At 39.9% G+C, this 110,759-nt stretch overlaps 1 protein-coding gene across 1 annotated transcript; it reads left to right on the plus strand.

Annotated features, from left to right (window-relative positions):
- Positions 1-6,448: 6,448 nt before the first annotated feature.
- On the plus strand, positions 6,449-78,447 carry grk6 (G protein-coupled receptor kinase 6). The gene is made up of 16 exons (XM_038708419.1): positions 6,449-6,670; positions 17,770-17,865; positions 38,430-38,542; positions 46,270-46,347; positions 47,262-47,362; positions 55,563-55,655; positions 60,818-60,881; positions 61,806-61,946; positions 67,429-67,619; positions 67,704-67,741; positions 69,842-69,931; positions 70,063-70,271; positions 71,291-71,428; positions 71,946-72,083; positions 72,195-72,329; positions 74,260-78,447. The coding sequence occupies exons 1-16, from the start codon at positions 6,619-6,621 to the stop codon at positions 74,308-74,310; spliced, it is 1,728 nt and encodes a 575-aa protein (XP_038564347.1). The 5' UTR covers positions 6,449-6,618; the 3' UTR covers positions 74,311-78,447.
- Positions 78,448-110,759: the final 32,312 nt, after the last annotated feature.

The raw sequence follows: 110,759 nt of genomic DNA on the forward strand, positions 1-110,759 counted from the left end.
CAATCGGATCTGGGAAAAAAATCAGAACTGAGCCTGAAGGCCTGCAGTCTGAACGTATAGAGGCCGGAAAGTGGACCATCATAAGTACAACATGAAGACAACATACCAGACAGGACACTGAGACAATAATACAACACAGTAAAGCGCAAAATCACTTCAGGCGAAGACAAGGTGTGCAAACTGCTCATTGCAAAAGTGCTTAGTGCCAGTTGTTTGTGCCAATTCAGCCTACCGGGAGTGCAAAAAAAGGAGTCTTTAAATCTTTTAGTTGTTAGAGTAGGAAATCTTATCTTCACCCAAGGGCAGAAGCTCAAACTCCCCCTGCAGGGGCTGATCAGTACAGTCCAATATGTCATGGGCCTTCCTCATGACCTGCAGATCGTTAAAGGTCAGAAAGCTGTGCTTTGTTCAACCCTTAACTTTACTGGCAGCTCTGACCAAACCAATATTCCAAGCTAGATCCATGTTCCCAAAGACGCCACAATGCAAAAAAGACAGCACCGATATGGAATAAAGTTCTGAAGAACAGAGTCATCATTTTGGGGCACACATTACAAGAGTTCATTTTTCACATGAAATAGGAGAGACCGGGTATGGTTGGAACGGCACCAATTCCACCAAATAGAGAGGAGTTAGGTGATCCTTTGAGTATTTACCTGCTTCCTCCCTGATCAGGCCGGGTGGTTATCAAGACTGAAAACAGGCACACTCAGAATATATAGAGAAAAAAACAGATAAGAAAGTAAATTTTTTGACCAAGACTAACTACTGCAGATCGAATTGTTCGATTTATATTAGATTGAAATATAGTTTCTCAGGCAACATGTGATGCATTTTTTCCTTTGTAATTTCAAACCACTATGGTAATACCGCTAGCTAAACATTGGCTGACAGGGGGTGGGGTGGGTTGTAACACTTCTTTAAAAAGTGTTACAACCATCCACGATACATAAAACTAGGTACTTTCTTGATTTTTTATATTTTCCAGATGGCCCTATGCAGTCTGGGTCCACCAAACCTGCACTCCAGGGTTACCAGCATTCATTTGTCAGCACTGTGACCAGTACTCCCCATTCACATGCTGTGCACATGTTGGCGTGTGTATCGTCACTCAGCCTTTTCCATACTCTGTCTCCGCGGTTGAAGAGGGTACAAAAGTGTACGGGCAGCTTGTGAGAAGTGCCTGTGTGCAAGAAAAAGTCCTGGCACGCCAAAGAGGAAAATATAGAAGTGCTGGTGCAGTGAATACCGGCCCAATTCAAGCACTGACTGTGACTCTGAATAAGAATATACACACACACCTCTTTCCAGTTAGACCTAAAGATGTACAGAGATGTTCTTTAATTAATTACATTGTAGTAGTATTTATTAAGTATACTTTTTTAGTAAGTCATCAGACAAAGTCTGTTACAGCAAGAGAGAAACATTGTTCTTTTATATAAGCTTATCATATAGTGTGCCGTCTATTTTTGATTCTTTTGTGTGATTGTTACCACCTACCCCGCTATTGGGGTAGGTTATAACAAGGGAACACATTGCATTTGACATCAACTCACGAGGTCTGTGATATTCTTGTAGAGGATTGAATTTGTGCCATTTGTAGTGAACAAATGTGGGTACTTTGTATAAAAATGTGAGAATTCTAGCTAAAAAATTCAGTGAGTTACAGTTACTGAAGCAAAAAGTGTTACAACCACACCCGGTCTCCTCTATCGACGCCACTGAAAAAAGTGTTTTTAAACTGCTATTTCCAAGTTCAAGAATTAACATTAAAGCTCATCTGTAGTTCAGTATATTTATAAAAAAAAAAGAACACTGTTTTGACTTTTGAGAGATCAGTGGATGAATGGCCACTCTGTAACCAGTGAATCCATGATAAATAAATAATAAGCTGTACTAGTATAACTACATTGTTAGTAAAAATATGTAGTTAGGACAAACCACAGATGAGATGCACTCATTATTATTACTTTTTTATTTATTCATTGCACTTATGTTACATGCTCTATAATACTGCACAGTTTTTATTTTCATTAATTCTGTTTCTTTAATGCCTTGATTGGCAACGTTAGCAACTGTAACATTTCCCCCGGAGTTTTCATGACAACTTTGACTCTCCTTGCTGTTCAGATGTCCCTTGAGGAGGTGCTGAGTTTAGGAGTGTAACCACCTGCAGCTGCTGCTTTTACCCTCTAGATGTCAGTCTGGTCCTCTCCTCCACTACTCATAAACTAGTATTAATGTTATTAACTTGGCAATTGAAACGGAAGAGAACAATAAAACAAATAAATGCTTTTGCACAATAACATGTCAGTGAGAACATGTTAGTAGTGTTTATTCTTAGATGTTCCCAAATCTCAAAATCTTTTAATTGTGGTACTGTTACTGCTGTTGCTGTTAATTATGGTAACCCACACTTTGTCATTCCCTATAGAAAAACTAAAAATGTATAATAAGAGCTACAGTTTGTCCTAATTTTGTTTAATAATGAAGAAAAACACAAGGCCACAATAATCTCAACACTAAGAACCCTCAATTTAGACAAAATGGATAGTTTATTAGAGGTCTGGGTGCGTCACCTGCGGCTATTTGTTAGTTACATGGTCTCCTCTATGCTTTTATGTATTTTGTATTTATTGTTTTTTACTTATCGTTTATGTATTTTCTATTTATGTATCTTATCTACTTTTAAATGTACATAATTGCTGGTTTTATTGTAAAGTGTCTTTGATTGTCCTGACAAGTGCTATGGAAATAAAATCTGTTATTATTATTATTATTATTGTTAAAAGGAAAATATTCACACATTAACTAAACAGCACATAAACAAGATGTTTTTATAGTATTAAATCTGAATCAAATGTCTTTAAAGTTAGAAACTCACCTAATATTTCTGTTATTTGTGATTAACATCTGTCTCAAACACGTTAAAACATCTTCTCTGTGACACATCAGACTGACCCAGAATCAGACAGAAACATCTATCTATACTTTCTTTTTTCAGCAGCATGACTTATACATGGTGATTATTTAAATGACTGACTCCAGAATAAACACAAAATATTCAAATTTAACTGTTGAGAAGACAAAAAATAAAAGGGATTTATTATTTCACCGTCAGAATTGTATTCCTGGCATTGAAACAGAACTTAAACATGTTGGGAAATAAAATGTACATAAACAACAACAACAACAACACAAAAACACAGTCGAACAAATAAAACAAACAAACAAAAAAGAAATCCCTACCTCACTGTCTTGTTGCTGAAAAGATTAAAATTTCCTCATGTGTGATTATTATTATCATGATTATGATCAACATCATGGATCTGAATTTCATGTCTATAATTTGTATGTAACAACAACAATATTGCCAAAAGCTACAAATAAATTACAAAAGAACAGTTCATTTCATACAGTTCATTAAAGTCAATTAAACAGTAAAAGTGTGTGTAAAAAATAAATAAATATTAAAAATAACAATAAATAGATAAAACACTAAGCATGCATGTGTGTTGTGAATTAAATTAATATGGTTCATCAAATAAATAAAATTAAATAAATAAAACGGTAAATGTTTGTAAACGTTTGTGTTAAAAAATAAAAAACACTAAAATGTGTGTGTGTGTGTGTGTGTGTGTGTGTGTGTGTGTGTGTGTGTATAAACAGACAAAACTAAAAATAAATAAAAAACAACAACTAAAAAATCAGTATCAAATGTGAAAAAAACCCCTAAAGGAACAATTACTAAATTAACAAACAATGAAAATAATAATAATTCAAATATTTCTCTATGTATCTGATATTCCATTCATATTCTCTGACGCTGTAGCTCATGCAGATCTGATAACTTGGTTGACTAAAGAGAACTTGTTTATAAACAGAGTGGTGAGAGGTGAGGTTCACAATTCCGTCTCCAGCTTTAAACACGTAGTTTGTCTCCGGTATCATCCAAACAAGCTCTTTATCTTTTTGAGCGTTTTTAAACTGCTCAGCTATGTTCAGCATCAACTTTATACATCCATATTTACCATCTCTCTTATTGGGCCAGTGAATCAGTCTTAATTAAGATTAGTAGCTCAAACAGTAAATCAATACATTAATCTATTTTTAAAAAATGTGTAATTCAATATCCCACAGCCTTTTCCAAGACTCATGAGGTCAGGATGTCACATTAAGTGCTCTTTAACTCTTCACATGGTCTCGTCCCTACTCAAGAACTCTGATCAGTTGTTTTATCCTTTCCTGGCCTTTTCAGGTCCTTATCAATGAGCAGCTGAAGACTCTGAGGGAGGAAGAGGATTGTCTCCAGGTGGACGTTTGGTTCAGAGAGTGAGCTTTTGAAAGGCAGATCCAGGAAAAGTAATCACAGAGTGACAGATCCTGATCAATAACTTCATCAGCCCTCTGCCTGATATGAGCTGCTGCCATCATTCTGCACAACAAAAGTCTTAATGCGCCTTTAGTGCACCAGATGCTTTCATTGATCCGTGCAGGGAAATCCACTTTCTGCAAAGAGAAAGCGATGAGCCACAAAGGGCAGCATCTCTGGAGTCAGTAATCTATTGATTGCTGGATTTGTAACAGTGCATCAATCTTGTTTGAAACATCTCGGGACCCCAAAGCCTTTTTGGCCCTTAAGAGGATTTGGATTTCATTCACAGCGTACCTACTGATTTAAATATTGCGCCCTATGTCACTGTGAATCACAAATGAGGATATTTTTATTGGCTGGCTAATTTGATCAATCAGGTATTTAGAGGTCAATCAAACAAACGCTGCAAGATGTTTAAACATCATAACTGTAACATCTTGGTAATGAAAGCAACAGTGACAGGTAGCTTAATTAAGATGATTTTAAATGTCAAAGCAGATTTAAGTTAATTTCAGTCTACCATTAGTTTTTTTTTTAGCATTTGGCTTGTAAACAGTGTTGGGAGGGTTACTTCAAAAATGTAGTAGTAATGTAACCTGATTACTTTTAGTTACTTTTGGATTATTTCGATACCAAATATGCAAATAAAGACGAGAACGTATCAAAGATCCGATGTCTGCTCAGTGTAGTTTTAGAGAAACAAACAATTATAAAGTCTCCCATTCCCATGAAATCAAAATCAATGTTTGAGCGTCTTCATATGATATGCCTTGCACTATTCCTCACCAATATACCTGCATCTGGCCCAAAGGCGTCACTTTGCATTGAAATGTAAGGGCTCAGATTAGGAGTGTGATGATACACTTAACGAGAAGATTTCTATTTCGAAGAAAATATGAAATGCTGAAATATATATAAAGGCAACAACAAGGCAATTCAAAGTGCTTTACATAAAACCCACATCTGCTCCAATTTATGGTGGAAATTTATATAAAAGGAAACAAATAAATTCAGCTAGCAGGGTACAATTCATAAATGTAAAAAAATATAACTTACTTATTTGGGACAATGCACATTTGTTTCTTCTGTACTTAAATTGCATCGCATGTTTTGTTATTGTGCAAATAAAGCTATTTCAAAGCATTTTCATTTGTTATTTGACACTTCTTGGTGCAAGATATTTTCCTGAACATTTTTAACAAATGCTTTCAAAAAGTGATAATGTGAAAGTGAAAATCAGCTATTTCAAAATGTGGTGTGGACATGTCCCTCGTGTCCCCAGTGTAAATGACACCTATGATCTGACCCATCAACGACAAAAACTTTGTTTTGTAAGTAGGGGAAAACGATTTTTAAAATGTTGACCACTCATCCTGCACTGGGGGGAGCCTGTAGCCTATTAATTTAGTGTCCATTGAAAAGCTTTCTCCATTTTTTGACTGCTGAAGCATAGTGTTTGTGGGAGCCGACACTGACTACTGTCCAAAAACACAACTTTATTCACGGATTTTGGTGAAAATGGATCATATTTGATGAAGGAAAAATGTTCTAATTTTCTCTCTGGCAGCATGATTTAGGGAGTTTCCTGATGGACAGATAGCTTTACTTGTTGTCGAACTAACTAACTAGCTGCCTATCACATTTAAGTCATTATTGTTTACTCAATCTCATTTTGTGTCATTATCTCGGAAAAAATAAGTTTCATTATCTTGAGATGTCAAATTTATCCCGTTATTTCAGGAAAACAATACTTGTTATTTCAATAGCCTATAATGAAATAGGCCTAAATAACTTGATATCTTTAGAAAACAAATTAAATTAAAATTTTAAATTTCATTATCATAAAATGTGTGGCCTCTTAGGGCTTCTGTATATTTTAGCTGCTGGCTTCAAAACGAGGCTAGGAAGCCTGAGCAGAGTGAGAGGTCAGTCTGTGATACCGCTCTTAGTCTTTTATTGAATGGTAATTTTGAACCAGAGTGAGATGTCGGCGTTTCCTCCTATCTCTGACAGCTGCTTCAGGGCGGAGAGACGGAGGGAGGTAGGAGGAGGGTAAAGAGGAGAGGAGGGGTGCGGACTGGAGCCGGACGGGACTGTGTGAAAGCAGAAACGGAGGGTTGAATCTTTCCTCCTCGGCTGGGCGGTGGGAGGAGGTGGTGGACGGTGTTTAAAGGGGATAATCTGAGCTTGAAGGTGGAGGACCAGGAGCTCCGGCTGCTGCTGTAACCCCAGACAGCATCAACATGGAGCTGGAGAACATCGTAGCCAACACGGTGCTGCTGAAAGCACGGGAAGGTAAGGATGGAGATGGCGGGTTTGACAGCTCCTCTCTCCCGGTACCTTACCGACACAGCACCGGGATGCCCCCGGACATGGGCGATAGAAACTGTTACTGCACTTCCTCTTGGCCGGTGATCAAGTCCTTTGATGCTGCGGGTCAATACGCACAGGATGTTACCCTCCAAAATACGCGCCGTTCTCTCGAGCGGACAGACCGACGTACGGAACTCAATTTTAAATTCCAGCAATTTAAAGTTTTCTGGCCTATCCGTGAACGTAAAAACGAGCTTTATCATGTATGAACACGGTGGTTAAACTCTTTGGGAAACAGTGGCCAGTTCGGCGTTGGAATTATTTTACTGCGATTAAAAAAAAATCAATGCCTTGCTTGATGACGGTGCCCTGCTCACTATAAACCTTCAGTAACACTGTTGTAACCTAAAAGTCAGGTCAACCACCTCCACAGTGAAGAAACAGAAGACAATGGGGATGCCAAAGCTCGTCAGATACCGTTAAATAGTTTTTAAATGAGTGGGTCCCAGAGACTTTGAGAGTAGCCTATTGTTTGCATTGTGAACGGACACAGTGCCAATAAAATAAATTGCAAGATTATTATAACAAGTTTGGCATCTCTGTGATTAGGTAGCCTACATGGACCGCCAAGTATGCGAGATTCGTTAATTAGGTTTTTCAACTGTCAAATGTCACATCGGGTTTCCCTTGCTGGTGTTGCAGCATCGTCCTCCTGTCGTTTGCGAAACAGGATGTTGAGGCAAAGCAGCTGTGCAGTAGCATACAAGGGTTTGTACTTTGCAGCACAGAATTGCAATGGACGGTTTTAGTCTTTTTTTTGTTCAGAGTTTCAGTCGGTCTGTATTTGCTGTGCAGTCTAGACGCTGATACCTGTGGGCTTCCAACACATACAGGTTTATAGGTCAGCTAAATGCAAATGTTACATCTTTCAAACACTTTTCCTTAAGCTACTGTGCATGAACAACACTCCAGTAATATTTTTAGTACTGAATTGTAAACAGACATCTTATTGTGAGTGCTGGAAACCTCATCAGCGCACTGTAATTGTGATTCCAAACAGGAGACAAAGGTTGTGGTGAGTCACTGACAACATAATACTAATGCCATCTGCAGAGGAACATGAGAAGATGAGTGTCATGATCCCTCGCTGTGAGCTTATCTGCTCAATTCAGCTTATCTGTTGTTGCTTGTAGAAGACCAGGACTCAAGCCTCTGGCACCCATCTGCCCGTCTGAAGTGCCCTTGAGCAAAGCACGATATCTCCTAGCACTAGGCAGGCCCTGACCTCTGACCTCTATGGAGCCCAGGCAAGAGTTTTTTTAATCATTTGTGGACAAAAAGTTTTATATTCGTTAACACATGGCTTATTGGACCCTAGGTGTTAAAACACACATTTGCTAATATGCAAAGACGTTTGATGGAAGTTGTACAACATGCCAGGGCAAAGCAAAGATGATTACGCAGCCAGATAATGCCAGTGTATAAACATACAAGTTAACTGCTCACCCCCCCCATCAAATCAATTGCTTTTTCAGGCCCTAGAAAAAGAGCTTTCCTTTGGGGACACAATTTAAAGTTGGATAAAAGTAATAAATTCCATCACATCGCAATATGTTTAAAATCGCAATAATATCGTATCGTGATAATATCGAATCGTGGGGCCTCTGGGGATTCCCACCCGTATTGTCTTTATATAGACTGGGAGGTTATTCCAGGTTTTTGTGGCGTGAACACAATGCTGCTTCAACGTGTTTTTGTTCTGAGTCTTGGAGAGAGCCCGCTACTATCTGGTGATTGGAAAGAAATGGGCATTTAGGAGGAGGCGTAGATCTAATGAAAGACATCATTACGTTGCATTATGGAAATTGAACCTAGTGTTTTTGGAGCTTGAACCATAGTAGAGACTGAACTAGTTTTTTGTGTAACTTAACTGTAATTTACCGTCTTGAGGGTTCATCATAGAATAAAGTCTAAAAAGTCAGTCAGTGACGTGCCAATGGTATCACTAATGATAGCAGCAGCATGTTTTTCTCAAACCTCGAACAGGTGCTCACAGATAGATGACTATCTATCACAGTTTTGGCTTTTCAGAAAGACTCATTTAAACAAGCTGTTCTCACTCCCAAGTCATCACATATGGACGCGTGGTCAAGACCCCTTGGTGTCAGTTTGTAACGCACTGGGAAGACCCTAAGCGTCATAGGCCAGAGTAAGGAGGCGGTTGGGGTGGATGCATAGGTGTCATTTACACTGGGGACGCTGGGGACATGTCCCCACCACTTTTTGAAGTGGCAGATTTTGTCTCCACCACTTTTTTAAAGCATAACTTGTTAAAAAACATTATGAACTATAGCTTGCAGTTAAATAACAAATGAAAAGGCCTTTGCAATTCAATTAAAATATAGAAGAAACAAATGTGCATTGTCCAAAAAAAGGATGCTGAAAAAAAAAACAAGCTGCTGATTATGAAATGACCCACAAACGTGCAGCACCAGTCAGCAACTTTAACAACTTCTTGACACAGTTTCTTTTTGGCCAAGTTTCGCATTCTCTTCCTGTGAACATGACAAAAGAGGAGGGAAGACTAAATCATGCCTACACATGTGTTGCCTCCGTAGGGACGATATTACATGAGAAACATGTCTGAAAGCAGCACAGAATGACTGAGAGCTACACTGACTTATATTCTGTTATATTTATATATTTTGAAATGTCACCTGCCACCTGAATTTTGTGTTTCCTTTTACATAAATAAAAGCACTTCCACCAAAAATGTGTGCAGAAACTTTCATCAGAATGCAGGAAATTAAGTGTTTAAAGATCAAAATTTCCTGTGGGAGGTCCCCCCCAGAATTAATTATTTAATTTTGAAAGTCTAACCGAATGCTGCATATTCATTTTTGCTAACTTATGTCCAAAAACAACACGAAAGGGGTACACAGGGCATTAAAAAGCTGCGCCAAGGCGTCTTCACCAAGCGTCCATATGTGTGTATGCCTGGTCCAATTCATATTCTTGTTTACTTATGTTTCGATTAGAGATTTCCAGATTTAAAGAAAAAGATATTGCGAGTTTTAGAAAAGATATTGAGTTTTTGTATGTGTGCTTGTGTTTGGACACACCATTTAAAATTTTGTTACTACATCCTGTTGCTTCAATTTGAAGTTGAACTCATTTAACTGCAATTTACCAATACGTCACGTTTCGAAAGCACGGATTTCCGTGCCCATTCATTTCAGTCTTTGGGTTGGAAATCAAATTGCAGAGACTTAAAATTTGCCGGAAAGCCATCTGCAGAGGGAGGAGATGTATCTCTAATCCATCACTATTAACTGTACTTTGCATTACAACCAACTGTACTTCAATATAAGACAAAGATCGTTGTCTCCTCTTTCAACATGACAGTTTAATATTCAAGAGAATGACGTCTGCAAGAAGAAAAACGGGCCTAGAATTGGAACAGAGGCGTTTTTACGTGGTGTTAAAGTTATAGGGTGGAGTTTTCCTTTTAAAGAAAGGAGCAGGAGACAACTTCCCACGCTGATGGCTGCAAATTGCAGGGAGAGAGGAAACAGTTTGAACTTCAATGACCAAAATTCATGTAGTGCGACGCCCAGTACTGCACACTAATGTGAAGGAAAGCAAAGGGATACGAGAGGCAACAGGTGTCATTTTGGAGAACCTATGTTTTGTCTGGGCAGAGATTAGGGCTGCACGATATTTTCTTTTATGCAAGATATATTCCGATATGAAAAAATACAGGAATTTTTACCAGATGACTTTGATTGCTCTATTTGAAGAGAAGAGTCCTAGAATTATTGGGGTGATTTTGTAGGGAAATGCAAGAAAATAAACGTTTAAAAAAAGAAAATAAAAATAGTCTGAAGACTTGTTTAGAATGCAAACCATCCTTTGTTGAGCTTTAATGCAGTAAACATGTTTTTAAAAAATGATAAAAATAAAAGTGCAGTTATACACCAGCGCCCTGAGAAGTTGCTTTTCTTTTTGCAACCAAATCCACTGTTAAGATGCTTTTCTCCTGTTCCCCCCCTTATTTTCAAGTTGTTGGCGACAGCTAACGGGGGCGGGGCCTGCTTTGGTTGCTTAGTAAACTGATGAAGAACAATATTGTGATTGCTGGTTCGCTGTGCACGCAGAACCTGCTTGGACCGATATACATTTGCTGTAAAATTTTTAATCTTGGTGTCAAAACACAAAACTTTGTTGAAAATAACCAGATTAAAGTTAATTGTCATGTTTAATCTTTATAAATAGTAAATTAAATAAATTAGAGATCCATCCCAGAGATGGACTTGTTAACTATGAGTGATAAATTATCATACACTTGTGTCTTTACCGGCTGCCATTTATATTGTATTTATTTTATATTGTTAGGATTTTATTGATACATTTATTGGTTCTGTTCTTTAATCTATAATCTTATTGGTTTGTCATTACTAAATAATTATCTGGAACAACAAATGTATTCTAATGAAACAAAGGTATTTACTTTTTAAGAGCTCGTGTTTTTGAAGCATTTGAAATGTATTTTACTTTACTTCTTAATTATAATTAAAGTTAAGTTGCTTTTATTAGTATTTGTGGCTGGCATGTTCTCAGTTTGTTTTGCTTGTTTCAACTTTGGGCATGTGCCTCTCCACTTTTATGGTTTCAGTTTAAATTCTTCACTGAAGTCTCTCAAGACAAGAACAAGCAATTCAGTTATTAGATTATGAGAAATGGCAGAGGGAACAAAACACAGCTTATTTGATTAAACTACTTTCCTGTAGCTACTTCACAGTAAAAGTCACTTTCTTCCCTGTAATGCTTTTACCCTGAAAAGCAGCCAGAGGAAGTGTAGAGTTTCTCAGGTACTCTGTCGTTTCAATCTGGTTCTTCAGAAGCACCTGTCCTCATATGTGTGGCTTTTTTTAAACTCAACTTTTTAGGAGGGTAAAAAACACTCAGGCAGCTCTTTTTTTTGATGTACGTCAGCGGGGAAACACCTGTAGGTGAGAGTGGATTAGGGGTCCAGTGCAGCAGAAATAGAGTCCTTGTAGACGTCACGATCAGGTGCTCGAAGCACTTCATGACAAAAGGGCTGAGTGCAGCGGGAGGGGGGTATTTTTAGCTCTGAATCAACCGAGACGATACCAAACAAAGTACCAGGTACATTGCTCAAACCATGCAGTGGAGATGGTGCATGACTGGAGGTATATGAGGACTGAAGTCAGTTGGCGTTTTCTGGCCTGCCTGTATGACGCCGCTTCACTCTGCCATGTTCGTTTTGGATGAGGGTGTCCTCTAATCTAATCTGCTGTTCACAGCTGATTAATAAGAAAAATCCAAACTCTACTTCACGCTTTAAAAAATGTTAAGATGCAACATGAAATATACATGATTTATAGTAAACATGCTGATATCTGTTCACAGTTTCCACAAATGGTGATTATTTTGTTGTGGTGTGCCGCACAGCTCTGAAACTATTGGTCATTAATTGATTAGTTGATGCACAGACATTTAAATGACAAATGGATTAGATTCTTACATTATTTATCACGCAAAAGGTTCATTGGTTCTAGCTTCTAACATGTGAGGATTTGCTGCTTTTCTCTTCTTTATATCATTGTAAACTTAATACTTTTGAACAAAACAAGACATATGAATATGTCACCTTGGTTTTTAAGAATTTGGGACGGTATTTTTTCTCTTCATGATATTCTGTTATCAATAAAAATATCAAAAATATTTGTTTAATGCCAACTGTAAAGAACATTTCAGGGGTTTTCTTAGCTCAAAATGAGGCGGAGGTGGTACCATCCTGATCACGTGCACACAAGTGCATGTGTACAGTGCCTTCGACTGGCTCAAGCAAACAGAGTTCTAATAATTAATAATAAAAAGGTGCCCAGTTCAACAGATCAAATACAAGATTAAATCCAGTGTGTTTATTTACAGGTAAGAAACAGCAAGGTGTTTTAAATCAAATATAACATAAAGCTCTTGTTTTCATACACAGTTCAGGATCTTCTTCTTGCAGTGTAGTTATTTCCTGGAATTTTCAGTAGTGGTCCCAGTAATATGTCCCATGACCTGGTTAAGCTCTGTTTGAGACTGAGAACATCAAATACTAACGATGATTTTCGTTGTCGATTAATCTGTTGATTTTTTTTCTGGATCAATCAATTAGTTGTTTGGTCTATAAAATGTCAGAAAATGTTGAAAAATATTGATCTGTGTTTCCCCAAAGCTCAAGATGACGTCCTCAAATATCTTGTTTTGTCCACAACCCAGTGAGGTTCAGTTTACTGTCATAGATGAGGAAAGAAACCAGGAAATGTTCACATTTTGAATTTTTTAAGTTGGCGATAAATTTAATAGTCTACAACTTATCGATTGATCGTTGCAGCTCTAATACTGACAAACTGAATATCTTGAAAAAATATTATTTCCACACCTGCAAATCTACAACTGTTTTTGAAACATTTAAAAGTGAATTTAAAAAAAAAAAGGATTGTATTTTTAAGTAATCCCCTCTCACACTTTGACAAGACACTTTTAATCCCTATAATTATTTATTATTTTGTTGGATTTAAAGTATTTGCTTTTCTCAGTATATGTGTTTAGGGATGAAACGCTTACCGGTTTAATGATAAACCACGGGAACATTTCACTGTCACTGTAAATACTGTCCCGCATCAACTACACTTAGCAACGGTCTCTCAGGCGCAGGCTCAGCATGCAATGTGGGTATGTTTTGGGGTCAATGACAGCATGGTTGAAGGCAGATTTTTCAGCCTGTCTGAAGTCTGGTCGGATTTAAGTTTTTAAAGAAATGCTGAGGGAACCTTGAACGCTGCAATAGGAGGCGACTGAGAACCTTATGAGTCATCTTCGTACCACAACCCGTTACCTTAAAGCGAATGCACTGCGAGCTAACGATTAGCTCAGTGCAACATGTGTGGACTTCAGAAAGAGGGAAGGTGTAATGGGTTGTCTATCTGACCTGCTAACAGCTTGTAAACTGAAGCGCTCGGTGTCACCTACTCTTGTAAAAACACCACACGTTGTTCTGCTGCTGTTTGCGTTGTAAGTGAAAAAGGTAGCTGCTGTTCAAGAGACACACTGATAGCATAAAGGAGCAGCAGTAGATGTGTTTTTCTTTCATTCAGATGGGGTGACATTGTTTTATTAAGGTGGTATCTCATGTCAGGCTGAACCTCAGTGTCACAGACTGTTATTTTGAGCTTAACGAAGGCCATTTAATAACCAACATTGTGTGTGTGTGTGTGGTGGTGGGGGATTTCTTCCTCCTTGCCTAAATGCTAATTGGACAGCTTTCAGTCTAATTATGAAGGTTTATCATTTTGTGGAAAATTTGTGTTTCAGTGCTTTCCTGTCTCACTGGCAGTTTGTCTTGATTTGCATGTCCACTAATGCACAGAACGGACATCAGGGATCTCATTTTCTCTGTTATCAATCAGCTTATTGGTAATTTTGTGGCAGATTTTATCATCTGTTTCCCGGAGACAAACAAAACATCTTGTTTGCATTGTATCTATGACAATAATCCACTTTTATTCGGGCATATCTAAGGAGCAGTATTTGAATAACAAATCCCGAAGCGTGGTATTGACTTTCTCCTCATCAGGACACACGCTGCCGTAACACCAACACTCGTTTGTCAATAAATACATCTACAGCTTCTACACCGTCTTGCACTATTGTTAGATCCTGGAGCTTTAATAAATACACTTTGTGGACTTTTGTTTGCTCTGGGTTTTGCCTCTCAGGCTACATACAGCCTTGCTCCAGGTCCACATCTCAGATTTGTTCATTCAGTTAGGGTTGTGCTGTTCTCACTGATGGCTGTGTCAGAGCTTAGTAGTCCTTCTTCATAGATAGCTAGCTACATGAATGAAAAATAGTGACAGAAAAATGGAGCGTGGACAAGAATGAGCTGTGCCAGAAAAAACAGTTTCATCGACACATTTCTGTGGCCAATCTGAAACTGTCAGCAGAGCTTGCTGTCACATCCACTGTGTGTTTTTTAGGTCAAAAGACACACTTAGTCTGTATTTTAAGTTACAGTTAAGTAGAGCTGAAGGGGTTCTTTGATTTATCCGTCAAATATTACTACAATTAATCAGCAACAAAGTGATTAATCGTTTATTTATCCAGCTAATCTGAGGACTTTATATCATTGTAAACTTAATTTCTTTTGGGTTTTAGACTGCTGAATGACAAAACAAGACATTTAAAGGCAATTCTCTGACTTTGGGAATACTGTGATTAACATTTTTCAATCACCAATCATGAGAATATTCTCCAAAGTAGACAATTTCAGGCTGAGCCGGTAAACGACAACATCAACCTATCATCAAATATCATGTGTCAGTCAACAAAACTATCAGATTTTAAGTCAGTGTAAGTATAATACAGACTTTCTAGTCATTTCATCAGTTTTCATTCAGATTTTTATAATTTACATTTTATTGTGCCCCACTACTTCAGAAACCAAACTATAAACCATTGACAGACAGTAACATCCACCTTGATGAACGCAGCTACCATTTTCGTTTTGTCAGATAAACCGTTCATAAAACACATATTCAGTTCCCAATGACAGAAAACAGAGAGAAGCAGGACATCCTCATATGAAACCGGACAATGTTTTGCATTTTTGATAAATAAGCGATCACTTGATTATCAAACATGTTATGTGAATTTTAGTTTAGTTTTTCTCACTGTTCAGCCACTTCAGGAAGAAAATCAACTTGCAGTGACTTGAAACTCGCTTGAGGTTTTATTGTTGATACGCTGAGCATCGTGTTGGCGCTTGTTCTTGTTACTGCAGTGTGGTGAATGAACATGCTCTTGAAGCTGCATCACTGTGGAGTGTATCACCCCGGCTGTACGAGTCGCTTTGGAGAGCAGCCCCTGCGCTAATGCACAGAGGACAAGTACTTCCTCTGGTTTTTTCTTTGTGCTTTGTTCTGATTGCTCCACTGACGTTCGCTCTTTGTGTTCACTCTGTCTCAAGACACTGTGTATGGCTGCACCCAAACACACAGACATGTACTGCTATACTTGTGAGGACATTTTGTTGACTTAAATTCACTGGAGGCACCATAACTTTCATCTTGTCGTAATTCTAAACCTAATATCAAGTCCCTAAAGCAAATGATTAACCTTGTGGGGACCGCAGATTGGAGGTGAGGCCTCACAATGTAACTTTTGTGAACAGGTTGTTTACACTTCTACTCTGTTACACTTCAAAGACACATTGTACTTGTTAATCCACTGCATTTACATATGATAGCTATAGTTACTACTTACTTTTTAAAGGAAGAATTTACTTAAAAAAACAGTACAAGCCAGTGTTTCCCAACCCTTTTGGCTTGTGACCTACCAAAAAGTCTAGCTGGGGTCCCTTGTCATGTTTCAGATGTCTGTTTTTTATTGTGTGTGAAATACTGGATACTTTAAACTTATTTTGCTTTGTTTTGAGGGGAACTAATAAATCACAAAGACTAGAGAAAGATTAATGCAGATTTGTATAGCGGAACTAACCTTTCGTCTTCTTTCCTGTCCCATTAATCATCTCATGTCCCCTCACATTTATCTTGTGACTGTATAGTTAGGCAACCACTGGACTAAACAAGCTAACTGTGTAGAGCAGTTAAAACCAGCTCCACCTCGAGCCTTTACAACAGTAATATACTATTTACACGTTCATGTTGTCAGAAGTAGCAATCTAATAATGTCATATATAATAATATCAGTATAAAATATAGAATATAACAAATATAACTGCTGAACAAGTACTCTGCTCTGATACTTTAACTATTTTACTAATAGTACTTTTATACTATAGAGAGCGTAGTCCCTCCTCTTCCGATGGGACCTTATTTTGGGAAAAAATATGTACCGTAGTCAACAGCGAGAGACTCCACATTTTTTGAATTGTGCCCTGAATTACACACATGATGTTTGTCAGTATAAAAGATAATTTTTGAAATTCAAGAAAGCTGCAGTGTTTTGTAAAACAGATAAGACTGTTAGCCCTAAAACCTTATTACAAAGAACACAAACCCAAAAGTCGAATATGTGACATCATAACTGTGTCTCTCAATGACTGAAGCTAACGTCACTGGAGCTAACATTAAAGAGCTTCCTTTTGTGGAGTATGCCAGGACCTGTGGAACAAAGCTAAGCTATCTAGCTTGTAGCAAGCAAGCAATGAATGTTAATATGTTGGTGATGTACTGTATATTGTGCGAGACGAGAGATGTTGTTCATTGAGTGGTTTCACACAAAACTAAAAGTTACTTTACTGTTTTATGACAACCTGCAACTTTCATGACTTAAATTATCTTTTAAATTTACAAACATCGTGTGTGTAATTCAGGACGGGATCTAAACATTAGTTGTATTTCGTCGTTTGCATTTTTTGGGATACAGTACTTTCACTACTTTTACTGGTCATTTACAGAGCAACACGTTAACGCTAATGTTGTAGTCAAGACCGCCCAAACCGAGACCAAGTCAACTCCAAGACCAGAGTTTATTGAGACCGAGACAAGACCAAGACTTTTAGGGGCTGAGACCAAGTTGAGACCAAGACCAGTGAAATCAACATAAGCATCTTTATTCAACACTCCTTTTCCATGTTTACCATCACAGGGAGGGGGGACAGTCGTTAACGGGAACAACACATTTTTAATTAGAGTTATTGATTGTATTTGAAGCAATACATTTTACATCTAATCAAAGTTAGGATGTTAACAAATAAGTCAGACAATGAACAAGCAAGTTATTGATATTCCCAAAGTTATGGTCTTGACTGGTCTTGAAATAAAATTCTGAGTCCGAGACTGAGACAAGACCGAGTACAAATGCGGTCGAGTTCGAGATGACACCAAGACCATCAAAAAGTGGTCTTAAGACCGGTCTCGAGTACTACAACAGTGCTGACTTCCAGACCTCTTTTCCACGTCTTTTTCAGACTGCAATATTTGTCACCAAGGCAAACATCCTTATTGTACTGAGTTTTAAACTGAACGTATTTTGTGTTACAGGAGGCGGCGGAAACCGTAAAGGAAAAAGCAAGAAATGGAAGCAGCTGCTGCAGTTCCCACACGTAAGTCTGTGTGAAGAGCTGCGACAAACCACAGGTAAGATTATTGTAGCTGTACAGGGGGACTACTTTTATCTCGCTTGACGTGGTAGTCTGTGTGGTCTTTTAAGTATTAAGTGAGTATCCATTGCAACTTGGTTGTTGCTCTGACCCCATAGGCTAAACAAATCTCTTGTAGCCATCTCCAGACCTCTATATCTTCAAGATCTCCCAGTTAAGGTCTGGAGGAAGGAAAAAAAGTGGGCTAATGAGAGCCTTGTGAGAGCCCTTTTTTTAATGACATGTTGGCTGTTTTGTGGTTGGTAGAGATACGTTCTCCACTGCTTTAGTTTAGTGGTTTCACGTATAAAAGGTCAAATCTGTGGTCAACTGGGTCAGATCATCGTTATGGTAAACGATGGTGTCGTCAGCAAACACATATTAGGGACCAAATGGAACTGCAACTAGTATTTTTGTAGGAAATTCATAATCCCCTTTTCTGTTCTCAGAAGCAGGACAGTGTTCGGTGACGATATAGGCTTTTATTTGTGGGGCAAAAAAAAAAAAAGGGAAGTCACGATTAATCTGATTTAAATTAAGAGTCTACAGCCATGCTAGCAGCTCTGTGTTAAACGCTTACATCACCACTAACATGTTCCCAAAGACAATGCCAACATGCTGATAGTAAGCAGGTACCTCGTTTACCATCTTAGATTAGCATGTTAGCATACTAACAATTGGTAATTAGCAGTAAACAGGCTGTACAGCTGAGGCTAATAAGAATTTAACTGTTTTTTTTTTACTTCTATACTAAAGTACTGAACACATTTAAATGTTGACCTGATGATGGGGCTGGATGTCAGAGGATCATCAAAGTGATTACAGTTCATCCTGAGGGGAACATTAATGTGTGCACTATTTGTAATAGTTTGTATATTTCAGTCTGGTGTACTAACTTATCGACTTTGCAATCCATACAGTCATAGCCTACCGCTAGCGTGGGTTAAAAATGGCCTATCACCTCACAATGGTATATTTAGTATCTCTGTTGCCTTTCACACATTATGGATCAATCAGCCCAAGTAGACTTCCTTGCATTTTGCTTTTATTGAATCAATAGCAAAAGTTCACATGAACACATCCGGGCTCTGTGTTCCTCAGCAATAGATTTAATATAGGTGACCAATTAGCTTTGTGTATTTTTTTCATCATTTTGCACATGAATGTGTGCCCGACCTCACCATTACACTTGTTACGTCCCCGCTGTCTAGGGGTAGGAGAGACGTAAACATAAACCAGATGGATTTGGTATGGGTGGAAGGATTATTTATTAAGCAGTCTGATACACACAAAATGGTCAAACAGAAAATGGGCAAGTGGGTGCTGCGTAAAACAAAGAACCAAATATAACAAAAAGAGATCCCTCCTACGTGGGGGATTACTAAACTGCTTGAAAAAGGATAAACAAAAAACCTCTCTAGCCGTTGTTCAAAAGCGGAAAAAACACAGGGAGCGCAGCACCCCTAAACCTAGTGTCACTAAACAAGTATTTAACTAACAGGTGTGGGTAATCAGTGAACGAGCTTCCCCTAGCCCAAGTCTGTAGACCACCTACTGGGATCAGCCCAGGTGAGTTACCAACTCTCAGTAACACACAGATCTAACAAACACAGAAGCTGTTTCCACTGAGGATACGCGCGCACACACAGAGTTCAAGGTTAGGACCAGCGTCAGGGCAAACCACATGGCAAAAGGTAGCTGCCCCGAATCAGCAGCAGACCAGCCTATTTGAGGGTGAAGACACGAAGGCGGTCCTGCAGGCAGCTTGGCGATTGGAGAAGGGGTGGTGTGCCGCTCCAATCAGAATCGTCGGAGGTGGGAAGCGGGATCAGCCAGGCTTGCCGAAGTCCAGCCAATCCCCCGCCTCACAGTGTAACACATGCAGGGAGAAACACAGGCAGCAGTGACACACAGACGGTTGCCCTCGGCAGCCGTAACACTCCCCCCCATAAAATACAGACTATAAGGTTTGAAATAAAGTCAGATCACTACATAATGCACATCTCTATACATCATTCTCACAGCCTAGATAATGCGTCAGCGATCACATTTTCAGTCCCTTTCTTGTGGCGTATCTCAAGGTTGTAATCCTGTTGTCCCACTTTCTGGAGAGACCTGTGTGGAATTCACTATTGAAAACTCAGCTGTACAATGTTATAGGAATGACATGTGAATTATATTTTAAGGTGGATTTTCCTGTTAAGTGGCAGCAGCTGACTCCTCTTCGTCTTCTTCTTCTTCTTCTTCTTCTCTGTAGAGGGAAAGTCCCAACAAGGCCTCCAGACTGGGATATGAATGCTATGTATAGCCCTGTGTTATAGCTCATCAAAAGCTCTCATTCAGTCCTTCCCATTATTTAACTGCAGATAACCCTGTTTGCTGGCGCCTCTGCAAACACAGCAGCATCTTTAATTTAAAGAGCAACTCAGCAGGAAAAGGTCGTGATATGAGCTGGAGATGGGGGTACGGTGGCCCCCAGTGTTCAAAACACTTACAGCAAACTGTGTACTTAAACACTTAAGTCAGATTAGTTGGCTATTTTTGGATACACGGATACTGAAACAGGATTCATGTATCACCTTTCGCTGAGTTTATATGATCAATGTGGATTTTTCATTTCCTCTGTGTAGCTGTGTTGATCTAATATTACTGTACAAAAATAGACATCAAACACTCTGTAGAGGAGATAATAAAGCCATTTTTATCAGTGACTGAGAACAAAAACAAGTACTTTGATGAAAAGTTACTTGTTAATAGATTTTATCAACAACTTTAAAACCATAAATTTATGTTTCTGTTTGTGTGTTGACTTGAGCTGTAGAGGCGTCGTTAGTGTTATTTCCTCAGAGCCTGGTTCTGGCCAAAGTGCAAATCTTGTTCTCCAGATGTGTTTGGTACACAGTCCACCAAAAGTCATACCATCCTGATTTTCACTAGCAAGGACCACACAATCAACCAAGGTATGATTAAATGATTTATTGATGATCGAAACAGAAGATGTACGAGGCTTGCGGTTGTCGATTGAGTTTGCTCAGGTACTCAAACAAAGACAAGAAAATAGGATGGTGCCTGATGCAGACGTTGTTGGCTGGTGTTTGGACCTGAGCACTGGTGATGCAGTGAGTTTTCTCTCACACCTGACAGTGACTGCTTGAGCCGCGTGCCTCTACTTTTTATAACTCCTACAAAGTCAGTCAAGTTGTGATGTGTTATGTGATTGATCAGTCAATCATTGTCACTGGCTGACCTGAATCAGTAAAAATAACCTTCCACAAAAAGGCGGCCCGAGAGAAAAACGCTAAGGAATTCAATAAATTAAAGTTATGACAATGTGCAGGGTTACTTTTAGTTAATGTAGATGAAAGCCGGCTGCATTAGCTGTACACAAAAACTGTCATATAAACTGTGACATGAATGCTTTCAATTAATGCATTTAAAGGTGGGGTATGTGAAAAACTAGAAAGATTTAAGATTAAGGATTCCTTTTATAGTCATTTCTTCATGTATCTACATACATAAAAAACAAAATACTGTTCCCCAAAAGTGCCTGGTGTTAACAAAAATAATTTGAATCATAAAATCAATTATAAGAACAGTAACAAATTAAAAAACACATACCAAGTGCACCATGTTACATATAGCAGCTCGTCATTCTGGTTATTTATTTATTTATTTTAAACCTGTCCTGCCCAGCAGCCCGGTATAGAGTATGATGACCTGGATACCATATTGTGCCAGATTTTACTTTAACACAAGAGTATTAATATACTCCTTTGTCTTTTTTATTATTTATTTAATTATGTATTGATTTGTCACCGGGCAGACACGGGGATTGGGGGGGGGGGCACAAATAGACAGCACAGAGAAAGGACAAGACCTGTAAGAGAAGGGGGATGGAAGGTGGGGACAACAGGGAAAAGCTGTGGGAAACACCAATTGCAGAAAGCAACGAAACCTGCAATAGAACAGAGAGGGGGGCTTGGGGAGGAGAAAAACAACAACAAACAAACAAAAACAAACAATAAAAATAATAATAATAGTAAAAGACAACCAGCCGAACAGCAGCAAGAAACAGCTGACATAGTAAGACAACTAAGAGAAAAATGAAAACAAGAAACAGTCCAGCACACTAAATAAGCAACACAGCACAGACACGAGAGCTGGAATAATAACAATTAATTTAAATAAGTAAATGAAAGAAAAGCATCAGGAATAATTCTACCAGGGACAACCTAAATTTGTTTGTGTCTGTGTGTGAGACTGTGTGTGTCTGTGTGCGTGTGGGTGAATGTGTCTGTATGTGTGTGTGTGTACATGTGTGTGCGCATAAGCCTGTTAAAGAATGTAGTTGTTAGTGAGAGTGGGACACCCCGACTGTGCCACACCAACCTCAGCAACAGGCAGGCAAGAACCCCAGTAGCCAATAGGGGTGGGAGAAAGAAAAAAAATAAATCAATCAAAAAAACAAAGACTCCCAGATGCACCGCGATGCAAACGCGGAAACTCGTCATTCTGGTGTATTTAAAGTGCAAGTGAAGTGTTTGGTTTTCAGGTGAAAGGTTAGACCACGTCCACAAACTTCACGTTGCTGACCTTCTCCACAGCAGAGCTATTGAGGAAGCTGGATGTCAGGGGAGAATAATTTAACGTTACCTGACACACAAATCATGAGTAGAATGGCTGTAATATTGTTGTGTGGGCACTGTGTTTTTCCCGTTTACAGAGCCGGGGAAAACAGAACAAATAGCTAGCAGACGGTGTGGAGCTACTCGCTGAATTTGATATAAATATATGTATTTGAATAACATACCCCACCTTTATTTATTCATCAGACAGAGGGACAGAGTGACAAAAGAGACTGAGCTTTGTTTGTGTTTGTTGCCAAGTAAAGTTAACCTCTACCTGCTGAGTAGCTAATGCCAGATTGCCACATGTCTGCAAAAATCAAATATGAATCAAACATGAAATATATGTGACAGTGACAGCGTCGCCGCAGGTGCAGGTCGTGGATAATTCTTGCACAGCTGTCTTGCATATGAAGTCCTAAAATAAATGTTTTGTCAATCGTGTGGTAGTCACCCTGAGATTTAAATTGTGGCCTACTTAACTCCTTTTTCAGAATGAGCTATTACACTCAACTTTGAGCTTGAGGATCTCAGAACCAAGCAAGTTTTAAAAAGTATCCATCAATTTTCTAAGCTGGCTGGTGGTGCAGGTGCAGGATTTGAGTCGTTATGCTGTCTTTTTGAGGTTTGCACTGCTTCCTGTCTGACGCATGGAGAGAATGGATAGAGCATTGTTAACTTCTGTTTTTATTTTTCCTTTGAACTTTTTCATTGAATGTGCTGTTTTATCCAAATATATTCTTAAGCCCCTCAGCTGCTTAGTTAGGCATTTGCATGTGTCACACTTACGACATATATGACAAGCAGTTAAAATCGGTCCTAACTTGACTTCCTTTCATGCCAAGCAGATCATTGATCCGGTTCAGAAAAGTGAAGCGCACAACAACTCTGAATGTGTGTGGGCTGTAAAAAAAACAAACAAGTAATCTTGCTCAAGTGGTACCACAGAGGAAATGGTGGCTAGTGCAGAAAGAGGAAGCAGACTGCTGTTTTTTCTGCTGTTGTTTCAACCAGCAGTATGATTACTTTCATTTTAACAGGGGAAAGATTTGAGACAGAGCCAAGAGTTTATGTTACCAGATCAGAAAGAAGAGCTCAGACATTCAGTCAGGAGAGTGAAAGTGGAGGGACAAGACAAAGGAAAAACGTCTTCTGTAGCTGGGGAAAATAAAATCTCATCTGTGGTGTCACTAGAGTATTGGTCGGTGTATATTACATCTACTCTACGCTGTTTAACAAAGTCTGCCAGAAATTGTGTTCAGTATATGTTATCAATGATTGCTTTTAGTTTGAAGTCACATCTTTTAGGGTGTGCAGGCCACCAGGATGGCTGTGAACAAACTATGAGTTATGGCTGAACATTTAATTTAAATATTAGCAACATAGCAATATGGCCTATTGCAATAAAAGTGCAATATTTGTTGAAGGTCAAAATACCATTTTAAATTAATTATTGTAGTGTTGCAGAGGTGTCCTGGCGTCTTTTCTAGAGACTTAAGAAAGAAACATCTTTGTTTGGTATTTTGCAAAAAAATAATGCCATAATTCATTTCAATGTTTTTTAAATTAAATTGAGAAAAAAAATCATTCCCCCTAGTATCCCAAATCAAAAAAGTTAAATTAATTGCAATTACACATGTCTGTGAAGGTTCTCAGTCATCGAGGTCATAGTTATCCAAAGAAGGTTAAAGTCAAGGGCAGCTGTACTGGATCTTCAACCAGTCCAGTTACCCTTGACTTTAACTTTCTTTGCATGCAATTAGATATTTTTTCAAAATCATTCACCCTTACTAGTTCAAATAAATTGCTTACCTTGATTATGTGCACTGGAGGTTTGATATTTTACCCAAACGAAAACTCACTTGGGAATCGTCCCACCCTTATGTCGTGTGCACAACTTGCTCTGTTATTCTGGTGGACTGTTTCCGCCGTGGAGCTCTTTGCTTGATTTGAACCAATTGGGATGGAACCAATTGATTAGTCAAATGGTCCAATGATGGCGTATGTCAAGTATTTATGTGATTATGAGGCCCCTGGTGATAATGATGCATGTTGGGGGTAAACATTCTCTAGTTCCAGCTTATCAATTGTTAAGATTTGCTGATTTTCCCTTCTCTTATGTGACTTTTTAACTTCTCCCTTAGAGAGTCAGACTAAGAAACTGGAACTTACAATAATGATTAATGTGCAATATTCTGATTTATTCTGTCCCACTACTGCAGTTTTTAAGGAATTTAATCTCCTATAATTTTACATTTTCTGGTCTATTTTTTCAATATCTTGTTACGTGAGCAACTGTATCTATCTATTTCCCCTCGGGGATCAATAAAGTATTATTGATTCTAAATAAACTGAATAGTTTGAGTTTTGGACTGAAAAAGAGATCCTGATGTTTTTTCATTGAAAGCATGTTTGAGCATTGTGATAACGCTAAACGTGTTTTTAAAAAAGCAACATTCTCCAGTAATTGTCAATTAGTTTTCTATTGTTGAATTGCAAACAAATGTTAAAAAATTATTTCACTGAGAAAGCTGCAGTGTGGGAACAACACCCGGGTCATCGCACCAGTGAATAAGACGAGTCAGAGCATTGGCAACTATGTGAGATCATTGGTAATTGGTACAAGATATTGGCAGCCGTGATGACATGCCGTGTCTGTGATCATTCAAGAAAAGGTCATGACTCTATTACTACAGGGGTTTGAACCCTTACGTAAAGACACCGGTTATTATGAAATAGAAATAGCTTTTATCTCTGGTTGTATTCAGCCGTTGAGAACGGATTTTTCAGGGATGTGTTTGATGAGCTTGAATGTATATTTCACAGCTAATCAAACAAGTCTAGTTCTTATTCTAGAGACAACAGTAGTACCAAGAACTTTAGCCTGGCATTTAGACTTTGATGTTTGTTTTGGGAACAAAGAGATGATTCTGTTCGCTCCACTAAAGGCGTTCCACTTTCTATTTCCACTGCTATTTCCCCTTGTCCACATTCTCCCTTGCAATGCCCGGAGCGCTGAGAACCATTCTGGTGATGACCTTGTAAACTACACACAACAACTCTTTTGTTGCTCATTGTTTCTTATTGTGAGATGTTTCTTTTGTAACAGATGTGTCAACCTTGGTGTGTGTGTGTGTGTGTGTCTTTGCTAAGCAATTAACCGTCATTATGTCATTATGTTGAGATTGAATTTTGAAAGAGTAAGCTGTGATTTTTAATTATATCCTACATTATTAAAAGTGTCTGTAGCTGCAGGAGGTAATAGCTATGAGTGCATCTCTAGCGCAAGTTGTGGCTGTTGTCTGGCCGAGTGTAAACACTTCCGAGAGCATGGATCTGTCTTTCTGCTGTCTAATGAAACAAACAGAGCGGTGATCTTGCTGATCCAGACCGTCATCATAAAAACTTTTTATATAACTTATTACGACTCATATATACATTTTTTGTCAGGCCACAAACAAAGACAAAGTCTGTGTAAGGAGATGGTGGATGGATGAGTCGAATAAATTCAGGACTTTCACTAAGTAGACTAAGGTTCGAGTCCCATGTGAAAGAAAGTCAAAGATCACATGCTTTAAGTTAAATAACATTTTCCAGTTGATTTATGTCAGGTGACTTATTTAATGTACTTATTTTAACCTAAACCACAATCTTTTCCTAACCCTAACAGAGTGGTTCTGTTGCCTAAACCAAACCAAACCATTTTTTACAATGTTTTCCATGTGATAAATGTCAGGTGACTTATTAAAAGTCCAGTAAACATGGGGCGAGTTCAATCTCAAAACGTTTTACACCGGTTTGCAACGTTTTCTGACTGAACGACATGTTTCCTTGAAATGTTGTGCAACGGGCTTCGAGGTGTGTTTTCTCCCGTGCGTGTCACAGGTGTTAACCCAATTAGCTGCAACAAGTTTCTAAACACAACGGCGTTAAAAAGGCAGGACAATGCAGTGCGCTTGCAATACACAACAGGGAGGCACCACCGTTTCCGTTGAAAAAAAACGTTTTGCTAGCGCTAAACTCGCCCCTGCTTTCTGGACTGGTACTTTCCAACCCTCGTAAATGTTAGTTTGGGAAACAGCCATATATGTCGTATTTTCCTACGAACAAGTAGTCAATTTGAGACACTTGACACTCGACCTGAGGACGCTGGCAGCTAGCTCAGGAGATCTCGAGTGTACAGCTTGTGGAGATGGAATGGCAGTCAGGATCTCCCATTTAAAGCATAAGGCTGGTGTTGTACTAACATTGCTGTTATTGTTAACAAATCCCACAAAAAGACCAAAACAACAATATGTTAGTCCAACTCTTAATACTTTTTGACTTCCCTACCCTGTCTGTGGCTCTCAGCCCCAAGCCTATTGTTTCCATCTGAAGATCTCTAAAAATGGCGGAAAAACATTTAGCTTACTTTTTTAAATAAAAGGCACCAAAATCTAGTGGAAAGGCTGAAACCAGAAGAGTGGAGGCTGTTTTATTATTAATACCCATGGTTTTGGAGTCATGTGGTCAACTATGGGTAGTATTTGTGCACATTTTTTGTGTTTGGCACATTAAGACAGTGTAGACCACAAAAACAGTAACTTTTCTAGAAATAATCACAATTTAAATACCAAAATCTGTCGCTACTGGATATCTTTCCAAAATCCTTCATCACTGTGTGTGTGCATGTTCTGTTGTAAACTGAACAAGTGGTTGGACCTCCCCCCGAAGGTTAACTATAGCAACATGTGATGTCGGCGTGATGTGAAATATTACCACGATTATGTCTAGTTCCCATCCATTGGTGTTTGTGTATGGAGGTAGTGTCACTGCAGGCGGCCTGCTAGTAGTATACATCCATACATGGTGCCCAGAGAGGCCAGAGTAAACACACAGGCCACATTGTTGGGAAGACATCCATTAAAGAAGAAGCACTGAAGCCCAGCTGATGACGACCTGTGATAAAACATATAATGTCTTGAGGAGCAGTGGGGCTACAAACAGGCAGCCTCGCCTTCTGAAAAGTACTGGAACTTTAGAGGTGGGGTTTGCAGTTTCTCATTGGTCGAGGAGAGGCTACTCGCTATAAGCACAACTTGAATCTCCACGGTTACTGTGCTGTTGCAGTGTCGCATAAATAATGAAGCCTGTCTGTCGCTTTGTATGGCGTACGGTTCATACGTCAGAGTAAGACCACACAGTGGACTAATTTATAGAAATGCAACGATTTGTCGATTATTCGATTAGTCAGTCAAAAGAATTTTAAATTGACAACTATTTTGATAATCGATTAATAATTTTTAAATAAATTTTATCTTCTTAAAGAGAGGAATAGCTGCTATTCTTTGTCATTTATGATAGTCAATGAAGGGTTTTTGGGTTTTGGACTGTCTGTTGAACCACAGAAGCAATGTGAAGACGTCACTTTGGACCCTAGAAAATTGCGATGAGAATTTTTCTCAATTTCTTGACATTTTAAAAATGTTACAATTAGTCGATTAATCATGAAAATAGTTGTCAGATTAGTTGATAATCGTTAAAATAATTGTTAGCTGCAGCCCTACTAATTTGCCTAATCTTTGCAGGTCTTTTGACCGCGGTGGAAACGCACACAACAATGGGCTGAAGGAAACTTTTAGTTCCTTTAAAAGCTGTTCCTGGGACTAAAAGTTCCAGGTACTTTTCGGCGGAAACGCGGCTCAACATGCTCCCCAGATGATATATCCAAAACACTAGATCCCCTGACTTTTCAGGCAGCACCATCTATCATCAAGTTAACATTTAAATGTGTCAGATAGTTTCTCTAATGATCAAATAACTGTGACACTACTGACGATCCCATCAACCCCCTCTGCACTTTTTGTGCTAACAAATGTTGGCATGTCACCATACCTGCCAAACATCAGCATGTTGACATGTTGACTCAAAGCTGTGCCTAAGTACAGTGTCAGAGCATGCGGTAGATTCTTAGTCTTATTTTACTTTTTAGATTAAAGTTTAACAAAACACCTGATCCATCAATAAAATATAATGGCTTGTTGATTAAACAACCCATCTGTATTTAAAGTAGTTTAAATCAGCATTACCTCGAACAGCTGCAACATTAAAATGCTCTTTACTTTAATGTAGCAATAAATATCCAGTGATATTGTATAGTGACAACCTAATCGATGCTGGATCAGAAATCAAAGCACTAAAGTGTTTGTGTTGGCAAAAAATGAATCATGTATATGCAATTTCTAGGCTCCAATTTTGCAGCTTTGCTATAAAATTAAATGATTCCTAGGGGGGAGGATAAGGAAAAGATCAATTTGCAGTACATTTACAGTAAATGCCAAACATGTGGAGGGTGTTATTAGTGGTCCCCCAGGCTGGATGTGGCACCTGACCCTGGGACCCTTGGGCTAAAGTTTGCAGACAGTACTGGACTTCTCTGACTTGTCCAACACACGCTTCCAGGCTGCTACCACCACATGTGTATGGCGTCTTTCCTGTTGTAAGCAAAGACTGGTTATCACTAGAATCATTGTTGGGACTGGGGGATGAGGAGGAACTTCTTTTAACATTTAAACAAAGAAAATGAGAGTCAAATGAGGATAAGTGCAAAAAGAGGAGCGAGTTTTGTTATTGTCGGTCTCCACCTCTGCGGGTCTCGTTTCCAACGTGTTTTCAAATATCAAGGGACAAAAGAGATCATAATCACTGTGTGTTGTTAAATCATTGCGCGCTGAATTGTGTTTTCAATGCCAGTTTTCTAATATCCCTAATTTTTCACAGCTCTTAAATAGGGGACCTATTATGCCTTTTCACATTTTCACACTTTTTTTTCATTTTCAGTAATGTTACAATGTCAGATGTTCATGTTAAACATGGCCAAAGCCTCAAATAATGAGACAGAAATGAGGGCCTGCAAGAAGTGTCAGTATAAGAGGAAATGCAGTATAATAGGTCTCCTTTAAGATGTGGTAAAAACAATAAGACTTTTACAACCTGATTAAGTTCCTGTAACTGAACTGGGATTATTTAGTCAAACAGCGCAAACTGTTTCTGTTGATGGTGAAATTTTCTGTATGTAAAATTAAATTTGGTTGGAGCAGTGGATGCTTACATGATGAATAGCAGATGTGTTTTATTTTCAGGAAATCTTCACAATAGAGCTGCTTCTTTCCTGAAAGGTGTCATGCAAATAAGCTTTGATTTAAATGAGATCAGCCAAACGTGCTGTCTCACAGACGCTGTGACACACAGGAGGCAGGAAGTTCAGCTTGCAGCTGCGCTAAACCACATGTGTTTTGAAAAGCTGACGTCCCGGGGAGGGGCGGAGTAGAAATACTGATAAATGAGGGAAGTGAGGAAAAGCAAAGTAAAACCTGAAGATTAGAAAGTGTAAGATTAAGACATTTAAATAAGATGTTAGAAGAGAAGAAGTAATGATTCAGCTTTGTGAATTTCACTGTTGACAGCTTTTATGAAACCAGAAAAAGGAGGTGAGTGGGAGGGAGTCTTGAGAAAGACATTCAGGAAGCTGTCAACTTCCTTGTTTGTCAGAAACAGGTTGTTCTCTTCTCTGCATTTCTCCCCCCTCCTTACATTTACCCCGCATAATATTACAAACCATGCAGGCAACATGCAATATTCCTGTCTTGCAGAGCAACGTCTAATAACTGTGATGTAATAGTTCTTCTCCTTTGTTCAGATGCATTTCTGCCAAAATTGTAAATGCAGTTATTGCATTCAAATAACTTTTCACTGATTCACACTTCTCTTTTCTTTTTACTTAACTACAACATTAAAAGTCGAACATTCAACCCAAGTGCAGGGTTCCCTGCGAGTCTTCTGCTCACAATATTCTCAATCTTGTTCCCAATAAAGATAAATATTTTTCTGTTATGTTCACTGTGTGTGCTTATGCAGAGGTACAACATTTGTGATTCACTGATCAGCGTGAAGTCACATGTAAAAGTGACACACCAGATAAGTCAGCTGTCCAATTAAAATGGGATAAAATAGAGAAGGAAATGCAGATGTGATGGAAGGGTGTGGAAATGAAAGATGGAGAAATCTTTGGCCAAACGACAGTTTTCTTCCTCAGTGAAAGTTAAATTTTCTTCAGTGTGGAGTTGGAAAATATACAAACTCAGTACTCACTGAGGTCTGTGAGTACTGTGTGAACAGCGATGCAGTTTTGGTGTTTGTGCTACCTGTTCTCAAAACTGCTTATATTTGTAATATCTCATCAAGTTAACTAACTCTAACCCTAAATTGATACAAAAAAGTTATTTGTCTGTTGTTTTGCTGTTGTCTTTTATTGTTGCTGTTGTTAACTTTCTCCCCTCGTGACTTTGCTGCTGTCCTTCTTTCTGAGGGACACGTGTAGGAAACTCAGTGCACATGTGCTTGTTCTCTCTACAAATGGCAAATGAAAGCATCTTGCGTCTTGATAGATGCAGGCTCCTCTCCTCCTCCTCCTCCTCCTCCTGGACTCTTTGAGCCCTCATCTACAGGCCATTAGAGACACTCGATCTCACAGTAAACCAGGGCCATTATGGATTTAAAGTTCAGCCGCTGAGGAAGCAGAAACCTTTTTTGTCAGCAGCTCTGCAGAAGAGTGTTTACATGTATCTTCATAAAAAATATCTTGCGTTCAGCCATATTGAAGCCGAATGATTTATCTGCTTGTTGATCACAGTCAGCAATAATCCCCTGTGATGGATAAACAATGTCTTTAAATGTAGACAGATATGTCATAACCAATATCTGATACTAGTCTCACTTTCTATTATGCAACTTTCAGTTGTGGACTCAAAGTGCTGCATGGAAATCCATACCTTATTACTTCTCATGCTTAAAGGAGCGTTCTTTATACCTATATATATCACCTTATAAAGATGTTAACAGGCTAACATGTTAGCAAACAGTTGCCCATTTACACACCCAGCAAACACAGAGAAGCATTATCATCCTATTGGGAGTTGTGTTTGTGTCCACTAAAGCTCAAATTATTAGTTGGAGGAGCAATTTTTTATCTTTGCTGCCAAGAAACCTGAGAATGTGCGTGAGCATTTTATAATGAAGATGGATGGAGATTGGAGAATTAAATGTGTTATTTCAAGAAGCAGAGGTGATTTAGAGTTTTGCTCTCTGACTTTACTTTTGATGCAACTGATAAATGCAGAGCCCAGTAATCCTGATTTGGTTTTGGTGATATGCAATTGCATGTTACCACTGTTCCAACTGCCTTTCAACTATGTCAACATGTCGTCTGTACTCCAGGATCTTCTGGAAATATTTATTAACACACCCCTTAAAAAAGTGGTTAACAAGAGTCCACATCCACATTACTACAATTTTGTTTAAAAACAGAGATCTCCGTCCACACCAGATTTTTAGCTGCATATCAGAAGTGATTGTCCTTTTTAAAGTCCTCCATTTAACACGCTAATTAGCTTAAACGCTAGTTTAAAACCAAAATGGGGTCAGAAGCGTTTTCAAACTTCTCAGTTTTAATTGTTTTGATTCTCTGTTTTCGTGTGGATGGCAGGCGTAAACATAGGAAAAGTGGTTTGTGTATGGAGCCTGATAGTCTAAAGCCTTGCTAGCGGCTCTCAGGGCTTTAGGCACAGATGCTTTGAGCTAAATGCTAATGTCAGCATCCGAACAATGACAATGCTATCATGCTAATGTTTAACATCTTAGTTTAGTGTGTTAGCATGCTAAATATTTGCTATTTCATTAGTCAGGGGATCAACAAAGTCAGTAGGAATCATCTACTGGGAACCACAAATGTCTGTACAAAACGTCATGTTAATCCATCCAATAGTTGTTGAGATATTTCAGTCTGGACCAAAAGTGGTGGACCGACTGACCTACATTGGTATTCCCTAGATAATGGCTAAAACAAAGGAAAAAAAAACCTTACACACAGTACAGCATTACCGCACACAGCACGCAGTGAGAATCCACCACATATGTTGGCTTGTTTATTTCTGTCTATGTTCCCTGATTGTTCTATAAAGAGACAGAGACAGTCAGAAGTGCTGGTTTTAAACCTGTGGCATAGTAATTTCACCATAGGGACCCTGAGGTCTGCGGAACCAGGAGGAGGCCTGACAGGGAGAGGCCTCTTTGTGTAGGTTCTTTGCATGATGATGTACAGCTTGTTCTGTACAGATCCGGAGCTCCTTTCATGTACATCACATCTCCAGGGATCCATTGAGAAAGTCCAGCGACCCACAACCACATAATGAAAAGTTCCAAGAACTTGGGGTTATATTTTTTCATGCATGAGGAGCCAGCGTGGGCTCGGCTAAGTAGCTTCATGAACTGTAATGAAGCTATTTTTTGAGGGTTTTGAGAGGAGAACTGTGGGTTTGAATTTAATATAAACATACACTATAGACTGTCAATTAGCAATGTGTCCCACTCTGTTCAGCTTTTCCTTTGCCTTTGACTTCCATCCTCTCTGTTTTTTTCTTCCGCAGTTTCCCCTCGTCTGTCTTTTTGCCTTTGGCTCTAATTTACTTCACATTGTCCTGCTCTATTCACTTTGCAGCAGGACGTAGGAAGTATGTTAGAGCAGAGTAGAGAGAAAAGAGATCATTAGAGTAGAACAGAAGAGAACAAAGAGGACGTAGCGTGGCAGAGCGAAACAGAAGAGAGATAAGTAGAGCAGAAAAAACTCAAAGTAGGATAAAACAGAGCAAAACCTGAGCGAGCGACGCATCACTTACAGTCAGTCTTTGGTAGGAAATGACTCAGCAAAGTGATAAGAAAACATGTATCTTGAAACAATTAAAAGTGGCACTCCGCCCAAGTCGTGCTCATTAACTGGAACAGGCAGGGAGGGTCGGATGAATAGATGCTATTGGTTGCATTATGGGCAGTGCTTGAAGTGGAAAAAAAATAGATGCCAGTACTCCTCCCCCCCCCTCCCCGCACTATCCTCAACCTCAAGGTGAAACTAAATATTATAGACTTGAACACTTAACTTCCTGCATTCTGGAGACATTTTCTGGACCAATTTATGGTGGAAATGTCTTTATTTATATGAAGGGAAACAAAATTAAGGTGGCAGGTGACAATTCAAATTATAAAAATATAATATAATTCACTAATCAGCTTTTGGACAATGCACATTTGTTTCTTCCATATTTCAAATTCATTGCATGTTTTCTTATTGTCCATTGTTTCATTTGTTATTTAACTTTTCTTGTTGCTGTTGTTCAGAACATTTTTAACACAAACCTGTCGCTCACTTTTGGAGTACCCCTTTAATCAGTTTTATAATCAGTAATTTTAGTCATTTGTCAGGTCAAAAAAGAAAACATTTTACATTTACTCCTTTGGCAGGCGCTTTTATCCAAAGCGACTTACATTTGAGGAACAACATAGAAGCATCAACAGAGCATCAATTACAGATCTACAACTGACAAAACATACTAGTAAGAGCAGCAATACATACTAGTAAGAGCTCACAGTACATATCACATCAATGCGGTAGATACCTAGGGAAGGAAGTAAGAGTTAACAAAAAGTGCAATCAAAACAAAAAGTGCAGTCAATACAAGATCATTGTAGGGGATAGAAGAAGAAGAGCACAGGAAGTGCATGTTAGGGGTTAGGAGTTAGAGGTGTTATAAGAGGAAGTGTTCTCTGAAGAGATGAGTTTTCAGGAGCTTCTTGAAGTTAGAGAGGGACGCCCCTGCTCTGATGGCGTGTGGTATGATGAGAACAGCCAGGACTGGGATCGCTTTGTGTGAATGGATGGATTTTACAACCTGATTAAGTTCCTGTAACTGAACTGGGATGGCGGCGTTCGTTGGAGGAGCGTAGCGGCCAAGAAGGAACGTAAACTTGTATTATGGAGTTTAGGTAGATGGGTGCAGACCCAGTACTCACTCTGTATGCAGCATCAGTGACTTGAATTTGATTCTGGAGGCCACGGGGAGCCAGTGGAGGTCACTGAGTAATGAAGTGACATGAGTCCTTTTGGGCTGATCAAAAACCAGACACGCTGCTGCGTTCTGAATCATTTGTAAGGGTTTCACCGCACAAGCTGGAAGACCTGCTAGGAGGGCATTGCAATAGTCGAGGCGAGAGATAACCATGGCCTGTACCAGACGCTGGGTGGCGTACTGAGTGAGGTAGGGCCTGATTTTCCTGATGTTGTACAGAGCAAAGCGGCATGAACGAGAGACAGCAGCAACATGGTCTGAAAAGAACAGCTGGTCATCAATCAACACACCCAAGTTTCTCACCACCTTGGTAGGAGTGATGGTTGCGGAGTCAATTTGTAGTTTGATGTTATGGTGGATAGATTGCTTGGCTGGAATGACCAAGAGTTTAGTCTTAGAGAGACTGGCTTTTGTCTTAGAGAGACTGGAAATTTTCTGGCTAAAACTTGACAACTTAATAAATCTAGTACTCGGTGCTATAGTACTGTGATATCTGGTAACCGCAAATGAACATGGGCTATAGGTTTTGCATATTTGCCAAATAAACTCTTGACATAACCAGCTGGCAAACAATGTTCTGTTCTTCAGCAGCCACTATTCCTATAGTGTATAGTTGTTTTACAAGCAAGTTTACTGCTCAGATGTGGTAACAGTGTGGCTGCACTGCTTACTTTCTCTGTAATCACTCTTTTTAAATGAAAATACAGACAAAGTTCTTATGGACAGGTGGATGGGATCATAATCTGAGGACCAAAATGTCCTTAATAAAGTGACAACAAGTGACAAACAAACAAACAACAGTGTGCAGGATTTTTTGGTATTACAACCAATTGCTTAGCACAGCGTTTTCCCATTTACCTGTATTAATTTTTATTTTGTCTGATGATGTTTGGATCATAAAATTAGGATTTTAACTGCAGCTCGTTATGCGCAATGTTTTGATGAGAGGGTCTCCTGTGTGTTGTGCACGATGTACTTGTACAAGCACACAGGGTCACACGATACATATTCAGACTGCAGAAGGTGTAATGCATACAAGGAATAAAACATAGATGAATAACAAGAATTAGAAGATGACTATAAAGAAGAAGACGGTTTGGTGGCTGTAATGTGCCAAGAAAGTGAAGAAGAGGAAGAAGACTGCCGTCCAGCGAAACAGTGTAAACAAAGTTTTATTCAAAACATTGCATTGTAAATGCAAATGGAAAGTTAAAAATATTTTTCTGCTTAAGGAAATTGACTCGACACATTTGTTTCACTTCACAGACCAAACCAGTCTTTCATTAGCATGTAGGTCAGCTCAGGTAGGAATAGTAGTTGAGACAGAGACACAGAAAGCAGTAACACGGGGATTTATTTTATAATCCCATTGTTGTGTTGATGGGTTTTTCTTTTCTTTGCTTTTGAGCTTGCCTTGAATTGCTGCCTGCGCCCTTGGAGAATCTGTCTGTGATATTTGGATACAGATTAAAAGATTTTGACTTGGACTTGAGTCAGAATGGTCTAATTGAAAAGGTTTGCAGATCAGTGTGCTTCTTTCTTTGCATCACACTGGCCTGTCTGCTCCTCCCTGAATCACATTTGTTTGTGCAGGAAGCCTCCTGAGTCGCTTTGCATCCACGAGTCACAGATGCAAATCAACATTTCCTTGATGTTGCTTTTTGTCCCCCCCCACTCCCCAAGATAAATATCTAAAACCTCCTGAGCAAGTATGGTTCAGGGAAAAGCTTTTCGATGACTTAAACAAGAGCTGTGGCATCTGTGGTGTACGTAACTGCAAAATCCCCGGTTCGAATCCAAACTGAGGCTCTTGTTTCACAACAGAACACAGAAAACAGCGTCTGGCCAATAACGAGGTGTGCAACACAATCTTACTTTATCAAAAAATTCCCATCCTGTATGTTCTGACTTTCTCTCTTTGTATATCTCATATGCCTGTTAGCTGCACGGGACATGCACAATGTTTATTTTATTTTGTCACATTGCTCTGGTTATTCTTTTTCGATGATCTTCTGTATCTTCTATGCTAATGTGTTTGGTTGTTATTTTGTAGTTTTTCTTCTGGTCAATAACAAAATCAGATTTTTGTCCCCTTTTGATTAAACCTTTATTGCAGTGGTTCTTTTTCTGTCATGCCCCCCTTCCCCTTCAGAAGCGAAGGAAAGTACATGCCCCTCCACCACATGTGAATTGAATTCTTATCATTAATAATATTGGGGAGGGAGAAATTATTAAGGTCAGCACAATATTACCGGCAAAGATCTACATAAATCATATTCATTCAACTTAACCCCATATTTCATTCACGACCCTCTGCAGTGGCTCTGTGCTTTTTGTGTTTGATTACCTGTGCATATATATATATATATATAAACTAATCTCACTCATTAAATATATTTCCCATGCTATGTGATACAGTGCCACTAACTATTTTCCTGGTAGGTCAATAGGCTTAATATTATATACAGTGGCAGGATAAAGTATGGGAACCCCTTGAAATTACCTGGATTTCTGCATAAATTGGTCAGAAAATGTGATCTGATCTTCAACTAAGTCACAACAATAGACAAACACAGTCTGCTTAAACTAACACCACACAAACAACTATATGTTTTCATGTTTTTATTGAACAAACCATGTGAACATTCACAGTGCTGGGTTTCCTGCAGTTGCAGGTCAGACCTGAACAACAGTCAGGAGGAATTTTGGACCATTCCTCTTTTCAAAACAGTTTAACTTCTGCAATATTCTTGGGATGTCTGGTGTAAATCGCTCTCTTTAGGTCATGCCACAGCATCTCAATCGGGTTGATGTCAGGACTCTGACTGGGCCACTCCAGAAGGTGTATTTTCTTCTGCCAAAGCCAATCTGTTGTTGATTTACTTCTGCACTTAGGCTTGTTGTTGTTGAACTTCAGCTGGCGGACAGATGGCCTTACATTCTCCTGCAAAATTTCTTGATAAACTTCGGAATAAATTTTTTCGTCGATGATAGCAACCCTTCCGGGGCTTAAGGCAGTGATGCAGCCCCAAACCATGATTACCCCTCAACCATACTTTACAGTTGGGATGAGGTTTTGATGTTGGTATGCTGTGCATTTTTTCCTCAACACATAGGGTTGTGTGTTCCTTACAAACTACTCAACTTTTGTTTCATCTGTCCACAGAAAATTTTACCTTTAGTGCTGTGGAACATCCAGGCGCTCTTTTGCAAACTTCAGACATGCAGCAATGTTTTTTTGGACAGTAGTTCCTCTGTGGTGTCCTGCCATGGACTCTATTCTTGTTTTTCCTATTGTTGAGTCGTCAACAGAGATGTTAGCATGTTCCAGAGATTTCTGTAAGCCTTCAGCTGACACTCTGGGATTCTTCCTAACACCTTATTGAGCATTCAGCGCTGTGCTCGTGCAGTCATCTTTGTAGGACCACCACTCCTAGGGAGAGTAGCAACAGTGCTGAACTTAACTAATTTATAGACAGTTTGTCTTACCGGATCAGCCATTGCTTCATGAGAATAGCAAAATTAAAATTGGTTTGTGTTTTTAAAGGAGCAGAGCAGCTCTAACCAACACCTCCAATCTCGTCTCATAGATTGGACTCCAGGATGGCTGACTTCTGACTCCAATTAGCTTTTGGAGTCATTAGCCCAGGGGTTCACGTACTTTTTCCACCCTGCACTGTGAATGTTTACACTGTTTGTTTAATACAAACATAAAAACATATAATTGTTTGCGTGGTACTAGTTTAAGCAGACTGTGTTTATCAATTGTTGTCACTTAGATGAAGATCAGATCACAGTTTAAATATCAGTCTAAATATTTTCTCCTGAGGTTAGCGGAGGCGCTAACACTGCAGGAAACACTGGTAGTTGGATGGGAAGATGTACTCATTCATGTTTTATGTTGTTGAACTTTTCCTGAAACATGAGAAACAATATAATTGAAAAATAACTTTAGCATTACAGGTCATTAAACTTCATCGTCTCCCTCTCTGTCTTTATAGAGAAGGACTACAGCAGCCTCTGTGAGCGGCAGCCTATCGGACGCTTACTGTTCCGACAGTTCTGCGAGACTCGACCTGAACTGAGACGCTGCGTCAAGTTCCTGGACGCTGTGGTAAGAAGAGAGAGAGAATGTGTGTGTGTGAGCGTGATGGGTTGGAGAGTTTGAGCTTTTTGTCCCAAATGCCCCTTTTCCATGACTACTAGTGTGGAAAGACAAAAAGGAATGAAGTGTGTGTGTGTGTGTGTGGGAATGAGAGAGGGGGGTGGGGCTCTTAAGGACTTGTGCTTCTTTCTTCCTCGAAATGCTCCTCAGTTCCTGTTATAGACGGGAGGGAGGCCCAAACTTCTTTGAAAAATAAAACGTCAACACAGTACGAGGTTACAACTTGTTCACCAACAAGAATGTAATTTAAGGGATTTAAAATAAAGAATTATAACGGCAAAAAGCGGGACTTCACAATAAAGAACATTTTCTCAATTAGCCATGCAGATACTTTTCGTTTTATCGACTGAACCATATACAGTTGAGTATCTATACTTGAGATTGTACATACATATCTATATGCAACTTACCAAGAACAATCCTTACAGTTAACCTGTTTTATTGTTTTATTATTGGCATTTTATCAGAGATGCTCACAAGTCTTTGAGCTAGAGTCCAAGTCAAGTCTCAAGTCTCTTGTGGTTATTACGAATGCTGTATCACGTGCTGCGTTCAATCCAGGTTGCTAATAAAACTGCATAGCTATAAGGAATACTGTAACTGTAACCTGTTTTTCACTTACAGAGCACAACCATGTAATGTGCAATGCAATTATTGACACCTTAAACTACTGTAAGTCAACACACTCCCCAGACTCTTAAACCCAGTGTAACGTTAACTAAGTAAAACTGTGACGTTGCATAATCAACAATAAACCTGTAACCTGTTTTTAATTTACAGAGCACAACCTGTGCAATGCAGTTAATGAGAACTTAAACTACTGTAAGTCAACACATCCTCATGACTCTCAAACCAGTGTAACATTATAACGAAATAAAACTGTATGGTTACATGATCAACAATAAACCTCTTTCTAGCCAACGGTAATAATTAACATGATGGCAACCAGCGGGACGTAATGATTACGGCCTGAAGCAAGAAGCAAGCTAACGTTAGATGGCCAATGCTGAGCTAAACATGTTTACTCACCACAGGTTATTAACCTATTTGTCTTCAGTGCGTCTTTGTTTTGGGTCTTGTTTTATGAAGTTTTAAAGCCAAAGTTTATGATGAATGGCTCAGCAGCTGCCGGTGTTTGTTGTCCTCTCTCACGTGCGGCCGCGCGCAGCTGATACTATGTGTTACGTAGGCAGGTTATAGGTAACGGAGGGAGGGGAATAACGGCAAGCTCATCAGACGTTTCCTAAAAATAAACATTGTTCACGAGTCCCGCACCTCGAGTCTGAAGTCTTTTGAGGGCGACTTAAGTCCCCATCACTGCATTGTATATATTTTGGACATGCACCTTATTGATAAGATTATTATAGTATCTTATTTTGAGATGTCTGTGTCTTAAGTCTTCATACCTAAATTACAAAATTGGTCCTTTATCAGTGTTTTCCAACATGACCCATATTGGTCACCTGTATAGTCAAGGTCTGGTGAAGTGTAGGCCTATGGCTGAGAAAGGTTCGGCGTTGGCCTGTAGACCAGGATGTGCGATCTGAGGGGGGCATGGCGGCTTGAGCCTCTAGTTAAACCCTTAAACCTGTTCCCAGACCTTTGCGGCGTCGTGACATTTATGTAGTACTATAGTAGAAATTTGTAATATTTATAATTTTTCATGTCAATTGACCCTTTGCTAAGCCCCGAATACGCAGCTTGCCAATCACAGGGCAGTATAGGACTTACTCTAACTGAGGTCCGACACTTTTATGGCTGCGCGACATTGACTCGTAATTTCGACATCGACACTTGTAATAATTGCAGTCGCTACCCAGAGAGGTTGAAAGGCGAAGTACGATTTATTCCCTTGCCGAAACCTTAAAGAAATCCAGAAAAATGTAGGCTGTGGATTGTTCCTAATGTAATGTTACTACTGAATGTAACGTAATAAAGCCCTACTGTTGTGCTTTTTAATGATTGTAATATTAAATGGAGAGCTACCCAGCTTTACAGGAACAGTGTTAGTGGCGTGGCATAGCGAAGGGTAAATTGTGTATTTGAATTGCTTACATTCTACTTTCATGGATTCCTCTAACATTTAGCTTGTGTAAACAAGAACAAATTGAGTAAGTAAGACCTTAATTTTAACATCAGTCTTTATGCTAACAATGATGCTATGCTATGACCTGTTCCCTGTTATAGTGTGCTTGTATAATATTTTATTGTTTGTACTGTCAACTTCAGTGTTCATACATGCGTGGTACAAATCGGGAAGGAATAAGTACTGCCCAATCCTTCCCTAATGAAAGGGGAGCAGCCAATCATAAGAGACTCTACTGGGAGGGGGTGCGGCTTGAGGTGCCACAGGCCGCAGCCGGACCAGTTTACAATGGCTCCCAAATGTTTTGAACCACAGCATCCCTTTATAATGATTTTTTAAGGCACTCCTCAATGCCTCTCTGAAGACAAAGTTAATCTCTATCGTACAGAATTCTTAAAGACTTATAATTTAAACCTGCACAAATAAAACCAAAACAATCTGCATGAGAAACCACCACAGGTATGTGTTTTGTGATTTGGGTGAACTGACCCATTACACAGCTGCATTTTTGAAGTTATTTTACAGGCAGCTGGTGGAAGTAAATTGGTGAGCTGGTTCTCATGTAGTGGCCTTTGATGCAGGGAAGTTTAATTATCCTGAAATGCCTCCAACACTTGACTTTTGGAGTGAGGAGGAAGTGGAGTTTAATATCTGTGTAATGAAATACATGAACTTTTGACTTCTGGGAGCAAAGGAGAGAAAACTGCGTCAGTGTGTTGCCCTCTCCTACCTCCCATGTTGAATCCTTGACACACACACACACACACACACACACACACACACACACACACAAAACAACACACTTTTTGGTGACCTCAATTTTCACAGTGAACGGCTCGCTGCTCTCTTTTGCTCACTTGAGGAATGTTTTAGTTCCCCTGTTTTATTCACACCGGTGTGTGTGTGTGTGTGTGTGTGTGTGTGTGTCTGTTTGGTTGCACAGTTCATAAATTATAAACCGTAGTTTCCTCCTTCACTTTCAGTGTACACTATACTGATCATGCACACACACAAAGACAAATGTTGCTTTGAAGTCTCTTCTGCCTGTTTCTGGTGACACTCGTAGACTGTATATAAGAAGTGGACGTAGTCATCGTGTCTTCACCCGTTGGTTTGTGGACTGCCGAGTTTGACTGATAGGGCGCCGCCATGTTGATTTGTTGCAACCAGCGGCACCGGACGTGACCATATTTGGACGAGATGGTGGAGCAAATGGACGTGTGGGGAGCTAGCTAGCTTGCTTATTTTGTCTAGCGAACAACAGTCTTAAAACAAAATGTACTCACCAGAGAAAATGAACAGCCAACTCCTAATAAGCTTTTTCAACGGCGCTGGTTAAATTTACACAGTGCCGTGGGTACGAGTCACTCTCGCCTGATTGACGCCAGGTTGTAATCTCATTATTAATAACTTATTTATGAATATATGGACATCAAACCACCTCATCTCATCATCAGCTGTCCTTGACATCCACTCACAGCTTTCACAGCCTTTAGCCTAGTTGTTTTTTGTAATGTTCAAATGCATTTATTAAAGGAGTGTATGTTGAAGTGTCAACCTCGAGAGGAAAAGTCAGAGGATCATCAAAGTTTTAAGCAAACACAAACTCTTAGCAACCTCTGGGCACCAAGCATAACTGAGTACCAATCTATACAGCAGATGTAGAGCTATTTAACTGGATAAGTGTAAACCTTTACCTGCTGATGGCTTTACATGAAGTTTCAGGGCATTATAATAATCAGTAGGCTTTATCCACCGGGGACCATGAATGTCTCTTCACAATGTCATGGTAATCCATCTATTGGTGAGATTCTTTATTGGCCCAAGTATAAGATGGCCATGGGTATAAGACAACCACCCACCATTTTCCAACAGATATTGGTGTATTTTAAGGATATTTGAGGGTTGTGTCCCTGATCAAGACACTTAACCCCTAGTTGCTCCAGAGGCGTGCGACCTCTGACATATACAGTATAGCAATTATAAGTCGCTTTTGATAAAAGTGTCAGCTAAATGTAATATAATAATGTCCATGGTGGCAGGAAAATCTGTCATATGAGCAAAGCTAAGTTTAACCAAACCCTTGTACGTGAAACTTGGCTTCCTAGGAAACCCTTTGGACTCTATAAAGGCTCAAAGAAAACACTCGAAGAAGACCCTCACAGAAAACTCGCTAGTTTAGCAACATTAAAGCTACTAACAAGCCATCAGTGTTGGGCAGTGAGACCGTGGGAGGGCAAGACCGAGTCAAGACCAGTTCCCCACATTACATGACACACAATAAAATGTGGAACGAGATCATAGGTACTTCTTGTAATCTGAAAGATCCACATTCACATTAAAACACCCACATATAAACACTAAGAGCTGAAAACAACGTAAGCAACTTTATTCAACACTCATTTTCCATGCTGACCATCGCGGGGAGGGGGGACAGTCGTTAACGGTAACAACACATTTTTAATTAGGGTTATTGGTTGCATTTGAAGCAATATGGTTTACATCCAGTCAAAGTTAGGATGTTAACAAATCAGATGATGCAAAAGCAATTTATTGATATTCCCAAAGTTATGGTCTTGAAATAAAATCCCTGAGTCCTCAATGTCCGAGACGGAGACAAGACTGAGTACAAATGCGGTCGAGTCCGAGACGAGACAAAGACCATCAAAAAGTGCTCTTAAGAACGGCCACGAGACCAAGACCGGTCTCGAGTACTACGACACTAGAAGCACTTCTGTATGACAGCGACATCATGTACCAATCCTTGGGCTGATGCCTGCGACTTTGCGCAGGGGAATAAAGACAGATTGAGTTTACTTTTTATTGTGTCCCGTGAAACACCTCTTGTGAGAAGGATCAGGGTCCAGCCTGGCCACCTCTTCCTGTAGTGAGGAGGAAACTATGACATGTAGTGGCATAAACTTGTTTCCATAGAGTGATCTCTACACATCAAAAAGTAATTTAAAGGACATGTTTTTTTTTTTACCATGTTGTAATAATATCTTGGATGTAGTGAACTACTTTTGCCATGTTGCTGTAGCTTAGCTTGCTACTGTACATTTCCCTGGGGGGTTGCTTCAGTGTAGTGAAGCTTCATTTAATGTAGAGTAACTGGTAGCTTAGCTCACAACATTTTTCAAGTAGCTTGCCCAACACGGCAACCCATAATACAGAACTCTTGTGGGAGCCGACTACTCTCTCCATTCAAAGAGAAAATGCTGCTGTGAAAACATAAATGTATCTAGGGCTGGGCAATAAAACAATAATGATAATTATCGCAATATCCTCAATAACAATATAATAAATGTTCAGTATATCGTCAATAAATATTTGCTTTAATTCATTTGAATCACAAACAAATTAGCACCTAATTTTTCTATTAAAATATTTATTTTGTTGAAAAAAAGAGGCCTGAAAAAAGATTAACTAATCATATTTGTTGAAAAAGATAATAATTTTGAATGTTCTAGCTCAGATTTGTGAAGTGATCCACTGTTTGACATCAAGTGTTTGTCACATTCTGACCATAAAGAAATGTTTATCCACATAATTAACTATCTGGTTTCTTCAATGTTCACTCAGGAGCAAAAATCTGCCTTTAAACTTGAAAGAAATAACGATTTGACATTTATCGTGATAATTATCAATATCGATATGATATGTGATATGATATGAAATGTTTTTACCGTGATAACCTTTTTGGCCATATCGCCCAGCCCTAAATGTATCCTATGTGATATCGCCTCCCCTTTTCAAATGTAACATACAAAAAACTCTTTGGGACAATCGCTGCTAAAAGTCTAAGCAATTCAAATACATAATTCAGGTTGGACTGTATCATAATCATGAGTTGTACGTGAGGTTATTCTTTTGTGTATACCTTCCGTCTCTGACGTGTGAAGTGTATGTTTGTCAGTCAATCAATGGGTCTGTGAGTGGAATTGGAGAGGTTAATGAAGACCTATTCTATCAATCCGTCTGTCTGTGGGGACGCAGCCAGGCTCCACTCTGACTGACCAGCTCAGCCAAACTGGTTTCCAGCTTTCAGTCGTCCAGTGGATACAACTCGCATACGAAGCAATTATGTTCTCTTTTACCCCACAACCGCTTCCCGTCTCTTCTCCGAGACCTGTGCGAGAGAACGAGATGGAGAGGGAAAATGAGATTTGAACCGTCTCCGCTGTCACTTAGCATTAGTTTACAGCCTCTCGCTGTGAGAAGGGAGGAAGCACTTTGGAGTTTTCCAGTCAGCCTCAGTTTACTGCAAGTCATTCAGAGGGATGTTTGATGTGACGGGGAGATGATACAATCAGTTCATGTACTGCAGGGTGTGGAACAGGCCTCGCAAAACTCGTCAATTAAATCTTAAATTGGGTTTTCTGAAGTCAAGGCCTTGAGAGGTCTTCAGTGGACATCCGGAGAGCTGGTTGTACAGCTGAGCATCCAATATTATTGTTTATTGACTTGCAGTGCAAAATGACAAATAATCCAAGCTGATGAAAAACAAACAAGACATTGAGATTTTCGTTTTGCACATGAAGAATTTTTTACTGATGTAATGCATGCACGGTTCATGAAATATTGTTTTATTATTTTGCATACACATTGATATTGGCTACAGATTTAATTAATAGTGTGATGCTGTTTTTAACCACATTGCTCAGCTCTAAGCCAGTGGTGTCAGTAGAAACAGAATAGTTTGCATGCTTTGCTCCAACTTGCGTGTTAGTCGTTACTCGTTGCGTTATATCGTTCGATTCTTCGTCATATAGTCGGCAGGTAAAATAACAAGCCCCTCAAATACTGTACATACTACAGTACTTTGATGTACTTTTGACACAGGTTTTTAACTTTCACACTACACTGCTCAACAGATCCAGAGTCCATTCTCCTATATTTTATCGTTGAATATTTTGAATATCTTTTCTAGTAACAAAGAAATGTTCTCTTGAGCCCAAATATTCAGGAGGCAGTTCGCTTTGTTGTGAGTCCAGGTTTGTCTAGTCAACATTTTGGTAGCAAGTGCATTACAAGTTCACCAGTCACCAAAACAGCATGAGAAAACATTTTTTAACCACTGAAATGACACAGACGATAGTACGCTTCTTGTTATTGGTTGGAATGGTGTTCACACCAGAAATGAACCGCTCCAGAGTTCACTTCACAGCGGTCTGAGACCACCCCTTTTGTGTTTGGTTGTTTGGTTTGCACCAGAGTTCGAGAATGCCCAAATTAACAGCACAAAGGGAGTTCCGGTTCAGTCGGACTAAACAAGGCTGTTGGGAAGCCGGCTTCATTTCATTCCTGCACTTTTATTTCAATAAGACCTATCTCACAATGCCACAGCAAAAAACATACAAAATAATTCACACAATCAGTGAAAGTGACTAACAACCCGAGTGAACTATGTTTTATTATTCATTATTTTTCCATCTCCATCTCATATCAAGCTCTTGCACCCCAACTTTTCCATCTGTTTATAAATACCAGTTTCTTTGGATGTTTTTCATACAGTCGACTGCGTTTATACATTTGGACCTCAGTAAACTGCATCTCCCGCTCAGTTTGTCTTGATGTGTTTTTTCTGCAGGCGGAGTACGAGGTGACTCCAGATGAGAAGAGGAAGGAGTGTGGTCAGGAACTCCTCGATAAATACTTCAACCCAAAGGTAGCTGCAGATTTCATTGACCTCTGTCACTTTCTGTTTCCATGTGGTTTCAGGAGCAGTTTTTAAGGATTTTAATGATGCTATTGCATGTACTTTATTCAACTGTGTAATCGTTGACTATTTACCGAATCACATCAATAATCTTTAATCTTAATTTTTAAATTTATGTTCAACTGGATCCATAGAAACATCACAAAATCTGCACACTGTAACTTGTACAGAAAATGATTTTGTCCATGTTATAAATGTATGCTAAATAAAAACCAACTTGACTTCAGCTAGATATTTTATCCCTTTTAAAGTTTTGTGCAAAGTTATTGATGTATGAAATTGTCCCTGATGCAACATTCTGATATTTGAGATTTGGCAAGTGGACATGAGTCAGTTTAATGCAAAAAAACAGCAGATTCATACTACTTCTTTCCATGATGTGAATCTATAAATGTGCTTACTTACTTACTTACTTACTTACTTTATCCAGTCTTACAACCACTCAAAGCGCTTTACACTACATGTCACATTCACCCCAAGCACACACACGCCGATCTTTCATGAATGCACCATCAAGGAGAGAAAATAATATTTGATGTTAGAAATCTAATCTATCTGAAACCACCGACCATTTAAACATAAACTTTTTACAGCAAAAGCACAGGGAGAATACACAGCAATTATTAATTATACTATATATGCAGTCCTTGGCTACCTAAAGTTTTCTGTCTCTCTGTGTGCTTCAGTTTTTCACCTGCATCTGTCTGTATCTGTGTACATGCATGTCTGAACGTGCAGACATATGCGGAGTGTTGAGGACAATCATCTCACAGCACCCTCTTAAACCCAGTTTATCCGGCTTTCCTCTGTGAGTCACCTTGTTTACTGGGACCTAATGCTTTGGGTGTTTTTTTGCGGTGCAGTCGGATGACCACGTGCCTGAGGTGGAGGAGGCCATGATGGCTCAGTGCACCGAGAGGCTGCAGCAGGAGGCCTGCAAAGAGCTCTTCAAGGACTGTACCAAGTAAGATAATAAGGGTTTCTCTTTTTTTATGTAGCCCCTTTCAGACAAGCAATCAGGCATGACGCTCAGTCAGACGTCATGTTCTTGGTCTTATTTCTGGAAATTTCAGTGGAGTTTACATTCTGTGATTACACATGTTGGATTTCGTAAACCTGCAGTGTGACACTCCCATTTTTGCAGTGAGAGTAATTACACAAACACTGATGACTCACGCTCATGACGTATGCCTACACGTGAGCTCGCCCCCAGGTTCACGTTTAAAAATATAGAGAAATTTCCCACAGTTCCACGAAAGGAGTCCATTATTATTATTTTTAGGTAGTCCCTTCTCACAAGGAAAAGTGTTTCTTTTTTTTATCTGGGGCATCATAAACTTTTCTTGGACATTTATTCATTTAGCTGACGCAGTGGGGATTGAACCCGGGTCTCTCACACCAAAGACATGTGTTCATCCATTGCGCCATCGCCACTCCACACAATGTAACCGAACTATTCTCAAATAAATAAACAATATACAATTCCCAATGGCGGATCATGGAGCTCACTACGTGGCTCTGAGTCGCTCCCTCTACAGCTCTGTCAAACCAGTCGCTACTGCAGAAAACGCATCACTATCGGAATACAGAGAGAATTACATGGCGGTGAGAGGCTTAATCAGCATCAGCAACTCATTTGGGGAGGACTTGAATGTAACAGATGTTCATGTACCCCCCAACCGGTCGAGGCAGATGGCCGCCCACCCTGAGCCATGGTCCTGCTCGAGGTTTCTGCATCTTAAAAGGAAGTTTTTCCTCGCCTCTGTCACCTAGTGCTGCTCTTGGTGGGAACTGTTGGGTTTTTGTAAATATCAAATACAGAGTACGGTCTAGACCTGCTCTTTTATGAAAAGCGCTCTGAGATAACTGTTGTTGTAGTTTTGGCGCTATATAAATAAAATTGAATTGAATGTATTTCTAAATCAAACTTTTTCACATCAAGGACCCCTAAAATGACACAAATTAGACCACGGACCCCCATTTGATAGAATTTTTGCTTTGAGATGTTCTATAAACAGAAAGTGGCTGAAACCTGTGACCCATGTAGTCATGCATTCTGTCATTGTGTTACTTATGGATGGAATTTTTTATTTGTCTTGTTTAGTTTTTTGTTTATGTTTTTTTTCTGATGTACTATGTATGTGTGTCTGAAAATTATAACGAAAATAAATTGTTCCACTTTCTGATGGGCACCCCATGGAACCCCTAAGGGTCCCCGGACCCCACTTTGAGAACCACTGGTGTAAATGTCCTGCACTCCATCTTTAAAGCTGAATTCTAATATTTTTAGACTAAAATAACGTAATTAATTTAATTGATATAAAAGGGATCCCCACGAGGGTCCATGTGGTACTGATGAGCAGGATGACTTGGTTCATTTGTAATAAATCAGTGACCAGATGAATTGAACAACAGGTGTGAAAGTGACCCTCAGACTGTAAACACAGGCAGAAAATCAGCTGCAATTGAACAGAAATCATAAATACTAAATTAAATTATGTGTATTAGTTTACACTGTGGCATATTTGGGAAATTGAATGAGATTTAGGCAAACCACAGCAAATACTACTGAATTTAATCTCAACAGATTGAATTGTGAAAACATACCAGGTTTGATCCCTTCATACAAAGTGCATCAGTGATCGGTGTTAGCTCGTATCCCAAAATATCCCATCCCTCATCTCTTTCTCCCTTTCTCACTGTGAGGTTTCTGTTCTCTGGTCACTTAAATAGAAATCCTGTGGCGCCGCTACAATCACACATTGAAAGCTTGGCACTTGTTTATGAACACTGACCTGAATGTCAGCTCTGTCCCTGCTTCTGGTTTTGGCAGAGTTTCAAGTCTTTCATGTAACAAGTCCAAGTGAAGTCACGAGTCACTGTTACTTCGCTTGCTGAGTCATTGGTTTTAAAACCGACTAAGTTGATTAATTTGTATTCTGATTGGTGCAGAGGAGGACTGCATCGGGGAGTGAGGACGCAATGTGTTTAAAAAGAAGTTCTAAATAAGATGTTCTTGTCTGTACTTGTGTTCTCGTGGACTGTCATCAGTCCCAGTTCAAAGTCTTCTTTTTGCCAACGGTCCAAATGCCTGGGAATGTTCTTGCTCCATAGATTTTAATGAGAGTGCTTTGTGAGCTGACTTGTGTAGACTTGGGGGTAGAGGAGTATCCCAGCATGCATTTTCTATCAACAGGACGTGACATGCCCTGCCGCTAATATCGTTTCAGGCAGTGTTCTTGAGAATCTCTCTCTAAACTGTATCATCTGACTGTCCAGCCACCACAAACCAGATGAAAGAAGATCTCAGTTGAGTTCTGTTCATGAACTCATCTTCACTCAATAAGCTTAATGAGCACAAAGAGTGGTTTGCTCTTGGATTTACCTCTCAGGTTACATACAGGCTGTCCTGCCTTATGGGCTGTGTAGCCTGCAGGAACTGCTGTAACCTGCAGACACTACACAGGGCTGATAAAGCTAATTACCAATATAGTTTTCAGGTTAAAAACCAAATTTGATATATATTATTGATCACAAGTCAAAAGTGAAGCAGAGTTTTGTTTTTTATAAAGATATCAGATATGTATAAAACAAAATACAATAGAGTTACAATACAGTGGTTTCTACAGCATTTATATTTATTCATTATTACAGAATAACCCATCTTATCATGATAGTTGATTTAACAAAATAAGGTCTTGATGAAAACTCGCTCTGCTAAGTTTTTGGACATGTGAGGACCCATACCAGGCCGCTATTGGTCGATTAGTGTCCATTGTAACCTGTTCTCACTCCCAAGTCACTACATATGGACACATGGTCAAGAACCCTTAGGGTCATTGTTCACCGAACTGGGGGAAGCCCATTTACAAACCCTAGAAGCAGATGTATAATAAATAACAGTAAAGTCAGAGTAAGGACGTGGACAGGTGGACGGTTGGGCCAGAAACCTGTAAGTTGTGCTAAGTTATGTAAGTAAAGTCACGTCAGTAACATAGTTATTCTTAACTGATCTTTTCCTAAATGTAAGTAAGTAAGTAGTTTTGGTGTCTAAACCAAACGGGAAGCTTCCGGTCACAGAACTGATGCAAACGCGGAAGTCCCTTAAACCTGCATTCTATTGAACAGCCAGCAGGGGGCGACTCTTCTGGTTTCAAACAGAAGTCCGGTTCCATTAGAAATAAGGTAAAATGTTGCTTCTTCTCAGCTGATTTATTACCTCAGTAAACACTTTCCTGATGAGTTTATGGTCTAAATCACTTCTTCAACACAGCATGATGTTCATTTAGTAAATTATAGTCCCATTTAGAGGAAAATAGACCATAAATGAGAGTATGCTTCAGGGCGGGATTATCTGTGATTGACAAGTCGTTACCATGGAAACCTGTCAATCAGGCTAGAGTGACTCGTACCCACGGCAATGTGTAAATTTAACCAGCGCCGTTGAAAAAGCTTATTAGGAGGTGGCTGTTCACTTTCTCTGGTGAATGTTTAATTTTAAGCCTGTTGTTCGCTAGACAAAATTGTCAGCCCTGTTAAAATGACAGTTAACATGAATTATAGATGCACCTAGCTAAGCAAGCTAGCTAGCTTCACACACGGCCATTAGCTCCACCATCTCGTCCGGTGCCGCTGGTTGCAACAAATCAACATGGCGGCGCCCTGCCGGCTAAACTCGAGGCTTCTATACGGCAGTCCACAAACCAACGGGTGACGTCACGATGACTACGTCCATTTCTTATATACAGTCTATGGTCTTAACATAACCAAATTGCGACGTTTCACATCATTAAACAGTAGTTTTATTTTTACTATTGGGAGTTAGAGCTACAGTAGGCGGGGGTGTTTGGCGAATAGGAATATGATTACTGAAAAACATCATAATTACTTTAAAACGTCACAAAAAGAACTGGTCATGTAATTGTCTTCTGGTCAACCACCTAAGAACGCAGATCATTGTTAAAAATATTGCGATATTGACATACAGGTGCTGGTCATATAATTAGAATATCATCAAAAAGTTGATATATTTCAGTAATTCCATTCAAAAAGTTAAACTTCGATATTATATTACACACAGACTGATATTTCAAATGTTTATTTCATTTAATGTGATGATTAAAACTGACAAATAATGAAAATCCCAAATTCAGTATCTCCAAAAATTAGAATCTTACTCAAGACCAATACAAAAAAAGGATTTTTAGAAATGTTGGCCAACTGAAAAGTATGAACCTGAAGTATGAGCATGTGCAGCACTCAATACTTAGTTGGGGCTCCTTTTGCCTGAATTACTGCAGCAATGCGGCGTGGCATGGAGTTGATCAGTCTGGGGCACTGCTCAGGTGTTATGAGAGCCCAGGTTGCTCTGATAGTGGCCTTCAGCTCTTCTGCATTGTTGGGTCTGGCGTATGGCATCTTCCTCTTCACAATAACCCATAGATTTTCTATAGGGTTAAGATCAGGCGAGTTTGCTGGCCAATTAAGAACAGGGATACCATGGTCCTTAAACCAGGTACTGGTAGCTTTGGCACTGTGTGCAGGTGCCAAGTCCTGTTGGAAAATGAAATCTGCATCTCCATAAAGTTGGTCAGCAGCAGGAAGCATGAAGTGCTCTAAAACTTCCTGTTAGACGGCTGCGTTGACCTTGGACCTCAGAAAACACAGTGGACCAACACCAGCAGATGACATACCCCAAACCATCACTGACTGTGGAAACTTTACACTAGACTTCAAGCAACGTGGATTCTGTGCCTGGAATGCGACAGCTGAAACCCATGTCTTGCATACGTCTGTGCGTGGTGGTTCTTGAAGCACTGACTCCACCTGCAGTCCACTCTTTGTGAATCTCCCCCACATTTTTGAATGGGTTTTGTTTCACAATCCTCTCCAGGGTGCGGTTATTCCTATTACTTGTACACTTTTTTCTACCACATCTTTTCCTTCCCTTCGCCTCTCTATTAATGTGCTTGGACACAGAGCTCTGTGAACAGCCAGCCTCTTTAGCAATGACCTTTTGTGTCTTGCCCTCCTCGTGCAAGGTGTCAATGGTTGTCTTTTGGACAGCTGTCAAGTCAGCAGTCTTCCCCATGATTGTGTAGCCTATAGAACTAGACTGAGAGACCATTTAAAGGCCTTTGCAGGTGTTTTGAGTTAATTAGCTGATTAGAGTGTGGCACCAGGTGCTTTCAATATTGAACCTTTTCACAATATTCTAATTTTCTGAGATACTGATTTGGGGGTTTTCATTAGTTGGCAGTTATAATCATCAAAATAAAAGGAATGAACACTTGAAATATATCAGTCTGTGTGGAATGAATGTATACATTATACAAGTTTCACTTTTTGAATGGAATTACTGAAATAAATCAACTTTTTGATTATATTCTAATTATATGACCAGCACCTGTATGGTTGTCAGACACCTCTGCCCCACGGGGTTCAGTGGACAGAATTACTTGATTTTCAAAATAATTTCTGTTTTAATGAACATCATAGATTAGGACCAAATAATACTAATAATAGAATCAAGTGACTGGACATATAATTTACTAACTCAGTTAGTCACTTAGTGTGACTCTTTGATTTCCTTATTGTACACACATTTATGCACAATACACATAATTACAGAACAGAGCAGCTTTAGCCCTGGAGCCTTATGCCTTGCTTTTGTAACACTGGATTTGTTCTCCAGTACTTCCTAAATGAGGAAGTTGAGTTCATAACGGTTGAGAGCCCTCTCTTAATGTGGTTGGAAAATATTGCTGTGATGCAGAGCTAAATGTGCACTGGATTCAAATCAAGAAGAGTCGGGGTGCAGTCAGAATTAAGAAGAAAATAAAGACTTTACCTAAAAGACAAACAGGAGATTAATACATATAGGATGGAGAGAAAAATATTCTAATAAAAGAGTTTGCTGTTAATTCCCTCTCTCACACGTTGAGTAACATCCTCTAACGGCTCGTGCTCGTTCGTGCTTGTTGCGTAGGCGGAGGCAGCACAGAGGTTGTTTTTCAGGCCACATCAAGTACTGATGACTTGACTAATTTACTACTCTGCTGTATACAGTACACATTGTTGCAAAAGCCGTCCAGTAACATATTTCTATCTTTATTATTTTAGTTCAGTAAATTGCATATTCCGTCTCTGCTATGACTGCTTTGTCAGTGTTTCAGTCAGACAGTGACCTTGATCAGATAGTTTAATATATCTAAAAAACACTCAATCTCATAAAGGCAGCATATTGCCTTAGTTAAGCTGCTTGTTTATACGATGATTAAATCTGAAATTCATTCAAGTGATTGCTGTCATTTGATATTGGGCTGGCTACATTTCTTTTCCTTCCCCCAGCATCATAGTTAGAAACACCTGGCTGATCATAGTGAACTGTGTACCAGCCAAACCATAACTTAGTCATTATATTGGGGTGGTGATAGCGCGGAGGCTAAGATACATGCCTTTGGTGTGAGAGACTCGGGTTCAGTTCCCACCAATGTGTCCCTGAGCAAGACACTTAATCCTAGTTGCTACAGAGGTGTGTGACCTCTGACATTTATAGCAATGTAAGTTTCTTTGGATAAAAGCGTCAGCTAAATTAATAAATGTAATAGTATCATACAAGAAACTATTTTTGACCCTGACTATACTACAGTCTGTAATGACCAGTAGCTTATGGTGGTTAATATTAAGTAATGTTAGCAAGCTTCAAAATCACTTTGCTGACACGGTTTGAAACTTCGTTCTATCATGGCACCAATAAGCATTTCAGTGGTTTTATCTAAAAATTTAAATAAGAAAGAAAATACTGGATTTTCTACAAAAAAAAGGCAAAGACTGACCTTTGCAACACTATTGATAGTCTAACAAAGTGACTATACTACGGCTACTCCATTTTATCATTATTAATCGAGAAAATAGTTTATAAAATGTCTGAGACGTCTTTAAAATTGTTTTTTTCTAAAACCCAAAGATATTTAGGTCAATATCACACAAGACAAAATTAAGCTGGACATCCTCATAATTTAGAATGTGGTTCTTGGTAAAGTTAGGCATTTTTGCTTGAAAAAAAAAGAGACAAATTATTAATGATAATTAAAATAGATACTGATTAATTGACGGTTTCAGCTCCTTAAAGCAACTAGGGCGGTAACATAATGTAATGCTTGTTTTTATTATTAGTCTACTGTTTATATTTTTAACAGATTAAAGACTCTGAATGTGTGTTTGTATTTCGATAATCTCGAGAAATGCTAATTTTGCCTTTGCCGCATATTTTTGCTGAATGTCAATGCTACTTCAGTTTAATAAAATAATAATGACTCTAAACATTTGTAAAATATATACTTTGAATCATTTATCAGCATTGGTGAACCCCACAAAGGATATTATAGCGTTTAAAAGCATTATTTGGAGGTGCAATTCTCGGCAGGCACACAAAACTTGGCATAACACCGGATATTCCCATAACTTACGGAGACATGGCTGGTTGCAACTTGAAACACATTTCCGAGGACCTCTCTCCATTTTTATAAGATCAGTGACCATCAGGTTCATGCGACTGGTTTTGTTTCTGGTTTGGAACCCAGACGTCTTGTTTATTACAGCCATGTGCAACTACAACTATTGACGTAACTATGCTTGCTGTAGCCTGGTTTATTCGCTCCAAACCAGCTGATGGAAATGTACATATTTCTTGTTTTGTTCCTTTTTTTTGACATTTCGAAAGTACTCTTAAAATTCGCATGATAATTAGATGGAAAACATGGCAATTGTTGTATTGTTTCAGTGTTATTAATGTTGTTGGTTTGAACAAGCACTGCCTTGCTATAAATAAAAAGTGCCGGTAGGCGTCACATTGGCCCCTGTGAACGGGCACTGCATTGTTTCCCACAGTCCAACATGACATCTTTAACATGTTGTTGCATGTATCAGAACAGCAGTTCCAAAACCAAAAGATATTCAGTCTACTGTGATATAAAACAGAGAAAAGCAGCAGATCCAAACATCGGAGAGGCTGGGAAGTGACTGACCAATGAATCGAAGTGATTCAGCTCCGAAAACAACCAACTCAGCAGAAAAATTATAAATAGACATTAAGTTTCAGTCCACTTAAGGTTTTTTGGGGCTAAAAATGACCTTCAGATCCTCTTTGTTGTGTTTTCCAGATTGATCCACGATTACCTGAGCGTGGCGCCCTTCGCAGACTACCTCGACAGCATGTACTACAACAGGTTCCTCCAGTGGAAATGGCTGGAGAGGTAAACTTTGATATGACTGAGGGAAATTAACCTCCCTATCTCATCTCTGTTTTTCAAATGTCTTGCGGTTTATTTTTTCTTTTGATTATGCGCGTCAGCATAATCTCTTTACACACACACACACACACACGCCACTTTAAAACTCACTGAGGCTCATTTAAAGGCCACACTATCCACTGTCAGACCAGTAAGAACATGCTCAGCGTGTCGCCTCATTGCTTTCCTGTCTTCATTGGGTGAGAACAACGCAATTCATGAACTTCAGAGTGATATCACTGTTACATATTTCAAGACAGGAGTTTGAAATTGCTCAACTGCAAAGTTTCACAGTTCAGTTGAATTTCAGCAGAGGAGCCTTTCAGAACAGGCTGTTGTGGCCTGAAGGTTAGATGTAAGTCTCCCTGCTGTGTGAGAAGGTGTCGTCTAATCAGGTCTTATAATCACAGTAAAGAGCAGTCCTTTAAGTAGAAAACCTACTGACCAAAATGTTTCCTCTAAAAGTTATGTACAGTTTATTCAACCTTGAAAGCCTCGTTGAGATTAACAAAAAGAATGTTCTGACAAAGAAGGCAGCAATAACAACAATGACAATGACATTTGCACCTTAAAAAACAACGGCAGAAAAACAGTTTCTGTAGCAATGATTTTAATTTCACAAAGGATCCAAATTTTGCAATGGTAACTGCAATAGCAGAAGATTCCAGGCGGAGCGAGCAGCACGTATAAAAGCTCTTTGGCCTGGTTTAGTGCTGACTTTAGTGCTAACTTTCAATGAAAATAAGTCCTGGGATTTACAGTGGTTGTTTCAGCCTGGTAGCTACTATTAAAGATCACATAAGACCATCTGCTCACAGCGACCGTGATGCTCTGTGAATGAATTTACATAAACACAGAGATTTGCACATCATATAGTCTCAGACAACACAAAATAATGTTAGAAGTCTCTTTTATAAAGTGAATGAAACAATGGAAACAGATAATAAATACTTCTTATAATAATTAGATGCTAAAAATTCCCCCAGGTTGTTTTCCTGAGAAAAGGGAACAGGTTTGGAGGAGAATGAGATAAAAGCGGGATCTCAATTCCTGGTTTTCAATCATAGTCACACTGTTTTCTGACTAAGTGTTCATTAGTTTGAGAAGTAAAGCTATCATGACAATAAAAAGGTTGTTTTTATCAGGTTTGTTTACAGTCAGATAGTTCCCAGACTCCACTTTAAAATCCTCAGTGATACTGTAAACAACAGTGGACTGAGGGTTTAGGTTTGATGGTGTTCTTAAAGGATCAGCTCAAAATCAGCCCACAAGGGAGGCCCATCGATCCACAGAGATCTGTGGCGTCAAATACTAAAGAGCAGCCCAAATCCACAAGCTGATGAGAGAGAAATACAAGATGGAGCGATGGAAGAAGAGAGGAAAATAAACAACGTCAAATCAAGAAAATGAAACAGACAAAACAAAAGGAGGAGAGACTGTGGAGACAGATGGTACATCTATTCCCACCAGGAACCAGCGTTGGCTTCTTTCCTCGTTATTTACAGCAGAATGAGGCTGGTTTCTTCCATCCCCACAAGCTGCTTATCTGATAAAAACTCTTTCTCAGTCTGTGTTCTTGTCAGTACTTGTTTTCTTACTTAAGTACTGTCCCAATACACAAGTTTGCATTTTGGCAAGAACGGTTAAAATTCCCAGAAGTGTCCTTGAAACGTCCCTTTTACCGAGGATGCATCGCTTGGTAACTTGTGTGAACTTGACGGCAGAGATATCCCAGCATCCGTTTCGGCATTCAAGCGAGAGGAAGGAAAGAAGCTGAGAGAGAGGCCAACTACAGAACGTACTTTACTCTTTTCGTACGTTATTTCATCACTATATCCACTTTTGAGTGAGTCCGCGTAGGGGGAAGCTAACGATCCGCCCAACCAGTCAGCTCACAGAGCCCTCAGCAGACAGGCAGACCACTGCAGCCTACACAGCGAGTAGTATGTAGCTGCAGTCCCGGAGGCTGCAGTTTCAGGACCGCAAACCTAGGACCGGAACTGCATTTCTAGGACCCTTGTTTACTTTGATACTGCCAGCTAGCTGGCTGTGTTACTCTTGATAGCCCCCCGAAGCCAGTTAACCTCACCACAACCACCACCTAGTGTGTGCCTATACTTAAGTTATTGATTATATGCAAGTCGACCAGTTGCAGACCACCGCCACTCCACTAGATGGCGCAGTCGCAAAGGAACTACGGTCCTAGAACTGCGTTCCCAGGATTGTGAGGGTCCTGAAACTGCAGCCTCCGGTACTGCTACTACATAGGCCCAATCCCAATGTCCCCCCTAAGCCTTAAGCCCTGAACCCTCACAGACTTTACTGGCGTCACTTGGAAAGTGATTGAGTTTGAGAGGCTGCAAGGGCTCAAAATGCTGTGAACAGGAACGGGACAGCACTTTGCCACTTTATCACTTTACCTTGACGATGCTGAAACACGTTGCACACTTTTAATTTTGTGCGGGCAATTCCCTCAGCCAGAGTCTGCAGAAATGCGGACTTACGAAAGGGCTCAAAATGTCTGCGAGAGAGCCCTCGCGCACTTGATGATTTGACAGTAGGACAGCCCTAAACCCTCACAGACTTCCCGGGAACGCTTCTCTAAGTCTGAGAGTCTGTGAGGGGGGACATTGGGCCATAATATTGAACACAGCAGCGAGTCCAGCAACAACGGCAGAGTAAAGACCCACAGCTGTAAGGTAGTTTTAACGTTCGTACCGCTGTTATTCTGTCATTACAGCATGAAAGGGGACTATCTTTAATATTATATTAGACATTATATTGTTAGTGTGCGGTAGAGTTGTGGTCACAGTATTTGCAGGCGGCCTCTGTGCTTGGGGTATTGCGCAATACCAGCAAGAACGCGTCGTCTCAGACCGTCAGCAGCGTTTTGTGTGCTCGTGACATTGCAAGATCATTCTTCCAAGAACGACTAGCAAGAATGTTCTCCCCAAGAACACAAGTCTGTTCTTTGCATTCTTGGTTTGAGAAACACCCTCTGTGTGCCTGGCATGTCAGCTTTCCAGGAACTGTGTAAGATTGATGACCTTGAATTTTTCACGTCATCCAGTGGGGTTTAGAGACGTTTTCGTTAACCACAGGGTCACTGGAGAATTTCCAATCCTTCAACTGCAGTAAAAACATGAAACCCATCGACATAATTAGAGTGGAAGCTGCTTAGTCAAGTTACTTTACGCTATTACCAGTTAACTCACTGAACAGCTCGTTATCAAACATAAATGTGTCTTTAGCATATAGAAATCTGTCGAGTACTGAAAGCTGGTATTGAACACCTGATCAGATCCATAGTCTTTTTAATAATACTTTAATCACATATTTACTGATTTTAACTTATTTAACTTTTAACTTATTTGTACAGCTGCCTTTAATATATATAAATGTATATACAACACAAGGTTGTATAAGGATAAATAAACTACCTTTAACCCTAAATATATCAGTTTGTCCTTTTTGTAGAAAACTACGTTTATATTCCTCAAAGGAATATATATTTACATAAGCAGCAGTTCAAAAAAGTGTGTAACTAATGACATTAATATGAATGTTAAGCTTTAAATGTTATGCCACGATAACTTATAAGCACCTAAATACAAACTTGTTTTACGAATTTTTCTTTTGTTGCGCATTCAACAATTTTCTGTTCTGTAACGGCGGTCAAAAAGCTGCTTGTGTCTTGACTTATAGTCATCACAGTACATTGGTTTATTGTCTATTGATTAGACCACTGAGGATGTCATTAGGTCAGAATGGGACTGAAAGTGCAAGAAAACACAAACCGATACCAATTAGTGAAAAGGGCAGCGTTAAAAAACAAGCAGGAGAATCACCATCACAGGGCGTGTTCAGCTGTAAATGACTCATCCTGTTTTAACGAGTCTGTTCCCGAGGGTCCACTTAATTAACCTGCTTGAATGACCAAACTGTCCAAAGGGAGATGAGCCGGGAGTGCTGCTACCTGTTTTTCAGTTTGTAGGATGTGGTTATTTTATTTGTGCACTCGAACGGGGTCAGTCCTTTGTTGCTAGGGTCGTATGTTTCCCAGTTTTAGGGTTAGGTTTAGGGGGTTAAGGAGCAGTTTAGGACCCTGGGAACATAGATACACTTCATATTGCCTTCTTTCCCTAAAGCCCGATGGGATTTTTAAGACCGAGGCAGATTTTGATATTTGAAGATTTTAAAATCCAATATATTGGCCGATTTTTATTTTTCCTTGTTCTTTTCAGAAACACACAACAGAAACAAAAGATTATCACTAACATTTGTAGTTATGTATAGTTATGATACCTCCCCAAGAAAACATTACATTTTAAAGCAGTTTAAAATAAATATAAACTTTTTATCATTATAAATTGCTCTTTGAACAAATATACAGCTGATAAGAGGTGCGTTTGACTTCAATGTGATGCATGCTGGACTTAAAATAAGGCATGCTGGTTAGAAATGTTGTCCGACTTTCGCCGGTGCTGCAAAATGTCACCATGTCACGTGACATAAAACGTTGCGGGAGGAAGGCTTATGTCGTGAGGTGGTGACGTTTTGCAGCTCACGTTAGACTGTCAAGTCAGCGAAAGTCAGTTGCAGTCATCTCGAGCGCACCTTATGTCAGCTGATTGCTGTGTTTTGTGGTGTTAGTGCCATCTGGTGGACAAACTACACAAGGACAACACTCATAACATGATCGAAGGATCCGTCTCTCCGTTTCTGTAATTGTCATTTGTTGGCCGTTATTAACACGGATACCGATTTATCTGCAATTAGCTATCTGCACGCCAATTTATCAGACGGGATCTACCACGCACACACATTCTGACCTGATTATCCAGGTTTTTAAAGTTTAAACAGTTAAATAGTTTACATTCAACGTGTGTGACCTTTTCTACATCTGCAAGGGCATTTTTCAAGAAGCCGCCATTTACAAGTTTCCACATTTCTACCTGACAAACTACTTTGTACAAAATATCACAGCAAAGCTTGTTCCAAAAATGTGTTTTCAAACTATCCTGTATATTATTTTCTGTATCAATACCCAGGACTGAATTAATAACTCAGTCTGTGCATGTGTTGCAGTGTGTGTTCAGAAATGAGTTTCTCTTTTTGTCCAACAGGCATCCAGTGACAAAAAACACATTCAGACAGTACAGAGTTTTAGGGAAAGGAGGCTTTGGAGAGGTGAGTACATTCACACATTGCATCCAATTAACACAAAACAGAACAACTCACAGATACGACAATAAGAGGGAATTATCTTATTAACAAGTACAAATAAATGAAATAACAAGAATAATACCCCTCCCCTCCAAAAGACTTCCGACTTTATGGAAGTACTCCTTTAAATCTCAGCCAGCAGTGTGTACAATGAATAGAGGGTATTATAAGAGCAGTTGAAAGCAGGGTAACTTGGCTGTAAGCGTTAACATTTTCTGGGTTCGTATTGGAAGGCGTGTTGTTTTGAGTGACTTCCAGGTTTGAGTCACTGTTTTCGTTTATACTCATACAACATACATTATCACTATCGCTCCCTTCACAATTGTACATACAGCTACAATTTATACCCGTCTTCTTTATGAAAATTTAATTGTGAAAGTTACACCAGCAGATCATAGTGATTTTACTACAGCCTGCACGTTCTTTTCTAAAATCATAATCATATCAGCACTTTTATTATAAATCTAAGGAGCTATTTGTATTTGAAAATTACTAAACGTATGGGGTTCACCCTAAAACATCTCTATCATGATCCAGCTAACTAACTAACTTAAGGGCTTGTTGCTTTGACCACAGTTCCAGATTAATTTTACAAGCTTATAAGAACCAGAACAAATCCAGACTCGTGTCAAACGGTCAGCATTCTGATCTGAGTAACTCATTTATCGCAGCACGAAGAGCAGGGCCCAGAGCCGCGTCCTCCATCACCTTATAATTAGATCATTTACAATCACAGTCTTGTTCGGGTTCCTGGCGCTCTCATAATTGAGAAGTCACAAGATGGGCGCCGATGAATTTAGTCTCTGTTTTATTAAGAGAGTGTATTGTGTATTTTATTTGTGCATATACTTATAGAACATAACATTGTGTCCCCTCTTTACCCTGCAGGTGTGCGCGTGTCAGGTACGGGCCACAGGGAAAATGTACGCCTGTAAGAAACTGGAGAAGAAGAGGATAAAGAAGAGGAAAGGAGAGTCCATGGCGCTCAATGAGAAACAGATCCTGGAGAAAGTCAACAGCAGATTTGTAGTAAGCATTTCAACTTATCTACTGTCTGTCTACTAAGATTTTTCCATTCACCAGCAGATTTTGAATCCGCATATTGAAACACATAAAGGGAAATAGATTGGTAGATGGGAACTTGATGACACATGCATCAAAGACAAGAGAAGCACAAAGAGGTAAATAGAATCATAACTAATTCATTTTAACAAGAAACTGAACTTAAACTAAAAACTAGAATATACAAGTGCAGCTTAAAAAATCTGAATATTATGGAAATTTTAATCAAAACATGAAACTTAACCTAGATTCGGAACACAGAAAGTGAAATATTTCAAGCCTTTTTTTGCTTTAATCTTGATGATTATGACTTAGAATTTCACAATAAAGAAGGTTTCCTGAGCATTTAATCTCTTCAGTGTGGTTCTTTTATATGCACCTGGGGCCGTATTACAGAAACTTCCTAACCTGCAGATCCTATCCTAACTGCTTGGTAATAAGGGTTAGGAACTGATGTAGGAAAAAGACCATTACAGATTAACAGCTCCTAAGTCAATGTTCCTTTCCTAACTAAAGATAGAAAAAAGTGTATAACAGAAGCATCCTAACTTCTTCTTAAACAAACTCTCCTAACTTTAGGAGAACTGTTGAGCTGTCCTAACTTTTACTTTTCCACCAGGTAGTGTTTGTAGTGTTTTAATCCACATGGCTATATATTGCTTTTACAAAATCAAAAGGCGTAACTTATTAATTGATTCTACCGATGTGTTTGGTGACAAAACACTCATTAGTAGAAAGGCTGTCGGTGATGTAACGCTAGATAATGTTTCATTATATAACATAATATAAAGGCTTGATCTAACAAAACTATGTCCGCTATTTTAGCCCACTCTCTCTCTTTAATCTCCCCAGATAAGTGTTACGTGATTTTCACAGCGATTAAAAGCCGTTTAGCTCGGCGAGATGAGAAAAGTGGCATCGGTTACTAGGTAACAGACATAAAAGTTGATAAACGATGTTGGATTGAGTATTTAGGATTTAGGTACGATAAGATAGGACTCCTAATGTTAGTTAGGATTTGCTTCTGTAATACCAAATTGAGAAAAATCCTCTTAGACTCTTCCTGTCTTAACTTAAGACTTAAGACAGGAACTTTCTGTAATACTCTACACTTTGACTGACATTATGTTCACTGTTAGTGCAAGTCTAGTGGTGTCAGGAACCTCCAGGTGAAAAAGCAGAGTTTTGGGCCCAAACACACAGTTTATTAAGCAAAGAAAGAAATTCCAGGCTTACATGACGTTATTGCAGACAAGAGTCCAAACACTGTACTGATCTCAAACCAAGCAGGCAGAATAATCCAATATCCAACAGCTGAGAACAGAGACGCTCGACAGGCACGATGACGGCGCAGCAACAGACAGCGGGGACCAAACAGGAAACAGGACAAAAAACCCCGCAGAAACACGGACCAAACAGACGGACACACATGATGCTTTTTAGTAATAAGTTATTTGATATATATTTGATGTTCAGCTATTAATAATGGTCATTTAGAATTTTTGAGTTATTATAAATACACTTAAAATCGTGTTTAGTGCCCTCGTTAGAGACCTCATTCGCTGGTCTTTACTGCCTTATCTTTGCTTGGAAAAAAGCTGCAGTTGTGAGCTGTTCGATTATTCTGTAAAATTCTGAGCAGTGCTTTTTTATTTCTTGTCTCGAAGGATTTATTCAGATATGAAAGTTTGAAAACCCAAAACGACAAACTGGCTGGTGTGAAAGTTGTCAAACTGTCAACAAATCCCATTAAAATATCAAAACCCGACAATGTTATTTATAAGTTTTTATATATAATAAATTTAGTATAATAATTTAATCAAACGTGACTCAAACAGAGAATTCAATGGTGCATTTTCAGCCGCAGGTTAACCCACATTTGGTGCTTTAGTTGGTACTTCTGGCAGAAGGACAGTTTATGTACTTTTCACTAGACTTATCCTGTGACATTAACATCTTCAAATGTGTAATTTTGTGTTTTCTTATAAACAGCTTCACATATTTCCTCCTCAGCTTGTTCTTTGTGCGTGTCAATCGGACGTGACGTCTTCAACATTGACAAGGGCAGTAATTAAAAGACAACATGGAGGTTTGTCCTGTCTCTGGTTTGGTTTGATTCTCTGCCAGATGACTTTCGTTAAGCTTATTTGACTTGGACTCCAGTCAGCCAGCTCGCTCGGTGCTCCCAGGCCTGAGGAGTCCCTCAGGGTTCAACGTGGCTTTGATGTCAAAATACAGAATTGGACAACTTTATTTAACATAACAGCAGGTTGTGTTTTTAGTTGTGTGTACGTGCAGGCAGGCAGCTTCCTGATTATCTCACATTAAAGGAAAAATTCACCATAAAGCAACTGCTATTACTGATTAGAGACAGGAGGTACTCAGTACGTTTTGAGGTTCTGGTACTTTTTGGAAGATGTTCTTATTGTATTTTTATCATTACTGATTTTATCTTTATACATTGATCCAATCAATATTTTATGATGACCATGAATCAATGGCTACTTTAATAGGGCAGCTCTCTTTATAGAGCGTTCTAGCCTCTTAGCTCATTGTTCTGGTTTCCCAGCAGGCAACTTTACCGTTCACTCTCACCGCTCTCCTCAATGTTCTTTATATTTCCTTCAGCAGCAAGCAGATGATTTTAGCAGCACCAAACAGCCACATGTAGAGACTAGCTAGTTAATAAAGTGGAACATAGCAGCTAGCATCAAGCAGTCATAGTTTAAATAACACAAACACCCACATACCTACAAATTATAATTTATATTTGTAGTTTATGTCAGGATCAGTGGCGGAGTGCTGAAGCAACAGAAACAGATCAGAATTTCAGCATTTATTTCCTGCAGGACATACCACCCTTTGTTTGAACCCACCCATTTTTCAAGTGAGCAAAACTATTGGAACATGTGACTGAACATGTTTCTTGTTGCCCAGCTGTTGCCTTTTAGGTTGATTGTCCAAACTTTAAATAGCTCTGCATGACTAGTCTAAGTTTTCATCCTTGGTTCAAACCTATAAAGACTGCATTTCCTATTAAAGAGGATAAACCAATATGAAGACCAGAGAGCTGTCTATGGGAGAAAAGCAAGACATTGTCAAGCTGAGAAAAGAAGGAAAATCAACCAGAGCCATTGAACAAACATTTGGCACAGCAAGCACAACAATTTGGAACGTCCTGAAAAAGACAGGAACTACTGATGTACTGAGCAAAAGACGAACAGGTTGGCCAAGGAAAACTGTAGTTGATGACAGAAATATGGTGAGAGCTGTGAAGAAAACCCCCAAAACATGAGTAAGTGACATCACCAACGACCTCCACAATGCAGGGTGAAGGTATCACAATCCACTGTTGGAAGAAGACTCAGAGCAGAAATATAGAGGCCACACCACAAGATGCAAACCACTCATCAGCAGGAAGAATCACAAGGCCAGAGTGAAATTTGCAAAGAAGTCCAGAGATGAGCCGAAAAAGTTCTGCAACACAATCTTATGGACTGATGAGCTCAAGATTCATCTCTAGCAAAGTGATGGAGAAAGAAAGGAACTGCTTATGATCTGACGCACACAAGCTCATCTGTGAAGCATCGTGGAGTTAATGTCACGGCTTGGGCGTGCATGGCTGCTTCTGGAACAGGCTCAGTAATATTTATTGATGATGTAACTGATGATGGGAGCAGCAGAATGAATTCAGAAGTGGACAGAAACATTTTGTCTGCCAATTTACAGAGAAATTCATTGAAACTAAAGGGGAGGAAGTTAATCATGCAGCAGGACAATGAGCCAAAGCACACTGCCAACAAAACAAGGACTTCATCAGGGGGAAAAGTGGAAGGTTGTAGACTGGTGAAGTCAATCAGCTGACCTTAACCCAATAGAGCTGCATTTCACCTCCTTAAGGAGACTGAAGGGAGAAACACCCCGAAACAAACAACCGAAAGAAGCTGCGGTAAAAGCCTGGAATAGCATCACAAATGAAGACTGCAACGGTTTGGTGATGTCGATGGGTCGCAGGCTTGAGGCAGTTATTGCAAGCAAGGGTTATGGCACCAAATATTAAATGCAATTATTTAATTTTGTTCCAACACTTTTGCTCACCTAAGAATGATGTGGTCTAATACAAACTGTGATATGTCTTAAGTTGTTAAACACATCTAGATGTGAATAGCAGGAAATAAAAGCTGAAATTCTGACCCCTCGTCTCATCTTTTGATCTTAAACCCAAATGTCTTCATGGAACAACAAAAACAAAAGAATTTGCCTTACTGTTCCAATACTTTTGGAGGGGACTGTAAGTCTCAGGATTACATGAAGGTGAGGCTGGGAAGGATCTAAACATAAATCCAAGCAGAAGGAGTAATCCAAAAGTCCAACGAGGCAGAGACAACAAAGAGTACTAACTGGAAACCCTCAACACAACGACGAGGAGACGACAAGGACTGAACAGAAATAAGCACATTAAATACAGGGGCAAACGAGCAGGGAGGGAGTGCACGGGTGAAACACATCGGGTCAATCAGACAACAGGAAACAAAGCTAGACAAGAAACATGAAACTGATCACTTCAAAATGAAACAGGAAGTAAAGCATGCAAACATAAAGAAGGACGGATCTAGGAAAAAAAAACAGAACACGAAAGGACCATGGGCAAAACAGAACCATGGACATGAAACTAGAATACAGAGAGTTTAACAGACACTCTGTGCATTAATATGTACATTTGATCCATCTATGAGTCTTGCACCCTGTATATATTCATGTATACATGCATATACCATACATAACCACCAACTTTATGTATATAATGTAATCTAGTACTTTTGAATATGTATTCCTTTTCACTGTTTGTATTTACAATCTACTTAACTTGTATGTAGACACTGTATGTAGTTTGTCATCGTTACGATCAGCCCGCATAGACTTACAAGACACCAAATTCAGTGCCAGGACCAGAGTACAGCATGTACAGTACCTGTAACAATACAGAAAGGAGAATAAGAAGAGGAAATGTAAATATTTATGTACGTATTCATATATTTTATCACCTATTTGCATGTACAGATGAATACACAATAGTTCTCTGTTTAGGACCTTTATGTTCTTTGCTATTATTCTGTGTGTGACATCAAGAGGAACTTAAAACTGGAGTCAATAAAACAGTTCTATAAAAACGTCCGTCGCTATTTCCCAGAATCCAGTGTGACATCTTCAAATGTTTTGTTTTGTCCGACCAACAGTCCAAAACCCCAAATATATTCAGTTCACAATGATACGAGACACATCTGAGAAGCTGGAACCAGTTTTAATTCATCAAAACAATTACCCGTTGGTGATTATTTTTTTGTCGATCGATTAAATTAAAGGTTTAATCTCTGTAAATATGATTCATCACTTCATGTGATCAGACTTGAGGTTTCCTCATTAACACACGACGCTCCTCTGTCTCCAGGTGAGTTTAGCGTACGCCTACGAGACAAAGGACGCTCTGTGCCTTGTGTTGACCCTCATGAACGGGGGAGACCTGAAGTTTCACATCTATCACATGGGCGAGGCGGGTTTCGACGAGAAGAGAGCCGTCTTCTACTCTGCAGAGATCTGCTGCGGGCTGGAGGACCTGCACCGAGAACGCATCGTCTACAGGTCAGCCTCTTTGACCCTCGCGGACGTTTGTCTCATTGTCTTTCCTCTCTGTTCTCACTCTCCCTCTCTTCCTCTATCACACAGGGACCTAAAGCCAGAAAACATCCTGCTGGATGACCACGGTGAGTAAGCAGCGTTGAAAGGAAAAGACAGATTCATTATGAGTTTTTTCTTTCACACGGTCTTCAGCAGATGAAGTTTGCTCATGTCACAGTTCTGGTCTCGTGGGTGTGTGTTTCATGTTTGCTGTTTTACTTCCTGTGTTTGTTTCTCACTGATTGTCTTAGTTGTTTCACCAGTCTGTGTATTTAAGTGGTTTTCTGTCTCTCACTCTTTGCGTGTTCAGTGTTTCTGGCTTCTTATGTCGGATCCTTCCCTGGCTGGACGTGGATTTATATTTTCTGCTTTTGGGTTCAAAACCCCAGTTTTTCGTGTCAGCTGGACGGGCAGACCGCCGTAACAGCTCAGTTGTAATGAAGCTATAGATGTTCAAACTTTTAGGATCCATGTCATACACTCAAAAGCTCAGAAACAGGAGAGTAAGTGGACCTTGAGTTGAGATTGTTTTGTCTGCTTCCAATGATAAGCTCAACTTTAAAAGGAATTTCACACTACAATTTTAATTTCCAATTTTATTCCTTATTTAAAGACATTTTTAAAATTGATGTTTAATGATCAACTTTAGATGTTTTACTGAACAATGCTAATTTAATAATTGATTTATAATTGTTTTTTAATTTAAAGTCTTTCTGTGGCACACTGTATACACTATTGCTCTGGCTGCAAAGAGTCCGGTGTTAGTATGACAGCAGTTTGGTAGATCATTTTCCTCTGTGAATCACCAGAGGGCGCTCTGACTCCAGAAACCAAAAACCTTCAGAGAAAAACTCTCCTCTGGCACTGGAGTCTGCATATTTTGAGCTGGTGTGATGACATAAAACAGTCCTGAGACAAACATCCAGCCAATAAACACAAACAAATCCAGTTGTTTAGTAAAGACTGCACTTGAGTTTGGTTGTTGGTATGTAGTAAAGTATTGTGGGCTCAAGATAAAAAACATTCAGTTTTAAATAAACCACTATTGCCTCGTTTTGACTACTGCAGTGCCCGTCTAGCGAGTCTCCCAGCTTGTGGGGTGAAACCCCTACAAATAGTTCAGAACGCAGCGTCTGGGTTTTGATCAGCCTAAAAGGACTCATGTCACTCCATCACTCAGTGACCTCCACTGGCTTGCCCGTGGCCTCCAGAATCCAATTCAAGTCACAATATTTGCATACAAAGAGACCACTGGGTCTGCACCCATCTACCTAAACTCCATAATACAAGCCTACGCTCCTTCTCGGCCGCTGTGCTCCTCCAACGAACGCCGCCTGGCTCTGCCACCGCTACACACTCAAATCTCTACGTTCTCATCTGGGACACCACGATGGTGGAACGAGCTACCACGTGCCATCAGAGCAGGGGCGTCCCTCTCTAACTTCAAGAAGCTCTTAAACTACAGAGACTAATAAGCATAAAGTGGCCGACCTCTAAAGACAAATCTGCTGGTTGCTTGTACATTATGCATCAAAGGAAACAAACATAAAGCTCCTCAGCACTTAGATGGAAATGGCCTCGACGAATGCTGACTTTATCATAAATCACAAGATAATTCTCTGCAGTCTTGCACAAATCAAAGCATAAACAATCTCACCAGGGTGGCAAGAAAATAGTTGTTTTATTTATTTATTTTTATGACTTGACATATGACAGTGATTGTTTGTGTCCGTGTGGTTTGCATGTTATTCCTTGAAAGACAAATAATACAATTGAAAGAACTAAAACATCAGTACTTGAAAGAAAATGTAGTTAAGTTACAGCAATCTTTTGTTGATTTCCTGCTTGCATCTACTCTGATGTTTGCACCGTTTTATATTAAGAACGTCAGTGTTTACTTTGCACATATCATGCCGTCTGTGCGCTTCAGTAAGCAGCCACAGTAGATTCTTTAAAAAAAAAAAAGCTTTAAAAAAATAAAACACCAACACTATATTTGTTCATGTAAAAATGAAATGTTTAACTTGATCTTAATGAAGAACATTTACGGGGGATTTTCATTCTTTTTCATTTGAATTTTCTCATTTAGTAACTGATACTGAAAGAAAATTTGAGATATCCTTTGCCTTTTCTTCAATCTCATAGTAGACATTTGTATGCAAACATTTGTGTCTGTGTGTCTTTAGGCCACATCAGGATATCAGACCTGGGCTTAGCGGTTCATGTACCAGAGGGACAGACCATCAAGGGACGGGTAGGAACAGTAGGATACATGGGTAAGTAACCTCTGACCTCTACTAGTAATCAGTAGAAACTGAAAAACTGAAATGTCTCGCTTTAGCATAGTAGTGTAAAGGTTTTAGATTCTGCAGATGCTCACTCCACTGCCTCCGCCTCTTTCCTGCAGCTCCGGAGGTGGTGAAAAACGAACGGTACACCTTCAGCCCTGACTGGTGGGCGCTGGGCTGCCTGCTGTACGAGATGATCGAGGGCCAGTCTCCCTTCCAGCAGAGGAAGAAGAAGATCAAGAGGGAGGAAGTGGAGCGGTTGGTGACGGATGTGGAGGAGGAATATTCCAGCAAGTTCTCCGAGGACGCCAAGTCCCTCTGTAAAATGGTGGGTGGATGTTCAAGCGGCCAAATCCACTTCTCTCTCATTTGCTCTGGTCTGTAGCTCCCATCTGCTCAAGCTCCATATTTTACCATATTCTAATTACACCTCAGTGTTTTAAAAGGACTTCTTGTTTTCCATGTTTACAAAAATATATATATTTTTAATGACACATTCTCTGCCTACGGCCCCGGTTACACCAGCATCTACCAAGTTTCACAGCAAATTCAGTTCAGTTCAGTTTATGTGAGTGGAATTATAATAATCAGTGGTTTCACTCACAGCATGTATCTAAAAACTTGCATCGCAGTCTCCTCAAGGTAGATTTAGGTGAATTTTGACCTGCATTTTCACCCAATAGCAAATCCGGCCTCTGTGGCAGTGGTCCAAAACCAATGAAGCTAAAAATGCAGTAGAAAAGCCCTGAGGTGGTTTGGTCTGTAGTCAAAATGTAACTTTATACCTTTTCCTAGTGAGCTACTTTGCTGACTGGCACATTTTTGTATCCCCGTTGCAGTCACTCTTTCGCTTTAGGTTGTGTTCAGACCGACATTAGCACAAAAAACTGCTTATTTTGTCAGACTCCAGGTTGTCCGGTAAAAAAGTTGAACCTGACTCAACGCATTGCGTCGTGAACCGGCATAAATGTGGAAGCTCACATTCCTGCTAGACGACTTTACATGGAGCTCACCGAGACGGAGGATAAAATGATTAGCCAACGTTATAACTTTCCATAATATCCCGTCTAACAGCATTATAAACCACCGTATAGTGTTTTGTTGTCTGATAAAACCTCCCTGATAAATCTGATAAACATTCAAATCCATGGACCTGTTGCTCAGACCGACCCTCCTGGATTGGATTTCATCGTCTCACCTGAGGCAGCTTCTTGTGTTATTTAAATGCAGTTTGCTTTTCAGTCTGATCACCTGCTTTTTCTTTCTCTTGAGTTCACGCCTTCTGTGATTTATGTGCTTTTCTGTCACTTCCTGTAGTTTGTGACTTTGTTTTTTATAATACCCCAGCTTCTCGCCAAAGATCCCAAAGAGAGGCTGGGCTTCCAGGGGGGCGGAGCCTCTGAGGTCAAAGCCCATCCCATCTTCCGCTCCATCAACTTCAAACGCCTTGAGGCCGGCATGCTGCAGGCGCCCTTCATTCCTGATGTAAGTCTACAATATGTAATATATCGGACAACAAGTTTGTGCTACAGAAACTGGAGTCTCACTGAAAGTTGCCTCCTCAGTTTTAAGAATGTAGTACAGAAAAAATAAGTCTTACTGAGAGAGAGAATATCAGTTATATATTTTATGTGTGTAGTAGAGGCAGGTGTAATTAATATAATTAATGAAGGCTCAGGTGTTACTTCTGACATTATTGATAGTGTAGGTGTAACTAATAACATTAGTGATAGCAGAGGTTCAGCTAATAATGATTGTGCAGGTTTGATTAAGAACAAAAGATGGCTGGAAATTAAATCTTTTGCTGCACAGAAAGTGCAGTTAATTAATCTGATTAAAAAGAACATCACTGAGGCTCATTATGCAGAGCATGCATAATTAACCTGCACACTGTCTGCGAAAGGAAGGAAGGATTCTTTATCTACTATAGGAAAGTTGAGATGTCTGGACAGTTATGGTTTCTTATAAAGTCTCTTCATCAGTAGTGGTTTTTGTGTTGCAGCCGCAGGCCATCTACTGTAAAGACGTGCTGGACATCGAGCAGTTCTCCACAGTGAAAGGAGTAGAGCTGGAGCCAAAGGACGAGTCCTTCTACAGCAAAGTGTCCACGGGCAGCGTCTCCATTCCCTGGCAGAATGAGGTGAGAGACATTCATAAACACGTACTGGACACACAAGCGGGATGTTACCTCTTTTACTTGCAGTATGTCTCCCTGTGCATGCGATACAAAGAAAGGTCTTTTCTCCTGCAGATGATCGAGACGGAGTGTTTCGCAGAGCTGAATGTTTTCTACCAGGACGGTGCGGTTCCCCCTGACCTGGACTGGAGGGGACAGCCGTCTCCTCCACCCAAACAGGGACTCCTGCAGCGGCTGTTCGGCCGTCAGGTCAGTGGACTCACCTCACGTACATCGTTATCCTTTTACCATCCAGTAGTTTGTGCATACCAGCTAGAGATCAGTTTGTCAGGAGTGGACCAGAGTCTGAACTTTTAGTCCCAGTTGAGTCTACTTTTCAAGATACTAAAAGGTTCCTTCAGTCCATTGTTGTGTGCGTTTCCACCGCGATCTTCAGACCTGCAAAGATTAGGCAAATTAGTCCGCTGATGTACGTTCTTACTCTGACATATGCACCAAAAGCCATATAAAGCAACGGACAGGCATCACACAGTGTCCAAGGAGGAGTTTCAAGTTGTGCTGCTGTTGATTGTGGTTTATTAGTTTGCGAATGTCATTAAGTCAACGGTGGAAAAGGGACAAGCAGCAGTAGTAAAGAGGATTCAAAATGCTCGAAAAGCTAGACTTAAAGCGAGTAGCCTCTACTCAACCAATCAGAAATGTTCAGCACTGCAAGTTCCAGTACTTTGGGAAAGTACTACATTCCTTGTAAGGTTCTTTCACTAGCAAGGACCACAATCAACAGGTATGATTAAAGGATTTATTGGGTAACGAACAGAAGATGTATGAAGCTTGCAGTAGCTGAATAGACATTAGAAAGTGTTATGGGGAAGCTACGATAGGGAAATCCGCCGTAGCACCCGGGCACGACAGACCCTCTATAAACCTATGGAGAGGAGGAAGATCAGGAGGCAGGACAGAGAAAGGGGTGGGAGGGAGGGATGCAGGATAGGAGGGCGAAGGGGAGGATGGGACGTGTGGGTATTTATGGAAATGCTGGCGATGACGTGCTTGATGTGTGGTCCCGCTCCTGAAACTCTGCTAATTAGCACCACTTGTTCCTGGGTAAAGTTCCTGCAGGGGAAATGCAGCTCTTGTTTTTACATAAAAAAAAAACTTTTAGTCGCCCTCCACTCAAAAATGCTTTTTGTTTATTGTTATTGCACTTAAGTGTTTTAGCTCTGACAGGAGCTGCATGTATGTGCAGTTAGTTTTCACATCCATCTGCTGAAGGAGGAAAGTTTCTTTCTCTATGCTCAGTTCAAGTCTCCATTACTTGAAGCCTCCATGTCAGAAACACTGAGTATTTTACTCTTCAGTGAACTGGCTTCAGTAAGTTCAAAGCTGAAAAAGTTTGTGTTCAATCAAATACAGACAATATTAGAAATATTTGTACACACAAAAAAAGTTATTAAATATCAAATATCGAAAAAACCTAAAGCCTTTTACTGGCCTGGTGGGGCTACACGTTTCAACAAATAAACGTATCTTTCAGTTAGAAAACTTTGAACTTTTGTAAATATGGACATGCTATACAACATTAGATTGGTTAGATTCTCCACAATTCCAATTGTTGCACCAACCGGCAATTGAGGGGCTATCCCAAATATTGATTATCTGCAGGATAAGTTGAAGCATGATTTAAGCTAATGAAATCCATCCATCGTCAACCGCTTATCGTCGCAGGGACACACTCACACTCAATTTTGGAGACAGCAATTCACCTAGCTCTCTCATGTCTTTGGGATGGTGGGAGGAGAACATGCAAACTCCACAAAGAAAGGCCGGGGCAACCGAGGTTTGAACCCACAACCTTCTTGCTGTGAGGCAACATTGCTAACCACTGTGCCAACTGTGGCTGACTTTCGCCGACTTGATGGTCTAACATGAGCTGCAGGCGACTGCAGGGGCGGGATATAAAAACGAGGCCGTCAAGTCGGAAACATTCTGCCTCCATCAGATTACTGTGAGCTGAGATCAATGACTGATCTAGGTAATAGTGAGGTTCCAACTTTGTGCAGCCGGAGAAATGCAACTGCACAATTTCTAACCAGCATGCCTTATTTTAAGTCCAGCATGCATCAAGTTAAGTCGGCGCTGCGCACCTAAAGTAACTCTCTGCTCTCTGCTCCCTCTGCAGGACTGCTGTGGTAACTGCAGTGACAGTGACGAGGAGCCCACCAGGCTGTGACACACACACACACACACACACACACACACACACTCTCTCATTTGTTTACAACTTTTGCACATTTGTATTTTTAGGATAGTACTATCTCTAAATGTCAGAATGTATATTTTCAGCATAGCCATAATGTTTAATGTTATTTAAAATGTGTGAAATATCGGCTGTCGACGCGTTCCAAACGAGGAGACGGGATCTTACAGAAGATGAACAGATGTTTTGTTTTTGTTTGTTTTTTTGTCGAGGGAATGCTTTGCTTTCACGTTCATCCACTTACTCATGTTCACATTACTGATCTGGGAGCTGCTGCTGGCTACTCAGAAGCTCCACCGGAACAATCTCCTGGTGTAAAAGTGCCTTGCTCAAGGGCACCGTGGCAGTGGTTAACTAAGGGAGGACTAAGCATTCCTCGATCTCTTTACCTTTCCCAACTTCGTCCAGGGAACCAAACAAGTGACTTTCAGTTCATAAACTGTGACCACTTTTCTTCTTCCGCCCTCCATTCTGCTCAGACCAACCTCAACTCTATTTTCAGCTTTAGTTTTCTTCTATTTAATTCTTTCTTAAAAGTGTGATTTTTGAAATTTTTGCTTAGACATTTTGGTTTTCGAAATGGTGACGCCAGGGCCATTAAGTTGTCTACATGTGCGGATATTTTTTATATCAATAATATTATTAATATTTTTTAATTTTTGCGATTATTGAGACAATCGACTTGTCGTGTCAGTGTGACTCCAGTTACTCTCGTCAGTTCAGTGCCAGTTTTGGAATGTGACTGTAAAAAGGTATTTTACAGAAACTCTGAGAGTTAAGTTCATAATTTTCATGCTCTGATTATACAAATTGCTTGTACATGGCTTGTGCCTTTTTGATACTCCTTTATTTTATCCAATGTTTGGTCCACAATGAACAACTCACACATGTTATGTTGATGCTGCAATGAAGGAAGTATCCATTCACTGTTTCTTTATACTAATATACTACAGTATATTTATACAAACATACATGAACATTACATTTTTAGCAAAGTCAGTAATCCAAAAAAAATAATACACAAGGACGACGGGGTGGTAATCAGCTGTTAAGTGTCCGGTGATAAAGGCTGCCCAGCACACCTGATCATGAATATGATGAATGACCACTGATTGTGAAGCATCAATAAAGTATCTGGTGCCAAGTTTAGATATTTTTTATGTATTTAAAGCCTTTATTCATCATTGGACAGCTTGAGTGTGACAGGAGATGTGGGAGAGAGAGGAAGCAAGCAGGAAAAGGCCCCGGGTCGGTTTTACACGGGATGTGCGCATTAGCGATGAGCTAGCCAGCATAATTTAAGTGGTCTACCCAATCTAATGCTATGCTAGGTTAATTAATGTATTTTACAAAATACTTTATGGGCTCAAATTATCAAAAATATTTGGGTAATTGTGTGTACATTTTGGCTTTACGGACTCTTTATGGACAGCAGAAATCAAAGCTCTTGTCCAACAGCTTTGCTTTTGCAGCTTGTTTGAGCAGCAGACACTAACTACACCATGAGTGCATACATTTACTAGAATATGGCAGAACTAAGTCTAACGCAGGGGTTCTGGTCCAAGTCAAGTACGGTCTGTCCATTCAGAAAAGAAGATTTTAATCCTCCCCAAAAAAGGGGGTTTGTTTAACTTGAAAAACATGAATTTTTTTTCCCCCAACTTTTCAAATATACCCCCCTAAAAAAAACAAAGAACATCAAACTTTCTATGTCTGTATACTGACCAGGGGCCAGTTCCACAAACGTGATTTGCTGGCTCACTTCGTATCTTGTATGGTTCAGTGTGTTGCTCGAGGAAACTTTGACATGCGGACGGGAGAACCGAGGGGATTGAACTGCCAACCCTGTGAGGTCAACACTCTCCACAAACTGAGCTACACGACGCAAACCTGTATTAGTGTTTAACAGCCGTACAACTTGCAATCTAAAATCGGTCAATGATCAGAAAAGAATGAAACAAGACAGCATTCAGTGGTCATTGTCATTTATTATTATTTACTAATAATTATTACAGATACAATTTGAGTCTGTAAGCAAGCCATAGGTTTGTTTTTCTGCTGTCTCTCAGGGTTTCTGTAGAATTTAATTCTTTTTCCTTTACTTTGCTCTGATCATAAGATGGATTTGCCCTGCCAGTAGACTACTTTGTGTGTGGTAGTAACAATGCAAGGAAAAAGTCCAAAGTTTTGTCTGTCCAGATCTGCCGCAGGCTGCATCCTAGGCTGATCAGGTGATTAAAATCACATCAAAGGCAACGACAAGAGTAACTGAAGCTTTTTGGGTCAAACCCTTCGTCGAACAGAGACTGAAGCTGGTCTTTTCATCACTGCAGTGAAATGCCTCAGCTGGTACTGTTGCAGTCAATGGCTTCCTCAAAACATATGGCCTCTGATTTTAAGCTATTAAAATTAAATACCTCTGAATGTATCAATGGCTCTCATGTTATTTCTGTAGACTGATATTTGAGAAGGCAGAAAACAGAAACCATTTGTTTCCCTGCTGATAAATATGACAACCATTCATTCATAAATGTGTGAAATTTTTCTGGTTTGAGAATTTGTCCAAAATGAACCAAATAGTGATGTTTCAGCTACATTTAATAAGCTGAAGTGAGACTGAGTCGTGTTTAAAATGTTGTTTGCCATTCTAAAAGTTTCTCAGTTGCCTTCTGTGGTGTCAAGCCATTCAGATAATAGAAACATAGATTTGACAATTGCTCTTCCTTTGGATCCTGAACTGGTGGTAGACAAGAATCCCAGCATGAATTTGTAATCAAGAAAATTCCCTGGCGGGAAATCATTTAGATTTATTCTTTAACATTTGCTCTGAGATTTTCAGAGATGGCTGGCTGGTGATTTAACATAGCCACTAATGTCTCTGTAACATTTGAAAAATAACTGAGAATTCACTTTACAAGAAAAGTTCTTGTCGCAAGTTTGGACTTACTAAAAATCTGCATTGAGAGGCCAAACTGCTGTGAGCACTGCAAATGAAAACTTGCCACATGAAACAATCTGCAAGGGTATCTGAGAATTATGTGTTTTAATACAGTCTAGTTCTGCATCTAATTATTTTTTTTTTCAATATCACTAATCTGCTGATTACTTCGCAATTGATCAAGTCATTGTTTTTGTCTATAAAATGTCAGAAAATACTGTAAATCGACGTTATAAACGTCCTCAAATGTCTTCTTTTTGTCTGACCAACAGTCCAAACACCCAAAATATTTACTTTACTGCCATATGTGACAAAGAAATTTATCAAATGTGGTTTTTGTGAATTCTGGTGTCAGAAAAGGCAACAGATAGATTTATTGGTTACGTTTCTTTGGATAAATCAGAGACAAAGTTTTTATTGAAGCACTTAACGAGTTAATTAAAACCAAACCAGTTATCCATAGAAGATGACAAAGTCCAAGGTGCCTTTTGGTGTTTGAAGGTACTCCTCCAGCCTGTAGTCGCCTCTTTTTATACATACTGTATGTGTCTGTACATGTGCTCGTGCAAAGCCTGCTGCTGCGTCAGCTTCAGTTCACTTCCTGTCTGTGGTATTCTGAGCGTTCGTTGTCAGAACCGTCGCTCTGGACGATGAGACTGAAAGAATCCCAGCCCTGAAAGACTTCTGTCCACCCTCCTTCCCCCGACCTCTGAACTCTGGAGTCTCTGCGGTGATTTTTATAAAGACTGAGAGGTCAAAGGGGGGAAGTTGAGGAGAAGAGCTTGGCAACATTCACCGTGGACGCTTAAATCAGGACTCAACTGCTGTCAGATAACCACTGTCTTCAATGTTTCCTTTGTGTGAAAGATTGAGTCAACACTGTAATCAGCCTTAAATACAAATCCTGTTTATTTCAAATTGGGTCTTATTTGTGTAGTTTTGTTCATCTTTCTTATCAGTAATATTAACATTGTATTCACCAAGTTAATGGCTAAAATCTGGGAACATGGGATAAGATAAGATCACATGTTTGATGATAGATTTGTGGTTTTTCTCTGTGGTCTTCTCACTGGTTTGAAATGGACGGGACTCAGTTGGGAAAAAAAGCGATGTCACAAAACCAAAATGTGATCACAGAACAATAAATGAACGGACATGTACACAACATCGGACTGAATGATGTGAAACTACTTGGCTGTTAAGTGTGATTATCAGGCCACTGAGAGAAAGAGAGAGATCTGGGACACCTACACATTAATTTAATCACATCCCATTCTTAATCCGTAGGCATTAATATGGAGGTGGTCCCCCTTTTGCAGCCGTAACAGGATCCACTCTTCTGGGAAGACTCACTACAAGATTTTGGAGTGTGTCCGTGGGAATATTTGCCCGTTCATCCAGAGGAGCATTAGTGAGTTCAGACACTGACGTCGGACGGGAGGGCCTGGCTCGCAATCTTCTGGTTCATCCCCAAGGTGTTGAATAGGGTTGAGGTCAGGGCTCTGTGCGGGTCAAGTTCTTCCACACCAAAACCATTTCTTAGCAGGCTTATAGAAACAAGAAAAAGGCCAAACACAAACTGTTGGACGAACTATTTTCTAAAATTGTATGCTGTAGCGTTAAGATTTCCCTTAACCCTTTCATGCATGGTGTGGCAGTTATTGTAACTTCATTGTGGGTTACTATATCATGGTTATGTTCTCCAAGTCATTTGAGGACAGTGTCACAGTTGATTGAGACCTCATCAATCCAAGATGGCCGACTGATAGCCATGCGCTAAATTAAATGCCTGAGGCATATCTGCGAAAAACCTTTATTCAAGGAGGTCAGTCAAAATAAAAATATTAGCATGTACAGTATTATTAACAGGTTTATGTTTTATAAATTCAAATTTAGAGCAGTTTTTATACACCAAAAACCAACTGTCCACGTATGTGGACGTCATGCAACAGTGGAGTCAAATTGCACTAAGTTTGATTTCTGTAACCAGGCAGTTTATCTATTCTAATTTTTCAAAGATGTGATACAATGATATTATAATAAAACAGACATTAACAAATATATGAACAAGAATAACAGCATTAAATTGCAACTTTTCACTGCTTTGTAGCCTTTACACGAAATAAGAATAAGTATTGTACTCACATACTGTAAAGAAATCAGTTTTAACTATGTTACATGTTGGATGTTGATATGAAAAACTGGGATGATTCAACATGAAGTTAGATGAAGATCACATGCTAATGGGTGTCCGCATACATGTAACCACAGTTATCAATACCACTGTGAGTGTTTTTCCTCTATTTGTTCCTAAAACAGGTGTTTTATTGTTAATTACCAACCACTGAGCTTAAATGCATTTACATTCATTTAGCTGACGCTTTTATCCAAAGCGACTTACAATTGCTATACATGTCAGAGGTCGCACGCCTCTGGAGCAACGAGGGGTTAAGTGTCTTGCTCAGGGACACAATGGTGGATGTCTCACAGTGGCAATTGAACACAGGCCTCCCACACCAAAGGCAGGTATCTTATCTATGCGCCATCACCATACATAGCATAACATGACATAAAAACATAATAATCCATATTGTCAGGTGTGACACTCCTTTGTTGCATGGTGTCCACATACGGGGTTAATTTAAAAACAAAACAGAAAGAAAATGTAAATGAATTTGTATTTCAGCCCAATTTTGAGTAATAAAAATCTTTTTGGCACAATAGATAAGACACATACCTTTAGTGTGAGAGACACAGGTTCAATCCACCACTGTGTCCCCGAGCAAGACACTTAACCCCTCGTTGCTCCAGAGGTGTGTCATCTGACATATAAACCAATTGTAAGTCGCTTTGGATAAAAGTGTCAATGAAGTAATGTATTAGAGTAATTAGCATTTCACAGCAAAATTATTAGCTAAAACAAAAGCAAGTATGTTCAAAGTTCCCCCTTTCATCCAGCATATATCGCACAGGTTCCTTATTAATGTGCTAGTTCTTGCTTTTACTTATTAAGAGGGCTTCATTTATTTTTTGTAGAATATCTAATATAATTATGTGTTTCTGCTTCTCCATTATACTTAGGATTATGAGAAATAATATATTTATCCTGCCAACCGCTTCTTTTAATCAAGATGAGGCTGTCTTTAAATGAGTGAGTAATAGAAATGTCAAATAGGCCTAAAATGGATTTGTATAAATACTCCAACAGCTTTGGTGATCTCAGCAGCTGTGTTGGTGTGTTTCCAACCTGACTGTCGTCGCATTTGCGTTTTTTTTTTTTTTTGACGTCACCATGTTCCCAGATCTCAGCTATTAATTTGGTGAGTAGTGCAATGATATTATTACTAATAGAAATAATGGGACAGATTGTTTTCCTGGCAGATCCTTTGAAAAGTGAAAACTGTTTTAAATTGGAAGAAATTAGAATAGAAATAAACGTTGGTAACCATTGGGACTAAAATTGCTCTGCTTCATTGTCACCTGATAACTTGAATATCAGTGAAACAGTGAAAAAGTTGTGTTAGTAAATCCTCAGTTTGTGTGGTGGGTACGTTTATTTTATGATGAAACAAATCCTATATATTTGGGCTTAGCTATAATGTTATATAGATTTTAAATGAGCGCTGAATCTTGTTTTTCTGTTGCCAGTGTTATTTGTCTGTGTTCAGCTTGTAAACACAGAGAACAGACGAAGACTTGTTTTTTGCCGTAAACCAACTTCTTTACTCTCTGTGGTTTTGTCCTTCTACCTTTGGTTGATTTAATACAGTTAATGGTTTGGACAAAATCTATGTTTAGGGTTATTATATGATGGATGGATGTTACACAACAACCCAAACACAGTGATGTTTCACTTTGGCTCAACTTTTAAACACAATTCTTACGCGTGAAAACATTTAAAGTTTGTTTTTCCAGAGTTTCAAAACTGAAACTGATCGTGTCCACAAAAAAAAATCATTAACATGCACATGTGAATTTCACATGATTTTTATTTTTTAAGAATTTTATACATTTTTAGAGATTAGACAGGTTGTGTTATAAGATTTTGAGCATTAAAAACTTAATTTCCTGCATTCTGGAGACATTTTCTGCACCAATTTAGCGTGGAAATATCTTTATTTATATAAAGAGAAAGAATTTTTTTTTCCGCTTAAGTTACTTTTTTGGGACAATGCAATGCACAGTCGTTTCTTCCATATTTAAATTGCACTGCATGTTTTCTTTTTATGCAAACAAACCTCTCTCAAAGCATTTTCATTGGTTAGTTAACATTTCTTGGTGCAAGCTATTTTAGAACAATGCTTTCAATCAGTCATGGGGACAAAATCAGCCATTTCAAAATGTTGAGGGGACTTTTCTCCTGTGTCCCCAGTGTAAATGACACCTGTGGTCCAAACAACTATTGGCCTCCATTAATTTCAGTGTGATACAAAAATGAATGTAGATTTTGCTTGATAGAGTTGTTTAACCCATCATACAAAGGATATGTCAGTTTATAATTATGTCCACAATATTAAGTTTGACATCTGAAACAGACCAGGTGAAAATTAAATTAAAACACAAGTTTAATTAATAAACAATTTAATCAGCAAAGTAAAATAGTGAACTAGTCAATACTCAGTTACCTGAGATATATTTTAACACTCTTAAATTCAGTGTCACACTAAAACTGTTTATTTACCCTAAATCACTTCACTTTAATTGCATTTTAGTAATCATTTAACTTCTGTTCTTGTGTAATAACTTTTGAATGAATCCTGCTTAAATTGTATTTATGTATGAAAACAACCAAAGTCAAATATCACCTTAACTTATTTTCTGCGACCGATCAATCGGACAGTTTGCAACATTCCCAAAACATTTCATGTTTAACTCTGGAAGCTGTTGGTTATAGTACATCCAGCGCCGACAAGCAGAATCACTAAATGATCTACATGAATTGATGAGAATACCTGATGAAATACTTGTAATGTTGTGCTGAACTTGCTTTTGTGTAAAATGTTTCTGTTTTCTTGCTTGTATTTGTTCATGACATGGCTCAAGGATTCAGGAAGTACAGCTCTGAATGTGTCCCGCTTTGTTTAACTGCTTCCTTTTTACTCTCTCGGCAGTGGACCATTCATTAGTCCTGAGAGCCTTCAACAAGTCTATTAATAAACAGTACGCTGTCATTCATTTTCAGTCCACTCAATTTAAAGTGGGAATTGCTTTGGCCAATTTCATGACGTCCAAAGATGTATCGTTTGTTATCAGATAGGTTATGAAAATCCTTCTTTTCACCATTATATCCTGTAATACTTTTAGAAAAAAAAAACATGAGGTGAATTGCATTCACGTCACTAGATATTCACAGTGCAGGTACAGAGGAGGAGTTTGATAACAGAAAATAAAAAGAGAACTGGACAAATTCTACAGCCATGCTGGCAGCTCTGTGACGCTGCGCTCTGCTTTGACAGCCCATCATAGCGATTATGCATCACCAGAGGCCTGGGAATTTGAGGGTTCTGCGCAGTATCTTAGCTGTTCCTAGGACTGCACTCTTCTGGACAGAGACCTCTCATGTTTTACCTGGAATCTGCTGTAGCCGCTCTCCCAGTTTGGGGGTCACGGCCCCCAGTGCTCCGATCACCACTGGCACCATTGTTGCTCTTACGTTCAACATCTTTTCTAGCTCCTCTTTCAGCCCTTGGTGTTTCTCAAGCTTCGTGTTCTTGATGTTGCTGTCGCTTGGGATCGCCACATCTATCACTGTAGCCTTCTTCTGCTGTTTGTCGATCAACACGATGTCTGGTTGGTTAGCCATCACCAGTTTGTCAGTCTGGATCTTGAAGTCCCACAGGATCTTAGCTCGGTCATTCTCAACTACCTTAGGAGGTGTCTTCCATTTTGACCTTGGGACTTCCAGCCCAAACTCATGGCAGATGTTCCTGTACACTATGCCAGCTACCTGGTTATGGCGTTCCATGTTCCATCCTGCTGTTATGTGCTGTACGGTCTCAGGGTATCCTTGCACAGTCTGCCTGGTGTGGTAGACACCAGCCTCTATTGATCTTGTGTGCCTGTGCCTGTTCTTGTGCCGGCATGATTAGTGCTTCTTGATATCAGCCGCTTCTTCTATTTGTCTGTGATACATGCCGGCTTGTCCCTCCATGAAGGTTCTTCATTTTCCTTGTCCTCACCCTTCATCTTTGGGGGCCATCTTCCTGATGTACTCCGGGATCTACCTTTACATACATTTATTCATTTAGCTGACCTGACGCTTTTATTCAAAGCGACGGATATATGTCCTCTGGAGCACCTCTGGAGCACAAGCATACTTGGACACAGTGTGATGAGCGCAAAGAATGCTATGTTATGTACACGAGGTAGCTGGATTTGGTATACAGTATACACAATATGAACTGTAAGAACAACACTGAAATAGAGAATGGTGAATAAATAAATGATAAGTGGTAGCCAGTAAACAGGTGGCCATCATACAGACTACACACAGTTCTGTCAATATGAACTATCTATGAGCTTTGTGTTTATATTTAAAATTTAAACTTTTTTCCCCCCAATCATGTTAATGTCAGGTTGGTTGTTCCTCCCATGCTTGTTTGTTTACCCTTCTTCTTCTTTCCTCTCCTATAAGGCCCATTTGCCATGATTTTTCTGTCACTTCCGGGCTTCCCCTGGTATCTCCCGTGTTTCACGTCACAACACTATGAAATGTGGGCAATTCCCTCAAGCACAGTCTGCAGAAATGCAGACTTACGAAAAGGGTGCATAAAGAGCTCCAAATGCCCGAGAGAGAGCCCTCGCAACCTTAACGATTCTACAGTGGATTTACCGGGACCGCGCCTCAAAGTCAGTAAGACATTACGCGTATTTTGGACATACAAACACAGCACCAACATGCCCACAGATATAGTCGGGCCGTACTGTGTTTATGCGAAACACAGTATATTACTACAGCTTTCACTCTTGGATTATGAGGCAGTAAATAAAGTTCTGTGCATGGCTTACATCAGGTGACTTACGTAATGTTACTCAAACCACGATCTTTTCCTAAACTTAACCTACGTACGACTGTTTCACAATGTTTACCACGTGTTAAACGTCATACGCCTGTCCCTGGACAATCAACTTATTTTGAAGTTTGACGACGTGTTGGCTTTAACGTAGGGGAGAGAGGCGTGAGTTGAGCCAGCTTCTACTTGAGGTGTCGTTAAAAGTGAGGGCATGACAGTAATGTCTCCAACTAAAATATGCACTTATATTTTAGGATGTTGTGCATCCCTGGGAATAATCAATTTGGATCTAAAATAAACTTTTAAAAATATGGCTATCCAAAAAAAAAGTGGACTCTTGGCTCAACTTGCACCAAATGAGGGATAAGTTGAGCCACATGGGGGTCGGGGATAACATCAATGTCATTTTGTCGTGCAAACTCCAGCAACACCAGGTCCCAACATTCAATTGCACTTAGATAGCATTTATTTATTTATTTATTTTTTGATCTTAAATGTGCTTATCACTTATTCCATGGGCCTCTCTCCATCACAGGGTGAGTAAAATGGATGACTGGATGTGTGGCCACATGACAAATTTTGTTTGTGGTTGCCAAGAAACAAGGGGTGGCTCAACTTCCCCACAGGCTCAAATCACCCCGCTCTCCCCTACTTACATTTAGATCCTCATCATCTTTGTTTGGCATCTTAGTATGCTAACAAACACAAAATACAGCTGTCGTTTGAAACAAAGAAATGTACACATAGGAAACATACAATTATTAATCATTTACATTCAAAGTTGATATGATGAACTTGTTAGCAAACAGTTACACATCCAGTAGACACAAAGCAACATTAGCATTCAGTTGGAGTCGTGTTTGTTGCCATCCGATAAAAGTAAGTCCAATATTTAGTCTGTTAATCTGCTGTTTTTGGCTTCTTTCTGCAAGTGGAAAGAGGCGGAGCTCAGTGAGAGTGAACCAAACCATAAAACCAAAACAATGACCTAAAAAAGTATTACAAAACATTAAATAGTCAGTTGATCCATTGTTACAATAGATCTGTTTGTTTTACCCTGCACAGATTGCCATGCTGACAAGCATGAATCAGCAGGCAGCTGAAACACACAAGCCAGGGCCCGTATTTATCAAACTTCTCAGATTTACTCATAAGAACACTGCTAAGATCCGACTTAAGAGCTGAGCTTAAAAGTCAGTTATCAAGCATCATAGTCCTAATTTGAGTGAAGTGTAGGACTAAATCTTAAGTGTCAGTGCTGATTTATGACACTTTCCTGTGCCGCAAAACAGGATTTTGGATGACGATGTAGCCAGAGAGAGATTTCTTTAAGAATATTCTCAGATAAATTCACATTGAATGGTGAAATTCCTAAGAGGAGTTTATATTCAACACACATTTAACAATAAAGATTTTTCAAGATAATACATTATGATAAAGGCTTACACATTAATAAATGAAAGATAAAGTTTTATTACCCCACATATTTCATGTGCAGCATCACTGCTTCACAAAATTATTGCCATACAGGTATTACTAAATATTAGGTTTAGTTATCTTGAGGACCCAGTTGCAGACATATAGACAGTGATAAGGAGATTTAATTATTACTAACTTCACACAAATGTGCAACAGAGGGAATCCAAGACAAGGAAACCAGATTGAGTTCCTTCTCTCTTGGATTGGGATAGGGTTGATTTCTGGAACCATCCTCAGGTGTGCAGAGGAGCCACAGGTGATCTCATGATCGGTCCAGGAGAGAGGCTGGAGCGCCACGCCCAGACACACAGAATAGACCTACAGGTCTACAGGTATTATTTCAACTTTGTCGCCATAAGATGGTAGATTTGTTTCGGTAATGTCATCCGATGTCTTGGGAAATATACCATAGTCCATAACGCTATGATCATACAACCTTCACTCACAACCCATCACATATGGATGCATGGTCAAGACCCGTTAGCGTCATAGTTGGGGAAAGCCCTGTAGTGTCTCTTATGTGTAGGACAGTGAACAGAAAAGTCAGACTAAGGAGGTGGTTGCAGTGGACGGTGGGTCAGAAGCCTGGTTCATTTGCTCCAAACCAGCTGATGGGGACGCACATATTTCGCAATTTCTTTGTTTGTTTTTTGACATCTCAGAAGTACGCTTAAAATCCGCATGACAATTAGATGGAAACATGCCAAAAATGCATTGTTCTGGGAGTTTATGGCCAGTCAGGACTGCGTTACCACTCTGAGACACTTGACAAATACAGGCACAGGCGTCAGAAACTGACAACAAGCAGGCAGCATCAGTCAGCAGCCACCAAACGCGATGATTCGTACATGTGTTTTATCCTCTGTGACGTCCATACTGCCTTACAAAATACACTGATATCTGCCAAACAGCACAATTAGGTCAAAAATGAACATCTTGTCCGCTGCTGCAACTCTAAAATCATCCACGGTCATTATTTCCTTTCGGGACAAGGAATCCTGCTGGGTTTCATTTCACCTTCTAATCAGGGAGAGTCTCACACCAGGTGAGTGAAGTTAACTGTAATTAACTGATGGGATGGAGGACCATCAAGACCCCAAGCGTTTAGGTGTGAATTAATTTCTCCTCTGTGCTATTGTGTCGTCTAAGATCTTATTGCTTTTATAGATGCGTCTTTCTTGTATTTAATCCCCGTCTTTGAGCTTCTCCCTTATCTGTTATTAGCCTCTTTTCTTTATTTTCTCTTCCTCCTGTACTCTGCCTGATCTACTCGTTGAACAGTGTGTTGTTTTTTTTCTCTGAAGTACACATCTTTTTTTCTTCACACTTTTTTTCCATCCTTTACAAAAATGTCACGGTTAATGTCACTGCGACAGCCTGCACCATCTCTGAAAAGCTGTGAAAATAGAGCCAAATTGATTAAAAGGCTTTAAATGGTACAGCACATTCTAGTTCAGTTTTAGCTCATCACAGAACAAAAGAAAACAGGGTTTCTGTCAACATACGTCTGATGCTGGTATTACTACTATTATTATAATCACTATTTCTGTTGCCGCTACTTTCCCTTTTGGTGCTGCTATTATTAAGTATAGATTCAGCTACGGGTGGCTCTACACTCTTTATCATGCTCCAGCCACTCCATGTTCACTCTCCCTTACAGAAATGGATGCTCTCGTCTAGTGTGACTTTCTGTCTTGTCTTGTAAGTGGAATGTTGTGATCTTGTTTTTAGCACTGAACCGTGAGAAACGTCATTTTTGTTAATTTGTGTACTTGGTATGTGGATGAATTACAATAAATGAACAAGAATGTAAAGAAACAATGATGTCTGTAGCGGTGGATGCCTCAGAAAAAAGCCAGGTTACTACTGTAGTTAAGCAAGCGAGTTAGCCAGGCGTGCTTACGTTAATGGCTTACGTTAGAGCAGATAAACACACCATTTAATCCATCCCTTACACTTTTGCTCTTGTGGTCCCCCCCCCATCTAATTGCCAAAGAAATTTAAGTGAACATTTGAAATGTCGCAAAGAAGAAAAGGCTAATTAGGCGCATTTCCATCAACTGGGTTGGGGTGAATAAAGTCACGGAAAGACGGAACGCATGGCCATAATAAACAAGAAGTAGAGTTTGCAAACCAGAAACAAAACCAGTCACATGGACATAAGGGAAATAAATAGAGGTCTTCAGGAATGTATTTCAACTGAGCAAGTTGTAATTATTCTTTCATGTCAGCTTGTATTGGCCATGTTTCATGCTGTCTAGTGACAAAGAAACAGCTGATCAGTCATGTGAGTTAAATGTTCGCCATGTCAGAACTTATTCATCTTCACTTTAGTGCATAAACGCTTTTTTGATAAGGCAAAAACAGCAGAAGATCACACCGGGTACTACTCCTGTCAGCTAAGAACAAGAAACTGAGGCTACAATTCACACAGGCTCTCCAAAACTGGACAACAGAAGATTGGAAAAACGTTTCCTGGTCTGATGAGTCTCAATTTCAGCTGCGACATTCAGATGGTTGGTCAGAATTTGGCGTAAATAACATGAAAGCGTGGATCCATCCTGCCTTGTACCAACGATTCTGGCTGGTAGTGGTTTAATGGTGCGGGGGACATTTTCTTGGCACGCTTTGGGCCCCTTAGTACCAACTGAGCATCGTTTAAACGCGACAGCCTCCCTGAGTATTGTTGCTGTCCATTCCTTTATGACCACGGTGTACCATCTTCTGATAGCTCCTTCCAGCAGGATAATGCACCATGTCACGAAGCTCAAATCATCTGAAACTGGTTTCTTGAACATGACATTGAGTTCACTGTACTGCCGTGGCTCCCACAGTCACCAGATCTCACTCCAATAGCGCACCTTTTGGTTTTGGTGGGCCGGGAGATACGCATAAAGGAAGTGCACCTGGCTGAAAATATGCCACGAAGAAGAAGGTGTACCTAATAAAGTGGCCAGTGAGCGTACAAGGCCGATAACATGTAATAAAAAGCCTGTGTCTGTGTACATCTCGCCATCCATCCTCTATCTTCCCCTTTAGTTACCAAGGCAACTCAAAATCGAGAAGGATTTAATTAAATGAATGTAATGTAAGTAGACACACGCCCCCACATGTGTTTTCACCCACACAAACTCACAAAAGTACATATTCAGAGCTTGCATTCGTGTTTATTTTGTTACGCGTCCCTCGTGTGCTGTTGTGAATCATCAGAGTGGACCGGTTGCAGGATGCAGGTGGTTGTTCTCTGATTACATCCACTTCTTTCATGAATTACAGATGCAGATGGTGACGGAGGCTCTGCAATCAGGACGTGAGCTGAATAAAGTGTGCTGACACTGTCATCTGATGCTCATGAAATTAAATTATACTGAAATGTGCCGAGTTCTATCCCATCACACAATAACACCATTTCTTTTCTCTTTTTTTTCCTGTACATGACACTAACATGCTGCTCTAACCTTGACATACTCTGTGGATCAAGTAATGAAAGTGATGATTAAAGGAGAACTTGTTGATTTTCAACTTCATTTAAAATTCTGAAGTCCTGACCAAATTTGAAGCCGTCATGATTTGAAAAAAGTTACTACAAAAGTATTTGGTAGCATTTACAAATTTTATAAAGTTTGAGTCACGAGACGTGTCACCTGTCAGTGATGCAAAATGATCAGTTTATTGCTCACTATGAAGTCAATTACAGACTGTATATTATATAGGGAATGAGTGAATAAGGGAGTGGGTTTGTAAGGAACCCATAAGGGGACATCATGTTTCTTGTGCCCACGATAATGTATCTGGTGTGCATGAGAAAGTATCCCACGGGATAGTTTCTGGTGCAGGAGAACTTCTTTCTTTCGTCCCCATTTCCCTCGAGGGGCTCTGTAGTTTTGGACACAACCTACAGTATATCTAATTTATCATATACTCCATAGTTTTTTTTGCTACTATTTTTTTTAGTACAGTAATGTATGGAAGCCCTAGGCGGCCATCCATTCAACTATTTATTTTACTCCGTTTTTGCGTGATAATGGGATAATTATCTTGTGATCTCAAGAGAACAAAGCATAGCGGAATACAGGGGTCTGTTGGTGTGTTTCTTTAGGATAATTTCAGAGTATATTTTAGAGTGACTGATTAGCTCAGTTGGTAGAGCTCAAGGATTGTAGATTTTATTCCTGCTTTCAAGAGATTCAGGGGAATTCAATCACACATTTCCCGACGGCTATTTCAAAGGTTCCGAAATAGCCGTCAGGAAATGTATAGCGTTAAATGGATTCCCCCGAATAAGAAGCAAAGGAATTTCCTCTGCCTGGGAATGATGGGGTAATGAAAAGTCCATAGGTTGATGGATGTGGACCAATCACCAGTCTCTTCAGAAGAAGAGACTGTGTTTGTTGAAGAGGATTTAAAAAAAAGGAATAAAAAATTGGTTTTCCGTGAGGATTGAACCCACAACCCACAAAAAAGTATGTGTCCTATGCTCTACAAACTGATCTAACTAGTGATACTGACATTGAAAGTGAAATGACCATTAAACCACTGTGTCACATTACTGTTTTGTTATCTCGAGATCACAAGAAAATTATCACGGGAAAAGTGTAAAAAAATGTTTGAATCGATGGTCGCTAATGGCTTCCGTAGTAATGTACTGTAGCTGTATAGTTATGTGGAAACCATTTATTTACCATTTACATTTGTTAAATACATTAAACATTGTTTATCAGTCTGCTTTTGCAATTTTACTGTACTTAACTGTGTTCAGGCCAAAATAAAGAAAATTTGAATATGAAGGGAAAAACAGAGACGCTGTTCGGTTGTTGAGCGGCCGTCCCAGCACAAAGACCTCCACTGTGTGTGGCGCTGTGTCACTTCTGGATCAGACGTCACACAGTCACACTTTCTGGCCCCCCCCCCACACACATTTGTCACAACTGTGTGTCACTTGATGTCAGAATAAACACACACACACACACTCTCACAGACGCTATATTGGAGTTGTGACGTCAACCCTGAGCCCACTCAGACCATCATTTTCTCTTTTCATTTCATCTCCCTCTCTCTCTCTGTTACACCGTCTCTTCCTCTGGGTCAAATCCTACGCTCAGCCTCAACTCTGGCTCGTTGTTGTTGTATTGTTCAGTCATTATTTTGTTTCATATTTCTCTGAGTCACTCACATCTGACTGGATGACTGGACCAGCTCATATCCTGACTAACACTTCTTGGGGTGAATTTTAGCTTTGTATGATTTAAAGTGTCCCTTTTTATTGAGTGGATGTGTCATCAGTTGGTCAACTACAGACTGAAGTATTTCAACAACTATTAGATTGATTACAGTGACTTTTTTTTAACACACATTCATGTTTCCTACATGATGCATTCTACTATATTGGTCAGTGGCGGCTGGCCAATAGAGGGCGCTAGGGCGCCACCCTCCCTGGTGGTGGAAACTTTTTATATACAGTCTGTGAGTGGAAAGGGTTTTGATTGTTCTTTTTAAAATAAACAGTATTTTTTTAAAAATGTATGTGTGTTTAAAATGCACAATAATGTGTAATATATAAAATATAGGCTAAATAATTATTTTTGGGTGTGAAATTAGCTTCCTGCTCATCCACCGATCCCTTCTGGGGCGCTGGAGAGAGCGGCCAGGCAGCACAGCAGCGCAGCCAATGGCTGACACAAGATATGCCCATAGCAACAGAAATTAAGCCAATCAGTGTCCTCAAATCTGATGCCTGAAGGGCGCTCCAGGATCTGCCCCAAGCACAGTAGGTGGGAGAAGGACACGTGACGTTGTTGACAAGATGAATGAACTCAAGACCGACACAGGCTTTCGGCCTTGGCTAGCTGGATGCAAAGATTTAAATACCTTATTTTGCTTCCCATGCTTATATTTTTAAAACGTTGGGGACGGATACTACACGCACTGTTACAGGAGTAAAGGACACGATACATTTATCTGAGAAGATTAAGAAACGAGGGCACATATGGATAACACGGTGAAGCTAGCCACGCTAGGCAGAGTTAACATCGGCCTTGCGCGGCCACAATGAGACCGCGTCCACTGACAGCCCTGGTGTTTTCAGTAGATCTTGTTGCCTCGCTGGACAGCGTGTTGGAGGAGCACCTTAAGACAGCTACCATTTTCAAAGGCACCTAAAAGACTGTGCAAAACGAACTTTTGGACTGCGTGCTGTCAGTTCTCGAAGATTACATTCTGGAGTAAGTAAAAAATGCAGAATATCTTGCTCTTCAGGCAGATGAGACAACTGACATTTCCACCCACTGCCAGTTGGTAAATTGTATTGGGACGGTTACTGAAACTGGATGTGGCACAGCCCCACCTAAAATATTTTTCACCAGCCACCACTGATATTGGTGATCCCCTGAATGTTCCCTTAGCACCAACAACAGGTAAAGGTTTCCACTTTATTGGCACAAAATTCACAGCCCCCAGATTATGAATCCTATTGACTTTGGTGAACCCCTGACTTTTTCCTCCAGCACCACTATAATATTAACAACATTAGATGGATGGCCATGAACTTCAGGATAAATTGCCATATCATTGATGATCCTCTAATTTTTAACTTTAGCACCATCATAATGTCAAGTATACCTTGGTTTATGACATTCTCATCAGCCTCAGCTGTACTTTGTGATAATTAGCAAATGTTAGCCTGACAAAATGCTAAACAGTGTTGGGAAGGTTACTTTGGAAATGTGATATTTTACCTTACCTTGCCTTCCTGCAAAAGAGAGGCTTCCTCTCAGGGAAGTTCCCCTGATATATTAATTAATTAATTAAATTACATGTAACTAGTTACTAGTGTTGTAGTACTCGAGAACAGTCTTGGTCTCAACTACCCTTAAGATGGCCTTGGTCTCGACTTGGACTTGACCGCGTTTGTATTCTGTCTTGTCTCGGTCTCGAACATTGAGGACTTAAAAGCCAAAAGGCCAAAAATGTCAACTTCATGGTGAAGCTAGAGATTGCTTCAAATGCAACCAATAACCCTAATTAAAAATGTGTTGTTGCTGTTAACAACTGTCCGCGTCTTGACTACAACACTACTAGTTACTCCCCAACAGTGATGCTAAACTATGGTAAACATGGTAAACATTATACCTGTTTAGCATCAGCAAGTTCGCATTGCCATTGTGGGCACGTTAACCAGCTGACATTAGCATTCACAGCTCAAAGCACAGCTTCAGATTGCCGCTAGCATGGCTGTGTAGACTCTGTAGATTCCTCCTCTGGGCACCACGGATACCTTTACCAAGATCCATGAGCTGTCAAGAGATTTCCCTAAAAGCCAAAAATGTCAACTTCACGGTGAAGCTAGAGGTAAATTCAGAGTATCAGGAAAGTCAGCAGGATCCTGCAATCTCATCTCGTCACACATAATCCTCTTCTCACACACACTAACACTCAGCGGCCCGTGGCTCAGTGTGGGAGGACTCCAACAGTGGAAACCACGTCAGCTGGAAGCCACTTTAGAGTTTCCAGTCGGAGCAACTCTCCACCTGCTGGGAACTACAAACAGCTCCGTAACGACTCCATTTTTAGATCCTCCATATCTGTCTAAAAATTAACTGTTACTACACCGTTTCTCATCTCAGCTGGAGGGGGAAACACAGAGCCCAAACACTTCATCAACAACACGACCATGATTAGAAATGTATATGTGTTCAGTGTTAGCATTTAACTTTAAAGCACTGCTATGCCAAAGGACAGCCTCTCACAGATGCTGGCATGACTGTAGACAGAAATATTGGAGGTGGGGAAGGAGGAACGTGGGAGATCCATCTCATGCATCATTTCATCTGGACCTATTTTAAGCCATCGAATGGTACCTGCAGATGGGGGAGATGGGAGAGGAGGTGTGAAGAGGGGTGGGTTTCCAACAGTTCTCACACCAGATCATCTAAATGGACACTCTTCAAGGTCTAGTTTGAACAAAAAGTCCAAAACTGTCTTTTCATATAGTCATTATACCCTGGGCTTGGAATGATCAATAAAACAAACTTAATTTGGAAACACAGCCTTCGTATTAGGAATTTTTACTTTCTTTGTTTGTAATAACACCATGTTGAATGGCTGTTCAGCCATTTCTCCTATCATCCATCCATCCATCGTCAGCCGCTTGTCCTGCATACAGAAATGTTTATTTCAGAAACAGTATTATTTGTTGAAATTCTCTTTACATCCCGACAGCAATCAATAAATCAAATGCTCTGACACAAAAATGAAACAGATCTTTTATATGCTGCAGGACTGTAATAAGCACCTGCCTGCCTGTGCTCTCTCTACGATTTTGGAGGGAGGCCTGAGGGGATGGGTTGGAATTTTTTCAGTTGTTTACTTTCAAAGTCTAGCTGTCTCTTGCTTGTTTCTCAAACGTTGCCTACTCCAGCTTTAAGGTAGATATTTGTTTTCCACATTACGCTCCCCTGGTAGCAGCACTAATGACCCACCGCCCCCATCCTCCCCAGCAGTCGCAGCAAGGCCTCATGGGAACTGAGAAAAGCCTTGTGGGTCGTGATCACCCAGGAGAAAAACATAACTCATTATTTTTGACAGGCTGCATTAATGAAATGGTCTCCAGGGAGATTCTTAACAGGGACTCTCTTCACTTGTCACTCTTCAATACACTCTAAGGCAGGGGTATTCAATTAAAGTTCAAAGAGGTCCATTTAGAGACAATTTCCTGAGGCAAAGGTCCAAAACCTCATAACGTTCTTTCACCTCCTCTCTCCGTGTGTGTGTATCTCACTCGTGGACTCGACTCGCAATGCTTATCGGAATGCATAGATTTGATTGGCTAAGCAGCATCACATGAGATGATTGGAACACTGGGCCACTAAACCAGTACGGTAAATGCTAGAAAAGCTGCACAGGTTAAAATAGAAATGCTCTGTCAAGAGGTCCATAATAAATCAGCTGTAGGTCGGGGTCCGCCTATTAGTGACCTCTGTTGTTAATAAAGATGATTGGGAGGCAGCTGTGGCTCATGTTGTAGATTGGCAGGTCACTGGTTTGATTCCTGGCTCCCCTCAGTATATTCAAAGTGTCCTTAGGTAAGATTCTGGACCCCAGATTGTGTGTGTGTGTGTGTGTATATGTGTGAGCTTCGTATCAAATGTAAGCGCTTTGGATATGAAGTGCTGTATTGCTCCTGGTGAGCTGTTGGCCCCTGACCTCGCATGGCAGTGTATGAATGAATGGGTGAACGTGACAAGTGGTTAAAGGTTTTGAAAACCTTAACAAGACTAAAGGTCTGGAGCCAATGTGTCCGCAATGTGAGGGAGCAAAACAAGACTGAGACCCAAATTGTGCCTCTTTTTCCTAATCCAAACAAAGATGAAAAAGAAATATCTTGTTGCCCAATTTATAGGGCATGAACCAAAATTATCATCATCAACATCAAATTATCGTCATTATCGGTTATTAGAGATGCTCACAAGAGTCCAAGTCAAGTCTCAAGTCTCTTGTGGTTATAATGAATGTTGTATCACCTGCTGTGTTCAATCCAGGCTGCTTATAAAACTGCATGGCTATAAAGGATTCCGTAACTAACCTATTTTTCACTTAGAGCACAACCATGTTATGTGCAATGTAATTACTGACAGCTTATAAACTACTGTAAGTCAGCAAACCCCGCAGACTCTCAAACCAGTGGAACATTATAACTAAATAAAACTGTAAGGCTACGTGATTAACGATAAACCTATAACCTCTTTCGAGCCAACGGTAATAATTAACGTGATTGCAGTCAGCGACCACAAGTTTGGCAAGTAAACAAACGCGAACGACAGTCGGAGTTCACCTCTCGTAGGTCGCAGCTGAAGCAAGAAGCAAGCTAACGTTAGATGACCAGTGCTGAGCTAAACATGTTTACTCACCTCAGGTTACTAACCTATTTTGCGTTCAGCGCTTCTTTGTTTGGGTCTTGTTGTATGAAGTTTTAAAGCCAAAGTTTATGATGAATGGCTCAGCAACTGCTGGGCAGTCAACATGTTTGTTGTCCTCTCTCACGTGTGCCCGTGCAGCGTTTCCTAAAAATAAACATTGTTCACGAGTCCCGCACCTCGAGGGAAGTCTGAACTCTTTTGAGGACGAGTCTCAAGTCGAGTTCCCATCTCCGCTGGTTAAATTGTTCTATATTTCTTTCCAATGTTAAGAAGCCAGGACAAGCTCTGAGTTGTTGAGACTGTTTTAGAGAGATGTTTATTCAACTGTAGGATCATTTCATCACTGTTATTTTTTGTTGACAGCATGTTGTGGTTTCTCTTTGTGCATTTCTTTCAGTTGGTTGCTTGCTGATGATTTGTAATTAAAGGGTATTGTTCTGCAATCATTTGAAGTCACTCAGTCACAAGTTAATGTGTTAATCTGTCATGTTGAAGAGTAACCTACATGTTTTACTTCATAATAAAACAGCATCTCCTTCTTGAGACTTCGGTAAAAATCACAGGACCAGCTAAAGGGCTTTTTTAAAGCTTTGATATGCCCACTTATCCTTTTACCAAAAGACAGGGAAGAATCAAACTCTTGTTTGAGACTTGAAAAAAAGATGATGAAGGGGACTCGTGACCCTGAAATGCTTCTTTTTCCTATGTGTACTGCATGCAAGCCACTTAATACCTCAATTCCAAGCAGTCAGGTTTCCCTGCTGAGGGCAGGAAACAGGAAAAGGATTTGTAAAAACAAGCAATCAGCACTTTGACATCTCATCAGCATGCAAATGAACCTTTCTTCTCTGTAAAATGTAAACTTTGAGGCCAATTTAGTTGTAAATTGTGTATATTTTTTATGTCCAAAGTTAAGAGGGTAACCCCTCCAACCAACCAATACCATTTTGTATTGATGCATGTAAAGTCTTCCGAAAAGCAGCTGTTTATTACATTCCCGCCCCGGATTTTCACCCCAGAGACTGTAGTCTAACATCTCTGGTGTCAGGCACCAACTGATGATTGAGGTTTCCTCGGTGGTCTACAGTATCCTGGGGCATTAAGGAACCAGCATAACTCCCTTATGTAGGAGGTAGGAACCTTTAACTGAACCATGACTCAGAAAGGCCCCCCCCCCCCCCCCTTCTGAGTCATGGGGGGAGCCAACATAATATCTACGCAGAAATACTAGGGCTAATGATAATAATTGTAGCAGCAGGTGTCGAGCAGGAACATGGGGGCTGCTGGTGACTCGCAGACACCTGCAGAAACACCTGCAGAAGGAGAGTGGAGAGGGATGAGAAAGCACAAGACTGCGGGAAAGGGAAGATCTTGAGTAAGTAACATGTATTAATGGGAAAAGAATGCACATAGATGGAGAGGGAGAGGAGGAGAGAGTAGCTCCAGTAGCTCAGTCTTATCTATAAGCTTCATCAAAGAGGAAAGTCTTAAGCCTATGCTCTTGAATGTGAAGATGGTAGATTAGATGGATTCCCATCACATTGGTTCAGACCTTTATGTTCCCCTCAGGATGAACTGTGATAACTTCGGTGCAATCATCTGGTCAGAATTTTACCAAATACCTGCTAAAACTATAGACATTCCCATTTAGCAAATGTTAGCATGCTAACATGCTAAACTAAGATGGTAAACTTTGTACCTGCTAAACAGCAACATGCTAGCATTGTTTTTGTGGGCATGTTCAAGAATGGGTAACAGTTTGGTTCGGTTTAGGCATAAAACTATAGAGCTAAATCAGGGCCAAATGTTAAAAAAACTGTAATAGAAAAACTAAAACTTTTAATTGAACATTTAAGTTTTGGTCTTAAACTTGAAAAATACAACCGCGTATTTAAAAAAAAACAAGTGTTTAAGTGTTTTGTTTTCAGATTAAATAAAATGTTGATTTAATTCTGGAATTATTTTGAATAAATTATTAATTTTCATTTTTATTTAATAAAGGACTTATTTTTTTCAGTTCCACTTTTTATGTTTTCAGAATCAAAGCATTTTTTACACCATCAAATCTGATTTTTTTCAGTGTCAGACTGATCTGACACTGAAAAAATATTATTTGAAGATGTATTGCTATGATTCTGAAAAAAAAAATGCTTTTGGAACTGAAAAAAGAAGTCCTGTGAAAAATGAAAATTAATAATTTATTCAAAATAATCCCAGAATTAAATCAACATTTTATTTAAACACTTATTTGTGGTTGTATTTTTCAAGTTTAAGACCAAAATTTAAATGTTCAATTACAAGTTTTAGTTTTTCTATTACAGTTTTTCTTTTTCAAATTAACAAAACATTTTGCCCTGATTTAGCTCCATAAAAAAAAACACTTGGTTAGCTTTAGGGAAAGATCATGGTTTGGGTTGAAATGATTACTCTGTTAAGGTTAAGGGACCTTCATCATCATGGTTACAATATTAAAACTACAGCAGATGCCTGAGGTGATGGAACTGTCAATTGGAAACAGGAAACAAACAGAAGTTTGCGGCATTAAAGTCTAACGTTTATCGTTGAAACCGACCTCCTCACCTGACTTCCTCCTTAACCTTCGTAAGTACTGCAGTAGCCGGAGGGGACTGTCACATGAACATAAATGTTGTTTCTGGGTTCCTGCTGAAAATTATGCTGTTGTTCTTCTTTGGAGGACAGTGTCTGCTTTACCACATTACCAGTGTAGACAAGGTGTTGTCTTGACTTGTTTTTTATTCTCCAGCTCCCCTCTCTCTGCAGGTTCTCCCCACAGAGAGCTTCTTCTCCAGTGAGAGTGCTTTGTTACCATCTCCTGCAAGTCCTTCGGCAGTCGGTGCAGTCCCTGCCCTCCCAGCATCTCAGGTGGAGAAAAAAAAAAATCCACCTCAAATGAGTTTGCTTGAAAACCACCAACGGGAGCCGAGTTTTGCAGGAGAGGTAAAAAAAAAATGCTGAAGAAAAAGTACATGAAGTGGAACAGAGATTGGATGAATAAATAGCTCTGTATTGATGGAAACAGCTGTATGCAGAGCTTTCAGTATGAAGACATTATACAAGTGGCAGATTGCGACACAACACGCATTTACAAGGTATTGTAAGTTAATAACACTGTAGAAATTTAATTTGCGGGTATTTAACTGTTCTCTGCACAAAAACAGCAGAGTTCACGGCTCTCTTTATGTAATAGCTTTTGTTAGTCCCTTTCTCCCACACAGAGCTGTTGTCATAGTGATGCGATAGTCTCCGACTCATCGCTGTATTGTTTCATCGCTGTCATGTTGCAGGAGGAGATCTTTCTTCTCACTGCTGGGTGACAAACTTCTGAGCTCCCACTGAGGAAGTTTGATTTCTATGCCTTGTTATTTATCCACTCATCTGCTACTATGTATGTTGCTTATTGTGAGTAGCATAAAGGGATCTACATATTAATGTTGTTATGCAATCCTGTGCAGTGTTGGGCAAGTTACTCAGAAATTGTCAGGTATTACTAGTTACTTATTACTCCTTAACAAAGTAATACTATTACTTTACTTATTACTGGGTGATAAAAGTAACTAGTTACGTTACTATATAACTTTCCAGTTCCCACAGAATGACCGCGTTATTCTAACGTTGGACAGGTTTGTGCAGCGGTGTTCACAAGAGAGAGGGAGAGAGAGAGAGAGAGCTAGGAGGTGCTGCATGAATATATGTTCCTCAGTCCTGTTTCTTAATCAAAAATTATTTTAAATATGCCTAGTAAAAATTGGGAAAATCAATATGTGGAGGTTCGCGTTGAGAATTATCCAAATTAGAGGCTAATTATGGAGAACACTGCTTTCCTAACCACCCCCCTTCACCCCCAAACAAAGTAGTCTCCCAACTTTTTAACTAACATCATATCCATAACAGCAGCAAGGAGTGTGGTTTTGACAAAGCATATAACCTAGACCAGAGGTCACGAATAGGCGGACCCAGATCCGGACCCAGCCGCTGTCCACTCCGGACCACCGACCTACAGCCGATTTATTATTAGCCGACTTACTATCTTGTGACGGAGCGTTTTTATTTTAACCCGCGCAGCTTCTCTAGCATTTACTGTACTGGTTTAGCGGCCCAGGAAACTCACAGACCAATCGCATGTGCTCCAATCGTCTCATGTGACGCTACTCAACCAATCAAATCTGTGCATTCTGATGCTTGCGAGTCGAGGCCAGATTCAGAGATTCAGGTTTGACGACTTCGTTTCGGAAACACACACATGAATTGAGGAGATGAAAGGGGAGGAGATTTCACATGGCTTTTAATCAGGAATGTACAGACTCTTACATGTACATTCCTCCCACGGGCAGCTCAGAACCAGAATCTCTCTTAGCTCTCCAATGCTAGCTGGCAGGACAAACTAGAGCTCACGTTTTTCACTGAACAAGAGAAAGTAGGAAAGTGGTAGTTCTATTAGAGGGAATAAAAGAGAAGAGGAGGCATTACAGCTGTTCAGTTGTTAAGATGTGTTGAGTGTTTATTATAGAATTGGTTAAGACTGCACTTCATCACTTCATGCTACACTTTTTATTTCCTTTCTAAAAATTAGGCACTTTATTAGTTTACTTAAATTTAGAATTTATTATTAGAGTAGTTATTATTTATTATCCCTCCAGTTTGATGTGAAAAATGAAATATTCTTGAAATATTATTTGATTTGACAGTCCGTTGTTGACTAAAAACATGTTGATACAACTATACGTTATGGTACTGAATGATAACGCAGGGTAGTCGTTTTGATGTTCCGGACCTTTGCTTCGGGAAATTCTCTCTAACAGGACCTCTTTGAAGCCGAAGATACTAAGTCTGTTGTCTCCATCCGTTTCTTAACGCCACCGGCTGAAATAAAAAAAAAAAGCAAGTAAATCCCAACTTTTAAACAGCTGTTTTACTGCACATGTAGCCTATTTATAAGAGCAGTATTCAGCAGTTACAAAACATTACGTTAACGCCACAAGCATCAATGACAGCAGCTGCCGGAGTTTCTTTCTGTATGTTTCATGTTGCTGTGCTGCTTCAGCAGATGCTTCAATAAATCAGATGTCGAATTTTTTGGGTTTGAAAGCTTTTTGCTGTTCACAATAGATGACAATGTTCTTTGCAACCAAAACTTAAAATCTAGATCCACTCACAAATGCAGTGTGTGTCCATCCACACAATCAACAAGTCCTCCAACCTAAACGACAACATAGATCGCTTTAACCAACCTCCGATTCATCATGCAGTGGCATTAGTCCAATTTCGAACTGTGGAACCGACCAGACCAACTTTTCGGAAATCACGGGACCTACGTCACATGGCATAAACACGTGGAGACGGCAGCGATACACAAAGGAGGTGTGTAGCTGTTGGGTTCACCGGTTGACATGCACACAATTCATCCTCTTAAGAAGAAAACACTCACATATGTTCAGGGTCTGACGTGTTACGGTCAGCTAAACTGGGGCTTTGGGCCCAAATGCAAACACGATGAGCTGTTTTATTTACACAAACAGTGACCAATTACAGATGAGGATGAAACCGGTGATCCAAAAACAAACTCAGCAATCTATCCAAAAAACAGTTGATTGTCCATAAGTCCAACACAGGAAGTATAAATCCAAAAAATGACCAGAGTGAAACAGCAGGTAAAAACAAAAACAGCCATGAAACAGTGGAAAACAATGGACATGCAAGCAGACACCAGTGAGACAGAGACTAAAGCCACTTCACACAGAGAACCCGTAATAAACGCGGAAAGAATGTCCTCCTATATTAACCCAGAAACACAAGGACACGAAGTAAAACAAGATAAAAACACTGGGGGCAGCCAACTGCAAAATAAAACAGAAAACAAAAGGAGACAAAACACCAACCTCCCAGAACTGTGACTTTGCCCACATCCAACAGTGAGGGGGAGGTTGAATTTAAATACACAACAATAAAAAAGTGTTATGTTAATAGTGTATTAGTGCATTGCAATTTAAACGATTTGTTAGTACAAAGTGGCACAGCTTGCATGGCTTCGAGGCACACGGTGAAGCTTCAGACTATTTCTACTTGCTGCTGCTCCAATGTGTAATACACACACCCTGCACAAATCCATAATTAACAAATTGAGTTAGCTAGGGCTGGATTTCAAACCTCAATGCTTCTTTGAGAACACTCTCTTAATGCTGGCATTAAATTATAGACTATGTTTTCATCAACATATTCAACATCTTATCCGGGGTCGGGTTGCAGGGGCAGCAGCTCCAGCAGGGGACCCCAAACCTCTCTTTCCCGAGCCACACTAACCAGCTCTGACTTGGGGATCCTGAGACGTACCAAGGCAAGTGAGGAGATGTAATCTCTGCATCAAGTTCTGGGTCTTCCCTGAGTCCTCCTCCCAGCTGGATGTGCTTAGAGCATCGCTATCAGATGCCCGAACCACCTGAACTGGCTCCTTTTGACACAAAGGAGCAGTGGAATACTTCGAATTCCTTAAGGATGTTTGAGCTTCTCACCCTATCTCTAAGCGAGAAGCCCGCCACCCTCCTGCTGCTTGTACCTGCAATCTCATTCATAGGTGAGCTAGGAATGAAAACCGACTGGTAGATCGAGAGCTTCAGACTCAGCTGTCTTTATCACAATGGTGCGGTAAAGCCAATGCAGTACTGCTCTGATTCTCCGGCTCCATTGTCCCCTCACTAGACAAAATTCGGCTGCTTTTATGACACATTTTAGCACATATGTTGATTTGTCACTGTAAGTTCTCAAACAAAAAAAAAAAATAGAGAACATAATTAGTAGTGAGACTATCATATCGTATTGGCCCTACTGTTGAAAATGTCAAACACTATCCAGGCCTTGGAGTTAACCTGAAGCAGTTTTATGTGCTGGAGTTATTTCATGACAAACAACAGTTCATCCATTCATCCAGTACTTTGTTGAGGCATATCCACTAGTTGCCTGGCAACCTCACTTTGGGAAATCACTGTGCCCTGCTAGCTATTTCCCAAATTTTAAGTCTTTATGCATAGCTAAGCTAATCGCCTCCTGCTCCAGCATGTGCTTAGAATGGTTTCAGTCATCTCATTTCAAACAAGTGCAAACAAGTGAATTCTTCCTTTCATGTAGCAGAGGAGATTTCTAGGAATCTCCCACTCTGGGGAAAGGCACAGGGATTCTCCTTTAAAAGCCTGGAGTTCTTCCACAATCACTCAGCTGTGCGACACCATGGGACCAAACTGATTGCCTCTATGGAGGCAATAATGGGACAAAAGGCTGAGACCTTGTGTGTGTGTGCATGACGAACAGACTGATCTTTATGACAGAGGAACTGATGGAGACAACAGACTTAGTATTCATCTCAACAGGCTCTGGAAACGACTGGCTGGAGGATAACTCACTGATCAAACTGTGTGTGTGTGTGTAAACTGACAGCAGTCTGTTGTCTGACCAACTGAACCCGCAGATAGCCTTTCAGCCAGTCAGTCACAAGATGCTTCATTATCATTATCCTCATCATCATAACTGCAGGAGGAAAATAAAGTCACTTTCCTACAGCCTCTGGACCAAAATCTGAACCACTTCTACAAGAGGGTGTTTTTGACGTCAGGGACACAAGCATAATCCTGATGAACATTAATCAGAATCTTTTCTTTTGTTCTCTATTTTCATGTGAAGAAAAAAAAAAAGAGGTTAACGTACATAAGCAATGAGTTGCATTTTAAATCAATAATTGACAACTCAGCAGGAGCCAAATGGATCCCGGCTTCCTGCTTGTCCTGCGTTTCTTAGGAGCATTGGTTATGTGCCTCCTCAGAAATGTATGCCACACATTCAAGTTTATGTTGTGCAAATATATAAGTTCTTAAAAAAAGATATCTAATCAGATAGTGTCACCCTTATCTGCCCCCCCCCCCCCCCTCCCCCTGAATATTAGTAATAAAATGATCAGAATGGGAATGATGCTGCTCACATCACAGCTACATGTACACTTCATGAAGAGTAAGTTCATCAAAAGCCTGAGTGGAAATGCATTACTTTCCATAAACATTCACAAATAAAACCCTGCAACTGTTAAGTATATTTCGATGCTTATGTCTGGAGAAATCCAGATTACTGTACCTAAGATGTGGAATGGTACAGATATTTATCACACCACAACCACCACTAGTGGGAAAGTTTCCCAGTGATACTACTGGCCTTGTTGTTTCTCTGGTAAAGAAAAGCATGAAATACTTTCAAGCATGCAAAACATTGTACACTGTCCTAATTTAATGGAAAATAACTTTTTTCTTATTTTAATAGCAGGTTTGCTTTTTTATAAATGTATACAAAACAAAATTCCGGACATTACCTGTAAATTAACAACCCAACTGTTATTTTCTGTGTTATGTCAATGACAAATTTATTTCTCATTAACAGACATATTACTACATTATTTATGTTTTGTTTTTTATTACAAATTGTGTCATTATTGAACCCTAAAGGTAGGTGTACGATACTTACTACAAAAGTCAGAGTAAGTAGGTGGTTGAGGTGCACAGGAGGGCCAGAAACCTTTGACTTTCACCAAGAGACTGGTGTGTGTTTCCTGTGTGAAACAAAAAACCTAACCAAGTACTTTTGGTGCCTAAACCTAACCAAAGTGCGACCTTTCACAATGTTTCACAACGTTAATCACTACTTTTATTTTTGATAGTCTAACCGGACGTTGCATATTTATTGTTGCTAACTTGACTGCGGAGCTGGTCACATGTCCATAAGCGATGCAAAATGGTACCCAGGGCGTTGAGCTGGGAGTGAGAATGTGTTGCTGGAAACAACAAGCAGTATTTTCTCTATTTATAAAGAACAGCTGATGTGAATATGTAAACGTTTAGTCCTCAAATATATTACAACCCCCACTTCCTTAAACAATACATTTAGCTGACGCTTTTATTGTTATTAGTACAGTATATGTATTTCAATACTCTGTATGTATATAGCCTGTACAAGGCTGTATAGACATACCATTTAGTTGATTTTACTCTTTAATACATTTTTGAAGACTTAATTAAGAGTCAATGAAATCTGTGTTAACCCAAAAAGTGAAACGTGGGCCTAACGCTGTCCCGACACACAGCTGCTGTTGCTCAGGGACGGTGAGGCCGGCTGTTCGTCATGATTTGAATTCAGTCTGTTTGGCAGTCAAATCAGCTTCAGGAAGAACAAGCTCAGGTCCTGAACTCTGATGGTTGTGACTGACTCCTGGGAGTCATGTTACCTTTAATACCTTTAATATAATGGTAACCCGGGTTACAACCTGGAATCAGCTGTTTAATATAAAGTGACTCTTTATCTCTGGACAGAAAATTGTACAGTTTGCCTCCTTAGGACACCTCTCTAATGTAAAGTTCAGCGTGTTGAGGTTTTAATTTTAAGAAACCTCTTGCTCCATTGTTGAGCAATTCCTTTCAGCCTGATTTAAAGTACGAGTGGTGAAGGCGAGGACTTGCTCTTCACCGAGTCCAGTCTGTTGAGCTAAGACGGATCCCAAGCCGACGTCACTAGCATCAGTGTAGACGATGAATGGAAGTTTAAAGCCTGGATGCCCCAAGATTGGGGGTGAAACCAAATGATGTTTTAGGGTCTTTAAAAGCTTTCTGACATGAGGGGGTCCAACTGAACTTATCTTTAAACTGTATTTTCTAACGTTACAGCAACAGCCTTGGTTAAAATATGGATAGGCCTACAATATATAACTGTAAAACTTTGATCAATAGCCCAGGCTATTTTTTATTTTTTTTGCTAAAATCACTGAATTGATCCTGCCTATATTTGGGACAAGCGTCCATGGGACAGGTCTTTATTTCCTTTTGCACAAAAATGAAATAGGCTACAATGAAACAGTTTATTTCAAACTGTATAAAAATTACTTCCAAAACCCCCTGACACTACAGAGAAACCAGGACACGTCTGTCTGCAGGCCACACTGATCCAGTTATACTCTGGACCCACCTGTGCGTTTACAGGTGGACAGAGGTTCCTGCAAATCACTCGAGATGCAAGATTTAAGACCACTTCCTTCACTCTGTTCAATCTCACTCTCATTATCTTTTCACTCAGTTACCTACTCATTTCTCACCGTGTAAATATTTAATTAAAAGCAATGGTAAAAAGCTAAAAACAAAGGAAACAGGAGTGTAAATGTTACAGTGCAGTGTAAGTTATCAATCTACTAGTTAAAGACAATGGTAAAAAGAAACATCTTAAATATTTCATTAAAAGAAACAGTAAAAAGAAAAGTCTTCAGTCAATTTAAAAGAAGACCGTTTCAGCAGACCTGCAGTTATCTGGGAGTTTGTTCCAGATATATGGAGCATAATAACTGAATGCTGCTTCTCCTTGTTTAGATTTGACTCTGGGGACAGAAAGCAGAACTGATCCCAGACAACCTGAGAGGTCTGGATGGTTCGTAACGAAGCAGAAGATCAGAATGTAAATGGCCCTAAACCATTTAGTGCTTTATAAACTAACAGCAGGATTTTGAAATCAATTCTTTGACATACAGGAAGCCAATGTAAAGACCTCAGAAATGGAGTGATGTGATCCACCTTTTTGGTCTTAGTGAGGACTCGAGCAGCAGCATTCTGGATCAGCTGCAGCTGTCTGGATTTCTTAGGGAGCCCTGTAAGGACACTGTTACAGTAGTCGAGTCGACTGAAGATAAATGCATAGATAAGTTTTTCCAGGTCCTGCTGAGACATAAGTCCTTTAATCCTTGATATATTCTTCAGGTGATAGTAGGTTGACTTTGTAATTGTCTTAATGTGGCTCCTCAAATTCAGGTCTGAGTCTATGACTACACCAAGATTTCTGGCTTGATTTGTGGTTCTTAACATTACTGATTGAAGTCGATCACTGACTTTCAATCATTCCTCCCTCGCTCCAAAAACAATAAGTTCAGTTTTATGTTTGTTCAATTGGAGAAAATTCTGGCACATCCAATCGTTGACCTGCTCAATACAGTTACTCAGCACCCGTATGGGATCATAGTCTCCTGGTGATATGGTTATGTAAATCTGTGTGTCATCTGCATAATTATGGTAACATTTTGTTGTTTTTCATAATCTGAGCCAGTGGAAGCATGTAAATGTTAAACAAAAGAGGCACCAGAATGGAGCCTTGGGGAACTCCACATGTCATTTTTGTCAGCTCAGATGTGTAATTACCTATAGACACAAAGTAGTCCCTTTCCTTTAAGTAGGATTCAAACCAGTTTAGTACTGTGCCAATCCAGTTTTGAAGTCTGTCTAGTACTATGTTTTGGTCGACCGTGTCGAATACAAGATGTGAGGCCATGCATTTAGACACATTTGTATTATGTCCTCCAGGTTTTTATGGTTAATAGAATCAAATAGTCTCATGCTATATGAATTGTTTCTAAGTGGACACAGGGACAAGACATATCTTGTTACTGGGATGGAGGCACTGATTGCTTGTCTAATTGTTTGAATTTTGTCTGTGAAGAAGGAGGCAAATTCATTGCAGGCCCTGGTGGATAGAAGGTCAGAGGCTACAGAAACAGGAGAGTTGGTTAGCCTGTCGACAGTAGCAAACAGGGCACGTGCATTATTAGTGTTTTTGGTGATGATGTCAGAGAAGAAGGACCGCCTTGCATTTCTCAGCTTTAAATTATAAATGCGAAGTCTCTCTTTATAGATGTCATAATGAACCTGGAGATTTGTTTTCCGCCACCTGCGTTCGGCTTTTCGACACTCTCTTTTTCAGTTCCAACCAGCGTGGCATTTCTCCATGGAGATCTTCTCTTACCAGAGACCACCTTCACCTTGGCTGGTGCAATGGCATCAATAACATTTGTAATTTTAGAACTCAATAAATTTTTCACTAGTGTTTTTACCTCTGTTTTAACATTTGTGTGCACGCAGATAGCACTCTCAAAGAAAATACAGGAATGATCAGAGAGAGAAACATCAGTCACCACAACCTTGGAAATGTCCAGACCCTTGGAGATGACCAAGTCCAAAGTGTGCCCCTTATTGTGTGTGAGCTCCGTCACATGTTGGGTCAGTCCATAATTATCAAGAACACAACACAGTTCTTTAGTCCCTCTGTCCTGGGGGTTGTCAACATGGATGTTAAAATCACAAACAATAACCACACAGTCAAAGTCAATACTGATTATTGACAGCAGTTCACCAAAGTCATCAAAAAAGTTTGCACAGTATTTAGGGGGCCTGTAGATATTTAGATAAATAGCTCGAAGAGGAATTCAGCTGAAGAGCCACAAAATTCTCATAAGACATCTTTTTGCATTGGAGGGAGTCATTAAATAAAATGGCAATCCACCTCCTCTCATGAGCTTCACTCATGAAACTGAAGTTGGGAGGGGTAAACTCGATAAGGACAGCTGCACTGTTATCTTGGTCCAACCAAGTTTCAGTTAAAAACATGAAATTGAGATTGTGAGTCATTGATTAAGTGTTTTTCCTGCCAAAGACCTAACTTTTAACAAAGCTAAATTTAGTGTGTTAAAAACCTTATCTGGCCCACTTTTTTCGACAGGCTGCGGCTGACGAGGAGTTACTACTAAATTTGCTGGATATGTCAAGACAGAAGACTACCAGCACACTAGGCCCCGGCTTGTCCTGGGAAGAGTCATGAGTGCTATTTTCCTTGTAGCCTGGACCCAGCACATATCAGACAGAGCTTATTGGGCTTTTTCGCCTTTGCGGAGCGGGAGGGCGGGTTGGGCGCTGTATTTGTGACAGATGTGTCAAACCTGGAGGACTTAGAATGAGTGGTGGAGGTGGACGGTGAGGGGGGTTTAGGGTAGAGAAAATGGGAGTGGAGCGAGGGAAGGGGGGCTGAGGTGGCTCTCCTTCAAGGTTTCTGGCATGTTGTGTTATGTCTTCTTCTTGTTTAGATTCCTCTTGTCTCTTGTCCTTAGCAGAGGGAACAGAGTGACGCAGAAAGGTTGGAGCAGAACAATTTTACTCCTGACTTGTTAAGGCGAAGTCCATCTGCCTTAGAAAGTAAAAGTTTTCGATGAAATGCACTGAATGGACAGTACATGCCGTTGAGAGCCACGTGGTCAATGCCATCAATCTGCTGAATCTCTGAGCTCCTCTTCGGACTGGTGATAGGGGGCCACTGATAAACACCTCAGCCTTCAGAGAGCTGACTGTGTTCAACAGATCATTAAAGTCCTCTTTCAAGACTTCAGACTGTTGCTTCACAACATCATTGGTCCCGATGTGCAGTATGATGTTTTTCACAGTAGGATGTTCAGCTACGATATGCAGGATTCTCTGTGCCAAGTTAGACACCGTGTCCTTCGGAAAGCAGAGTATTTTGGTATTCTTACTGCACATACTTCTTACATCATGAACAGCAGCAGAGTCACCCACAATCAGAGTTTGAGGCCCAGTCATTAGCTTTCCCTGCAGCCTTTTACTTTCTGATTTACTCTGTCCTTACCCTTCTGTGTGAGGACGGGAGGTTATCCAGGTCATCAGACAGAGATCCAGGGTCCTGCAATAGTGGTGAAAATCTGTTCTGCTGTTGCTAACTCTCCCTTTCGCAGCTGTCCACGGTTGTGTCCTACCAAGAACAGGGGTTGAAGAGGTGCTCTGCCTGGATGATAATGCAGGCCAGCCAGTCACATCACAAATCTCAGCAGCTAAAGCGGGAGACCCCACGGGGTTTAAGAAGTTTTATACATCCAAAGAACTTCCATAAAAACCAGACCAGGTATTTAATGGAGACCTGCATTTATTTTTCGAAATGTGTTCCCACACCAGGCCAGGAAACGGGGTAGGCGGCTATTTGGGACTCGGCTATTAATTGTTTTACGGTAAGCTAGTCCTTGATGTTACAGTAGTAGTACAACAAAGATTATAGTTTGGTATTTATTTTATTTTTTTTATCTGGGCTACTTCAAATTGTCAGGTGAGCGCAGAGGAGAGTTAGAGACCAAATGCAAGACACCAGAGCAGAGATTCAGTTAAGGGGTTTTAATCCACAAAATCAAGATGGCTTACAGGTTGGAGGAATGCAAAAATCCCCCAAAAATGTCAGAAAACTCTGAATCAGGCAGCGCACTCAATGCACAACACAACAGAGTGTATTCACACTACAACGACCAGACAGAGACTGAACAGAAACACCCAGCTAAATACACAGGGACTAACGAGCAGGGCGGGAGCAACACAGGTGACAGGGATCAAGGTTAACGAGGCAGGCAGAGAGACAGCTGGGAAAACAGAGAGACAGGCAGGTAGAGTGATAACTGGGGCAACAGACATAACCTAGGTTACTGGACGCTAAACACAGACATAAACTAAGACACAGAACAGAAAAGATACATGACAAACGGGTACAAGGTGAGCTAAACAGAGCCTGCGAATGAACGATGAAATAAACAAGGCTAAAGAGAGAACACAAGACAAGGAACAAACAGAAAACATGGACCAACTGTTACACAGACCGGGGTAGGGAACTTAAACGATTTTTTTTATTTTTATTTGTACTTCTGTCCTTGTACTGCGGGAACACCTGAATTTCTCCTCTGGGGATCAACGAAGGCTTATTTTATCTTACTGTATCTCTTAAATGTATAACAAGTGAGACTATTTTCCACTTCTTGAATTTATACTTGGATTAGGGATGCATACATTTGGAGTGCACACGTATTCAAGTCTTTAAGGTAAATCCACTAAACCGGCCCAGAGCGAGCTGACAGGCAGGTTAGAGACGGTCAGTTTGTCTCTTTACAAAGACAAGTGTTGCAGTATGAGAGTCTGACCTGAAGAGAGGTCATGAAGTCTTCATGTTACGCCGTACGAACTGGGTCGGACTGGATGAATTTAGCACGAGGAGGAAACACGTGACAACGTCCGGTTTTCAAAATAAGGTTTCTATACAGCATGGAAATAATATTGATGGGATTATATTCACCATAGTTTCTCCAAACCCTGTGGGAAACACTGAGGAAAAAAGGACATTTTGACTATTTAATGTACTTATTCGGTTTTTGGCAAATTCTTTCATTATATTCGGTTTGGG

Source organism: Micropterus salmoides, unplaced genomic scaffold (assembly GCF_014851395.1).
Source record: "Micropterus salmoides isolate LMB-PRFRI ecotype aquatic unplaced genomic scaffold, ASM1485139v1 Ms_hic_scaffold_9, whole genome shotgun sequence".
NCBI classification, from domain to species: Eukaryota; Metazoa; Chordata; class Actinopteri; order Centrarchiformes; family Centrarchidae; genus Micropterus; species Micropterus salmoides.

Bases quoted from the DNA above. Each gene is read 5' to 3' on its own strand.
- grk6 (XM_038708419.1), top strand. From the start codon at position 6,619: ATGGAGCTGGAGAACATCGTAGCCAACACGGTGCTGCTGAAAGCACGG. The intron at 47,363-55,562 runs GTAAGATAATAA...TGTGTTTTCCAG, and splicing joins CTCTTCAAGGACTGTACCAA to ATTGATCCACGATTACCTGA. The intron at 72,330-74,259 runs GTCAGTGGACTC...CTCCCTCTGCAG, and splicing joins AGCGGCTGTTCGGCCGTCAG to GACTGCTGTGGTAACTGCAG.